The 121,274-nt window shown below is 47.7% G+C and overlaps 3 protein-coding genes across 4 annotated transcripts; 1 reads left to right on the top strand and 2 right to left on the bottom strand.

Annotated features, from left to right (window-relative positions):
• Positions 1-2,426: 2,426 nt before the first annotated feature.
• Positions 2,427-27,889, bottom strand: shpk (sedoheptulokinase). The gene is made up of 8 exons (XM_041196802.1): positions 27,827-27,889; positions 26,345-26,506; positions 23,309-23,450; positions 21,113-21,296; positions 18,395-18,547; positions 17,708-17,883; positions 15,188-15,388; positions 2,427-4,145 (listed from the first exon to the last, which is right to left on the bottom strand). Exons 2-8 carry the CDS (start codon positions 26,498-26,500, stop codon positions 3,751-3,753), a joined length of 1,407 nt encoding a protein of 468 aa, XP_041052736.1. The 5' UTR covers positions 26,501-26,506; positions 27,827-27,889; the 3' UTR covers positions 2,427-3,750.
• A 378-nt stretch (positions 27,890-28,267) lies between these two features.
• emc6 (ER membrane protein complex subunit 6) lies at positions 28,268-31,490 on the top strand. Its single transcript, XM_041196593.1, has 2 exons — positions 28,268-28,359; positions 29,857-31,490. Exon 2 carries the CDS (start codon positions 29,890-29,892, stop codon positions 30,220-30,222), a length of 333 nt encoding a protein of 110 aa, XP_041052527.1. The 5' UTR covers positions 28,268-28,359; positions 29,857-29,889; the 3' UTR covers positions 30,223-31,490.
• Positions 31,491-32,506: 1,016 nt separating this feature from the next.
• On the bottom strand, positions 32,507-114,866 carry LOC121283233 (protein KIAA0100-like). Of its 2 annotated transcripts, XM_041197562.1 has the most exons (39): positions 114,793-114,866; positions 111,600-111,726; positions 111,195-111,244; positions 107,318-107,459; positions 106,992-107,110; positions 106,131-106,191; positions 100,618-100,843; positions 98,159-98,279; positions 92,627-92,739; positions 91,930-91,997; positions 90,463-90,590; positions 89,849-89,967; positions 86,714-86,877; positions 83,481-83,772; positions 81,472-81,677; positions 77,609-78,662; positions 70,423-70,614; positions 70,138-70,340; positions 68,419-68,537; positions 67,463-67,683; positions 66,729-66,919; positions 66,493-66,592; positions 64,224-64,423; positions 63,462-63,732; positions 62,458-62,615; positions 61,536-61,742; positions 60,852-60,951; positions 59,290-59,469; positions 57,401-57,522; positions 56,487-56,642; positions 54,902-55,023; positions 52,085-52,265; positions 51,455-51,541; positions 47,442-47,552; positions 44,171-44,309; positions 42,764-42,897; positions 40,326-40,427; positions 39,452-39,586; positions 32,507-34,141 (listed from the first exon to the last, which is right to left on the bottom strand). In XM_041197562.1, the coding sequence occupies exons 1-39, from the start codon at positions 114,852-114,854 to the stop codon at positions 33,950-33,952; spliced, it is 6,675 nt and encodes a 2,224-aa protein (XP_041053496.1). In that variant the 5' UTR covers positions 114,855-114,866; the 3' UTR covers positions 32,507-33,949. The 2 variants fall into 2 exon arrangements, with proteins under 2 accessions (XP_041053496.1, XP_041053497.1); XM_041197563.1 differs by lacking the exon at positions 111,600-111,726 and having other exon boundaries at positions 114,793-114,853.
• Between the last annotated feature and the right edge of the window lie 6,408 nt (positions 114,867-121,274).

Genomic DNA, 121,274 nt, shown 5'->3' with positions numbered 1-121,274 from the left:
CTCTTTTAGCCCCAGTATCATTCTGCTGAATGTCTGCTGCCCCCTCCAAGGCCAATAGAACCTGCTTGAGGTGCATAATATAATCCTTTTAGAGTAAAAATCAGCATTTCTTTCCAGTTACATGCTGGGTTGTTGAATGGCCAGAACACTGCTGAAGAGCACCAACTGAATTCTGAAGGTGCCTCATTCAACTAAACCACGGCACCTTTAATGGTCTATCTATGAGTTTGTACACAGTCTCTGAGCATTGACAGGACTTCAGGACTGCTTCATTAAAGGGGTGGGCCTATCGGGTTGAAGGGTTGCCAACGTGTTTCTCCAGGAATTAAAGGTTTAAGACTTGCTAACAGCCTCCGCTAGAGGTCTTCTGATGAGGAATTACTGTTTTCGCAATATTGTGGGTAAACGAAGTTAGCGGTCATGGCAACATGCTTTTCTTTTGCTCTGAACTTTCCATCGGCTCCTTTCGACCATGCAGATCTAGGTCTATTGTTTCTCCAGCAGGGTTTCCCTGTTGCTGTTTGAAGCCCCCACTTGGACACTGGTTAACCTTTTGTTCTAATGTCTTATTTAAAGCCTCCTGCTCTTCTTGCTAGGCTTTACAAGTTCCTCATTTCTTGGATTTCCTTTGTGGGCTACCGGTAAGGCAAAAGGACATTTGACTGTTCACAAGTGTCCTCACATATGGGAAGCAAAAGCTTCTACCTTTATACTATACATCCACCTTGGATGTACTTAGACATCTCTGTTCCTCTTTGGCATGAATCCCACCTCCATTGTGTTTTTAGCATAAGAACATAAAACATAGGAGTAGGCCAGAGAGCCCCTTGAGCCTAGTCGTCATTCATAGGATAATGACTGGTCTTCAACATCAACTCCACTTTCCTGTATTATCTGCATAGCCTAGATTGCCTTCATACCCAAATATATGTTGATCTCAGTCCTGAACATACTCAATGACCGAGCATCCACAACACTCTGGGGTAGAAATTTCTCTTCATCTTGGTCAAAAATGGCCAACCTCTTACCCTGAGACCATGAGATCTGGTTCTAGACTCGTCAGACAGGGGAAGCAGCCTCTCAGCATCTGCCTTGTCAAGTCCTCTCAGCATTTTATGTGTTTCAGTGAAATCACCTCTCAATCTTTGGAGAATATGGGTCCATCGTACTCAATCGCTCCTCACATGAGACACACATTGATGGGGAAAGCATGGAGTCCACTTGCTGTGGCATATAATACAGGTTCCGCCAGAGCAGAGATTCCGAAATAATTTTTTTGTTTAAAAATCGGTTCCAGACACCATGAGTAAAGGAAAATATAGAATTATACATTTGGCCCATTGTGCCTATGTTGGCATCATTAAGACCACCTGCGGAGAAACCTAGCAGGGAGTGAATGGGTGGGAGAGATTTTTTAAAATGGGAGGCACCTTGAAGAAGTTAACGCGCAGAAAGGCAAACATGGAATCTGGGACCAAGAGAGCGGAGGCAAAATAAAAGCAGAATAAACTAGAGTTTGATCTCCGGTCACATTAAGCTTTTGTACCTCAGTAAAGATCGATTTCTCTGCAGCTGAAACACGGATAAAACCAGACAGCGCCTTCTAAATGAAGATACTTCCGCTACCCAAAACTCAAAAAGCCCTGAACATGCAAAGATAGTGATCCTGTGCAGAAAGATCAGAAGGGCAAGCAACTGCAGAGAGGGCAAGAGAGGCTGGTTCTTAACCGACTTTATACTTACACGTCTCACAGGGTGCACCTATGATTCGGATTCTCCTTGTGGATGTCCTCTGGTGGGACAAAAAGCAATCAATCAATCCAAACTTGCATTTTCTTTCTGAGGACGTCTTCGCCTAAATCAAGCACAGTCAGACCAGAGTTTGGCAGGAGATATCTTCATTGCACGGAGTAACTGAATAGAAAGAGAGTGGAATGGGAGAGGTTAACTCCCCAGCCCATCTGTTTGCCTTTTATTATGGGACAGGATGTTATTTGCCTAAAATAGAAAAGGAGAGAGATAATACAATGCTGGAGATTGAGTGATCTTGCAGGGAGTCCCCTGGGCGTATCAGGAGACTCCAAAATAGCCTTGAGCGAGTTAGCACTGAGTTCAATAACTGGGGTTTTATCTGTAGAAGCTATCAGAGAAAACTCTTTACTCAGCGTAATGCAATATGCTCTAAAGGACTGCTGGGGATGTTAATGGGCTCATTTGCTCACACATATAGGCAATTAGCATCCCACAAGAAGCTTATGGCTTCTGCACGCCGTGTAATTGTCAGTGATCCAAGTGCAGACTCTTAGCAATATCTGCTAATAGGCACAATTAAACTCTGATCATGAAGTGAGTGGAGTTAAAACAGAGAAATCTTTAGGTTATGCAGTATGAATATTTGTGGCGAATCTTAATGTATTCAGGCGATGTCCCTTTGTCTCTTATTTTAATAGAGACAGTAATTGGTTCACACAGATTATAAATATTATCACTGAACAATAAATATATGCACAACATGATAATTATTTACAGAATAATATAAATTTACAAAATCAATAATTATATAGTGCAATGAATATTCACATCGTATTTTGAATATTCATACAGTGCAATATTCACAGAGCAATATTCAAACAACACAATGCATATGTATATAACATAATAAATATTGCTCACACTGTAATATGCACAGTAAATATTTACAAACCATAATGAATATACATATAGTGCAATAAATATTTAAATACCTTAATAATGTTTCTCATTGTTTTGAAATTATAGGAATCATGTCAAAAATAAATTTTCTAGCATATTTTATTTGCTAGTGTTGATTACTATTCATTCTTACATGTATACAATCAACAAAGATCAATACCCTGGGATCAGTTATAGGTCCATTCTGTGCACCACAATGTTCAGCACTACATGTGGCTGAAAATACAAACAGAAAGGCTGACAGGCAATCTGCTCTTCCTCTTGTTGAGAATGACACAGGACTGACACACGACTGATGCAGTTGGGCAGAATCTGTCAGAACAACGCAGATGAGTCTCGAGCTCCATCCTGTACGACACTGAGCTCGGAGTCGGTTCACCCCATGCTTCTAAAAGTATAGTGGATGCAGCAGGAGTGGGCTCTCACATGAAGAAGCAGATGACATCCGTGTGGAATGGGAGACTTGTGAATAGGGCGGGGAGGAGGGTGCGAAGAGTTCAGGGATGTGTAGAAACAATAGAATTGGGTCAATTGTATGTTTTGTTGTAGCATTTCAGAGGTCATGACTGCTGCCTGATGTAAAAGTTCCAGCAATCTAACACTGGCCTTTGTTTCCTTTCCCTCTGCTTTGCTTTTCCACAGTGGGTTAGAAATGCTCTTGTTTTGGAGGTGTCCTTTTCTTCTTTTTCCACATGTTTGCTACTAAGAGCCAGGGAGCAGCTGGGAACATTGCCTCTCTAGTAGAATGCTGGGCCAACTTCAGCATTGATACTAGGTCAATAAATAGACCAAGAAGGATGAGCTGCCCAGCCAGCATTAGCTCTGCATCCATACCAAGTTCTCTCCAATTACACTCAATGATTGATTGCATCCAAACTACACAGGGGAAGAGATGGATGGGAAAGTGCTAGGAGATAGCTCTTGCCAATTTTTCCATATCCGCCCCTTAATCACTGGGAAGATATTGTGATCAGATTGGATCTGATTGGATGTTGATTTACCTTCTCCTGCTTTCACATGTGGGAATTTCTTTCCTCCCTATTTCTGGTCCAACATCGCCATTGCAACACCAACTGCTGAATCTACTGTCTTCCCGTAAACAATAGGAAGGGTGAAAACTTTCTCCACTTCCTGCTTCAGCACCTCGTTCCTGGTCAGTGCACTTCCGCTGCCCATAATCCTCCTCACCCCAGATTCAATCAGCTGCTGGCACGGTAACATGGAGTTCAGGTTCTCCACAATGCCACGACACAGCGCTCTGGTCACGTGACCCAACGACAAGTTGGACGGGGAGATGTTGGTCACTGAAGCCAGCTGGTCAGGAGAGTGTCTCTCTCCAAATATGGTCGCCTGCACTGCAAGGTCAGTCCGAGCAATGTTCAGAGCAGCATGTATCGATTGAGAGTAGATGGTGGACTCTGAAACCTCTTGTCCTGTGGAAGTGAATAAAATCCAGCATCAGCATTATGGAGACAGTGTTGTAGTGGTAATGTCACTGGGCTAATAATCCAGAGGGATAACGCCCTGGGGCATGGGTCCAAATTCCACTAAAGGAGGTGGTGGAATTTAAAACCAATGAATTAACAAATCTGGAATTAAAAGCTAGTTTCATTACTGGGACTGTTATCGATTGTTATCATTAATGCCCTTAAGGGGAGGAAATCTGCCATAGAACCATAGAAAATTTACAGCACAGAAGGAGGCCATTCAGCCCATCTTGTCCAGGCCAGCCCGAGGACACCCAGGTACCCTTTCTAATCCCACCTTACTGCACCCAGCACATAGCCCTGCAGCTTACAGCACTTAAGGTGCAGATCCAGGTACTTTTTAAAAAGAATTTAGAGTTTCTGCCTCTACCACCAAACTGGGCAGCGAATTCCAGACACCCACTACCCTCTGCGTAAAAAAGTTCTTCCTCATGTCCCCCCTACGCCTTCTGCCACTTATCTTGAATCTATGGACCCAGTTCTAGAATTCTCCACCAAGGGAAACAATTTTATCCTGCCCACTCTATCTATTCCCCTCAATTTTGTACACCTCAATCAATTCACCTCTCAGCCTTCTTTGTTCTAAGGAAAATAACCCCAACCTATCCAATCTCTCCTCGTAGCTACACTTTTCTAACCCTGGCAACATTCTTGTAAACCTCCTCTGCACTCTCTCCAGAGCTATTATGTCCTTTCTGTAATGTGGTGACCAGAACTGCACACAATACTCCAGTTGTGGCCTCACCAGTGTTTTATACAATTCCAACATTATATCCTTACTTTTATATTCTATATCTCTGCCAATGAGGGAGAGCATTCCATATGCCTCCTTTACAACCTTGTCTACTTGAACTGCTGTCTCAGGGACCTGTGTACTTATACGCCAAGGTCTCTCACTTCATCTATCTCTCTTAATTTATTCCCATTTATTGTGTAATCCCGTAACTGTTTGACCTCCTTAAATGTATGACCTCACACTTCACTATGTTAAAATCCATCTGCCACTTCACCGCCCACTCCACCAACCCATCAATGCCGTCCTTTCCTGGTCTGGCCTAGATGTGATTCCAGGCCAATCGCCTCTAAAATGGCCTAGCAAGATCTCAGAAAAGTCAAAAAGCAATGAAACCATCCGGTCCACCCACCATCAACCTAGGTAGCAGAAACAACAACCTCCAGCCCTGTTGACCCTGCCAAGCCCTCCTTACTAACATTTGGGGGCTTGTGCCAAAATAGGGAGAGCTGTCCCACAGGCTAATCAACCTACTTGACTTTGTCTCCACCAATCTACCTGGATGCATCCATCCAGTATTGGTAGGAGTGACCACCGCATAGTCCTTGTGGAGGCAAAGTCCCGTCTTCACAATGAGGATACCCTCCATCATGTTGTGTGGCACTACCACTGTGCTAAATGGGATAGATTTCGAACAGATCTAGCAACTCAAATCTGGGCACCCATGAGGTGCTGTGGGCAGCAGAATTGTATGCAACCACAATCTGTAACCTCGAGGCCTGGCATATCCTTTACTTTGCCATTACCATCAAGCTGGGGCATCAACCCTGGTTCAATGAAAAATACAGGAGAGCATGCCAGGAGCAGCACCAGACATACCTAAAATGAAGCGCCAACTCGGTGAAACTGTAAAATAAGACTACTTGTATTCTAATAGCAGAAGTAGCTTGCGACAGACAGATGTTACAACCAGTTACAGGGGGTGAACTGACTCCTCTTCTTTTTCCCACTCCTGGGTTGGTTGTAACAGAGTTTGAATTTAAAAAGGTGATATTGCCAATTCAATATATATACACTTAACTGTGTGTAGCTTGATGTAAGAAATAATCCAGCCAGGTTCCTTCAGTTAACAAGAGTTAGCTTTATTGTTAAAACTCACTCAAAGATGCAGAAATTATTAACATAACGTTCAAAATGTACAAATATGTCCAGCTACCCACTAATGGAAAAACACACACGCAAGAAATAAATAAATCACTGCAGACTATCAGATCTTAAAACTTGGCCATGTGAAAATTAAAGTCAGGAAAAAATATTCACGGATTGTTTATCGCTGAAGGGTCACTTCCCACAATAGCTGCTAGTACTTGGGTTTCTCACTGGAGCAGTCGTGGCTGGTTGATTCTCTTTTCTCTTGGAGACAGTGTTGTTGATTCAGAATTTTCCTTTAAGAATCTTGATTTGCAGCAATGAGATCTTCTGGTGGGTTTTCAAAGCAGAAACAGCTCAGCATTGATGAGAGAGGTTTCAGCGAAAGAGAGAGATAGGGCAAGGCTTTGCCCCTTCCGTCCCGTGGCAGTCTCTGACTGTTAGTTCAAATCCACTATATTTCACCCACCAGCTGGGTTGGTGACCTCTCTCTGGTTTCAATCTGGGCTTATTTTAGCCACTGTCTCAGAGTTCCATAGACACTGTGTCTCCATAAGCAGCTTGAGTCCTTCGCAGATGCAACATAGCAGCTGCTGTAAGCCAGTGCCCTTTGCTTAGCAAACTCACACACACATATATATTATATATATATATATAAAATAAATTAATATTCAATATAACACATCTTTATAACATAGAGTTAGGTGATCCCACAAACAACAGATCAGATCAAAGCTCTGCAGCCTTGCCACATCCAGTTGTGGCTAACTGGAGGAGAAGGCTCCACAAATATCCTAAACCTTAAAGATGGGGGAGCTGAGCACATCAGCGCAAAAGACAAAGGTGAAGCATTTGCAACCATCTTCAGCCAGAAGTACTGAGTGGATGATATATCTCAGCCTCCTTTATAGATGCCAGTCTTTGGCCAATTTGATTCACTTTATGTGATACAAGAAATGGCTGAAGGCACTGGATACTGCAAAGGCTATGGGCCTCGACAACATTCCAGCAGTAGTGCTGAAGGCTTATGCCCAGATTGAACTGCGCCTCAAGCCAAGCTGTTCCAGTACAGCTACAACACTGACATCTACCCGGCGTTGTGGAAACTTGCCCAGATATGTGCTGTCCACAAAAAGCAGGACAATTCTAATCTGGCCAATTTCCACTCCATCAATCTACTCTCGATCATCAGCAATGTGTTGGAAGGTGTCGTTGACAGTGCTATCAAGCAGCACTTACACAGCAATAACCTGCTCAATGGGTTCCGCCAGAGCCACTCAGTTCCTGACCTCAATACAGCCTTTTTCCAAACATGGACAAAAGAGTTGAACACAAGATATGGGATGAGAAATACTGTCCTTGACACCAAGGCAGCATTTGACTGAGTATGGCATCAAGGAGGCCCAGCAAAACTGGAGTCAATGGGAATCAGGGGAAAACTCTAGGCTGGTTGGAATCATACCTAGTACAAAAGAAGATGGTTGTGGTTGTTAGAGGTCAATCATCTCAGTCCCAGGACATCACTGCAGGAGTTTCTCAGGGTAGTGTCCTGGGTCCAACCATCTTCAGCTGTTTCATCAATGACATTCCTTACATCATAAGGTCAGAAATGGGGATGTTTGCTGATGATTGCATGATGTTCAGCACCATTCATGAGTCCTCAGATACTGAAGCAGTCCATGTTCAAATGCAGCAAGACCTGGACAACATTCAGGCTTGGGCTGATAAGCAGCAAGTAACATTCGCACCACAAGTGCCAGGCAATAACCATCTTCAACAAGAGAGAATCTAACCACCGCCCCATGACATTCAATGGCATTACCATCGCTGAATCCCAACCCAGTCAAATCATGGGGGGTTACCATTGATTAGAAACTGAACTGGAACAGCCATATAAATACTGTGGTTACAAGAGCAGGTCAGAGGCTGGATGTTTGGCAGCGAATATCTCACCTCCTGACTCCCCAAAACCTGTCCACCATCTAAAAGGCACAAGGCAGGAGTGTCATGGAATATTCTCCCCTTGCCTGGATGAGGGCAGCTCCAAAAACGCTCAAGAAGCTCAACCCCAACTAGGAAAAAGCAGCCGCTTGATTGGCATCCCATCCACTACCTTAAACATTTGCTCCTTCAACACCAATGCACAGTGGCAACATTGTGTACCATCTACAAGATGAACAACAGCAACTTACCAAGCCTCCTGCAGCAGCACCTTCCAAATCTGTGACCTCTACCATCTAGAAGGATGAGGGCAGCAGACACATGGAAACATCACCACCTGCAAGTTCCCCTCCAAGCCACACACCATCCTGACTTGGAAATATATTGCGGCTCCTTCACTGTCACTGGGTCAAAGTCCTGGAACTCACTCCCTAACAGCACTGTGGGTGTACCTACATCACATGGACTATAGCAATTGAAGGTGGCCGCTGACCACCATCTTCTCAAGGGCAATTAGGGACAGTCAACCAATGTCGGTCTTGCCAGCAATGCCTACGTCACATGAAAGAATAAACAGAATAAATAAAAAAAATCACTTTCTGTAACTCACTCAAACCTGTCAATCACATATCAACTGGGCTTATTTATATACAGGTGGAGGGTATTAATTGGGGTTTCACTTGAGCACATATGCTCATGTGGTGTGTTACTGTTCACTCAGGGAGTCTGAGTTGTTGTGGCAACATTGATGTTGTAGTCTGGAGCTATGGATAGCGACGGTAGAGGCTTCAACTTTCTTTTCATCTCATGACTGACCAGGAATCCCTCCCGCTTTTACCATCTGACATTGGTGTGTGTTGGAATTATTTGCAGGGTGATACTCAACTTGTTTGGCTGCATTGTGAATGTACCATCCTTAGTTATCAATGCCTGGGATGGAACTCAAAGCCGGAGCTTCTGGCTCAGAGTCAGGGCCACTACCCACTGTACTACAAGATCTCCGAGCACATATAAGGAGACAATAATTGAAAATGGGCTGAGTTAGGAGGAGTATGCTTGCAATGTTTCACTTTGTAATTAAATGTAAGACTGAGTACAGATTGCCTCCAGCACTATCCTTCACCAATTGGCTTTCTGGATGAGAAGAAGCCCACAAGGGAACACTGAAGTTTAGATTGAGACTCCCAAGCTTCTCCATTATAGCAACTGTATGTCTTAATATTATTATGGCACAAATTACTTTCTTCAAGCTTTGTCATTCTAAGACACTTGGACTAAAGGCAACAGCGACTTAAATTTATACAGCCTCTTTAACATAATAAAACAACCCAAGGCGCTTCATAGGAGCATTACTAAACAAAGTATGACACCGAGTCACATAAGGAGATATTAGGTCAGATGACCAAAACTTTGATCAAAGGGGTAGGTTTAAGGACAATCTAAAGGAGGAAAATGAAACTTCAAAATCACCCAATCCTTAGTGAAATCAGATTTTAAAAATAGACATGATTTCTTGTAAGTCCCCTCCAAGTCACTCACCACCTGGACTTCGAAATATATCGCTGTTCCTTCACTGTCGCTGGGTCAAAATCCTGGAACTACCTCCCTAACAGCATGGTGGGTGTACATACACCACAGGGACTGCAGCAGTTTAAGAAGGCACGCTCTCAAGGATATTTAGGGATGGGTAATAAATGCTGGCCTAGCCAGCGACGCCCACATCCCGAAAATTAATAATAAAAAGAAAATTCTTAGCTGAGTTTTTTTTGCCTTTTTTATTTTTGACTGTAACCTCTCCAGTCCTGAAATTTATTGTTTGGAAACATCAGCTGTACAGAAATTTTTTGAGCAGGCCCAAGCAAATTGGCATCATTTTAGTACAGTGCTTTAGCAGCATAAACATGGAAGATGCAGTATTTGGATAAGTAAAACAATTTTTATTACTGCTTTATAATGTTTTACCACTATTTTATGCTTCTGGTTAGTATTTATATCTATGCTGTTTTCTGGTTCACACACACACTTGTGGTTAGGCATTCTAACATCATTCTATAATCCAGAAAATTCCAGTGAAGGAACAGAGATGGAGAGACAGATAGTGAAGGAACAGAGATGGAGAGACAGACAGTGAAGGAATAGAGCTGGAGAGACAGACAGTGAAGGAACAGAACAAAAACAGAATTACCTGGAAAAACTCAGCAGGTCTGGCAGCATCGGCAGAGAAGAACAAAGTTGACGTTTCGAGTCCTCATGACCCTTCAACAGAACTAAGTAAAAATAGGAGAGGGGTGAAATATAAGCTGGTTTAAGGTGGGCAGTTGGGGGGAGAGAAGTGGGGGTTCGGGGTGCTTGTAGGGACAAGCAAGCAGTGATAGGAGCAGATAATCAAAAGATGTCACAGACAAAAGAACAAAGAGGTGTTGAAGGTGGTGATATTATCTAAAAGAATATGCTAATTAAGAATGGATGGCAGGATATGCAAGGTACAGCTCTAGTGGGGGGGTGGGGTGAAATAAGACTAAAAGGGCATAAAAGGTGTGGATTTAAAACTATTGGAAATAGGTGGGAAAAGAAAAATATCTATATAAATTATTGGAAAAAACAAAAGGGAGGGGGAAGAAGCGGAAAGGGGGTGGGGATGGAGGAGGGAGTTCAACATCTAAAGTTGTTGAATTCAATATTCAGTCCGGAAGGTTGTAAAGTGCCTAGTCGGAAGATGAGGTGCTGCTCCTCCAGTTTGCATTGAGCTTCACTGGAACAATGCAGCAAGCCAAGGACAGACATGTGGGCAAGAAAGCAGGGTGCAGTGTTAAAATGGCTATCGACAGGGAGGTCTGGGTCATTCTTGTGGACAGACCGAAGGTGTTCTGCAAAACGGTCGCCCAGTTTGCATTTGGTCTCTCCAATGTAGAGGAGACCGCATTGGGAGCAACGAATGCAGTAGACTATGTTGTGGGAAAATGCAAGTGAAATGTTGCTTCACTTGAAAGGAATGTTTGGGCCCTTGGAACTTGAGGAGAGAGGAAGTGAAGGGGCAGGTGTTGCATCTTTTGCATATGCATGGTGAGGTGCTGTAGATGGGGGTTGAGGAGTAGGGGGTGATGGAGGAGTGGACCAGGGTGTCCCGGAGGGAAAGATCTCTACGGAATGCTGCCGGGGTGGGGGGGGTGAAGGGAAGATGTGTTTGGTGGTGGCATCATGCTGGAGTTGGCGGAGGATGATCCTTTGAATGCGGAGGCTGGTGGGGTGATAAGTGAGGACAAGGGGGACCCTATCATGTTTCTGGGAGGGAGGAGAAGGCGTGAGGACGGATGCGCGGGAGATGGGCCGGACACGGTTGAGGGCCCTGTCAACGACCGTGGGTGGAAAACCTCGGTTAAGGAAGAAGAAGGACATGTCAGAGGAACTGTTTTTGAAGGACGCATCATCAGAACAGATGCGACGAAGGCGAAGGAACTGAGAGAATGGGATGGAGTCCTTACAGGAAGCAGGGTGTGAGGAGCTGTAGTCGAGGTAGCTGTGGGAGTCGGTAGGCTTGTAATGGATATTGGTGGACAGTCTATCACCAGAAATTGAGACAGAGAGGTCAAGGAAGGGAAGGGAAGTGTCAGAGATGGACCATGTGAAAATGATGGAGGGGTGGAGATTGGAAGCAAAATTAATAAATTTTTCCAGGTCCCGACGAGAGCATGAAGCAGCACTGAAGTAATCATCGATGTACCGGTGAAAGAGTTGTGGGAGGGGTCCGGAGTAGGACTGGAACAAGGAACGTTCCACATACCCTATAAAGAGACAGGCATAGCCGGGGCCCATGCGGGTACCCATAGCCACACCTTTTATTTGGAGGAAGTGAGAGGAGTTGAAGGAGAAATTGTTCAGTGTGAGAACAAGTTCAGCCAGATGGAGGAGAGTAGTGGTGGATGGGGATTGTTCGGGCCTCTGTTCGAGGAAGAAGCTAAGGGCCCTCAGACCATCCTGGTGGGGGATGGAGGTGTAGAGGGATTGGACGTCCATGGTGAAGAGGAGGCGGCTGGGGCCAGGGAACTGGAAATTGTTGATGTGACATAAGGTGTCAGAGGAATCACGGATGTAAGTGGGAAGGGAGTGGACAAGGGGAGAGAGAAGGGAGTCAAGATAACGAGAAATGAGTTCTGTGGGGCAGGAACAGACTGACACGATCGGTCTACCGGGACAATTCTGTTTGTGGATTTTGGGTAGGAGATAGAAGCGGGCCGTCTGAGGTTGGGCAACTATCAGGTTGGAAGCTGTGGGAGGAAGATCTCCAGAGGAGATGAGGTCAGTGACAATCCTGGAAACAATGGCTTGATGTTCAGTGGTGGGGTCATGGTCCAGGGAGAGGTAGGAGGAAGTGTCTGAGAGTTGACGCTCAGCCTCCGCGTGGTAGAGGTCAGTGCGCCAGACAACAACAGCACCACCCTTGTCAGCAGGTTTGATGACAATGTTATGGTTGGACCTGAGAGAACGGAGTGCAGTAAGTTCAGAGACAGACACGTTAGAATGAGTGAGAGGAGCAGAGAAATTGAGACGACTAATGTCACGCCGACAGTTCTCAATGAAAAGATCAAGAGAAGGTAAGAATCCAGAGGGAGGGGTCCAGGTGGAGGGAGAATATTGGAGGTGGGTAAAAGGATCAGATGAACAGGGCGAGGACTCCTGCCCAAAGAAGTGAGCACGGAGACGAAGACAGCAGAAGAAGAGTTCAGCATCGTGCCGAGCCCGAAATTCATTGAGATGAGGGCGTAAGGGTATGAAACTAAGTCCTTTGCTGAGCACTGGACGTTCAGCGTCGGAGAGGGGAAGGTCAGGGGGTATAGTGAATACATGGCCAGGGCTGGGATTGGAAGATGGAGTGGGGACGGAGGGACAGGCAGGGGTGGAGTGTCCTAGATGGGTGATGGTGTCGATGAGTTGTTGGAGCTTGCGTTCCTTAGCACTTGAGAGAAAGAGAAAAAGTTTCTTGTTGAGGCGTTGAATGAGACGAAGAATAAAATGAAACTACGGGCATGCGCAGCTTTGAAAAAGGGTGCTGCTGGAGGGAGAGGTCGAGTGTGTTCATTTGGTGGCGCATTGCAATGAGTGTGGATCTCAGAATGTGACAGGAAAAGCAGTCCGAGAAACGTTTTATGTCCCGGAGATACCTGTAATCCTGGGTGGGTTCGTAACATGAGGGGTGGAATTTCAGTTGAAATCCACGTGGGGTAAGTCGGAGACGGAGACAGTCACTGAGAAAGGAGATATGGCTGTGAAAGCGGGTTTTAGTAAACACCTTGTCAAACACCAGGAGAGAAATAGAAAGCAATGAAGGTGAACAAGGCAAAAGAGAGATATGGAAATCCTGTCGGAGAGAAGAGCAATACTTCTTCAAGGTAGGCATTTCTTGAAGAGAAGTGGCAGTCAATTAAACACAGAGATAAAAACAAAAAACTGCGGATGCTGGAAATCCAAAACAAAAACGAAATTACCTGGAAAAACTCAGCAGGTCTGGCAGCATCGGCGGAGAAGAATAAAATTGACGTTTCGAGTCCTCATGACCCGTCAACAGAACTAAGTAAAAATAGGAGAGGGGTGAAATATAAGATGGTTTAAGGTGGGGGGATGGGGGGAGAGAAGTGGAGGGGGGGGTGTTGGTGGTTGTAGGGACAAGCAAGCAGTGATAGGATCAAATAATCAAAAGATGTCACAGACAAAAGAACAAAGAGCTGTTGAAGGTGGTGATATTATCTAAAAGAATGTGCTAATTAAGAATGTATGACAGGACACGCAAGGTACAGCTCTAGTGGGGGTGGGGTGAAATAAGACTAAAAGGGCATAAAAGGTATAGATTTAAAAATAATGGAAATAGGTGGGAAAAGAAAAATCTATATAAATTATTGGAAAAAAAAGGGAGGGGGAAGAAACGGAAAAGGGGTGGGGATGGAGGAGGGAGTTCAAGATCTAAAGTTGTTGAACTCAATATTCAGTCCGGAAGGCTGTAAAGTACCTAGTCGGAAGATGAGGTGTTGTTCCTCCAGTTTGCGTTGGGCTTCACTAGAATAATGCAGCAAACCAAGGACAGACATGTGGGCAAGGGAACAGGGTGGAGTGTTAAAATGGCAAGCGACAAGGAGGTCTGGGTCATTCTTGCGGACAGACCGAAGGTGTCCTGCAAAGCGGTCGCCCAGTCTACGTTTGGTCTCTCCAATGTAGAGGAGACCGCATTGGGAGCAACGAATGCAGTAGACTAAGTTGGGGGAAATGCAAGAGAAATGCTGCTTCACTTGAAAGGAGTGTTTGGGCCCTTGGACGGTGAGGAGAGAGGAAGTGAAGGGGCAGGTGTTGCATCTTTTGTGTATGCACGGGGAGGTGCCGTAGATGGGGGTTGAGGAGTAGGGGGTGATGGAGGAGTGGACCAGGGTGTCCCGGAAGGAACGATCCCTTCGTAATGCCACCGGGGGGTCGGGGGGTGAAGGGAAGATGTGTTTGGTGGTGGCATCATGCTCGAGTTGGCGGAAATGGCGGAGGATGATCCTTTGAACGCGGAGGCTGGTGGGGTGATAAGTGAGGACAAGGGGGACCCTATCATGTTTCTGGGAGGGAGGAGAAGGCGTGAGGGCGGATGCGCGGGAGATGGGCCGGACACGGTTGAGGGCCCTGTCAACGACCGTGGGTGGAAAACCTCGGTTAAGGAAGAAGAAGGACATGTCAGAGGAACTGTTTTTGAAGGTAGCATCATCAGAACAGATGCGACGGAGGCGAAGGAACTGAGAGAATGGGATGGAGTCCTTACAGGAAGCAGGGTGTGAGGAGCTGTAGTCGAGGTAGCTGTGGGAGTCGGTAGGCTTGTAATGGATATTGGTGGACAGTCTATCACCAGAAATTGAGACAGAGAGGTCAAGGAAGGAACAGAGATGGAGAGACAGACAGTGAGGGAACAAAGATGGAGAGACAGACAGTGAGGTAACAGAGATGGAGAGACAGACAATGAAGTGGAAGGAGTAGAAGGATAGATAATGAAGGGACAGAGATGGGGAGACAGTGAAGGGACAGACAGTGAAGGGACTGAGATGGAGGGATAGATGCTCGTAATCAAGTGTCTTGTTTTTTTTTTGCATCTAGAGATCTGGAAAGTGATTTGCATCTTTCAGCAATGACAAAAATTTCTTACCCAACTCTTGCGTCCACTGTTTCAACATCCCAACGAAGGAGGCCAGCACGTTGCCACCGTTCAGGGCAGCTGCCACAGCCAAGTATGTTCCGTCAAAGTATGGAAAATATGTAACACTAGTGCTGGGATTGGGTCGAGCCGGTGGCAGGAAGGCAGGGGTCAGGGCAAAGGTCAGCTGGGCAGAAGTACTGATGTTCAAAACTAGAGAGTAAGAAAGATCTTAATCAGGAACTCATGGGCAGATTGTGTGGATGCTTTATTCTTCAAATTTAAATTCTTCAAGTTTAAAATTCTGGCACTTACTTTGGGATTGTATCTGCCTTAACTGTCCTTCATTGAACTACATGCTGTCAAGTGCATACAGCCAAATTTAGGGGTTCGATAACATAGCGATTAAACTACTGGACTATAATCATGAGGTCTGGACCAATGTTCCAGAGACACGAGTTCACATCCCATCATGGCAGCTGGGGAAATTAAATAAATCTGGACTAAAAAGCTAGTCTCACTAATGGGGATTGAGAAACTATCAGGTTGCTGTAAAAATCCATCTGGTTCACTAATGTCCTTGAGGGAAGGAAATCTGCCATCCTCAGCTGTTCTGGCCTATATGTGACTCCAGACCCACAGCAATGCAGCTGTCTCTTAACTGTCCTCTGAAATATCCGAGCAAGCTACTCAGTTGTTTTCAAGGAGGCTCACCACCACCTTCTCAAGGCCAATTAACAATGGGCAATAAATACTGGCCTAGCTAATGACCTGGAATGTGCTGCCTGAATGGGCAGTGGAAACAGATCTAATAGTAACTTTCAAAAGGGGACTGGTTAAATACTTGAAAGCAAAAGATATGCAGAGCTATGGAGAAACAGCAGGAGGAATGGGGCTGACTGAAAGCTCTTTCAAAGAGCCAGCAGAGTTAGTTGGCCAAATGGCCTCCTTCTGTGTCACATACAAATATAAGAAATAGGAGCATGCATCAGCCACTTGGCCCATCAAACCTGCTTTGCAATTCAATAAGATCATGGCTGATCTGATTACAGCCTCAATCCCACTTTCCTGCTCGTCCCCAATAACTTGTGACTCTCTTGTAGATCAAAATCTCAGTCTTGAATATATTCAATGACCCAGCCTCCACTGCTCTCTGGAGAAGAGAATTCCAAAAATTTACGAATCCCCGAAAGAAGATATTCCTCCTCATTTCCATCTTAAATGGGAGACCCCCTGATTCTGAAACTGTGTCCTCTAGTTCTAGAATCCCCCATGTGATGAAGCATCATCTTAGCATCTACCCTGTTAAGCCCCCTCAGAATCTTATACGTTTCAATACGATCACCTCTCATTCTTCTTAAATGCAATGAGTAAAGGCCCAACCTTTCCTCATAAGACAACCTGATCAACCATCTCTCAACTGCTTCCAATGCTAGTATATCCTTCCTTAAATAAGGAGCCCAAACTTGTACACAGTCCTTCTGAAGAAGGCCTCACCAAGGTCCTGTACAGTTGTAGCAAGACATCTCTAATTTTATATTCTAACCCCATTGCAATAAAGGCCAACATTCCACTTGTCTTCCTAATTACTTGCTGTATCCGCGTGTTAACTTTCTGTGATTCATGTATGAGGGCACCCAGATCTCTCTGTACCACAACATTCTGTGGTCTCTTTCCATTTAAGTAATATTCTGTTTTTTTATTCTTCCCACTAAGGTGGACAACGTCACATTTTCCCACATTTTACTCTACCTGCCAATTTTTTTCTCACTCACTTAACCTATCTATATCCCTTTGCAGACGTGTTGTGGCCTCCTCACAACTTGCTTTCCTACCTTTGTATCATTAGTAAATTTGTTTACAATACACTCAGTCCCTTCATCTGGGTCATTGCTATAGATTGCAAATAGTTGAGGCCCCGGCACTGATCCCTGTGGCACGCCACTATTTACAGTTTGTCAGCCTGAAAATGACCCATTTATCCTAACTCTGTTTCCTGTTAGTTAGCAAATCCCTTATCCATGCCAATATATTAACATAAGGTGCTATCTTGTCTAGTAACCTTTTATGTGGCACTTTATCGAATGCCTTCTGGAAACCCAGTACACTATATCTACCGGTTCCCCTTTAAGCACCCTGTTTGTTACATCCTCAAAGAACGCCAATAGATTTGTCAAACATGATTTTCTTTCCATAAAAGTATGTCCACTCTGCTTGATTTTATTATGATTTTATAAATGTCCTGCTACTACTTCCTTAATAATGGATTCAGCTTTTTCCCAATGACAGACGTTAGGCTAACTGGCCTATAGTTTCTTGTTTCCTGTCTCCCTCCTTTCTTGAATAGAAGTGTTACATTCGCCGTTTTTTATCATCTGCACCTAAACTAAGTTCTAGTTTTGTTTCTGACAAATTATCTTCCAGATAACATCAGAAGTACTTTACCTGCAAGAGCAGTCAGGTATGTGTTTGGATACATGGCTGAAACAGAATTGCTTTATGATGTGAAGCCAGGCTTAGTTCCGCCCTTACCTGCATCTGTCTTCTCTGTCATGCAGGAGTACACAGAGCACTGGAAATCACCCAGAGCCACACCAACCTCTGTCCCCTCTGGCACACCGTACCATTCGTGAGCTGTCTTTCCAGCGATTGCACCAGATTTCACAACCACAGGCAGCAGGGATGTGGGAAATCCAGAATCCCGCAATCTGGAAGAGATAAGGAAAACCCTGTGAGAGAGGCTTTGGTTCTTCAGAGAGAGAGCAAAGATAACTGGGTGCAACTGAGCTGCTTTCAATTCTCGTTCTGGGGGGTGGTTCTCAAGGCTGTTCCAACAGCACAAATCTGCTCCCAGTTCAACAATAAATTTGAGAATCCCACTCAGGGAGGTCAGAGGAAGAGTGGGGGTGGGGAGAATAGGCACGCCGGTGCTGTAGTGTGTAGGTGGCCCTGAGACAAGGTTTGGGGGCAGAGTAGATAGAGTTTTACTCTGTGCCTAAACTGGACCTGACCAAGGAGTGCATTATACTGGTGTGTAAAGTTGACTATTCTCCAGCATTAACATCAGGTCAAGCTAGAGGTTTCATCCATTCGCAGTGTGGGACGTACTTCCAACTCCTGAATAAAGGAAATGCATTTCCTGTGGAAATGGTGGGTGGTTTCTGTGCTCGATTGCATCAGACCCCTGATTTTCTAACACTGGATTAAATGTAGGCTCACATTTGCAGGTTCCAAGTTTCACATCTGGTATTAAAATAACCCCAACTGGCAGCGTTCTGGACTGACATCAGTGGTCTCTTAAGCCCGCACAAGACAGCGACAACATAATCATGGATGGTCCCTGCAGCATTATAGGACTTCAGAAATTGGGGCCTGGAAAACAAAAACAACAGAACTTTCACTAATAAATATACAACTTTATATGTTCTAGGATAGCACCTTTGCGTTCAAATTAAATTATAAAATAATTATTGATTCCATCTGATTTTTAAGGGGCACGAGTTAAGCAACAAGAGTACAGAATCTCTAAGCATTGAACATAAGAAACAGCCTCAATTCAGTTGCTGATAGAATATGAATTGACCAATAAATCATTACTAACTCACACGTTCATAAGTCTGAACAGAGACTGCATTTTAACTGTACTTTATTGACTATGAGGTGATTTGGGATGTCCTGAGGTTGTGAAATGCGCTACAGAAATGCAAGGTTTTCTTTCAAAAAGGTCTGCACTGCACCAGTGTGACCTGTGGTATTTGCAGCCTCTCTGCAGCTGATATTTAGATTGGGTTTCTGGGTATTAAATTGGCTTTACTGGGTTTGATAGAGGCATACAGTACAATAGCAAGGAAGGATGAACCTTTATGAAACACTGGTTTGGTCGCAACTGGAGAATTACGTCCAATTCTGGGCACTACACTTTAGGGAGAATATGAAGACCTTGGAGAGGGTGCAGAAAAGATTCACAAGAATTGTTCCAGGGTTGAGGGACTTCAATTACGTGGATAGATTAGAGAAGCTGGGGCTATTTCCCTTGGTGAAGAGAAGGTTGAAAGGAGATATGATAGAGATGTTCAAAATCATGCCGGGTCTAGACAGAGTAGATAGGGAGGAGGTGCTCCCATTGGTGGAGGAGTCAAGAACCAGGGGTAAAAGGTTTGAGGTGACTGGCAGAAGAACCAAAGATGACATGAGGAAAAACATTTTTATTCATCGAGTGATTTGGATCTGGAATGCACTGCCTGACAGTGTGGGTGCAGGTGGATTCAATCATGGCTTTTAAAATAGAATTGGATTGTTATCCGAAGAGAAAAAAATGGTAGGGTTTCAGGGAAAAGGCAAGGGACAAGGACTAAGCTGAATTTATCTTGCAGAGAGCTGGCATGGACATGATGGGCTGAATGGCTTATTTCTGTGCTGTAACCATTTTTTGATTCTATAATACCCACAAAACTCAAAACAAAATCCAGTTTGAATTAGTAGGCAGCTCTTACTTCTGAATCATAAAATCATGTGTTCAGGTGCTACTCTAGGACTTCAGCACATAATCCAGGCAGTCCTCAGTACAGTACTGAGGGAGTGCTGCTTTGTCAGGAGTACATTCAGATAGGAAGTTAAATCAAAGAAATGCCTACCTAGCCTAATATAAGGAAATCCCCTAGCCTTACTTGGAGGACAGGAGTGTTCTCCTGATATCCTGACCAACAATGATGGCCCATAGATTGAGTGTAAGAGGCAGGAGTTGGGAGACCATGGAATTCACTTCCAGGGTTAGCAATTGTGGCAGAAACTGTCAACTTTGAAGGTTCCATTGGTTAGGCGAATGAGGGGAAAAATGTCAAAATTATATGAGAACAGGAAGGATAAACATGATAATGACACTTTTAGCACATGGAAGGTAAATCCAAAAATGGACTTGATGGGCCAAATGGCCTGCTTGAGAGCTATGACTTCTGACATCTACGCCTTAACCAACATCAAAAACAAAGAGATTAACTGGTCGTGTATCTCAATTGCTATTTATGAGACCTTACTGTGTACAAATTAACTGCTATGTTTGCCTACAAAACAACAGTATTACATCCGGGATCAGAGGAGTGTGCAGTTTATCTAGCCCCACTACTCTGCATGTCATACCGTTAGTTTAAAGGTTTAATTTACTCACCAAAATGGCCAATTGTTTATCTTCACTACTGGTACCCAGAATAGAAGGGACTTTAACCAAGCTTCCTTCAATAAACTCAGAATGATTGATTTATTATAAACAAAACTTCTTTTTAACACGTTGCAAGAACTGGTTAACATACAATATTAATCTGAAAGTATAACTATCTATTGCTTCTTAAAAATTCCCCAGCACACACACAGACACACAAACAGATAAAGGACACACACACGAGTAGCCTCTGCAGAGGCGGGTGGTTGGAAAAAATGTTGTAAGAAAAGGATAAAGTTCGCAGAAGTTTAAAGCTATCGATCTGGAGTTCTCTCATGTGAAAACACAGTAGATGTCTGGAGGTTCTTACCAATGGAGCTTTGGCTTGGAGGAGAATATAGAACTGGATCAATTCTTCCTGTCTCAGCTTTGCAGGTCCAAAACGCATGCAAGTTACACTGAGATGAGGATTCCCTGGCTTCAGGCTTATAACCACAAACAGAACAGCAGCCAAGGCAGACTTCTGCCTTGTAGATTTAAACTTCTAAATTCCAGGAAATTACCACTCTAAAATATATCGCTGAGTGTTTCCAACAGATTGTTCTAGTTTAAAATCAGTGTTAACAGGATAGAGTCTGTCACATTGTATTCCCCAGCCCCATCTTATAATTGTTTATTTAGTAATATTTTTATTGAGCAATATATAAGTCTTCAACTTTATAAAAGCTGCCGCAATGTTTTTGTTATCTGTTGTGTTTGCAAAGAAGTTTGGAAATGTCTACCTGTTTCTCATGTACCATAAAATGGTGGCACAGCCAAAGCCAGTGGCAAGGCTGAGATGGGAATCAGGCTGTGTGAGTGAATCGAGAAACTCGTGGCTGCAGCGACCATCTTGCCATGTGACCAGGTGACTAGTTCCCCGGGGCTGGAATGTGAAACCTGCTTCAGTGCTCTGCCATATACAACCTAAAACAGAGGAGAAACAGAGAAAATATCTAAACCGTGTCTCCCAAGGTGAACCAAATGAGATACTCAACATCCCACTGCAGCCGATTTCTGTTTACAGCTATATCTGGTTATTGATTGCGGCTGTTCCAGCTTCTCCATACCCTACTCTTGACCTTGCTTAGTTAGGGTGTAATCTATTCCTTTTCTGGATTAGTTCCCTCAGCTTTAAGCTCAATAAATATTTTCAATGTGAAAAGTAAATGAATTGAGTTCAAAAGTAAAACCCTGTGCGCCAAATGCTGAGTGTTTTCTCTTGCTCAATCCCTGGTTTCGTGTGTGATCAAAATTATGACATTGGAACCTTCAAAAGGCTGCAAGGTATCAGTGGGATCGAGAAAATGCCAAGCACATACTTAAAATGGAAATAAGAGTTTTTTTATTTGTTCTTTCACAGGATGTGAGCTTTGCTGGCCAGGTCAGCATTTTTTGCCCATCACAAATTGCCCTTGTGAAGGTGGTGGTGAGCTGCCTTCATGAACTGCTGCAGTCCCTGTGGTGTAGGTACACCCACAGTGCTGTTAGGGAGGGAGTTCCAGGATTTTCACCCAATGACAGTGAAGGAACGGTGATAATACTTCAAAGTCAGGAAGGTGTGTGGCTTGAAGGGAACTTGCAGGTGATGGTTTCCCACAGGTCTGCTGCCCTTGCCCTACTAGGCGGTAGAGATTGCGGGTTTGGAAGGTACTGTCACAGACGGCTTGTTGAGTTGCTGTAGTGCATCTTGTAGATGGTACACACTGCTGCCGCTGTGTGTTGGTGGTGGAGGGAGTGAATGTTTCAGCTGGTGGATGGAGTGGTAATCAAGCAGGCTGCTTTATCCTGGATGGTGGCAAGCTACTAGGGTGTTGTTAAAGCTGCATTTCTCCAGGCAACCGTACTCATCAAGCTAAGTGTAGGGTATTCCATCACACTCCTGACTTGTGCCTTGTAGATTTATTGTAATTCTAAGATTAACCACTGCGGTAGTAAAACTATCCGACTTGTTTTGGAACTAACAGTGGGTGCTCTGGAACTTTATGTGGCTTCATTGACTCTCCATAATTTTGAGACTTGAGCACAAAATCGTTTGAGTCTTTAGCACAGTACTGAGGGAGTGCTGCACTGTCGGAGGGTCAGTACTGAGGGAGTGCTGCACTGTCGGAGGGTCAGTACTGAGGGAGTGCTGCACTGTCGGAGGGTCAGTACTGAGGAAGTGCTGCACTATCGGAGGGTCAGTACTGAGGAAGTGCTGCACTGTCGGAGGGTCAGTACTGAGGGAGTGCTGCACTGTCGGAGGGTCAGTACTGAGGGAGTGCTGTACAGTCGGAGGGTCAGTACTGAGGGAGTGCTGCAAAGTCGGAGGGTCAGTACTGAGGGAGTGCTGCACTGTCGAAGGGTCAGTGCTGAGGGAGTGCTGCACTGTTGGATGGTTAGTACTGAGAGAGTGCTGCATTGTTGGATGTGTTGTCTTTTGTTTGAAGCATCAAACTGAGGCCCTGTGTGCCCTCTCAGGTGGACATTAAAGATCCTTTGACACTATTTGAAAAAGAGCAGTTCTCCTGGTATCCTGGCCAAAATTTGTACCTCAGCCAACACCTAAAAGACTGATGATCTGGCCAATGCTGTCCATGAGAGCTTGCTGTGTACATATTAGGTACTGAATTTCTTACATTACAACCTTCACGGCAATTCAAAAGGATTGTTGTAAAATGCTTTGGGACATCCTGAGGTTGTGAAAGGTGGTTTTGAAGTGCAAGTCTTGCTTTCTTTCTTTATTCTAATTGTAAGATTGACCACAAACTTTGAAAAGAAAGATCTGCTTGTAAATTATAAAGATGGTTCAAACAATTGGCCGAATCTCACGTAGAATGAACTGCAGACTGAGATTAATGGTCTCCCTCTGTGGTGTGCTGGGTTCTGCCTCTGTTCTGGACCCCAGTTAGCAACAAGGAGTGGGCAGATTTCCATCTCTGCCGCCTCTCCGCACTTACCTTCCTGGCTTTTCCACAGCACGACTCCATGCATCTGACCCGAGACACCGATCCTGCACACCTTGCGAAGACATTTTCTGGGCAGCGCAGCAACACAGCGATGAAGGGCTGACAAGATCCGAGCAACATCCTGTTCCCGACCCTGGAATGAAAATGAAGGTGACGAACCTCCCGGGAGTTGGTGAGCCTTCACCTTTTCCTTATTCTCCTTTTCCTCGTTCTACCTGTTCTTTTCTCGCAGCCGGTACCTGAAGATTTGATGTTCAGTAGAGGACTTCTTTTCCAATAAGGAGGCTGGGATTGACTCAACCGCAAGGCAAAATCTTAGGGACTTCAGCTAAGCCATTCAGCCATTTCTGGAAGCCCATCCCATTTCTGGATTCCTCTAATAAGAGGGAAGTATTGAAGGATAAAAGCAAAAAACTGCAGATGCTTGAAATCCAAAACAAAAATAAAAATACCTGGAAAAACTCATCAGGTCTGGCAGCATCTGCGGAGAGGGACACAGTTAACGTTTTCAGTCCATATGACTCTTCAACAGAACTAAGTAAAAATAGAAGAGAGGTGCATAAGTATTGAAGGATGTTCTCTCTACCTATCTGTCAATCTAATTACATTACGATTATATCTTAATTATTTCTTTCACCTCCAGGCAATATAAACCTGCTTTAGTCAGTCTTTTTCCTTCCCAGATATCACAACACTGGACTGATTCCAAGGATGTAACTCCTTCCTCATTGTAGTTCACACAATATTGTGCTCAACAGTCCTTCTTGCTTTCTTTCACTCTCCAGCTTTTCAGGAATTAAGAACACAACTCTAGGTTGGGGTCAGCTGCAAAATACAAGGGGGTAGAGTTGATGGACCCTCACAGCTCGCATGTTGCATCACTTTATTTCATTCTTTCATGGGATGTGCCACGCTGGCCAGGCCATGCCTACGTTTGCCTTGCAGGGGGGGTCAATCCCAGCTTCCTTATTGGAAAATAAGTCCTTTATTAAACGTCAAATCTTCTAGGCATTGGCTGCAGGGAAAGAACAGGTGGAACGAGGAAAAGGAGGCCGTTTGTTGCCCATCCCTCATTGCCCTTGAGGTGCTAGTGATTAGCCACCTTCTTGAACCTTTTCTGACTTTTCTGTAGCAGTTTGGTATAACCGAGTGGTTTATTAGGCCAATTCAGAAGGCAGTGAAAGAGTCAACATAATTTGGAGTCACGTATAGGCCAGGCCGGGTAAGGATGGCAGATTTCCTTCCCTAAAGGAGATAGTGAACCAGATGGGTTTTTATAACAATTGATGATAGTTTCATGGTCACCATTACTGAGACTAGCTTTCAATTCCAGATTTATTAATTAACCGAGTCTAAATTTAACCAGCTACCATGGTGGGATTTGAACCCATGTCCCCAGGGCATTTTGGATTATTTGTTCAATGACCCTACCACTACACCATCACCTCCTCAATACGCTTAATAAGCCATGTTAAATTTCTTGGACCGCTACCAGCAGCAGCAATGGACCAGTGTGCTCCTAGTCTTAGATACAGCTGAAAAAATGCCCTCAAGGTTGGAGAGAGAAATTCTAGAAGACTTAGGGAAGGGGGAGTTGCCTAGGGGTTTTCCTGCTCATACCATAACTGTGATGGAAGGGCTGTTGAAAACCTCCTGGAAAAGTGGCAGTGTTTCCCCTCATTTTCTGCAGCTGTACCGCCAGGCGATGGTGATAACCTGGCTGTATAACTTTACAGTGGACATGGTGCGGTGTGTTGACTTCACTTCCCCATGGTTACACTTTGCCAAAGTCCAAGTCACAAACACTGGCAGGGAAAGCAACGTGTACATAACTGGGTGCAGGCACATTCCTGTTAATTCAAAATGATTATCTTATTTGTGCATATCATCTACGTAAAACAGCACAGGAAGTGGTTTTTGAAACAAAAACAGACTGCTGGAAAAACTCAGCAGGTCTAACAGCATCTGTGGAGAGAAAGACAAAGTTAACATTTTGAGCCTTTATGACTCTTCTTCAGAGCTCTGAAGAGTCATAAGGACTTGAAACGTTAACTCCGTTTTTTTTCTACTCCATAGATGCTGTTAGATCTGCTGAGCTTTTCCAGCATTTTCTGTTTTTGTTTCAGATTTCCAGCATCTACAGTATTTTGCTTTTACCTTAGGAAATGGTTTTTGTTCTTTTTCCAATTCAAATTAACAGTTAATTCTAATCCATAAAATCACAGAGTTTTACAACACAGAAGGAAGCCATTCAGCCTATTGGACCTGTGCTGTCAAATGGAAAGAGCTGTCTAATTAGTCTCCACTTCCCCGTGCTCTTTTCCCATAGTCCGCAAATATTTTGTTTTCAAGTACTTATCCAATTCCCTTTAGAAAGATACCATTGAGTTTGCTTCCACTCCCCTCTCAGTCATTCTAAGTCATAACTCGCTATGTAAAAAAAGTCTCTTCATCTCCCCTCGGGCTCTTTTACAAATGACCTTAATTTAAGTAACTTGATGTTAGCAGTGTGTCAGCTGGGGCTCAATGGGCAGCACTCTCACCTCAAAGTCAGAAGGTCATGGATTCAAGTTCCATTCCAAAGATCTAGGTACAAGATCGAGGCCAACACTCCAGGGCAGGACTGAGGGAGTGATGCACAGTTGAGGTGCCGATTTTTGGATGAGATGTTCAATCAAGGCTCCCATCTGCCAGGTGAATGAACCCATGGCACTATTTCAAAGAACAGCAGGGCCATTCTCCCCAATGTCATGGGCAATATTTATTTCACAGCTACCATCACAAAAAACATTAGCACATTGCTATTTGTGGGAGTTTGCTGTGTGCAAATTGGCTGCTGTGTTTCCTACATTACAACGGTGACTACGCTTTAAAAGTATTTCACTGGCTGTAAAGTGCTTTGGGATGCCCTGAGGTCATGAAAGGTGCTATAGAAATGCAAGGGTTTTCTTCACTGGGCAGAGTTGCCTTTTACATGCAATGAGACAGCCAGTATAAAATCAAAGCAAGATACTGTATTTCCTTTACCTTGTCTTCCTCCATGCTGCTGACCTCCGCCTTGGTTTCCTGGATCTGGCTGTCAGCCACTGCCCGGCTCTCAGTCTCCACCAACACCGCCTTTACTGAGCTGGTACCAAGATCCAGGCCCAACACATACTGGGGAGAAGGAGCTTGCAAACTCATTTTCAACTGCAAAGACACAAAATATAAACAAAAGCTAACAACAACTCTAATGTAGTAAAAATCCCAAGGAACGTTATCAGACAAAATTTGACACCAAACCACTTAGGGAAGTGTTTGGTCAGGTTAAAAAGAAAAGTTTGGTTAAAGAGGGAGGTTTTAAGAAGCATACTAAAGGAGGAGAGAGAGGTGGAGAGGTTTAGGGAGGAAATTCCAGAGCCTAGGGCCCAGGCAGCTGAAGACAATACCAGCAATGGCCAGTAATTAAAATCAGCAATGCAAGAGGCCAGAATTGGAGGAGCGCAGAGATCTCGCAGGTGGTAGGGATGGAGGAGGTTACACAGAGAAGTCACGGAGGGATTTGAACACGAGATTAAGAGGCTTCCCCATGGGGATTATAAGAATTATAATTGTAAAGAGATTCGGTGAGACTAAAATTTGAGGTCAAATAAATGTAAACAAGAACATCAAGACTTGATGAAAATAACAAATAAATATATTACAGAAACAAAGCTACTGGAATGCTCCTAAAATATCTTTTAATACTAAGTCTTTATTAAATGTTTGTTGGATCCCAGCTGCAGTAGGGGCCAATTCTGGGCACCGCCCTTCAGGTAGCATGCCAAGGCCTTGGAATTGGTGCAGTGATTTTACTGGAAAAGCTGGGATTGAATTTGTTGGAGATGTGAAGGTTAAGGGGGGGATTTAATAGAGACATTTAAAATCACAGGGGATTTAAATCAAGTGAATGAGGGGAAACTTTCCACTGGCATGAGGGTCAGTAACCAGGGGCAAGATTTAAGATAATTGGCAAAAAAAACCAGACAGGAACAAGTTTCTACAGAGTGAGTTGCTATGATCTGGAATGCATTGCCTGAAAGGGCTGTGGAAGCTGATTCAATTAAAACATTCAAAAAGGAACTGGATAAATACTGAAACAGGAATAAAATTGCAGGGCTATGGGGAAAGGGCAAGGTGGTGGGGCTAATTAGATGGATCTATCAAAGAGCTATCATGGGGCACAATGGACTGAACGGCCTCTTGTGCTGTGTTGTGTCACTATCACCAAGGTCAGTGTTAGATGGAAGAATGGGGTGAATTATAACTTCCGGTAGGAATATTCATTAGGGGCGTGGTCTACATAGATTAGGGTGGGGTCTACATTTGATTGACATCCAGCGCTGGACTTCACAACTGGCCGTAATTCAGTTTAAAAAGGTAATTTACTGAAAAAAAAATCTGTAGGAAAAAAAACAAAGAGCGATTAATAAGTTAAAAACCAAAGAGTGAAGGGATTTTAATTCCAAAAACGGTCGAAAAAGCCACTACCTGAAGTGATCCTCCCGCCGCAAAGCAAACGGACTCTGACCGGATAGGGGCGGAACCTAAGGGGCGGAGTTACGTGAAGGGCGGCCTGGAAGAGGCGTGGCGGCATGAAGAGGTGGGGCTGCATGAAGAGGCGTGGCTGTATGAAGTGGTGGGGCTGCGTGAAGAGGTGGGGCTGAGAGAAGGGGCGGGGCTGAATAAGGGTGAGGAGCAGCATGAGGGGCGGGGATGAATTAAAGGGGCGGGTCCACGTGATGGGCGGGGCTCCACCAGATGCTGTCAATCAAACCCGTTTCTGTAAAAATCTATTTCAAACTGCTGTAATATTTTTATATCCGTTCCTTCAAAATGATGTTAGAATATAATTTAAATCCAATTGGTTTTATTGGTGGAACGTTTTAGTTGGATTTTTCTATGAAGGGTTAGTGAAGGTGAAAGGTGACTGGAGTGGGCGGGGCTCCCTAGGTAATGGCGGCGTGTTGAGGGGAAGCTGCTGTTCGTTTGTCTGTGTGAGGGAGAAGCTGCGGGCCGCGCCGGTGAGTGATTAGCTGCCTATCACTGACAACAGGGTCGGGAAGGCAGGGTCCAGACTCAATATTAGCTATGCCGGCCGGGCTGGCGAGAGGGGGGAGGCCGAGGCCTTGAGGCGCAGCGCCACTCCCGGTCTGGCACTGAATTGGACACCTCAGTGGGAGAGAGGACCCCGGACGAGTTGGCGCTGCTCCACAGGGTGAACAGCAGAGGGCGCTGAGAGAGACAGAGAGGCAGTGCAGAGGGAGCAGTCTAGAGCCTGGAAACTATCTCCAATGTCTGTAACTGACACTACACACTCTGTTAAACTCATATAACTGTATGGAACCCATATTGTACCTCCCCTAGGAGTGTTTGATGGGGACAGTGTAGAGGGAGTTTTACTCTGTATCTAACCCCGTGCTGTACCTGTCCTGGGAGTGTTTGATGGGGAAAGTGTAAAGTGAATTTGGAACATGGGGACACAGTCTCAGGATTAAGGATTGACTGTTTAGGACTGAGATGAAGAGAAATTTCTTCACTTGGAGCGTGTTGAATCTTTGGAACTCTCTACCCCAGGGAGCTGTCAGTGCTCATTCATTATGTTCAAGACTCAGATCGAGAGATTTCTGAACTCTTAAGAGAACCAAGGGAGATGGAGATAGGGTGGGAAAGTGGAGTTGAGGTTGAAGATCAACCATGAATGTATTCAATGAAGAGCCCTCTTGAGGGGAAGCATGTATCATTCCTGCTCCTGTTTCTTATTTCTTGTATTTCTTATGAGTTTTACTCCGTATCTGCCACACACTTTGTTCCCAAGGCACCAGATCCTGTCCTCTCCCTGGCTTCTACCTGAAGCTGAACCAGACCATTCACCACCTTGCAATCTGATTTGATCGTGAGATGAGCTTCCAATCCCTTTTCCACTCTGTCACGAAGACCATCCACTTCCACCTCCGCAGCATTCCCATCTTCCAGCCTCTGTAAACCTCAGCTGCTCAGAAACTCTGCTGCCTGTGTCCTAACTCGCAGAAAGTCCCATTTACTAATAACTCCTGTGTTCGCTGATCTACATTGACTTCTTTTCTAGAAACCCCTTGGTCTTAAAATTCTGATTCTCGTGTTTAAATCCCTCCATGGCCTCGCCATATCTCTGTAATTTCCTGCAGCCTGCAACTCTCTGAAATCTCTGACCACCTCTAATTCTGGCCACTTTGATATCCCTGATTTTAATCGCTTCACCATTGGCAGTTGTACCATCAGCTGCCTGGGCCCTTAGCTCTGAAATTCTCTTCTGGAAACTCTATGCCTCTTTCCCTTACACTCCTAAAATGGTCCATAAATCCTCCCTCTTTGACCAAGCTTTGGGTCACCTGCTCTATTATCCTTATGTAGCTCAGTCTCAAACTGTCTTTGGTTAATGTTCCTGTGAAACACCTTGGGGATGATTAACTATGTTAAAGGTGCTATATAAATGCAAATTGTTATTGTAACTGAGTATTTACCCCTTTGTTCACTCGCAGGCTCTTCTCTCCAGTAGAATTCCTGAGTTTATAATGGCTGCCATGGGCTTTAAACGGGAGGGTCCACAGTTTATAAGTGAGTTGGCAGTGCGAGGAAATGCTGCCATTCTGGACTATTGCCGCACGTCTGTGTCTGCGCTGTCTGGAGCCACGGCTGGGATCCTGGGTCTGACTGCACTGACAGGTTTTGTCTTCTACTTTGTTGCCTCCTTCCTCCTCTCTGTGCTGCTGATAGTAAAAGCTGGGCGTCACTGGAGCAAGTACTTCAAATCCCGCCGTCCACTCTTCACTGGAGGCCTGGTCGGGGGGCTCTTCACCTACATCTTGTTCTGGACCTTCCTGTACGGCATGGTACACGTCTACTGAGGCGGAAGCCAGGCGGGAGACTGCCACTTAACCCCTCGGACAATTGGAGCGGTACACTCACTCTCACCTGCATCCGCTTTTTGAATCTTACAATTTAAACCCATCGTAGTTACAAGCTGCACAGATACTCTTGCCAGTTGTAAGGTCAAATTCTTCAGGTTCAGTTGTCATTCAGTTTTGTACAGTTTTGGGTTGATTGGTGTGGCTGTACATTTTCAGATGCTGTGGGAATGTTTGAATCCCATTACAAATCCAGAAAAGCAACCGAGCAGCCAGTGTGTTCCTCTGTACTCTAGAGCTGGTCAGTGAGGGGCTGTGGAACTGGCCAGTTCTCGTGGATGGAGACCCCTGGGGAGGGGTCACAAATTTCCAATTCTTTTACCATGTTGTGAAAAGTGTTTGTTGCAAAGGGGGAGAGGATTTTTCCTGGAATTCTCCTCCCCTCCCCTCCCCTTCCCGCTGCCCCCACTTGCCGTTTAAAACCTGGTGTATGTGTGTGTGTGTGTGTGTGTGAGAAAGCCAGTCACCACCTCCTGCTGCTCGCTGTATAAAGCACAACTTCTTACGTTACTGCATGCTACATGTACCCCCTTGGTCATTGATGGCACTGCCCCCATGCCTGTTCAGGAACAGAGAGCAGTGACTCTGCTTCATATGCTTAGTATCTGGCTTGAGGTTCCTGTGTAAAACAGCTCTGTGGCAGGACAGTTAATGTTCACCTGGCATGCAGTGTGGATTGTGCTTCTCCTTGCTGTATTGTTGAGTGTGGCCATCCTCACTCCCTGTCCTGGACTATGCAAATCCGAGCCAGTAACAGCAGGTGTTCCTGACCATGGGAATGACTGTTCACACAGAGAAAGGATGGTTTGCAGCAAAGACTGCCACAGCCACGGCAGTTTCTATAATCAGACCTGGTTTATTCTATGGTTCACGTCCTGCATTTGGCAAAATGGAAGGTGGGTAAGCTGCTGAAGTGTTTGAGTCTGGGTTGATTTAAAAAACAGGCCTGGAGCACAGTCAGGGAGGGCTGGAATCGGTTTCACTGTCAGACAGGCTGTAACACATTCAAAATCTGATAATCAGGGATTTACAATTAAACCATTTGTCACTACTGATGGTAATTGGTATGTTTTTAATGAGACATCTTTGGCTGTTTTGTGGGAACCAGTGAATGTTTGAGAAAATTAGCAAATAACCTTGTCTTAATTTGTGTTTCCAGGCCCAGCTGCCTGCTTTTTACAAAAATAAACTAAACCTGATGATCCACACACAATTTTTTCTGATGAATTCCTTTTGAAGTCTGGCTTGAGCTGCCTAATAGTTGGGTTCCACCTCCTGTGACATGTTCTCTCTTCAGTGCACCTTATTTCAGAGACTGTGCGGACTGTCTGTTCCTCACTGGAGAGTATCTCGGCAGTCCCACAACCAGACCCCCATCAGTGAGTACCTGCAATGTTTGCCGATTACTAGGAGGGATGCTTTTTGTTGCAGCACACGTGCGCTCCCATTCCAGACCCTGCCATTTAATGACCATGTTTCAAGCAGAGCGTTACCAAAAAGCAATTTGCATTAACATCAATTTCCAGGTTGTGTCAAAGTGCCCTGTTTAAACATGGCTACTTGTGCCTGAAATAGTCATCAGTTTGCACCTCCTAGTGTTCATCTGCACAGCATGTGCTTTATTCTTGCATGACAAAAGTTTTCAGGGTCACAAAAAACAGAATTCCTTCAATTGTTACCTTGGATCCAGGATTAAAAGCATCTAAAGTGAGCTATCCAAAGAGTTTAGCTGCATGCATGACATCTAATCACTTTATTTAGGGATGGAGTGAGGGAGAAAGACTCAATTTCTCCATGGAGAGTGGGTAAGGAATTAGTGGGCAGAATGGCCACCTCCCATGTTGTAAATGACTGACTTTCAGGAGGGTGGAGCAGCATAGCTCTGGGTCCTTTGTCCTGCTATAATCTGGCATTAAAAGGCCCCACCTTCTCCCTTCAGGTGGACAGAAAAGAGCCCATTGGCACAGAGCAGCAGGGGAGTTCTCCCCAGTGTCCTGACCCATCACCCCATCCACAACATCAGTCAAAACAGATTCTCTGATCATTCATTTGCTGTTTATGGGAACTTGCGCTCTAATTACAATGACTACAGTTCAAGAAGTACTTCATTGGCTGTCAAGCACATTGGAACATCCTAAGGTTGTAAAGAGTGTTACAGCAATGCAAATACTTTTCATGTCATACAAAAGTCAGCAACCCTTGGTCTGAATCAGAAACGCACAGAGATTGTTACAAAACAACTTTATTCCTAGCTCTTTGCAGTTTTTTTACATGTAAAATATACGTTCATGAACCTGTTACAGTGGAACCTGTGACTGAGAGCAGCACCTACTTCAAAAAAACAGTAATTCTTAAAAAAAAGCAACGCATTGATTACACCCAATAGAGATAAAGTCCACTACCATGTCCTGAGTACATGTGGCTCGCTCGCTTGTGCTCGGAGCTGAAACCGCAACAGAAAAATCGGAGGAGTCGGGGGCAGTGCTTGGCGTGTGAGTTGTGCTTTAGGCTGTAAATCCAGTAAGGGAGCTTGACAGTTGGCCACAAGAAGCACAATGGTAACTTCACTAAGTTAAGGTGGGGTAGTGGGATGTTTTTGGGAACCCCCTCCCCAAATTAGTCATTCCCAGGTTTACCTGCAAACCTGGACAGGAAGAAACCCGAAAGAGGGGCAGTGAAGCAATTTTAAATGCTTTGCCCACACCCACTAAATAAAACATCACCAAACGAAAACTGTCCTCCAGTATCAAATAAGCTCAAAATATTCCCTGCAAAAAATTTCACAATGCTCCAAGGATTAAATGATAAAACACTGAATTAACAGACACCAATTCTGTAGCATTTATTCCTGGTGATTGGCAGCTTTCCTAGTTTTGGTCTGTGGGTTTCCATACGCTTTAAAAAAAAGTTACGGTTTTATTTGAGGTTGGGAGCTGGAGCTCTGCTCATTTTCCCACTGACCCTGCTCAGAACTGCAGCTGGAGGTTGGGGAGCTGTGTCGGGAGGATCGCCGCCTTTGTCTCTGGGAGAAGGGAGATGAGTCAACTGATCTGATCAGCATGAGGTTGGGGGGTAGTGCAGATGGGGAAGGGGGTGAGAGGGACCTCAGTCATAAACAGTGGCCGACACAAATCTTCATCATCCAGGGACTGTCCATGAACAGGCCTCAGCAGAAAGGCCCCTAACACAAATTGGGCAACATTCACAAACAGGATCCAACAGAGAAAGGGACTCGACTGTGTAACTAATTTATTCACTCCCGGGGCCACTCTTGGACATGTTTCACAGTCATTTGGCTAAAGTTTCCAGAACTTTCATTTTTTGGTAAAGGAAGGACTGCATTTAATGCTCAATTTTTTTTTTTAAAATCACGATTATAGCTGAAAGACAGAAAAAACAGTAAATTACAAATTTTACAGATACTACAAAACAGTGCAGCTTTTAGTGTGAATATTAATTACATCACAGTTTATGAAGCTTTTAATAACTTTTTTTTTTACACAATTTTACAGCAGTTGAAAGTGCCTAGGGTTATATTTAGGAGTCTGGTGGGGGGGGTGGGTGGCGTAAATGGTTGTGTAAAATCTGATGCCATCTTTCTTCCAAGCCCACCATGTAGTCACTCGGGAACTGAACAGTGCAAGAATCAATCCACGGATCTCCGTCCTCACTTACGCTTCCCGAACAGCGACTTCTTGCCTGAGGCTTTATCGCCAGAGATCAGTTTTGATCCGATCAGTAGACGTGCCTTCTCATCCTCCTCTTGTTGCTGAGCATTTCCGTCTGTTTTAAGCTCAGTGCTCCTGCCCCTCGCCTCCAATCCCGAGGCTGGTTTCAGACGGAGTTTCTCTTTTATTACCTGTTGAGGATTGGGTGGGGTGAAGGGATGATATATTGAGAGGAAACTTGGATGTTTTTACTCTTTTAAGCAGCCAATTAAACTAAATTAAGAAAACAAGAAACAAATTGGAAAGCAGCCCCCTGAAGGGATACTGCAAAAAGAAAAACTAATCTTAAAGGAAACTCACAAACATGAAAATAAAACATGATTAAAGGGGTCAATAAAGCACTTCAGACCCTGCAGTGGGTCTGGAGTCACATATAGGCCAGACCAGGTAAGGATAGCAGATTTCCTTAATGAACCAGATGGGTTTTTTGCAACAATCAAATGATAGCTATCTTGGCCCCCATTACTTGGGCAGATTTGGTGTTTTTATAACTGCAATTATCCAGGTCGATTAATTCACAGTTTTCAAACTCCTATTCTACCTACATAGGTTCAGAGAATTGCCAAGTATTTACAGAACAGAAACTGGCCATTCTGCCCAACCAATCTATGCTAGTATAATAAAAACAAAATACAGCAGTTGCTGGAAATCTGAAATAAAAATAGAAAATGTTGGAAATACTCAGCAGGTCTGGCAGCAACTGTGGAGAGAGAAACTGGACTTTTAAAATGTATTCATTCATGGGATATGGGCATTGCAGGCTACACCAGCATTTATTGCCTATCCATAATTGCCCTTGAGAAGGTGGAGGTGGGCTGCCTCCTTGAACCGCTGCGGTCCATGTAGTGTAGGTACACCCACAGTGCTGTTAGGGAGGGAGTTCCAGGATTTTGACCCAGTGACAGTGAAGGAACGGTGATATATCTTCAAGTCAGGATGGTGAGGGACATGAAGGGAAATTGCAGATGGTGGAATTCCCATGTGTCTGCTGCCCTTGTCCTTCTAGATGGTAGTGGTCGTGGGTTTGGAAGGTACTGTTGAAGGAGCTTTGGTGAGTTTCTGCAGTGCATCTTGTGGGTGGTACACACTGCTGTCACTGTGCGTCAGTGTTGGAGGCAGTAAATGTTTGTGGATGGGGTGCCAATCAAGCGGGCTGCTTTGTCCTGGATGGTGACAGCTTATTGAGTGTTGTGGGAACTGCACTCATCCAGGCAAGTGGGGAGTATTCCATCACACTCCTGACTTGTGACTTGTAGATGATGGACAGGCTTTGGGGAGTCAGGAGGTGAGTTACTCACTGCAGGATTCCTAGCCTCTGACTTGCTCTTGTAGTCACGGCATTTATATGGCTAGTCCAGTTCAGTTTCTCTTCAATGGTGATCCCCAGGGTTAATGTTTTGAGTCGATTATGCTTCTTCAGAACTATGCTGGTGTTTATGCTTCACATGAGTCTTCCCCTAACTTCAACTTCACTCCACCCTGCCAATGTTTCTATTCCAGGTAAGTCCAAAGCATGGCTCGCAAGCCTCATGCAGCTCTGTGACGCTTTAAGTGTGGCTCACCAAAAAATATTGGTTGAACACATTTGTGCATCTCAACTTAATATAAATGGTGTTACAAAACCCAAACTTACCTGTTCGTCAGGAACAGAGGTCAGGAACTCCAAGTCCTGACAGTCTTTGGACTTGCCACGCATGCGCAGGCCAGGAATGGGCTGCACATGTGAACTTTGGCAGCTTTTAGTTCTTCAGGTCCTGTGCACCTGCTCATACAGAAAAAAAGATGCAAAAACCAGGGTCAGGTGACCAGGTATGGAGCACCATAGTTAGGAACTGTCCCAGGGAGGGACACAGGGAGAGGTCCCAAGAAGTGTCCCAGATGAAGGGACAAGAGGCAAGGGGCAGGAACAGGTCCCAGTTGATTTAAGGAAAGAAGTGGTCTCAAATTAAAGAAAGCACTGCGGGGAGCAGACGTTTAGTGAAGTGGGCTAAGGAGAAGCCCTGGTAATCAAAGAGGACAGCCAAAGGTTGGTAACTCCATGCTTCCGTTGGGGAAAAGGTACCCCTTTGGGGCAGTGGTGTTCTGCTTGGCACGGCTGAAATCATGCTTGTAATTTGACGCTCGAGTGTAGTCAGGAATCCAGTGGAACTGAGTCTCAGAAGGTGAGATTGAAACCATGAGGTGGGCTGTCGTTGAAGCCGTCCGAGTTGGAGCGAATTTTGGAGAAAATTCCAAGGCAGGTTCCTCGAAGATGAAGATCGGAAACCCTTGTGATACGCTTAGGATACAAGTTGTGTTTACAGTTCATAAACAGAAGTTACATTTAAATAGCTCTAGATTTCGTGAATGAAAATGGCATTGTCAAAGTGTAAGAAAGTATGAGGATGAAAACAGAAATTTTAAGCCAGAATGGGAGTAAGATTTTGCATTTACCGTTAAAGATGGAAAGCCTATGTGCCTTATCTGCAATGCATCACTCACTCAGGACAAAGCCAGTAAATTTGAAGCAACACAATGAAAGGAATCTCAAAAAAAAAATTCGTCTGAGTATCCTTCTAAATCAGAATCAGGAAAAAACAAGTTAACCGTGTTAAAAGAAGCAGCATTTTCAACGTTCAGTAAGGAGGCTGACACAACAACCGGAGCTAGTTTTGTTATGTCATGGAACAACGCTTGTGCTAAAGGTCCAAACTCTGACGGGGAATTTGTTAAGAAGAATACTGCTGAAGTTGTTGCAGTTTTAGATCCAAATAACCCAAAACTTCAGCGACTAATACCACAAATTATCATACGGGAGAGAGGTGCATCTCCCAGATCAGTGCTGATGTTGCAAGTAAGATACAAAACAATCTGAAGAATTCTCTAGCATTCAGCTTAGCTCTTGATGAATCCAGAGACATACAAGACAAGCTGGCGAAACAAAAACAAAAAATGCTGGAAAAACTCAGCAGGTCTGACAGCATCAGTGGAGAGAAAGACAGAGTTAACATTTCGCGTCCGTATGATTCTTCTTCAGAGCTAAAGAGAACAACTGGCAATATTTGTTTGTTACGTTTCCTCGGATGTAATTGTTGGACTTAGTGGTGCTAAAAGAAACAACTGGTGGTGATGACACAAAAGACGCACTTGCCGGAGTGTTGACCAATGCTAATGTACCATGGGATAAACATCAGTTTTGCAACGGATGGAGCACCTGCAATGGTGGGGAAACATGCAGGCCCAATCGCGCTCTTGAAAAGTGATCCCACATTCTGACTTTTTCCCTATTAATTGCATCATTCATCGTGAGCATCTAGCAGAAGATGTTATGAAAATGGTCCTTGAAATTGTTAATTTCATCCGCTCAAATGGGGAGACTCACCGACAGCTCAAAAATGTTATTGAAGAGCTGGATCTCGAAGACAAGCCCGACTGCGTCTCTTTCTACTGTGTTGTGAGGTGGTTGTCCACCAGCAATGTCTTGAATAAGTTTGTGGATCTGTTGGAGCCGATCATTGCTTTTCTTGAAGAGAAGATCCTATCGACAGCTGGAAGATGACAAATAGATGCAGGATCTGAAGTTTCTCGCTGATACTATGCAGCATCAAAAACTCTCGACTTGGCACTCCTGGGCAGGATAAGATTATTTCTGACCTTATTCAGACTGTTTATCAAAGTAAGGCTTTGATAAAGAGACAACTGTCAAGAAACTTTAACCACTTTCCCCATCTCAGGAGAGTAAACACATTCCCTGATATTGAAGTAAAAGATCACAAATGTGAAGAAACAGGGATAAATTACAAAGGCTGCTTGATAATTTGAGCCAGGTTCGTCTTTCCTGTAACCCATTCATGGTTGATGTTGTCAACAATGGTTGTCTGATTCTCGAACCTCTGGTTACACAAACATCTGCTGTAAAAATGGAACTATTGGACTTCCAGGAGGACTAGGGTTTAAAGGCGATGCATAAGTCACAATCTGTAATCGAGTTCTGGAAGCAAGTGCCAGAAACAAAATGTCATCAACTCAAGAAAACCAGTGTACAACTCATTTCAATTTTTGGCATAACATACCGCTGTGAATCGCTGCACTCCATAATAAGGTTTGTAAAGCCAAAACATTGCACAGCCCTTACAAATCAACACCTGACGGACTTCCTTTGTACAGTCTTGACCACATATCAGCTGGATTTTCAAAGACTGAGGGCCAGGATGCAAACCACAAGACCTCTACCGGCAATAATTAGCCTGTGGAAAGTTTTTTCATGTCTTGCGGCTCTCGAACATCTGAGGAATATCGTATGCAGCTCTTAGCTTCAGTATGTTTGGCCACCCCTGCTCTATTCCATTCTCCCTCCTTTGTTTTTCAACTTTCCTTTAAATGTGTCTCTGCTATTTGCTTCAACCACTCCCTGTCTACATTCTCTGGGTAAAGAGGTTTAGAGCTGGGTTGTATGCTTTAGAAAAGAATCACAGATGATTTGATCAGGGTTTATAAGATATTGAAGGGACTTGATGCAGGATAATTAATGCAACTGGAAGATTTGGGAGGGTAAAAGCAAAATACTGCGGATGCTGGAAATCTGAAATAAGAACAGAAAATGCTAGGAAAGCTCAGCAGGTCTGGCAGCATTTGTGGAGAGACAGAGTTAAGGTTTCAAGGCCTTGTGACTCGGAGGTTCAGGAGGGCCTGGGTCACGGTTAGGTTAAGGGCGGGGCTATGTTAGATGTTCTTTTCCCAGAGAACAGTGGTCCCTCTGGAAGAGGCTGCTGGCAAGTGCAGTGAATGTGATTCTCTGAATTGCTTCAGCAGAGAGCTGGGCTGTTTCTGGCTGAAAAGATAATCATTTCATATGAGAAGTTGGTACCTTATATTGTAAATCAGGATCATAGAGATCTGGACTAGTTTCAGTCGCTACAGGGAAATTTTCAAGATTGTTTTCCCTGGTGCACCTGGAGTTTCATCTGTTTTGCCACCTCTCCCAGGAGTTTACAAAGCTCCAAGTGGGATGGGGAGGTGTCTCTATCATGGTGCACAAGATCTCACAGCTAGATGGAGAGGCTGACCAGCAGCTCTCAGCCTTTTTCTCATTTTTGCAAGTTCATGTGAACTCAGTGCTGACCACGGTGATTCACACAAGGCAGGCAGGGCACAGGGTGAGAGAGGGGGCAACTGACATCTAATTTGCCCATTCTGACAGGGTTGCTTGGGCAAAGGACCAGGATGGGAACTGAGTAAAACCCTTCCTTAATGCTTAATCTAAGTCTCCATAACCATGGAATGGGACTAGATAGCTGAAATGGGATTTAAGGAGCTGACGGAAGTTGGGCGGGGGGGGGGGTGTCTGAGTCAGAATAGGGATGGGACTGTGCGCCTGGATGCAATTATCACTGAGCTAAATTCTTCTAACAACTAGGAAATGGACATTTCAGATGAGACATCGAAGGTCTGTGAAGACAAACCTGAGCAAGCAGAGCCTTACGACTGTCCCTCTTGACAGCCATAGCGAAGTCCAGCCAGGTCCACGTGTTGTTGTGGTATTCCAGGCATGGTAAAACCAGATTGAAATCCTTCCAGTCCTCAATGTTCTTCTCACCCTGAAACACACACAAATTCAGGAGATTCCCAGCATCAAATCTGAGTGCCAGATAGAGACAGAATAATCGAGAGGATTCCATCATTGGGAATCCAAGATACACTATCCCCATCAAACACTCCCAGGACAGGTACAGCACGGGGTTAGATACAGAGTAAAGCTCCCTCTACACTGTCCCCATCAAACACTCCCAGGACAGGTACAGCATGGGGTTAGATACAGAGTAAAGCTCCCTCTACACTGTCCCCATCAAACACTCCCAGGACAGGTACACACATGGTTAGATACAGAGGAAAGCTCCTCTACACAGTCCTCATCAAACATTCCCAGGACAGGTACAGAATGGGGTTAGATACAGAGTAAAGGTCCCTCTACACTGTCCGCATCAAACACTCCCAGGACAGGTACAGCACAGGGTTAGATACAGAGTAAAGCTCCCTCTAAACTGTCCCCATCAAACACTCCCAGGACAGGTACACACATGGTTAGATACAGAGGAAAGCTCCTCTACACAGTCCTCATCAAACATTCCCAGGACAGGTACAGAATGGGGTTAGATACAGAGTAAAGGTCCCTCTACACTGTCCGCATCAAACACTCCCAGGACAGGTACAGCACAGGGTTAGACACAGAGTAAAGCTCCCTCTATGCTGTCTCCATCAAACACTCCCAGTACAGGTACAGCACGGGGCTAGATACCGAGTAAAACTCCCTCTACACTTTTTTGACAGTAATCGCACCTTGTAGCTGACACAAAGAGGGACCTGTGGAATCTTCACATAGATGAAGGAATTGTTCATTGCAGCTCTTTCCTTCATCTTATCAATGTCGTCCACTGGATGCTGTAAGGAGAAATGGATAGACTCACAGAGTGAACGATCTCAAGATCCTATTCCTGACAGGCCAGACAGTTGATGAGGGAAATCTGCCTTTACCTCAATGAGAAGGAGCTGTTAAAGCGGAGTGGTTTCCTGCTCCCCAGTGGCAGACCCCTGACCATGCCCAGTTATTTGGTCTCTGTTGGGCAGCAATGGGGTTGCTATAGCTGGTCTTTTTGACTCTGGCTTGGGAGGTTAAATCAACAAGGGATCCTGCTCCTGATCATCATCTAGTGAGTGGCTCCCCCTCCACCCTGATGTGTGGACTCAGACACAATGTTCTCCAGGGTGCAAATATCGTCAACAACACACCCCCCAAATCCACATGGGTGATTCCGGGGTATGACCAAGGTGCTAAAAGTCCAAGGAAGGCGGGAATTCTGGCAGGATTTAGGAATGCAGAGACTTTGGCCCCATTTCCCTCAACCGGGCCACAGTATTAGAGGTGTGGGGCCGAGCCTTGACCACCCATTAGCACCTTGGAGCCCGGGGAGCTGAGCTTTCACCAGACTGGGAGACTCCTGGGTTTTCCCAGACAATCAGGGATATTGTCGCCTGGGACTTGTCGTTCACGACACTAACTCGCTTTTATATAAAGAGAAAAATACTGCAGAAGCTGGAAATCTGAAATAAGAACAGAAAATGGTGGAAATACCCAGCAGTTCCGGCAGCATCTCTGAGAGTGAAAGAAAGGGTGGGATTTTTCCGGCCCCTCCCGCAAGCGGGATCTTCCGGTCCCGCCAAAGTCAATGGACTTGGCTGGATCGCCGCATCAGAATCCCCGCACCAGAGCCGGAAAATCCCGGGGGCTCTTCACTGCAGTGATTATCGAACAAAGTCTGACACCAAGTCACATAAGCCAGGTGCCCAAAAGCTTGGCCAAAGTGGAGAGAGAGGTAGAGAGGTTTAGGGAGGGAATTCCAGAGTGTGTGGCCCAGCCAGCTGAAGATATGGCTGCCAGTGGTGGAGTGATTAAAATGGGGGACGCTCAGGAGGCCGGAATTGGAGCAGCGCAGAGATCTCGGAGGGTTTGGGGCTGGAGGAGATTACAGAGATGGGTGGGGAGGTGAGGCCATGGAGGGGATATGAAAAGGAGGAGGAGAATTTTACAATCAAAACGTTGCTGGACTGGGAGCCAGTGTTGGTTAGAGAGCACAGTGGCTAATGGGTGAATGGAACTTGGTGCGAATGAGGATACAGGCAGCAGAGTTTGAATGAGTGAAGGGGGCACTTATCTGTCTCTTTGCCAGTCGGTGGATGGAGGAGATTTGAGTTGGTCCAGTCTGCAGCCCCAAGCTGCGATACACTGACATCTTTTACCCCTTTCCTCTGGCCAGTGAGCTCCACCCGCACCCCCTCCCACCAATGAGAACATTTCTACAGCTACTTTTAGAACCTCAGGATGTCCCAAATCACTTTACAGCCAATGAAGTACTTCTGAAATGTAGTCACTATTGTAATGTAGGAAATGCAGCAGCGAGTTTGTGCACAGCAAGCTCCCACAAACTGCAACGTGATAATGAACAGATAATCTGTATTCAGCAATGTTCGAGGAATAAGATTTGGCCAGGAAACCCTGAATCTTCCTGAAAGAGCAAAAAGAGCATTGATTGACATCTCATCCAACACTGCAGCACTCCCTCAGTACTGACCCTCTGACAGTGCAGCACCCCCTCAGTACTGACCCTATGACAGTGCAGCATTCCTTCAGTACTGACCCTCTGACAGTGCAGCACCCCCTCAGTACTGATCCTCCGACAGCTCAACACTCCCTCAGTACTGACCCTCTGACAGTGTGGCACTCCCTCAGTACTGACCCTCCGACAGCACAGCACTCCCTCAATACTGACCCTATGACAGTGCGGCACTCCCTCAGTACTGACCCTCCGACAGTGTGGCACTCCCTCAGTACTGACCCTCTGACAGTGTGGCACTCCCTCAGTACTGACCCTCTGACAGTGCTGTGCTCCCTCTGTTTTGAGTGTCAGACTGAATGAAGTGCTCTGGAGTTGATTTTGAATCCATAAACCTCTCACTTGAGGGGAAAGAGAGAGAGAGACAGAGAGAGTGCTCCACACTGAGCCATGGCTGACAGATCCTATAGCAGAATTTGGGGCAGAGGTGAGGATTTCCTGCCCTTGTGAATTCCCGTGAGAGTGCTGATGCAAGTGGCCCCAGCCAGCGTCAGCACTGTCAGGGAGAGCTGGGGAAGGAGGTGTGGGTGCAGGGTGGACGTGTGAAGAAAAAAAAGATTGGGAGAAGCAGAATCACTCTGATTAGCTGAGGGGGAGCTGACCTACCTCCGGAAGCTTCCTGAAGGATCTCCTCACTCCAGAGCCCCTGTTTAGTCCAGCAGAGACTCCTTTCCCAGCTCCCAATGTCACAGGTTCCTCAGGCACCATCAGCTGGCGAGACTTCACATTAACCGGAATCCCTGCTCAGAAAATCAAACGGACCATGTGTCAAAATGGTCAGTGTTCACCAACACCCACAGGCTCACCACCCCAATCCCCCACACTCGGCCCTGAGGCTCCCCCACGCTCAGCCCCCGCATCCACCGACACACACCCAGCCCAATACCCACACACCATGCACACAGCCGCACAGTCAGTTCCGTTTAATGGCTGCCAAGAGCAACACCCCTCCCCTGCCCGGCCCCGACAACCTCCCTGGAGCCTAACCTCTCCTAGCCCCACTCCCACGCTGGTCCTGACGCATTAGATCATAAGAAACAGGAGGAGTAGGCCATTCAGCCCCTCAAGCCTGCCCCACCATTCAGTAAGATCGTGGGTTGATCTGCCCCAGGCCTCAACTCCTCTTTGGTGACAGCTCCTCGTATCCCTCAGCTCCCCGATATTTCAAAAATCTATCTACCTCTTTAAATACTTTCAGTGATCTAGCCTCCACAACTCTCTGGGGTAGAGAATTCCAGACACTCACTACCCTCTGAGAGGAGAAATTCCTTCGCATCTCAGTTTTAAATGAGTGCCCCCTTATTCTGTAACTGTGTTCCCTAGTTCCAGATTCCCCCAATAGTGGAAACATCTTCTCAACATCCACCCTGTCAAGCCCCCTCAGAATCTTGTACGTTTCAATAAGATCACCCCTCATTCTTCTAAACTCTAACAAATAAAGGCCTAACCTGTTTAGCCGTTCTTGATACTTCAGTCTCTTCATCCCAGGAATCAGCCCAGTGAATCTCTTCTGAACTGCCTCCAATGTCAGTCTATCCTTTCTCAAATACAGGGACCAAAACTGTACACAGCACTCCAGGTGCGGCCTCACCAACACCCTGTACAGCTGTAACAAGACTTCCCTATTTTTAAACTCCAGCCTCCTAGCAACACAGGCCAGAATTCCATTTGCCGCCTTAATTACTTGCTGCACCTATTCGCTAATGTTTCGTGTTTCATGCACAAGAACACCCAGATCCCTCCTCCCCAGCCCAGCATCTTCCCGACCTCACACCTGCCCTGGCCCTGCCCCAGTCCCACCCCCACCCCATTCCCTGACCCGCCACTGGCCCCACCCCCTGCCAAGCTCAGCCCCAGCACCTCCCGAGATGGTCACCACCCCCTCCCTGCCCCCACCTCCCGACCACACCTCCTCCCGGCCCCAGCCCCCCCCACACCCTCCCGAGGCCCGCCACCACCCACTGGCCCCATCGCACCACACGAGCCACATTCTCCACTCCTTGCTGCTTTCACCTGTTGTCACCAGTTTGGATTTGTCTTCTTCATCAGCTCCTGATTCATCCTCTTCAACATTTCGCCCAGGAAAGAAGAAGCCCATCATCCTCCTGAAGAACTGAATGGTGAGCTGAATGGTCAATGGGACCACATTCACCTGAAACCGAGGTGCAAAGGTGGTTCATCAGTGCTGACGGATGCCATAACCCCACCCCCATCCAGCTTCCCTCTGTCACCCTGACCCCGCCCCCATCCGGCTTCCCTCTGTCACCCTGACCCCCGGCCCCATCGGCTTCCCTCTGTCACCCTGACCCCGCCCCCATCCGGCTTCCCTCTGTCACCCTGACCCCGCCCCCATCCAGTTTCCCCTGTCACCCTGACCCCACCCCCAACCGGCTTCCCTCTGTTACCTTGACCTCACCCCAACATATAGAAACATAGAGAAAATCGGAGCAGGAGTAAGTCATTCAGCCCTTCAAGCCTGTTCCACCATTCAATATGATCATGGCTGATCCTCTATCTCAATATCACACTCCTGCACTCTCTCTATACCCCTTGATGCCTTTAGAGTCCAGCAATCTATTTCCTCCTTAAATATATTCAGTGACTTGGCCTCCACAGCCTTCTGTGGTAGAGAATTCCACAGGTTCACTACCCTCTGAGTGAAGAAGTTTCTCCTCATCTCAGTTCTAAATGGCCTACCCCGTATCCTGAGATTGTAACCCCTTGTTCTGGATCCCCCAACTAGAGGAAACATCATCCCTGCATCCGGTCTGCCCAGTCCTGAAAGAATTTTATACATTTCAATGAGGTCTCCTTGCATTCTTCTAAACTCCAGTGAATAGTTGACCCACCCTCTCCTCATACAACAATCCTGCCATCCTCGGAATTAGTCTGGTGAATCTTTGCTGCACTCCCTCTATGGCAAGAATATCCTTTCTTAGGTAAGGAGACTAGAACTGCACAGAATACTCCAGGTGTATAGCTATAGTAAGACGTACTTGTTCTTGTACTCAAGTCCTCTCACAATGAAGGTCAACATACCATTTGCCTTCCTAACTGCTTGCTGCACCTGCATGTTTGCTTTCAGTGACTGGTGTACAAGGACACCCAGGTCCCTTTGTACATCAACATTTCCCAATCTAACACCATTTAAATAATACTCTGCCATTCTGTTTTTCCTACTGAAGTGGGCAACTTCACACTTATCCACATTATTCTGCATCTGCCAGGTACTTGCCCACTCACTCAACTTGTCTAAATCACCTTGAAGTCTCTTTACAAAGGAATGTATAATGTTGCCATGCCTGCACCCAGTTCTCTCTCTGCCACCCTGACCCCACCTCCGCCTGCTGTCCCTCTGCCGCCACCAACATCTCGTCAAGCTTCGCTCCTTGCTCAGGATCTCCCCCTTCTCTTTCCTGTCAGCAGTACCGCCCACCTGATCTTCAATACACTCTTCCACGTTCACCACTATAAGGTGTTAACTGAAAAGCAGAAACATCAGCAACAACTTAGAAAATAAGAATCTGAGTGAGGGAGAAGAGCAAAGAGATCTCAGGATATGGATGCTCATGTTATTAAAAGCAACATCACAGGTTAGCAAAGCAACTTAAAAAGCTAACAAAGCTCTGAGATTTAATCCCAGGGCTATAAAACTCTAAAGAAATGAAGTTATGTTAAACTTGTATCGAGCCCTGGTGAGGCCACGCTTAAGAGAATTGTGCATAGTTAGAGATTCCAAAAAGGCCATAGAAGCACTGGAGAAAGGTTTACAAGGATTGTGTCAGGGCTGAGAAATTACACCTATCCAGGGGGGATTTACTAGGTTAAGGCTTTTTCCTTTTAAAAAAGAGTTGATCTAATAGAGGTCTTTCAAGTGAGGAATTGATTGGGCAGTTTAGATCTGAAGGTAATTATTCCACTTGTGGAGAATTCAAAACTAGGGCCATAAATGGAAATTAGTTACAAATAAGTTTAAGTGGGAATGCAGGAGAAACCACTTTACTCAGACAGTGGTGAGAACGTGGAACTCGCTGCCACAGGGAGTGGTCGAAATAAACAGCTTCAATATTTTCAAAAGGAACCTAGACGAGTACATGAGAGAAAAGGGGATAAAGAGATAAACTGAAGGACTGAGATGAGGGAGATGGGATTGTAGCAGACCCACACAGACCAATGGACCAAACGGTCTGTTTCCATACTGGAAATTCAATATAACTGTTTCCTCACTGAATGTGAAACTAGCTCATCTCCCAGTCTGGATTCTAAGTCAACATTGCCCAGAATTTCAAAACTGAGTCTTCTCCCCCTCCCCTCAAACCTCGCCCAAACCTCCCCCTTCCCTTCAAACCTCCCCCTCTCCTCAAACCTTCCCTCTCTCCCAAACTCCCCCTCCCCTTCCACAAGCCTCTGCACACCCAAGGAATGTGAACACAAGGATAAGAATTTTAAAGCTGACATGTTGCCAGACCAGGAAACCGTGTAGCTCAGTGGACACACGGGCTGTTGGGTGAATGTGATTTCCGATTCAGGCAGAAGAGTTTTGGATGAAGATTATGGAGAGGGTAAGATGGGAGGGCAGCAAGAAAGTGTTGGAATAGCCCGGATAAAGCACCACAATCCAAACACAGATGGATTCCAGAGATGATAAAGTCACCTCTGAAATATTCTCTCCTTGTGGATTCCAGGTATAGGCAAAAGATTATTTTGGAACATGGCAGATCCTGCGAATTTATCCATTTCCAGCTGGATTTAGGGTTCTGCCTGTATCATAACTTGCATCAAATTCTGTTCACCCATCACCCCTGTGCTCGATGGCCGACCATCTCAATTTTCAAATTCTCACCTACATATTCAAATCTCTCCATGGCCTCCCTCCTCCTATCTCTCTCCCTCCATGATCTCCGCGATCCTCCAATTCTAGCCCCTTGCACATTCCCGACTTTAATCGCTCCACCATTGGTGGCCGTGCCTTCAGCTGCCTGGGCCCCTAAGCTCTGGAATTCTCTCCCTCAGACTCTCTGCCTCCCTCTCCTCCTTTCAGATACTCCTTTAAAACCTCTCGCATCAAGCTTTTGGTCACCTGTACTAATATCCTCTTTAACGTGATGGTGGGCAGTCTGTACTGATGATAGATCAGTGTGTGTGTGATGTGTGGCAGGGGTGGGTTCCATGGTGAGGCAGTCTGTCCTTATTTTCTAACTCTGCAATCCCAAGTTTCCTTGATGACTGGATCACAGGTTGCAGTTGGCTCTCACGTAACTCGAGTGATTGGTTAAAAACTTACCTCAAAGTGCTCTTTCACTGAGATCCCGCCCACTGGGGGCCGCACCTTGCTGAAGATTCTCAGAGCGAGTTGCCGGGCTGACTGCGAGGGATTCTGAGGCCGCAACACCACCTGGGCAAAACCCAAACATTAAACCTGAGCGTGCAAGTGGTCGGAGTTTCAACATCCCGTATTTCAGTGTAAAACAGGCAAGGAGGGTTTAACTAACTAATAAACCAAAGAAAATAGCAAGTTAATGATGTTCACATATGAGCGTGCAACGTACGTGAAAAATATCCCCACACTACAAACACACAAACACACAGGCACGGTCAGGTACACACACAGAGATACAGACACAATACGCACAACTGGAAAATCAGGAGTTGACTGACTCTCCGCTTCCTAATCCCGGGGCAACTGAAGCATTCTCTGACACACTGACTCTGGTCAGTTAAGTCAGCATAGGTTCTACATGTCCCCTGAGGATCAGTATCAATAAGGGTAGGTGAGGACTGGTCCACTCAATACCCTGGTGAACCCACAATCGATTCACCATTGCTGTTAAGAACCACATGGTGTAAAGTGATCTGCCCGAGGTGACCTCCTCTGTTACTTTCTCCTCTCCTCGTGGTCTTGCGCTTTCCTCTTCAGTTGCTTGCAGGAGCCTCCTACTTCCAATTTCAAGTTGTTTAACACCATCATTCCCTTTCTCCGTCTTGGTCTCCATCCCTCTAATCTTCCTTCAATCACCTCCTTCAGCAAGTTCCCATGCCTTAGAAATGGCCAATCGAACCTCGTTGCCTGTTCTTGATGATGTTTCACTGACGATCTTTCCTCCTCCACCATCCTGAGAATTTCTTCACTGCTCTCGTGTTCTCTCCAGCTGACCTGCCCCATCCTTCTCCAGAACCACATTTCACAGCTTTCTGTCTTTGGATGTCCACTTTTCTCCAGGGCCATTTTCAGCCCAGTACAATAGCGCACTCCAAATCACAGTCTCGGTGATTCTTTTCTTAAGATCTCTACTCATTCTTATTACTTACAGGTTGAAAGCAAATCAGAAAATGCTGGAAACAACAGCTGGCCAGGCCCAAAGAGAGACACGGATCATCTCCTCAGGGAGCCTTAGATGTTGTTTATTTCCAGCATTATGTTTTTCATTATTGGCTCCCATCAGGTACAGTTCAACATAAACCAATAATCTAGAGTGAAACTCCCAGTGCAATACTGAGGGTGAGCTGCACTGTCGGAGGGTCAGTACTGAGGGAGAGCTGCACTGTCGAAGGGTCAGTACTGAGGGAGTGCCGCAGTGTTGGAGGGTCAGTACCGAGGGAGTGCTACACTGTCGGAGGGTCAGTACTGAGGGAGTTCCGCACTGTCAGAGAATCAGTACTGAGGGAGTTCCGCACTGTCAGAGGGTCAGTATTGAGGGAGTGCTGCACTGTCAGAGGGTCAATACTGAAGGACTGCTGCAATGTCGAAGAGTCGGTACTGAGAGAGTGCAGTTGAAGTTGCCATCTTTCAGGAGAGATATTAAACTGAGGCCCTACCTGGGAATCTGTGTGTGGAGCCAGAAGAAATAGGAGAGATACTGAATGAATACTTCTCATCAGTATTCACCAAAAAGAAGGACTTAGTGGTCGATTTGTCAAAGAAGAGTGTGTAGATAGCCTGGATCATGTTGAGATCAAAAAAGAGGTGTTAAGCATCTTGAAGAATATTAAGGTGGATAAGTCCCCAGGGCTAGATGGGATCTACCCCAAAGTACTGAGGGAGGCAAGGGAGGAGATTGCTGGGCCTTGACAGAAATCTTTGTATCCTCACTGGCTACGGGTGAGGTCCCAAAGCACTGGAGAATGGCCAATGTTGTCCCATTGTTTAAGAAAGGTAGCAGGGATAATCCAGGAAATTACAGGCTGGTGAGCCTTACGTCAGTGGTAGGGAAATTATTGGAGAAGATTCTTTGTGACAGGATTTACTAACCATTTGGAAGCAAATGGGCGTATTAGTGAGAGGCAGCATGGTTTTGTGAAGGGGAGGTCGTGTCTCACTAACTTGATCGAGTTTTTCGAGGAAGTGACAAAGGTGATTGACGATGGAAGGGCAGTGGATGTTATATACATGGATTTCAGTAAGACCTTTGACAAGGTCCCTCATGGCAGACTGGTACTGAAGGTAAAGTCGCACGGGATCAGAGGTGAGCTGGCAGGATGGATACAGAATTGGCTTGGTCATAGAGGACAGAGGGTAGCAGTGGAAGGGTGCTTTTCTGAATGGAGAGCTGTGACTAGTGGAGTTCCGCAGGGATCAGTGCTGAGACCTTTGCTGTTTGTGTTATACATAAATGATTTGGAGGAAAATGTAACTGGGCTAATTAGTAAGTTTGCAGATGACACCAAGGTTGAAGGAGTTGCAGATAGTGAAGAGGATTGTCAAAGGATACAACAGGATATAGATCGGTTGGAGACTTGGGCGGAGAAATGGCAGATGGAGTTTAATCCGGACAAATGCAAGGTAATGCATTTTGGAAGGCCTAATACAGGCAGGAATTACACAGTAAATGGCAGAACCCTTAAGTGCATCAACGGGCAGAGGGATCTGGGTGTACAGGTCCACAGGTCACTGAAAGTAGCAACGCAGGTGGATAAGGTAGTCAGGAAGGCTTTGGCATGCTTGCCTTCATTGGCAGGGGTATTGAGTATAAAAGCTGGGAAGTCATGCTGCAGCTGTATAGAACCTTGGTTAGGCCACACTTGGAATATTGCGTGCAATTCTGGTCACCACATTACCAGAAGGATATGGAGGCGTTGGAGAGGGTGCAGAGGGGGTTTACCAGGATGCTGGCTGGTCTGGAGGTTATTAGCTATGAGGAGAGGTTGGAGAAACTCTGATTATTCTCACTAGAGCGACGGAGATTGAGGGGCGACTTGATAGAAGTTTACAAAGTTATGAGTGGCGTGGACAGAGTAGATAGTCAGAAGCTTTTACCCAGGGTGGAAGAGTCAATTACTAGGGGACATAGATTTAAGGTGAGAGGAGAAAACTATAGAGGAGATGTGCGGGCAAGTTTGTTACGCAGAGGGTAGTGAGTGTCTGGAATTCGCTGCCAGAGGAGGTGGTGGAAGCAGGTACGATAGTGGTGTTTAAGAGGCAGCTTGACAAATACATGAATAGGATGGGAATAGAGGGATACGGACACTGGAAGTGCAAAATGTTTTAGTTGACGGGCAATATGATCATCGCAGGCTTGGAGGGCTGAAGGGCCTGTTCCTGTGCTGTATGTTTCTTTGTTCTTTGTTCTTTCTGTCTAACTGAGAGACAGCAAAATTCCAGGACACTCTCTGAGGAGCTGGGAATTCTCCTCAGTGTCCTGGGTCCAAAATTCTATCCTCAGGCAATAAGAAAGAAACAGATTTATCTCAACTGCTGTTTACGACAACTTGCTGTGTGTTAATTGAGTGCTCTATTTAAATAATAATATGGTAGGCCCATGAGCCAGTTGTGTCATTCTATTAGATCATGGCTGATCTATAGATTAATTCCATCTTGGTTCCAGATCCCTCAATATCCTTAATACTCACACCCAAGAAAAACTGATCATCTCAGTTTTCAGCCTCAGCAGGGGGCAACTTTCAGATTTCCACTCCCCTCTGTGTGAGGAAGTGCTTCCTGACATCACCCCTGAATAGCCTGGTTCGAATTTTAAGGGCTTTCCAACCCCTCACCACAGGAAATGCTTTCTCACCATCGACCCTACTGAATCCTTCAATCATCTTAAATGTCTTGATTAGATCACCAACTTAATCTTCTAGGGGTATCGTTTAAGTTTATATTTCCAGCAAAGTGCACTCCAGATTGTAACGGACACGAGCTCCAGGTGCAGGAATCTATCACAGTGTTCCTCATTCCTTTACATCGCTCCTAAATATTAACAGTGACTGTTCATCAAAGTAATTCATAGTAGCTGAAACTCTCTCGTGTTCCTAGGGAAGTTGAGGAGGTGCTGTATAAACACAGGTCACTCTGCTTACCTTGTACAGGGAGCTTGGGAGCAGGTTGTTCATGGTGAAGGCCCCCAGCTCCAGCAGATGCTCTGCTGTGTCATCTGATTTATTCACCTGTAGGAAAAGAGAATACTCAGTCCTGGATGATAGAATCCAAGCAGACAGACTCTCTGAAACTGAACAAACCGTCCCTGACCGGGCTGTCCCTCTGTGTAGTGACCCTCTGTAAACAAAACGATCCTCCATGACCAGACTGACCCTCTGTGTTCTCTCTCTCACTTCCTTGATAAACAACACTTAGTCAAGTAAACCTCCCCACCACGTGGTGTGTGTGACAGTGACTGCAACCTTCCTTGTGGATCAGTGCTAGGGAGGTGGTGAGGAGGTAGGATTGAGGAACAGGGTGAGGGAGGTGGGATTCAGCTATCAAAGAGGGGACAGCTTTTTGGGACTGATGGGTTCCATGTGGCCCTAAAAATCCTTATATTTATACATTGGATAACCCATCACCGGGAATTCCCTTGGTCCCCAATTCCTTCGATTGGTCCCCAGTTCCCTCGACTGGACCCCAGCTCCCCGCCTCTGGTCCCCAGCTCCCCGCGTCTGGTCCCCAGCTCCCCACTACTGATCTCCGGTTTCCATACAGGTTCCCGTTACCTTGCTGTACAGGAATCGCTGCAGCTCCAGCTCAGCTATGCCAAGTTGCCCATCCTCCTCCGTCAGCCTCCAGCGCGCCTGGGCGAAGTAAATCTCAGTACGCCTCACTACACTGATATCCTCCTGCTGCTTACGGAGCTCCAGCTTGTTTGCTCGCTGCAGCTGGAAATCCTTAAAACACCTGAAAGGCACAGGGTCAAGGGATCAAGCAGGGTCAGCAGATCATGGGGCAAAGAGATCAAAGCGGTAAACAAGACCCCGTGGCTTGGCGTGAGATGGAAGGACTGCTAGTATTCTGTTAGTGGGATCTTGCTGTGCTTTTTGGCTGTCATATTACTAAATACTTCATGGGCTGTAGGAAAAGTATATTTACATTTCTAATGGCAACTCCACTTCAAGAAGTACTTCAATGTCTCTGAAATGCTTTGGGACATCCTGAGATTGTGAAAAGGGATATAGAAAGGGAGATTCTTCCTTTCAGACTGTATAAGGGAAAACAAAAATATCATTTAAATGGCATTTTTATAAATTAGTCTCTGTTTGTTGTTGATCAGAACTTTCCAGGAGGCTCGAGGTAAATACAAGTGACAGGGTTACTCAGTTCAGCTTAGAAGATTAAGAGGTGATCAAACAGGAGATGTTGGTGATTAAAGGATTCGATGGGGTAGGTAGAGAGAAACCATTTCCTCTGGTGGGGCCGGTGAGTTGGGGAGTCCCGAACCTTAAAACCAGAGCCAGGCTGTTCAGGGGTGGTGTCCAAAAAGCACTTCGTCACACAAAAGGGAGTGGGAATCTAGAACTCTCCTTCCCAGGCTGTGAGAAGGAGGGGAGAACTGGGGTGCGTGGGAGGTGGGTGGTGGGGGGGGTGGGGTCAATTGGTGCTTTCAAGATTGAGATCGATAGATTTTTGTTGGGTAATTTAGGGATAAGGTAAATAACATTGCCAACCCTCCAGGACTGGCCTGGAATCTCCAGGAATTGAAGATCAATCTCCAGGACACTGCTGTGTGAAATCCTGGAGAAAAATCATCAGGACATTAAAAAAAATTGTTCTATTTTTCATTTTATTTGAACATTTCACCGGATATAAAAATATTGAAAATGGGGGAAAAAGGCAACTTGACTGACAATCAAGCATCATCCAATTGGGTAATGTATCTTTCTGCTATCCAATTACCATGGGAAGGCAATACGTCATAAGGATGGATTGTTGGCCAACTAGTGGGGGCTAGTCATGTGATGAAACCTCCAGGAATACATTTAATCAGAGTTGGCAACCCTACAGGTAAATGGAATTGAGGCCATGATCCAACTGAATGACAGAACAGGTTTGAGGGGCTGAAGGGCCTCTTCCTGATCCTATATCCATAAAGGCGATGCAGTCATTGATTATTGGCTCAGTGCTGTACTTAGACTCTATTCCACATGCTACCTAGAGACTGGAATGGTCCCTGAGTCAGGCTAGTATCTCAAGGGCCCATTCTATCAAATATTGGTCCAATTCGCCCTTAGATTTTCCCACAACATCCGCACCCCCAATCCCAACCGACCCCCACCCTCAGCCAGCACCACTTCCACCTACTCACCATTCTTTGTTTAATGCCCTAAGTGTGTTCGCTTTCAGGAAAGATTGAGTGAGCAAACAGGCAGAAGGGTAACAGGAACAACCAAGGTTATCACTGCTGCCATTCAGCTAGCAACCATAAGATGAAATCAGCAAAGTTGGTAAGAAAAATGCAGTGTCTATTGACAGACATGTGAGAACCAATGAGTTGGAGTCTGTGTGGGCTTTAAGGCAACACTCTCAGCAGACGGTCTACCTATGGCAAACAAAGTTAATTTACTCAGCAGACAGTGTGTTTAAACAGTGCACGACAGCAAACAGTCTAGAGAGTCTATTTAAAAACAGTCAGTACGAACTACAGCAAATAGAACTCACGACCAAAACTGCAGCAACATCTCCCAATAAGAGGAGAGTTGTTACACCAGGAAAATACAGTGAATGGAGGATACTCAATACAAATTCTGTGACTAAAATCAATCCCTGTCACTCAAAGAAAGAAAGACTTGCATTTATATAGCACTTTTCATGAACACCAGACATCTCAAAGCTCTTCAGTCATTGAAGTGTAGTCACTGTTATAATGTTTGAAATGCAGCAGCCAATTTGCACACAGCAAGATCCCACAAACACCAATGTAATATTGACCTGATCTATTTTTTTGTGATGTTGATTGAGCGATAAATATTGGCCAGAACACTGGGGATAACTTCCCTGTTCTTCTTCAAAATAGGACCATGGGATCCTTTATATCCAATTGAGAGAGTTCTTCCGAAAGGCAGCATTTCCAACAGTGCAGCATTCCCTCAGTATTGCACTGCAGTGTCAGCCTTGATTTTAATGCTCAAACCCTGGAGTGGGACTTAAACCCAGAACCTTGTAAATCAGACTGAGACTGAGGCACAGCTGACACACAAACTTACAGCAGTGAGGTTTCCGAGTGGGACTGCCGGAGAAACTATCCAAACGTCATTATTTGATCTGGGAATAATAAGATCACTGTATGTAACCAAAAAACAGTGCAAGACTGCATTAAGTGAGGAAGTCAGTGTAGAGTGAGAGAGTCAGTGCAAACGACTGGCCCCGTGTAACAGGATTGTGTAATGAGTACAGTACTGTGTAATGGGGTCAGTGTACCGGAATTGTGTAATAGGTTCAGTACATATGACTGGGTCAGTGTAACAGGAAGGTGCAATGGGGCCGTTATGTAGAGACCCAGTTAAATACAGGAGTGAGTGAGAGAGCTCTGCACTTGCCTGATTAGGATGTTGAGCTCCTCGCTCTTGGCCTGAAGGTCCATCTTCTCCTGGTTCAACCGTGTCTGCAGGTCCTGGCTCTGTTTTATCAGCACGTTGCTCCTGAGGTCATCCTGCAGTGACTTTGAGAGAATGACCAATAATCCTCATCCAACATATTGTTTCCTCACAAAACTCAGTAGAACATTGAAATTATGGCTCAACGGGTTACACTCTCATCCCTAAATCAGAGGGTCCTGGGTGCAAGTCCCACTCCAGAGATTTGAGCACATAGTCCAGGTTAACACTCAAAGCAGAACTGGGGGAGTGCCAAACTGTTGGTGGGTCAGTACTGAGAGAGTGCCACATTGTCAGAGGGGCAGTACTGAGGGAGTGCCGCACTGTCAGAGGATCAGCACTGAGGGAGGACTGCACTTTCAGAGGTTCAGTCCTGAGGGTGCACCACACTGTCTGAGTCAGTGCTGAGGAAGCATCGAGGACAGTCGGTACTGAGGGAGTGCCGCACTGTCGGAGGGTCAGTACTGAGGGAGTGCTGCATTAACAGAGGGTTAAGTTCCTCCATCAGTGCATGGCTGTGAGTTAGTCTGCATCCTTGCAATCTCCCCAGTCTTCTCTGCACATTCCTGAGACACAGGATCTTTGTCTGCTTTGTTGGATTCTCCTGCATTTCCTCTGCTATTCTGTCATTTACACCTCCTCCGAACCCAACCTTTTCTTTACTTGTCTCATAACCCTTTGCCTTGCACCATCATCTCTTTTTTTCATTTAATCGCTCCTGCCCCTTTCCACCCCAGCAGCGACCTGGAATTGTACACCACAGGAGATGACTATTCACCCATCATGCCTGTGCTGGCTCTTTACTGGAGCTATCTAATTAGTATCACTGTCCGTCCACCCCTGCTTACACTGCAAACCTTTCCTGTTCAAGCATTCATCCATTTGAAAGTTCCTGTTGAATATGCTTCCACCGCCCTTTCAGGCAGAGCGTTCCAGATCATAGAAACTTCTTCGGTAAAGAGAAAATCTGATCCCTCACTCTAGTTCTTCAGTTTCTGTTTTCTTCATTTGTCCAACGCTTTCCCTGGCTCTGTTCTCACTTAAAAGCTGGTTATTGGTCGCTGACCTTTCACATTAACGGAGACATTTCTCTCTCCACAGATACCATCTAATCTGCTGAGCATTTCTGATCCTTTCTGGTTTTATTATAGATACATCACTGGCACACAACACTCCATACAGAGGAGACTTGAGCATCCCCGATTTTAATCGGCTATTGGCAGCCATGTCTTCAGCTGTCGAGGCCCTAAGCTCTGGAATTCCCTCCCTAAACCTCTCAGACTCCCCACTTCCCTTTCCTTTCCAATCTACTTATTTGACCAAACTTTTGGCCACCTGTCCTAATATCTCCTTAGGTGTCTCAGTGTCAAATTTTGTCTGGTTCCAGTCCTATGAAATGTCTTGGGATGTTTTACTATGTTAAAGGTGCTAGAGAAATGTAGGCTGTAGTTGTAGGCAGTGGGTTGGGAATGGGAGGGGCTCTGTATTTCTGCTGACCGTTAGCAGGTAGAATAAGAGGCTCAGTTACCTTCATGATCAGGTAGATTTGTTTCTCATGCTGTCGTATCCGTGTAACATGCTTCCTCACCGCATCCTGAAGATGGAGGATGCTATTCCTCTGCTCCTCGGGATTGCTGGAGATCTCCAGCTGGAAGCGGACTCGCTGTTTTCGCTCACTGTGTTCCTGCAAATGCAGAAAGGATACAAGAAACCTCATCCTGGTGATCATGTCTCCCACACACTGATACCGACTACGGTACAGGTTCCACACACACTGACTCTCACTGGGGTACGGGTTACACACACACTGACTCGCACTGGGGTACGGGTTACACACACACACACTGACTCGCACTGGGGTACAGGTTACACACACACACTGACTCTCACTGGGGTACGGGTTACACACACACACACACACACACAGACTCTCACTGGGGCACGGGTTACACACACACACACTGACTCTCACTGGGGTACGGGTTACACACACACACACACACTGACTCTCACTGGGGTACACATTTCATGGATCTCGGTAGGCTATTCAATGTTATGCAGCATTGCCCTCTCCTGCCCTTGCCCTAACACCACCCCCGCCTGAACTCTACATCTGCGAATTCTGACCCTGGATCACTGGACAGAGATGAGGAGCAGGAATCCAGTCCACAGTTCTCTTCTTTGTCCTGGTGAGACAGGGCAGTGGTGGGGTAGGCACGAATTGTGCAATGTGTAAACCTGCACTCATCCCACAACCATCAGCTAACAGAGTGGGCTGGGGATCAAACTGCAGACACTTCTGCCTTCAGCAATGAATAATCCCAGACACAGGTTTTATTTCTGGCACATACATACATTCCAGGAGTTAACAATCACAGACACACACACACATACTCCAGGGACTAATAATCCCAGAATTATCAATCTCTACAAGCGACGTACTTTACGTTTCGGTTCAACAAGCAGCAGTAGGTTGTTGACAATGTCCAGGATCATGGCATACTGGACCGGGTTGGTGGATATCTCAAGGTCGTGGTGGATCAAGGTGAAAGTGTCCACAGCGCCTAAGTCCAAATTGCATTCAAAGTAAAGAGAGCCAGAGAAAATAAAACACAAATAAAGGGAGACTATTACATTGAGACAGAGAACCACACAACGACTTCCCAACTGGCTGCATTGCTAAGGGTGGGAGCCTATCCTGTGTATCTGACTGCAAGCTTCTGCTGGGAGAGTGGGGGAGGGACAGCTCCATACAGTGACACCACAAGTACCAGCCGTCGGGAGATTATCAGGTAAATTCACCCAGCAATCACCCCCAGGGCTGCTTTCTTAAAGGAAATTGGTGAACCAGTTGTGTTTTTACAACAATGCAACAGCTTCATGCCAGAGTCTTTTTAAGCTGCTGTAAGTAACTGGGATTGATATCATGCAGATAATTTGTATTATATAACTACCCTCCATTTAGTTGGAGATTTAATTCTGCTGTACTCGGGTGACTCTGTTAGCTATCATTTATGAATAAGTTAAAACCACAAGTCCTGCCTGCACCCAAACTCTTTGAAGAGCGTTATTCACTCCGTTCATTGCCCATTCCTAGTTGCCCTGAGAAAGTGGTGATGGGCCAGCTTCTTAAACTGCTGATGGTGAGTATAATACAACTGGGTGACTTGCTCGGCCACTTCAGAAAGCAGTTAAGAGTCAGCCACATTGCTGTGGGTCTGGAGTCACATGTAGGCCAGACCGGGTAAGAACAGCAGATTTCCTTCCCTAAAGGACATTAATGAACTAGTTGGGGTCTTATGAGAGTCTGACAGCTTCAAGGCCACTCTTAATGAGTTTTTTTTTAAATCTAAGTTCAAATTCTGACTCCAAAAATGCGATAGTCGACCATACATTCTCTGGATTATATAGAATTTACAGAGTGTTTCTGCTCCACAGGAGTCTCCTCTCATCCTCTCACACTATCAGATATCCTTCTTTTCCTTTCTACCTCATGTATTTGTCCAGATTTCCCTTAAGTATATGTATACCATTCGAGTTCCACTTTCTCACCACCCTCTGAGTACGGAAGCTTCTCCTGAATTCCCGATTGCATTTATTAATGACTGCCTTGTATTTAGGCCCTTGGTTCTGGTCGTCCACACAAGTGGAAACATTTTCTCTATGTCTACCATATTGAATCCTTTCATAATTTTAAAGACCATGCTAAGGTCATCCCCAGACATCTGTTTTCTGGAGAAGGAGCCCCAGCCTGTTCAGTATTCACTCTGATACATGAAACAGGCCTTCATATCCTGACCTGGAGCCGAATTTCCATGTCACAGCGGTGTGGGGATGAAGAGATTTGGACAGAATCACCAATGCGTCATCAAACACAAAGTGTAAAGGATGACAGATTTACAACCGGTGGCCAATAGGGGCTGGCCATTGTCTGGCCTGAAATTTGTACAACCGTTGCTATTCTCCCAAGTAAGCTGCATCCAACTATTCTGTCATGATGTCCCCTCCCACACCATCAGTGCGTGCCCACTATGTGGCACTCGGCTCCCCTGAAATAAAACAAAAACTGTGTTGTTTATCTCTCTTGCGCTTCACTCCCCCTTTCTCAGCAGAACTCTGCGCAGTTCCTCTTTGAAAGGTACCAGCTACCTCCCACATCTACTGCCTGCTCCCAGAGTCAATCTGATGCCCTCCGTACAAGGGTGGGGGAGAAATGTTTCCTTCCTAATCTTGAGACATGCTTCATACTGCTCATTTGTGGCCATGATGTCTAGTCCTAGGCGCTTTGTCTAAGTTTTATCGCCCGCACGTGACTCAACTCTCACACCCACCATTTTGTTTCTTCAGCAAATCCTCTTTCTGGTTTTCCTGTATCTCGGGTGGTTTGATCTGGGTTGCCAGCTCGGGCTCGATATCATGGCTGTAACTGACGTAGTACATCCGACAACTGCAGCGAGAGATAATCCTCTGAACCTGCTGTGTCTGATGGCATTGGGCTGGCAGATTCCAGTCTGAATAGAGACAAGAAAACCAGCTTCAACCAGGCGGTGCCACTCGCAATTTTCATTTACACCTCATTCGGCAAATATTTTTGGTCCCTGCGTGTGTGCAGGGAAATGTAACTCAGCGTCAACACTGACATGACAGGTACAGCATGGCCTAGATACAGAATATGAAATAACTGACCATAATCTGTTTTTAGCAATGTTGGCTGAGGAATAAATATTGGCCAAGGTGCTGGGAAGAACATTACTTCCACTTTTTCAATTGTGGCCGTGAGTTCTTTTACATCCACCTGAGAGGGAAGATGGGGCCAGAAAGTTGACACATACCAAAGTGCAGCGCTCCCCTCAGTACTGACCTTCCGACAGCGCGGCACGCCCTCAGTACTGACCCTCCGACAGTGCGGCGCTCCCTCAGTACTGACCCTCCGACAGTGCGGCGCTCCCTCAGTACTGACCCTCCGACAGTGCGGCGCTCCCTCAACACTGACCCTCCGACAGTGCAGCGCTCACTCAGCACTGACCCTGCGACAGTGCAGCACTCCCTCAGCACTGACCCTCCGACAGTGCAGCACCCCCTCAGCACTGACCCTCCGACAGTGCAGCACCCCCTCAGCACTGACCCTCTGACAGTGCAGCACCCCCTTAGCACTGACCCTCCGACAGTGCAGCACCCCCTCAGCACTGACCCTCCGACAGTGCAGCACCCCCTCAGCAATGACCCTCCGACAGTGCAGCACCCCCTCAGCACTGACCCTCCGACAGTGCAGCATCCCCTCAGCACTGACCCTCCGACAGTGCAGCACCCCCTCAGCACTGACCCTCCGACAATGCAGCACCCCCTCAGCACTGACCGACAGTGCAGCACCCCCTCAGCACTGACCCTCCGACAGTGCAGCACCCCCTCAGCACTGATCGACAGTGCAGCACCCCCTCAGCACTGACCCTCCGACAGTGCAGCACCCCCTCAGCACTGACCCTCCGACAGTGCAGCACCCCCTCAGCACTGACCCTCCGACAGTGCAGCACCCCCTCAGCACTGACCCTCCGACAGTGCAGCACCCCCTCAGCACTGACCCTCCGACAGTGCAGCACCCCCTCAGTACCGCACTGGAGCGTCAGTGTTTTGTGCTCAAATCTCAGGACTGGGTCTTGAACACACTATCTCCCAAATCAGGAGTGAGAGTGTTACCCACTGAACCACAGCTGATACCTCATACTGGGTTTCCATCTGTGATCTTGGGTGTGGTCAGTTTGCCGTTGGGGACAATGAGAAGTTATTGTGGTTTTGGTTGTGGCTGTGGACTGGAACTGTGGTCTGTCCGTCATGATTCTATCCCGCGTCGTCCCATCCAGTGCAACCCCTGTCTCTCTTGATTGCTTCCTCTCACCTGTCGTGGTGCTGACCATCCCCCCCACCGCCTGACCGCTCTCCATCAGCTCTGCCACCGAATCGAGGTTACGCGTTCGATATTCCTCGATGTTCTTGACCTGAAGGGACACATGATAGTGTCAGAATTTGAACCGTGTCGCCCCTTAACCGAGGACTCAGGGGTTGGGCTTGAAATACCAACCTTACCAGCAATGCCCACATCTCGAGAATGTATCAAAGAAAGAAGGGACTGATCTTCCCACCGTCCAGGGACCACTGTCTACGGGGGCATCATGCGCAGAGGGGACTGGGCTTTTTTTGTGATGCTATTCATGGTTCAACAGCTCAACTACAACACACACTGTGTGGATTCAGGCTTGAACCACTGGCAGTAGGATGATATACTATAGCGCTTTTAACATAATAAGACATCCCAAGGCACTTCACGGGAGCCATTATCAAGCCAAAATGACATTGAGTCACATAGTGAGATATTAGGACAGATGACCAAAAATTTGATCAAAGGGAAAGGTTTTAAGGAGGAGTCTTAAAAGGAGGAGAGCGAGGTAAAGTGGTTTAGGGAGGGAATTCCAAAGCTTGGGCTGGCAGCCGGAGAACCAGTATGGGGTATCCTCAGGAGAGGAAGAGGGACCCTGGGAAAGACACTGATCCTGGAGGGGTGATAGATGACCTCTGAACTCACCTCTAACCAAAGCTGGCACTCCTCCTTCTCCGCAGGGTTGGTTTCCATGGTAGCGAAGTACTGCATGCCATCCAGCAGACAAGTCCAGGTGGTTTTCTGTTTGAGTGTGTCGCTGTACCAGGCTGGGAGGTGGAGGCACTGCAGGAGCTGGGCCTTGGTGGCACTGACAAAAACACAGCCCACCGTCTCAGCACCTCGTAACATCACCTAACGGCAGAGAGAGAGAGAGAGGGAGCAGTCAGAGGAGAGGCAGCATGTGTGAGAGAGAAAAAGAAAAAAGACAGAGAGAAAGCAGGGTCAGAGGAGAGTCACCATGAGAGAGGGAGACAGAGAGAGAGAGAGAGAGATTGAGAGCAGGGTCAGAGGGCAGGTAGCATGAGAGAAAGAGAGAGAGGGGGACGGAAGGGAGAAAGGGAGAGGAAGAGGAGAAAGGGAAGGGGAGGGGACAGGGGAGTAGAGAGGGGGAGGGAAGGGACAGGGGGAGGGAGGGGAGAGAGGGAGAGGGAGGAGAGAGAGGGAGGAGAGAGAGGGAGGAGAGAGAGGGAGGAGAGAGAGGGAGGAGAGAGAGGGAGGCAGGGGAGAGGGGGGGATGAGAGGAGAGAGGGAGAGGATAGAGGGAGGAGGGAGAAGCAGGAGAGAGAGAGGGAATGGGGGAGTGAGGGAGGAAGGGGCAGGAGGGAAGCAAGGAGGGCCGATAGGGAGGGGATAGAGGGAGGAAGAAGGGTGGGAGAATGGGATCAGAGAGAAAGAGACCACTTAGAACAATTTCCTGCTCTCAGCGTTTGTTGTTTTGATCAGTGCCATGGAGCTGCTGTATTAACTGGCAGGAACGGTTGGGATTTACTTCATAACGTTAAACTTTCTCCTCAAAAAGCCACTCCCCTCAGATCCCAGCTTGGCTCCTCTTCAATTCCTACATTACCTGGGAGTTCACCAGTTCAATCAGCCAGTTCCGGTGGATCACATCATCTGTCTGACACGCTGCACTCCCGTACAGCTGATCACACACTCCGGAATCTTCTTCTGTGAAAACTACAAACTTGTCTGTCTCTTCGATCAGTTTCTGCAACATGGAGGCACCTGAAGCAGGGACAGAGAGGAAATCACATGAGGAACCTTTCGGAGAACGAAAGGAAGACTCACATTTATACAGCACCTATCACTACCTCACAATGTCCCAAAGCACTTTATAGCCAATGAAATACCTCTGAAGTGTGGTCACTGTTATAATGTAGCAAACACAGAAGCCGATTTGTGCACAGTAAGATCCCACAAGCAGCAATGAGAAAATGACCAGATAATGTGTGTTCTTTCATGATGCTGGTTGAGGATAAATATTGGCCAGGACACTGGACTAGTGGTCATGGGATCTTTTACATTCCCCTGAGGGGGCAAACAGATCCTTGGTTTAATGTCTCATGTGACAGACAGCACCTCTGACAGTACAGCAGCCCCTCTGTACTGCTCTTGGAGTGTCAGACCTGGAGTTTGAGATCCTGTTTCTGGAGGGACTGGAAGCCATGGCCTTCTGACTCCGAGGTGAGAGCATTACCCTCTGAGCCATAGGTGACACCATTATGTTCTGGGAGCCCAGGAGAGACAGAATCAGCTCGCTCGACCTGTCCTGCTGTCTCCCACCTCAACGCGCTCTCAGGTATCATGCAGACTATATCAAAAAGCGCCATACCCAGTCAACAAACCTTTACTCCTCACCCCCAGATGAGCCAGAACTCTCTGCATCTTGTTGAAAACCTAACAATTTCTTTACACCAATTCCAACCAGTCGATGGGTCCCACTCACCTTGGTGATTTACCCGCCATGCTTTCAGATTAGACAGCGCTAAAAGCAGTTTAAGACCTGCTGCCCCTACAATTAAACTCCTCCCTGTTTCTCCGAGTTCTGCTGCTCAGGTTTGTTTCTCTTACCTTCCAGCGATTTCCTCTCTGGCTTCTCGTCCTCTGGTTTGGGAATCGGGGTCACCAGCGACGATCGCTTCGGTTTCTTGGTCTGCAGGTCGGTGTCGACCTTTAATCCTTTCAGTGCCTCGGTCGACAGGTTGCGCTTCAGTACAGCCGCTTTCTTATACCCATCATAGAGGCCGAAAGCTACATTCCGGTTGGTTGGTGTCCATGATGCTCTTAGGTCGACGAGACACAACTTGTGGGTATAACTTCTCTCCTCCTTCACTGATATTTCCTGTCCAAGTAAGAAGAGTGCAAAGCATCAACTCTGACACAATTGCCCAGAGCCCAGAGTCAACCTGAAACAATCACTTTGAGAGCAGTCACCCACAATACAAAAATCAGGGAATAAAGGGTATCAATTCCCCCCAATGCGTAGATTCCACGGTGTTTAAAACAGGCCTGAGATAAGAAGATTTATCCCTCCATGAACAGGATCACCTCCTACCAGCCACCCACCCTGAAGGATTACCTTTCCTCCCCCACAGGGTTCCCCCCACCAACAGGGTTCCACCCACCCCTCACCCGCAGGATTATCCCTACCTTCCCCCAACCCCAGCCCAGCGGGCTACTCCTCCCACCCTCGCCCCCCACCCCCCCCAACCCCCAGACAAGTTTACTCCTCTCCCTGCCCCCTAACATGGTTACCCCTTCCCACCTGCTACCCGCATCCAACCCCCCCGCCACACCCCTGCAAGGAGTCCCCGCCCTCAATCTTAGGGTTACCTCCTCCACTCTGTTGCTCTGCCGCTGGTAGCTGAGTGACTGTAGGCTGAGGAGATGGGTCTTGGTCACCTGAGAGTTCAGCCTCTGCTCCGCACTCTCCTCCAAAGCTGATGTCATCAGATAGACAGTCACCAAATTCAGATCACTGCGCATCTCAGTAACATTCCACTCAGAGATTGGACGTCGCAGCACCTTGTCTCCTAACAAAACAAGCCACACTCTCAGTAAAACTGCAAGATAAAGCAGCTCTTGAGAAACTGTAAAACAGATTCCCCAGGATGATCCCAGAAATGAGAGCTAATAACCATCAGGAAAGATTGAACAGACCAGAGCACTATTCTCTAGAAAAGAGAAGGCTGAAGGGTGACCAGATAGAGATCTTTAAAATTATGATGTGGTTTGACACAGTGGATGTAGAGAAAATGTTTCCACTTGTGGGAGAAACCAAAACTAAGGGCTATTAATATCAGATAGTCACGAATAAATCCAATTGGGAATTCAGGAGAAACGTTTTTACCCAGAGAGTGGTGAGAATATGAAATTCACTACCACAGGGAGTGGTTGAGATGAATAGTATAGATACATTATAGGGGAAGCTGGATAAACACATGAGGGAGAGAGAAATAGAAGGGTACTGTGTGCAGTTTTGGTCTCCTTATTTAAGGATGTAAATGTGTTGGAGGCAGTACAGAGGAAGTTCACCAGACTGATACCTGGAATGAACAGGTTGTCTTATGAGATAAGGTTGGACAGACTGGGCTTGTTTCCACTGGAGTTTAGAAGAGCGAGGGGTGATTTGATTGAGGTGTATAAGATCTTGAATGGTATTGACAAGGTGGACGTGGAAAGGATGTTTCCTCTTGTGGGTGAGTCCAGAACTAGGGGACACTGTTTTAAAATTAAATGTTGCCCTTACAGGACAGAGATGAGGAAGGGGCAGAATGGCCTACTTCTGCTTGTATTTCATATATTCGTATGATAAGCTGATAAGAGTGAGATGAAGTGGAGTGGGATGAGGCTCATGTGGGGCATAAACACCAACATGAACATGTTTAGGCGAATGATCTGATTCTGTGTTGTAGGCTCAACTTGATGTGAGCAAACAACATATTGACTAAAAAGGGAACTGGGGGATGAGAAATAATTGTGGGATTCTCAGCTTCACCAATAAACTCAAGAAAAGAAAATGGAGAGCATTTCAGATCAATCTCTCCAGTTAGATTTTTCTAAATATTTAAGGAATTTGAAAATATGTAACATATGTAGACATTTGCTGGGCGTCAGGTTCCATAGATAGTGCTTGTGTTCAATGATCAGGCAGAATATATGAGCCCAAACATCAGGTACTGGAGGGATATTTGTCAGGAGGGCATCAGAGCTGAGCCCAGGCCTGAACTCACCTAACTTTCAACTGCGTAGGGATCGGAAATGGGAATGCAGTTTGACTGGAAACATGGACTTAGGGAGACAGCATCAGTTGTAGCTTCCATGGGACTAGCTTTTTTTTGATTCATTCATGGGATGTGAGCATCACTGGCAAAACCAGCATTTGTCATCCATCCCTAGTTGCCCTTGAGAAGGTGACCGCTGCAGTCCATGTGGTGTAGGTACACATCCTTGGTGAGTTGCTGCCGTGCATCTTGTAGATGGGACACACAGCTGCTACTGTGCGTCAGTGGTGGAGGGAGTGAATGTTGAAGGTGGTGAGTGGGGTGCCAATCTGATTTGTCCTTGATGGTGTCAAGCTTCTTGAGTATTGTGGGAGCTGCATTCATCCAGGCAAGTGAGGAGTATTCCATCACACTCCTGACCTGTGCCTTGTAGATGGTGGGCAGGCTTTGGGGAGTCAGGAAGTGAGTTACTTGATGCATCTAACTCGACAAAGACCAGAAATGGAATTGAAGGATTCTGTCAGCTTAGTTCACCATGAGAAAGCAGTAGAGTCCAGCTTCACGACAGTCTTGAGCACCTACCCTGGGTTAATGCTGCTGTGCAGCTACAGAGGGAGTGCTTCATTGCTGGAGGGTTTGAAGGATATTAAACAATTGAGGTGGCTGTTAAAGATCACAGCACTATTCAAAGAATAGAGCGTATACCTGTTGTCCTGGCCAGTCTTTATGCCCCAACCTACATCATTTAAAAAAAGATTATTTGATAATGTTTGTAGGAGCTTGCTATGTGTATATTTGCTGCTGCATTATAACAGTGACTACACTTCAGATGGTGTCTGCGTTGTGAAAGTTGCTTCAGAAGTGCAAATCTTTCTTACCCTGCGGAATGTATCTCTGGGTTCCTCGGGTGAACACATGCCCTTGGGTGCACTGCACCTCAATCCCACGCTGCTGTGCAAATGATGCCCAGTAATGTACCTGATGAGAGGAAATAAATGGATCAGAGAACATCTGGAAAGAACCAGAGACACTTGGTTTACGTCTACAACTGAAGAGGAAACAGAAGAGTGTGTCAGTGAGCGCTCTGTAGTGGAGCAAGGGGAAGGTTGATTACCTGTATTTGAAGGAAAGACGGATTGAAGGACACCTGCTTATAATGTTGGCTCAGCTTTTTCTTACTAGGTTTCAGGTTTTGAAAGAGTTTCCCACGACAGATGGGTCTGGAGACGGTTGTCCAGGTGGCCCAAAAGTTCTGCATCCAGCGCAGAGTGCTGCTATACAGCAGGATCCGAGGTTCTGTGGTCTCTGAGACAGAAACAGGCCAGATTATTGAGCAGGTACAGCACATTGTCCAAAACTTCAATCTAACAGCAGCAGCGACGGGCTACAGATCTGTTCTCCCATCATGGGGAAAAAAATTCCTCAAGAACATTGCACGTCCTTTAAAAATGAGTCAAAATCGAAGGGATAATAGATTTGAGGGGTGCATGTGACTGCGAGAGTGGGTGTGAGAGTGTCTCTATGTGGGTGAGTGTATGAGAGTACGTGAGTGAGTGATTAAGGGTGAGTGAGTGTGAAAGCAACTGTGAGTGGGTGTGTGTAGGTGCGAGTGTGAATGTATGTGAGTGTTTCGCACAAGACAGTAGCCAACCTCAAATCAATGGCAGAGCAGGGAGATTCACACATACCGCACAATGAAAATACACATAATGCAGTCCCAGCCTGTGCAACCAGGCAGCACAATGTAAATGCACGCAGCCCCAGCCTGCGTAAACTCGCAGCAAAGTGTAAATGCACAGAGTCTCAACTTGCGTAATCATACAGCACAGAGTAAGCGCAGTCACTCACCTCTGCCCGACCGATTCAGGTCCATGGTTATTGACAAGTTGAGATTCTGGGATCGAAAGAGTTTGTAGGAATCGTGTTTCTCTGTGTCTGGCAAGGTTTCCAGGTTGTCTGGGGAACACAGGGTGACAAGGTGGTGGTCATTTGGGTTACCACGGCAGATCCACTGGAGGCCAATGACGATGCACAGGTCAGGCAGGTGAAGAAAGCAGCAATCATCATATCTGGGTAGGGAACAGGAGGTAAGCAGAGTCACTAACAGCTGGCACTTTCATTCTCAACCCCTCCCAGCCTCTGTTTGATCTGGATCTTGCTAATGCATCCTCCTACTAGTGACAGAAACCTCCAACTTAACCTGTTCCTCCTGAACAGTTGCATCTCCCCCTCCCTCTGCACACACTCACAACCTGGACATTAAAGAGCTTTCTCTTTGAAAGATGTTCAACCCCACTCATCCCTTCTGCTAAATACCCATCATTACATCCTCTTGGGAAAGCACACAGGACCTCAGCTTGATGTCTCATCTGAAAAATGGCACCTCCAACACTGCAGTCCTGCCCCTGCAACAGTGCAGCATGCCCTCAGTCATGATCGTTCAACAGTGCGGCGCTCCCTCAGTATGGACCCTCCAAAAGTGCAGTGCTCCCTCAGTACTGTCTCTCAGGCAGTGCAGCACTCTCTCAGTACTGATCCTCTGACAGTGTAGCACTCCCTCAATGCTGACACTTGGACAGTTCACCGCTCCCTCACTACTGACACTCTGACAGTGCAGCACTACTTCTGTACTGCACCGGAAGAGTCAGTATGGATTATGGGAAGTGACTCTGCAGTGGGGTTTGAATCCACAACGTTCTGTCTCCGAGGTGAGTGCTACCCAATGAGCCATGGCTGACAACCTCTTTCATGTGTTCCAGGGAAGCACATCGCAGGACATTAAAAGACATTGCGCAGTCACTCACTTGGATGCTGTTCGGACATTGACATCAAGGTCACCTTTAAAAACAAACTGGCAGTTGGTCCAATTGAATTGTAACTTGCTCCATTCCCAGTGCATGTTCTCTGTTGTGTTGTATGGATCCTGTTTGATAACATACAAGAGGAAACATTAAATGTGACCACAGAAGGGACCTCTCTCTTTCTGTTAAAAACAGGCCCTCGTGCATTCATCCTTCCTCCTCTCTTCACCACAGCCTCGTGTGCACCCTGCACCTGTTTTCCTCTCCCCCCCGGACCCACCCTGCCACCCTGCTCCCACCCCTCTCCCGCCACTCCCTCCCCTCTCCACACACTCCCTCCCCCACTCGCTCTCACTCCTTGCTCCCTCGTTCCCACCCTTCTCTCCCCATTCGCACCCCTCTCCCCCGCTTCCTCCCCTGTCCTCCTGCTCCCACCCCTCTCCCCCATTCCTTCCTCTCTCCCCTTTCCCCTGGCTCCCTCCTCTCCCACCCCTCTTCCCCCACTCCCTCCTCCGATCCCACCTCTCTCCCCAGCTCGCTCCTCTCCCACCCCTGCCCCCACTCCAACCCCTCTCTCCCCACTCACTCCCCTCTCCCCCCGCTGCCTCCCCTCTCTCCTTGCTCCCTACTCCCTCTCTCCCCGGCTCCCTCTGCTCTCCCCCTGCACCCATCTCTCTCCCCATCGCTCCTATCCCTCTTTCCCCCCCCCCCCCCATTCCTTCCTCTCTGCCCCCGCTCCCTTCTCTCTCCACCCCTGCTCCCTCCGCTACCTCCCTCCCACAACTCCCTCCTCCGGTCCCACCTCTCTCACCCCCCTCCCTCCTCTCTCCCCTAACTCCCTCCTTTCCCACCCCACTCCATCCTTGCTCCCTCCCCTCTCTCCACCACTCCCTCTTCTCTCTGCCCCTGCTCCCTCCTCCCTCCCCCCCCTCCTCCTCCCTCCCACCACTCCCTCCTACTGTCCCACCTCTCTCCCCCCCCACTTCCTCACCTCTGCCCTGCCACTCTCCTTTTTCCCCCAGCTCCCTCCTCCAGTCCCAGCTCTCTACCCCCTCGCTCCCTCCTTTCTCCCCCCCTCTCCCCCAGCTCCAACCCCTCTCTCCCCACTCCCCCCTACTCCCTCCTCCTGTCCCTCCTCTCTCCCCTGGTTCCCTCCTCCCTCCCTCCAAGTCCCACCCCTCCACCTCATTTCTCTTCCACTCCCTCCTCTCTTCCCCCCAGCTCCCTCCCCTCTTCACCCCCAGCTCCCTCCCCTCTTCACCCCCAGCTCCCTCCCCTCTTCACCCCCAGCTCCCTCCCCTCTTCACCCCCAGCTCCCTCCCCTCTTCACCCCCAGCTCCCTCCCCTCTTCACCCCCAGCTCCCTCCCCTCTTCACCCCCAGCTCCCTCCCCTCTTCACCCCCAGCTCCCTCCCCTCTTCCCCCCCAGCTCCCTCCCCTCTTCCCCCCCAGCTCCCTCCCCTCTTCACCCCCAGCTCCCTCCCCTCTTCCCCCCCAGCTCCCTCCCCTCTTCCCCCCCAGCTCCCTCCCCTCTTCACCCCCAGCTCCCTCCCCTCTTCACCCCCAGCTCCCTCCCCTCTTCACCCCCAGCTCCCTCCCCTCTTCCCCCCAGCTCCCTCCCCTCTTCCCCCCAGCTCCCTCCCCTCATCCCCCAGCTCCCTCCCCTCTTCACCCCCAGCTCCGTCCTCTCTTGCCCCCGCTCCCTCCTCTCTCCAGTTAGTACCTCAGTGGCCAGCTGATGTAAATTGGCCTGTTCAATGTCCATGCTCCAGGACCCATGACACAGGAAGCGGCTTTTGTCCCACCAGTTGAGCGGTGGGCTCGGGTCAGTCGAGGGTTTGGTGAGGAGGTCAACAGCCTGTCCAATCAGAGTCCAGGCTGGATCCCAGCAAGGGCCCCAAACAATGGTGAAGAGAGAGATTTGGGCTGAGAGGGAAAGAGACACAGTGTGAGGAGTGTGAGCCAACTGGACCAGAGTTCTCATGACCCAAAACACTCTGACACTTACATTCAAACTGGTGGTACCATTTCAAAGGGGGCATATTCCTTTCAATGATGGCGTCCCCCCAGGGCTTCCCTAGTGAAATTTTCATCTTCCGCCGTGCATGTGGGCGCCCATCCTCCTCAGCTCCGATCAGTTTCCCGGACAGTTTCCAGTCCCGAATCTCAAACAGGTAGCGAGGGTAATCCCGGATTCGAACTGAGGGCACAAGCAACACTGGTATTAGCGATCTGGGGGGTGGGGGTGGGGGTCTCTCTCACTCTTTCAGCCATGTCCTCCTCCCCACTTGCAAGAGCCACAGATGCCTTCTGGTGTCTCAGCCAAGAGGCCATTCCCCTGGGCTGCTTTTCAGCTGTGAGGGCATCACAAGATCCAATCCCGATCCTAATCTGGCAAATCCCACAGAAGGCATTTCCCAAAGTCATTACAACTATCCACAATATCAGCAATCCTCTAATTCTGGCCTCGTGACTATCCCCAATTTTAATTTCTTCACCATTGGTGACCGTGGACCTTAAACTGTGGAATTCCTTCCTTAAACCTCTCCATCTCTCTCTCTTCATTTAAGAAGCTCCTCAAAACCTACCTCTTTGAGCAGGCTTTTGGCCAACTATCCTAATGTCTCCTTATGTGCCTCAAAGTCAAATTTTCTTTTGAAATTCACTTCTGTGAAGGGCCTTGGGACATTTCACCATGGTGCTCCATAAGTACAAGTTGTTATTCTCACTGGGGAGTGATCAAGTGCAGTGAAACTCTGTCTGATTTATCCCCCTATCTAACCTGTCTTACTGCTCCTGCGGATTTCACCAAAATCCAAGGATCGAACCTAAGCTCTTCCCAGTCTCTGTGGTTAGACATATATTGGGATTTTTGGCACAAATGCCCAGGATAAAAAGAGCAATTTAAAATAGGGACAATAAGAATATATGTGGACACAACGGATATCAGCCATTGCTCGGCTGGTATCTCTCTTGCCTGAGTCAGAAGGTCGTGGTTCAAGTATCATTAAAGAGAATTCAGAACAAAATACAGGCTGATAGTACTGCATGTGCAGTACTGACGGAGTGCTGCATGGTTGGAGGGTCAGTACTGAGGGAGTGCCACATTGTCGGAGGGTCACTACTGAGGGAGTGTCACACGGTCAGAAGGTTAGTACTGAGGGAGTGCTGCATTGTCAGAGGGCCATTACTGAGGGAGTACTGCACTGTCAGAGGGCCAGTACTGAGGGAGTGCCGCACTGTCAGAGGGCCAGTACTGAGGGAGTGATGACCTGTCGGTGGTTCAGCAGTGAGGGGGCGCTGCAATGTCAGAGGGTCAGTACTGAAGAAATCTGCTTTAGTAATATTGGTTCAGGAATACTACATGGTCAAGACCCTGGGGAAAACTCCCCTGCTCTCATCGAATTACGCTGTGAGATCTTTTACATCCAATTCTGGAGGCTGACAGGGCCTCAGGATAAAGGTTCATCTGAAAGACAGCACCTCTAACAGTGCAGCACTCCCTCAGTACCGACCCTTCGACAGTGCAGCGCTCCCTCAGTTCTGACCCTCCGACAATGTAAGGCTCTTTCAGCACTGACCCTCCGACAATGTAAGGCTCTTTCAGCACTGACCCTCCGACAATGTAAGGCTCTTTCAGCACTGACCCTCCCATAATGTGGCACTCCCTCAGTACAGACCGTCTAGCCATGCAGCAATCCCTCAGTACTGACCCTCCGACAGTGCAGCACTCCCTCAGTACTGACCCTCTGACAATGCAGCACTCCCTCACTACTGACCATCCAGCAGTGCAGCACTCCCTCACTACTGACCTTCCGACAATGCAGCACTCCTTTGGTACTGACCATCCAGCAGTGCAGCACTCCCTCGGTATTGACCCTCCGACAGCGCAGCACTCCCTCAGTACTGACCGTCCGACAGTGCAGCACTCCCTCAGTACTGACCCTCCGACAGTGCAGCACTCCCTCAGGACTGACCCTCCGACAGTGCAGCACTCCCTCAGGACTGACCCTCCGACAGTGCAGCACTCCCTCAGGACTGACCCTCCGACAGTGCAGCACTCCCTCAGTACTGACCCTCTGACAGTGCAGCACTCCCTCAGTACTGACCCTCTGACAGTGCAGCACTCCCTCAGTACTGACCCTCCGACAGTGCAGCACTCCCTCAGTACTGACCCTCCGACAGTGCAGCACTCCCTCAGTACTGACCCTCCGACAGTGCAGCACTCCCTCAGTACTGACCCACCGACAGTGCAGCATTCCCTCAGGACTGACCCTCCGACAGTGCAGCACTCCCTCAGGACTGACCCTCCGACAGTGCAGCACTCCCTCAGGACTGACCCTCCGACAGTGCAGCACTCCATCGGTACTGACCCTCCGACAGTGCAGCACTCCCTCAGTACTGACCCTCCGACAGTGCAGCACTCCCTCAGTACTGACCCTCCGACAATGCAGCACTCCCTCACTACTGACCATCCAGCAGTGCAGCACTCCCTCAGTACTGACCCTCCGACAATGCAGCACTCCCTTGGTACTGACCATCCAGCTGTGCAGCGCTCCCTCGGTAGTGACCATCCGACAGTGCAGCACTCCCTCAGTACTGACCCTCTGACAATGCAGCACTCCCTCACTACTGACCATCCAGCAGTGCAGCACTCCCTCACTACTGACCTTCCGACAATGCAGCACTCCTTTGGTACGGACCATCCAGCAGTGCAGCACTCCCTCGGTATTGACCCTCCGACAGCGCAGCACTCCCTCAGTACTGACCGTCCGACAGTGCAGCACTCCCTCAGTACTGACCCTCCGACAGTGCAGCACTCCCTCAGGACTGACCCTCCGACAGTGCAGCACTCCCTCAGGACTGACCCTCCGACAGTGCAGCACTCCCTCAGGACTGACCCTCCGACAGTGCAGCACTCCCTCAGGACTGACCCTCCGACAGTGCAGCACTCCCTCAGGACTGACCCTCCGACAGTGCAGCACTCCCTCAGGACTGACCCTCCGACAGTGCAGCACTCCCTCAGGACTGACCCTCCGACAGTGCAGCACTCCCTCAGGACTGACCCTCCGACAGTGCAGCACTCCCTCAGTACTGACCCTCTGACAGTGCAGCACTCCCTCAGTACTGACCCTCTGACAGTGCAGCACTCCCTCAGTACTGACCCTCCGACAGTGCAGCACTCCCTCAGGACTGACCCTCCGACAGTGCAGCACTCCCTCAGGACTGACCCTCCGACAGTGCAGCACTCCCTCAGGACTGACCCTCCGACAGTGCAGCACTCCCTCAGGACTGACCCTCCGACAGTGCAGCACTCCCTCAGTACTGACCCTCTGACAGTGCAGCACTCCCTCAGTACTGACCCTCCGACAGTGCAGCACTCCCTCAGTACTGACCCTCCGACAGTGCAGCACTCCCTCAGGACTGACCCTCCGACAGTGCAGCACTCCCTCAGGACTGACCCTCCGACAGTGCAGCATTCCCTCAGGACTGACCCTCCGACAGTGCAGCACTCCCTCAGGACTGACCCTCCGACAGTGCAGCACTCCCTCAGGACTGACCCTCCGACAGTGCAGCACTCCATCGGTACTGACCCTCCGACAGTGCAGCACTCCCTCAGTACTGACCATCCAGCAGTGCAGCACTCCCTCAGTACTGACCCTCCGACAATGCAGCACTCCCTTGGTACTGACCATCCAGCTGTGCAGCGCTCCCTCGGTAGTGACCATCCGACAGTGCAGCACTCCCTCAGTACTGACCCTCTGACAATGCAGCACTCCCTCACTACTGACCATCCAGCAGTGCAGCACTCCCTCACTACTGACCTTCCGACAATGCAGCACTCCTTTGGTACGGACCATCCAGCAGTGCAGCACTCCCTCGGTATTGACCCTCCGACAGCGCAGCACTCCCTCAGTACTGACCGTCCGACAGTGCAGCACTCCCTCAGTACTGACCCTCCGACAGTGCAGCACTCCCTCAGTACTGACCCTCCGACAGTGCAGCACTCCCTCAGGACTGACCCTCCGACAGTGCAGCACTCCCTCAGGACTGACCCTCCGACAGTGCAGCACTCCCTCAGGACTGACCCTCCGACAGTGCAGCACTCCCTCAGGACTGACCCTCTGACAGTGCAGCACTCCCTCAGTACTGACCCTCTGACAGTGCAGCACTCCCTCAGTACTGACCCTCTGACAGTGCAGCACTCCCTCAGTACTGACCCTCCGACAGTGCAGCACTCCCTCAGGACTGACCCTCCGACAGTGCAGCACTCCCTCAGGACTGACCCTCCGACAGTGCAGCACTCCCTCAGTACTGACCCTCTGACAGCGCAGCACTCCCTCAGTACTGACCGTCCGACAGTGCAGCACTCCCTCAGTACTGACCCTCCGACAGTGCAGCACTCCCTCAGGACTGACCCTCCGACAGTGCAGCACTCCCTCAGGACTGACCCTCCGACAGTGCAGCACTCCCTCAGGACTGACCCTCCGACAGTGCAGCACTCCCTCAGGACTGACCCTCCGACAGTGCAGCACTCCCTCAGGACTGACCCTCCGACAGTGCAGCACTCCCTCAGGACTGACCCTCCGACAGTGCAGCACTCCCTCAGGACTGACCCTCCGACAGTGCAGCACTCCCTCAGGACTGACCCTCCGACAGTGCAGCACTCCCTCAGTACTGACCCTCTGACAGCGCAGCACTCCCTCAGTACTGACCCTCCGACAGTGCAGCACTCCCTCAGGACTGACCCTCCGACAGTGCAGCACTCCCTCAGGACTGACCCTCCGACAGTGCAGCACTCCCTCAGGACTGACCCTCCGACAGTGCAGCACTCCCTCAGGACTGACCCTCCGACAGTGCAGCACTCCCTCAGGACTGACCCTCCGACAGTGCAGCACTCCCTCAGTATTGACCCTCCGACAGTGCAGCACTCCCTCAGTACTGACCCTCCGACCGTGCAGCAATCCCTCAGTACTGACCCTCCGACAGTGCAGCACTCCCTCAGTACTGACCCTCCGACAGTGCAGCACTCCCTCAGTACTGACCCTCTGACAGTGCAGCACTCCCTCAGTACTGACCCTCTGACAGTGCAGCACTCCCTCAGTACTGACCCTCCGACAGTGCAGCACTCCATCGGTACTGACCCTCCGACAGTGCAGCACTCCCTCAGTACTGACCCTCCGACAGTGCAGCACTCCCTCAGTACTGACCCTCCGACAATGCAGCACTCCCTCACTACTGACCATCCAGCAGTGCAGCACTCCCTCAGTACTGACCCTCCGACAATGCAGCACTCCCTTGGTACTGACCATCCAGCTGTGCAGCGCTCCCTCGGTAGTGACCATCCGACAGTGCAGCACTCCCTCAGTACCGACCCTCTGACAGTGCAGCACACCCTCAGAACTGACATAGAAACTTAGAAAATAGGAGCAAGAGTAGGCCATTCGGCCCTTCGAGCCTGCTCCACCATTCATTTTGATCAAGGCTGATCATCCAACTCAATAGCCTGCTCCCGCTTTCTCCCCAGATCCTTTGATCCCTTTCGCCCCAAGAGCTATATCTAACTCCTTGTTGAAAACATACAATGTTTTGGTCTTAACTACTTTCTGTGTAATGAATTCCACAGGCTCACTACTCTCTGGATGAAAAAATTTCTCATCTCAGTCCTAAATGGTCCACCCCATAACCTCAGACTGTGACCCCTGGTTCAGGACTCCCCCTCCAACGGGAACATCCTTCCTGCATCTACCCTGTCTAGTCCTGTTAGAATTTTACAGGTTTCTATGAGATCCCCCCTCATTCTTCTAAACTCCAGTGAATATAATCCTAACCGACTCAATCTCTCCTCATATGTCTGTCCCGCCATCCCAGGAATCAGTCTGGTAAACCTTCGCTGCACTCCCTCTATAGCAAGAACATCCTTTCTCAGATAAGGAGACCAAAACTGCACACAATATTCTAGATGTGGTCTCACCAAGACCCTATATAATTGCAGCAAGACATCCCTGCTCCTGTCCTCAAATCCTCTGGCTATGAAGGCCAACATACCATTTGCCTTCTTTACCACCTGCTGCACCTGCATGCTTACCTTCAGCGACTGGTATATGAGGACACCCAGGTCTCGTTACACATTCCTCTCTCTCAATTTAGAGCTGTTTAGATAATAATCTGCCTTCCTGTTTTTGCTACCAAGTGGATAACCTCACATTTATCCACATGATACTGCATCTGCAAAGCATTTGTCCACAACTCAGCTTGTCCAAATCACACTCAAGCATCTCCGCATCCTCCTCACAGCACATCCTCCCACCCAGCTTTGTATCTTCTGCAAATTTGAAGGTATTACATTTAGTTCCCTCATCTAAATCATTCATATATATTGTGAATAGCTGGGGTCCCAGCACCGATCCCTGCGGTACCCACTAGTCGCTGCCTGCCATTCGGAAAAAGACCCATTTCTTCTTACTCTTTGTTTCCTGTCTGCCAACCTGTTTTCTATCCATCTCATACACTACCCCCAATCCCATGCGCTTTAATTTTACACGCGAATCTTTTATGTGGGACTTTGTCGAAATCTTTCTGAAAGTCCAAATAAACCACATCCACTGGCTCCCCCTCATCAACTCTACGAGTTACATCCTCAAAAAATTCCAGTAGATTTGTCAAGCAGGATTTCCCTTTCGTAAATCCATGCTGACTCTGTCCGATTCTGCCACTGTTTTCCAAGTGCTCAGCTATTAAATCTTTTATAATGGACCCTAGAATTTTCCCCACTACCGACGTCAGGCTGACTGGTCTATAGTTCCCTGTTTTCTCTCTGCCTCCCTTTTTAAACAGTGGGTTGACATTAGCTACCCTCTAACAGTGCGGCATTCCCTCAGTACTGACCATCCTACAGTGCAGCAATCCCTCAATACTGACCCTCCTACAATGCGGCACTCCCTTAGTGCTATCCTTTGACAGTCAGCACTCCCTCAATACTGCACTCCTCCTCCTGCCCACCTACCAACCGCGCATACTATTCTAAAGTACCATTCTGGATTATGTAGTCATGTCTGGATTGGGGTCTGAACCCACTGACTTTTTGATTCGGAGGCAAGAAGAAGCATGCCCCCCACAACATTTCAGTTGAGAGGTATGAGGAATGCGTCCTTGATTTATTGTTACAGTCTCAATCCTCCACCTGGACTCACCAAGAAACGCTTTGGTTGCAAACTTCACATTCCGGAACCACTGAATGGTCAGCTGGAGGCCATCCTCAGGAAAATGGCTGGAGGAGTCGATCATCTCCATCTGGTTCATCACCTTGTCAACTCCGTGCACTGAGGGGTCAACTGAGGCCATGACCTCCAGGTCTGACACCACCCAGGTCAGCAGGGCCTTACGCATGGGTGTGTTAGCATAGAGTCGTTGAGAACGCTGCACGTACATGTTAATGTTGGTCTGCTCCAGGGCTGCATACAGCTCCTCGATCTTGCGGGCAGGCAGTAGTTCCCCATGTTGCTTCCTGAGAGCTGTCACCCGGGCGTCCAGCAGCTGCAGACGTTTTGCACTCTCCTTGCTCTCATCCTTCATCAGCTCATAGTCGTCGCGCAGTTTGACCTCAAAGACATTGTCCAGGAAGACAAAAGAGAAGTGGCTGACATAAAGTTCCAGGTCAGGGGGCAGTGACCCCACTGTCATTTGACACCCCTCCAGCCCTGCCCGCCTGTGGAGGGCCTTCAGCCATTTCTGCACGGTCACACACCTGTCGAAAGTTTGGGAGAATTCGTAGCGGAAGGGGAACTCCATGGTGATGCTGGAGAACTTGATGGTCCACAGCTCATTCCTGGCCGAGCACAAAGAATCCCGCCGGCCGCGCTGGGACGGGAGCTCAGTCCATTCTCTCTCCACCCGCCCAGACATCCCCTTCAACAAAAAGATGTCATGTCCATCGAAGCTGAGCACCAGCTGTGATGACTGGACCAGTCTCTGAACAGCACTGGCCGAGGCAACAAGGTTCTCGACCTGCAGCTGCACAAAATTCTTCGCTGTCACATGCGCTGTGACCATCACGCTCTTCAGCTCAATATCGAGAACCAGGGACCTTCTCCCCTCCCCTCCCAGTGTCTGCTCATTCATGTTCGATGACAACAACGTGGCCTTCAGAAGAGTCTCGAACAGACACAAGGCCTCCTGGGTGTGCTGGTACAGATGCATGTGGCTGACAGGGTCCCAGTGCACGCTGATGTCATCGAAGGAACTTAGCTGAAACAAAACCGAGCTATTAGACACAAATGTTACTATTTTTCACGTATTCCCTGACCACCCCTCCCAAACCCCCATTGTCACTCATGCCTCAATAGGTAGCATTCTCGCTCTCTCGTGCTGCTGAGCTGGTGCATCGCAGTTTAAGCCTCATTCTGAAGATGAGGGCATATTCTAGGCTGACACTGTCGGAGGGTCAGTGCTGAGGGAGCGCTGCACTGTCGGAGGGTCAGTGCTGAGGGAGCGCTGCACTGTCGGAGGGTCAGTGCTGAGGGAGTGCTGCACTGTCGGAGGGTCAGTGCTGAGGGAGCGCTGCACTGTCGGAGGGTCAGTGCTGAGGGAGCGCTGCACTGTCGCAGGGTCAGTGCTGAGGGAGCGCTGCACTGTCGCAGGGTCAGTGCTGAGGGAGCGTTGCACTGTCGCAGGGTCAGTGCTGAGGGAGCGCTGCACCATCGGAGGATCAGTGCTGAGGGAGTGTTGAACTGTCGGAGGGTCAGTGCTGAGGCAGTGTTGAACTGTCAGAGGGTCAGTGCTGAGGGAGCGCTGCACTGTCAGAGGGTCAGTGCTGAGGGAGCATGCACTGTCAGAGGGTCAGTACCGAGGGAGTGTTGAACTGTCGAGGGTCACTACTGACGGAGTGCTGCAATGTCTGAGGGGCAGTACTGAGGGAGCACCGCACTGAGGGAGGGGCAGTACTGAGGGAGTGCTGCAATTTCTGAGGGGCAGTACTGAGGGAGCGCTGCACTGTTGGAAGGTCAGTACTGAGGCAGCCACATAAGGAGATATTAGGGCAGGTGAGCAAAAGCTTTATCAAAGAAGTCTGCTTTATGGAGCATCTTAAAAGAGGCAAGTGAGATACAGAGCTTCAGGGACAGAATTCAAGAGTTTCGGGCCTTGGCCCCTGCAGGCACCAACACCACTGGTCAGAATTAGAGGCATGCAGATATCTCGGAGGATTGACAGGCTGGAGATAGCGAGGTGGGAGGCCATGGAGAGATTTGAAAATAAGGATCAGAATTTAAAAATCAAGATCTTGGTTGACCTGGAGCTAAGGTGAGTCAGAGAACTGAACAGTTAATAGATGATCTGGACTTGGTGAGACTTAAGACACAGGCAGCAGAGTTTTGGATGACCTCAAGTTTACAAAGGGTAGAATGTGGGAGACCAGCCTGGAATAGTCCAGCCTAGAGGTAGCGAAGGCATGGATGGGGTTCTGGCAGTAGGTGAGCTGAGACAGGAGTGAAGTCAGTGATGTTACAGTGGCAGAAATAGGCAGTCTTAGTGAAGGCACAAATATATGATCAGAAAATCATCTCGGGGTCACCAAGGTTGTGGACAGACTGGTTTAGTCTCAAGACAGGGTGAAGGATGGAACTGGTAGCTAGGGAATGGAGTTTGTGGTGAGAACTGAAGAAACTTCAGTCTTCTCAATCGTTAACTGGAGAAAATTTCTGCTGGCTGTCAGATAAGTAATCTGATAATTCAGCAACAGTGGAAGAAGTGAGAGAGGTTTTTATTTATTAATTTTCAGGATGTGGGGTTCACCGGCTGGGCCATCTCTAGTTGCCCTTGAGAAGGTCAGGGTGAGCTGCCTTCTTGAACCGCTGCAGTCCCTGTGGTGTAGGTACAACCACAGTGCTGTTAGGTGGTGTGAGGTAGAGCTGGGTGTCATCAGCTTACATGTGAGAACTAACACAGAAACATAGAAAATAGGAGGAGTAGGTCATTCGGACCTTCAAGCCTGCTCTGCCATTCAATATGGCTGATCCTCTATCTCAATGCTGTACTCCTCCCTTTTGGATGATGTCAATGAGGAACAGCATGTAGATAAGAAATAGGAGGGAGGCCAAGGATAGATCCTCAGGGACACCAGAGGTAACGGTGCAGGAGCAGGAAGGGAACCATTGCAAGTGATGCTCTGCTATGATTAGATAGATAAGGATGGAACCAGGTGAGAGCAGTCCCACCCAGCAGGGCGGCAGTTGAGTGATGTTGGAGGAGAATGGTGTGGTTCAACGTGTCAAAGGCTGCAGACAGCTTGAGAAGGGCGAGGAGGGAAACTTTACCTTTGTCACAATCATGTCATTATTGCATTGCTGTTTGTGCAGAGATTGGCTGCTGCATTTCTCAATTACAACGGCCATGAAAGGTATTGTACAAATGCAAGTTTGTTTTTTAACCCGGGGAATGGAGGCCAATTGAGCTGCTCTCCTCCCTGCATTGCAACAAGTGTAAATGCTAGAAACATTCAACAGCAACTTGCATTTATATAGTGCCTTGAACATTGTAAAATGCTCCAGGATGTTTCACAGGAGCCTTATCAAACAAAGTTTGACATTGAGTCATATGAGTAGATATTAAGGCCGATGACAAAAAGCTTGGTCATAGAGGTAGGCTTTAAGGAGCGTCTTAAAGGAGGAGAGAGAGGCAGAGAGATTTAGACAGTGAATTGCAGAGTTTAGGGCCCAGGGCACTGAAGGCTTGGTAAAGTGATTAAAATTGGGGATGTGCAAGAGGTTAGAATTAGAGGAGCACAGATATCGCAGAGGATTGCAGAAGATTACAGAGATAGGGAAGGGTGAGGCTATGGGGGGGATTTGAAATTACAATCCCTCTTTATACAAATTTACAGGCAGATAATAGATGAAAGAAAGGGAAAAAGAAAAATAGAGGATAAACTGATAAGACAAGTTCCACCTCGATTTTATCAACAGTGTTCAAATTTAGTTCACACATTTTCCGTATAACCTGACTTTTACAGCTTGTCAGCTGTTAAATAGCCTCACGCCCACAATCTTGGATTTCTTACCTCGAACGACCAGCCATGTGGAAAGAAAGCTGTGGAGAAGTGGGACATGGCAAGGACAGGATCAGGACTGTTTGAGGTGCTGGGCCGGAGATCCATGCTGTCCTCTAATATCTTGACCACTATGAGAGACAGACTCTCCATCTCACAGATTAAGCTCTCTGTGCCTTTATCAATGGAAAAGGCTTTGACCTGAAAAACACTGGCACCTGCATGACAGAAGAGAGAGCAGAGTGTACAGCTCAGCTACTGAACATTGGATTTCAACACCCATCCCAATCCAACCTCCTGACCCTCGGGTTAATTTCATACCCTCCTCTTGGTGGGATTCGGTTTCTATGCATGTCAGACAGCCTCACCCAGGCATCCATACTTCAGATGTGAATAGACAGTGATTGTTAGTGAGGTTTCCATCCAGTGGAGAAGAGGACAGAGCATTGGAACTTAGCCCAAACCTATCCTGACTGAATATCCACACACTCTGGTGGGGTCAATGGATTGTGATCAGGGGCAGGAACTTAGTCTAATCTTCTCAATGTTTAGCCAAGGGGCATTGAAATACCTCCCAAACCCGCGGCCTCCACCACCTAGAAAGACAATGGGAACACCACCACCTGGAAGTTCCCCTCCAAGCCACTCACCATCCTGACTTGGAAATATATCACCATTTCTTCATTGTTGCTGGGTCAATATCCTGGAACTCGATCCCTAACAGCACTGTGGGTGTACCTACACCACATCAACTGCAACGGTTCAAGAAGACAGCTCACCACCACCTTTTCAAGGGCAACTAGGGATGGGCAATAAATGCTGGCTATGCCAGCGACAACAACAACCCAAAAATTAATCTGAAAAAAACTGGCATCAGCACACTAAGCTGAGAAATGGGGAAAATCAGCCAGGGTTCTTCCTGTTGCTCACTATCCAGTGATTCCCTGCTAGACAGCATGTATGGCGTTAGCCTGGGCTAACCTGAAACCAGTGGAAGGATTGAATGGAAATCTATGCAAGAATCAGGGCATAGAGAGTTATATTATACAGGTATGTTGTGTAAACTAGGCTTGTATTCATCTGCTTTTAGATAGTTGAGGGGTGATCTGATTGGGGTGTTTAAAGGGACTCAACAGCAAAACTGCTCTCTCTGGTGAGTAAATCCAGAAGAAGGAATTCGAGCTGGCTGTTCAGTGGTGAAACGAGGAAGCACAATAAAGTCACAAGGACATAAGGTATAGGAGCAGGAGAAGACCATTTGGCCCCTCAAGCCGGCTTCGTCATTCAATAAGAACCACACTCTCTCCCTCTAAAGACCAACCAGAATCTAATTGGATAGTGCTCCTATTGAATCATAGAATGGTTACAGCGCAGGAGGAGGCCATTCAGTCCATCAGCTCTCTGCAAGAGCAATGTACTTAGTCCCATTCTGCTGCCCTTCCCCCGTAGCCCTAATCTTTTTCCTCTTCCAATTCTAATTCTCTTTTGAAAACCATGGTTAAATCTGCCTCCGCCACAATCTCAGGCAGTGCATTCCAAATCCCAACCATTCACTGTGTGAACAAGGTTTTTTCTCATGTCGTCATTGCTTCTTTTTCCAATTACCTTAAATCTATGGCCTCTTGTTCTCAATCTATCTGCCAATGGGAATAGTTTCTCCCTACCTAGTCCAGACCCCTCACGATTTTGAATACCTCTATCAAAACTCCACTCAACCTTTTCCACTCCAAGGAAAACAGACTCAATTTCTTCAATCTACTTATGTAACTGAAGTCTCTCATCCCTGGAACCATTCTTTTGAATCTTTTCTGCAGCCTCATTCATGTCTTCACGTCCTTTGTAAAGTGTGGTGCCTAGAATTGGACTCAATAATCCAGTTGCAACCAAGCCAGTGTTTTATAATCAAATATGGTCTGATTGAAAGAAGGAGCAAGTTCAAGGGGTGAAATGGCCAACTCCTTTCCTAAAAATCAGGAAACAAACCAAGGACGATAAAGGAAGAGAGATCAACTCCAACCCACCTGTTATGCTGGAGAGAAAACACAGAGTGATATCTTCCAGCTTAATCTTTATCTTATTCAGATGGACCTCTGATCCACCTTGAGAATCCAAATCCAGATTTACAGACATGGGTTCAATCTCCAACTTCTCTCCCAGATGTTGTTCCCGGTATCCATGGATTAGTGACAACACTTTGGACAAACACTCCACCGCTGTGTCCGAGATCTCCACCTGCAGCTCACTCACCGTGCCATCCAGGGTTAGAGTGTTTGCAAAATCCCCGGTTAAGGATTGTGCTTGACTGTAACTCCCCTAGAACCAGAGATGGGAGAATCAGAGGCTGGCCCTGTGTCCCGAGAACAAGGGACCCCAGCTTCACGCAATTCACCCAACCCCCATAACCCTGCCACAGCAGCCAATCACTCATCCCCCAATCACAACCTCTCACTGCAATATGCCCTGGTTCACTATCCAATCATATGGTGCTATATGCCTCAGTCACTATCCAATCATATGGTGGAACACAAAAACAAAAACAGAATTACCTGGAAAAACTCAGCAGGTCTGGCAGCATCGGCGGAGAAGAAAAGAGTCCTCATGACCCTTCGACAGAACTTGAGTTCGAGTCCAAGAAAGAGTTGAAATATAAGCTGGTTTAAGGTGTGTGTGTGGGGGACGGAGAGAGAGAGAGAGAGAGGTGGAGGGGGGGTGGTGTGGTTGTAGGGACAAACAAGCAGTGATAGAAGCAGATCATCAAAAGATGTCAGCAACAATGGTACAAAAGAACACATAGGTGTTAAAGTTGGTGATATTATCTAAACGAATGTGCTAATTAAGAATGGATGGTAGGGCACTCAAGGTATAGCTCTAGTGGGGGTGTTTTTTTTTTAAAAATAATGGAAATAGGTGGGAAAAGGAAAATCTTTATAATTTATTGGAAAAAAAAGGAAGGGGGAAACAGAAAGGGGGTGGGGATGGGGGAGGGAGCTCACGACCTAAAGTTGTTGAATTCAATATTCAGTCCGGAAGGCTGTAAAGTGCCTAGTCGGAAGATGAGGTGTTGTTCCTCCAGTTTGCGTTGGGCTTCACTGGAACAATGCAGCAAGCCAAGGACAGAAATGTGGGCAAGAGAGCAGGGTGGAGTATTAAAATGGCAAGCGACAGGGAGGTTTGGGTCATTCTTGCGGACAGACCGCAGGTGTTCTGCAAAGCGGCCGCCCAGTTTACGTTTGGTCTCTCCAATGTAGAGGAGACCACATTGGGAGCAACGAATGCAGTAGACTAAGTTGGGGGAAATGCAAGTGAAATGCTGCTTCACTTGAAAGGAGTGTTTGGGTCCTTGGACGGTGAGGAGAGAGGAAGTGAAGGGGCAGGTGTTGCATCTTTTGCATGGGCATGGGGTGGTGCCATAGGAGGGGGTTGAGGAGTAGGGGGTGATGGAGGAGTGGACCAGGATGCCCGGAGGGAGCGATCCCTACGGAATGCCGATAGGGGGGGTGAAGGGAAGATGTGTTTGGTGGTGGCATCATGCTGGAGGGCGGACGTCCGCCCTCACGCCTTCTCCTCCCTCCCAGAAACATGATAGGGTCCCCCTTGTCCTCACTTATCACCCCACCAGCCTCCGCATTCAAAGGATCATTCTCCGCCATTTCCACCAACTCCAGCATGATGCCACCACCAAACACATCTTCCCTTCACCCCCCCTATCGGCATTCCGTAGGGATCGCTCCCTCCGGGACACCCTGGTCCATTCCTCCATCACCCCCTACTCCTCAACCCCCTCCTATGGCACCACCCCATGCCCACGCAAAAGATGCAACACCTGCCCCTTCACTTCCTCTCTCCTCACCGTCCAAGGACCCAAACACTCCTTTCAAGTGAAGCAGCATTTCGCTTGCATTTCCCCCAACTTAGTCTACTGCATTCGTTGCTCCCAATGTGGTCTCCTCTACATTGGAGAGACCAAACGTAAACTGGGCGGCCGCTTTGCAGAACACCTGCAGTCTGTCCGCAAGAATGACCCAAACCTCCCTGTCGCTTGCCATTTTAACACTCCACCCTGCTCTCTTGCCCACATGTCTGTCCTTGGCTTGCTGCATTGTTCCAGTGAAGCCCAACGCAAACTGGAGGAACAACACCTCATCTTCCGACTAGGCACTTTACAGCCTTCCGGACTGAATAGTGAATTCAACAACTTTAGGTCGTGAGCTCCCTCCCCCATCCCCGCCCCCTTTCTGTTTCCCCCTTCCTTTTTTTTCCAATAAATTATAAAGATTTTCCTTTTCCCACCTATTTCCATTATTTTTTTTAAAAAAAACACCCCCACTAGAGCTATACCTTGAGTGCCCTACCATCCATTCTTAATTAGCACATTCGTTTAGATAATATCACCAACTTTAACTTTAACACCTATGTGTTCTTTTGTACCATTGTTGCTGACATCTTTTGATGATCTGCTTCTATCACTGCTTGTTTGTCCCTACAACCACACCACCCCCCCCACCTCTCTCTCTCTCTCTCTCTCCGCCCCCCACACACACACCTTAAACCAGCTAATATTTCAACTCTTTCTTGGACTCGAACTCAAGTTCTGTCGAAGGGTCATGAGGACTCGAAACGTCAACTCTTTTCTTCTCCGCCGATGCTGCCAGACCTGCTGAGTTTTTCCAGGTAATTCTGTTTTTGTTTTTATTTTGGATTTCCAGCATCCGCAGTTTTTTTGTTTTTATACATGGTGGAACACGCCTCTTTCACTATCCAATCGTATAGTGCAATATGCCCTGGTCACTATCCAATTATATAGTGCGATATGCCCCTGTCACTATCCAATCATATAGTGTGATATGCCCCTGTCACTATCCAATCATATAGTGTGATATGCCCCACTCACTATCCAATCATACAGTGTGATATGCCCCACTCACTATCCAATCATACGATGTGATATGACCCAGTTACTATCCAATCATATAGTGTGATATGCCCCAATCACTATCCAATCATACAGTGTGATATGTCCCAGTCACTATCCAATCATATAGTGTGATATGCCCCAGTTACTACCCAATCATATGGTGCGATATGCCCCAGCCACCATCCAATCATACAGTGAATATACTTGCTGTGCTCTCCAATCACAGTGTGATTCCCCCGCAACTGCCCCCACCACCCCCCCCAAACTGACCGCTACCACCCTGCTCTGATAGAATCATAGAATGGTTACTTAACACAGAAGGAGGCTATTGCAGCTTACCTGCAGGTTTAATGACTCCATAACAAAAGCATCTCCCCACACATGTGTACTGGCCAGAGGGTGAGCTCTCGCAATCTGTGACCCTTCCCCTGCCCGCCACCATAGATTCTTCACCGCCAGGTTCCCACGCCAGTGAGAATTGCGGGTCTTCAGGTGCTGGGTGTCTGTGTGGTGACAGAAGGGCTCATTGTTATCACCGTGGTCTCACAGGGTACACTGAATCCAGACAGTTAAAAAGATGCCATGTAAACAACTGGAAACAAAACTATCCATACTCCACAGTGTATCTCTCCCATGATGCCTACTAGCTGGGTTGTCTCAGGAAGCACTTGTTTCTAATTAATCCTAACTGCACACAGAATCTTACAGCAATCAGGCCATTCAGCCCAACATGCCTGAGCTGGCTCTTTAGAAAGAGCTATCCAATTAGTCCCATTCCCCCTCCTCCTCCCCAGCTCTTTCCCCAAAGTTCTGCAAATGATTTCCCTTTTCAAGTATTTATCCAATTCCCTTTTGGAACTTGAATCTGCTTCCACTGCCCTTACAGGCAGCAAATTCCAGACCACAACAACTCACTGTGGAAAAAATATTCTCCTTGTTTATCTCTTTGATTCTTTTGTAAAATACTTTATATCTCTCGGTACCAGCCTCCTGCTGGTAGAAACTGTTTCTTCCTACAAACTCTTATCAAAACATATCATCATTTTAAAACACCTATCAATTAGCATATCCCAATAACTAAATCTTCCAATTAATGGTTTTAATTTTTCTTTCATCTTCCTTGATATTGGTGGAGGACAAAACATTTTCTCGTCACAAGCTCATGTGTCAGCTGTGGCTCAGTAGGTAACACACTCCTCTCTTCCCAGTCCAGAGACTTAAGTATGAAATCCAGGCTGACACTCCCAGTGCACTGACAGAGTACTGCACTGTCAGTAGGTCAGCACTGAGGATGTGCTGCACTGACAGAGGGAGTGCTGCACCGTCAGAGGGTCAGTGCTGAGGGAGTGCTGCACCGTCCGAGGGTCAGTGCTGAGGGAGTGCTGCACCGTCCGAGGGTCAGTGCTGAGGGAGCGCTGAGGGTACGTTGCACTGTCCTGTACTCTGGCATCATACTCAGGTGTGGGGTTTAAGCAGCAATGTTTGAATCTTGTTTGTAGCTTTGTTTATTTACATTATATTTCCCACCCCCACCAACTCTATTGTGTGTCTGGGACTGGCGTCTTATTTGCACATGCCCTGCGATTTGTAATGATTTTCCTTTTGTCATTTCACCTTCTGCCACCATCCCTCTCGGTCCCACCTTCAGCCGAATGTTTATCCTCCACACCTCACACACTCCAGCCGCCACTTGCGGCACCAAAATACAGACTAGTCTAAGAAGGAACATCCAAGAGAGCGAGAGAGAACAAGAGCGAGCGAGAGAGGATAAGACCGAGCGAGAGAGGATAACAGCGAGCGAGAGAGGATAAGAGCGAGCGAGAGAGGATAAGAGCGAGCGAGAGAGGATAAGAGCGAGCGAGAGAGGATAAGAGCGAGCGAGAGAGGATAAGAGCGAGCGAGAGAGGATAAGAGCGAGCGAGAGAGAGAATGAACAAGAGAGCGCGATAGAATAAGTGATAGAGAGAGAGCGCATGAGGGAGCGCGCGAGGGAGAGAAAGAGAGCGAGATAGAGAGCGAGAGCACAAAGACACTGGGATACAACAGAAATGGGAAAGAGAGCAAAGAACAAAACAAAGTTAAACAGGAAAGACAAAGGTAGAAAGTAAACCAGAAAAAGGAGGGGGAGAAAAGTGGAAAAGAGTGACAGGCAGATAGGGCATAACTGAATAGAGAAAAGGAAAAAACAGCAGGGGACAGAAACAGAAAATTGGAATAAAAAGGGAGAGAACTGCAGAGAGAGAGAATCAGCAGGAAAGAGATAGAAAGCAAGAAGGAAAAGGAGAGGGCAGAGAAAGAGGGAAAATGAATCACAGATGGTAGAGGCTGACAAAGAGACAGAAAGAGAGAGAGAGAGCGCAGTAGGACAGAAATAGGCAGACAGATAGATAGATAGAGAGAAAGAAAAAGAGGTTAGAAACAGAGCTCGAAACAGAGAGGGCAAAAAAGGAGGCAGATAGACAGGGAGAAAAAAGTGTCAGACACATACAGGAAAAGAGATAGCAAAGAGAGAACCAGCAACACCTGAAGTAGCATATTAAGAACTTTCAACTGTGTGCTGTTTCTGGTAAATTTTCCATTACAAATTATGACCACACTCCTAATGGCAGCTTCCTGTGTAATCTTGTCAAGCTGCAGTGCTGCCACTGGTGGAAGAGTGTATTTACAGCGTGATAGTTTCATAGGCAGCTGCCATCATAAATGTGGACACAATAATTTACAGCAAAATAAAGATTACTGTGTGACTTTAAAAGGGGGATAGAGTTTCATTTACTCAGTCAGGTCCAGTTATTTCCCACTCCCTAATACTCTTTCACCTAAATAGGTACGATAGCATAATGGTATGTAACCAGAGGCCTGGACTAATGACCTGGAGATACAAATTCAAGTCCCACAATGGCAGCTGAGGAAATTTCAATTTGGTTAATAAATGAATCTGGAATTAAGCAAACTCATCCAAGTAATGGATTTTTGAAGAATCCATCTGGTTCACTAATGTCTTTTAAGGAAGGAAATCTGTCATTCTCACCCAGTCTGGTCTATAGGTGACTCCAGACCCACAGCAATGTGGTTGACTCTTAACTGCTCTCTGAAGTGCCCCAGCAAGCCACTCAGCTGTACCAAAACTGCGACGCTTGCAGTGGTTCAAGGAGGCAGCTCACCACCACCTTCTCAAGGGCAATTAGGGTTAGGCAATAAATGTTGGTCTTGGCAGCGACACCCGCCTCCTGCGAAGGAATTAAAAGAGTCCTGTCAACTACACTCTATGGTGGAAGCGACAGCCCTGGACGTGCTATGAGCAATACAGGAGATCCACTCGTATATGAAAGGCTTTGTGATATAAACAAATAAATATTTCTCCATCTAACTGATTTGATGCAGAGAAGCAGGATTAGAAAGGGGGTAAGGATGAGGTGGTTAATGGGGTGATGTAGCAGAGTTCGAATAAAAGCAGATCTTAAGATGTATTCTTACCTGCAACTACAGACCCGAAGCCCAGGGCAAAGGCTGGTGCATCGAGGAACTGGAGAGAGCTGCTCACATTCGACAGTGAACACGTGATGGTGATGGGGATACTCAGCCAAGGAAATTGCCTGATTAAACACAGAATAAAACCAGAGTAAAGGTGGGGTCTCAGGCAAGCAACGCAGTAGGGATCAATCACATCTCATTACATTAGAATGGGAGTGCAGTTATCCAGTCCCATGGTGTGAGGGAGCTGAATTAACATCAGTAGAGTTACAGTCAGTAATACAGGGTGCTGGGGGGAGAGGAATAGTGTGAGGGAGCTGGATTAACATCAGTAGAGATACAGTCAGTAACAAAGGGTGGAGGTGGTACTGAGTGACAGTGTGAGGGAGCTGGATTAACATCAGTAGAGATACAGTAAGTAATACAGAGTGCTGGGGTGGAGAGGGGTTACTGAGTGACTGTGTGAGGGAGCTAGATTAACATCAGTAGAGATACAGTCAGTAACATACGGTGCTGTGGGGTGGGGGGGGGGGGGATTACTAAAATTGACAGTGTTGCTAAGGAATAAGAAAATAAAGAATGCAGAAGCGCTGACGGGTGTGCAAGTTGACACAAACCTTTTAGTTGTAAACTGAGGTGATGCCGATTTTTCTGACAAGAGCAGCCAGTGTGAAAACTCGGAGTGTCGATAGTGAAGAGTGCAAGTGTGAACAGTGACAGAAGCAGAAATATCAATGCCCGTGATCTAAAAAAACAGAAAACAGGAAACAACTTCAGCTCCACTGCATACTAAACAATTCACAGCGACCTACCCACTGAGTTATTGTGATCTGGAATGCACTGGCTGAAAGGACAGTGGAAGCAGATTCAATTGTAACTTTCAAAAGGGAACTGGATAAATAGAATCATTGATACTTGAAAGAAAACATTTGTAGGGCCATGGGGCAAGAGGAGGGGGAGTCGGATTAATTGGACAGCTCCTACAAAAAGCTGGCACAGGCACAGTGGGTTAAATGGCCACCTTGTGTGCTGTATCATTCCATAATTCACTCAACAAGGAGTTCTGGTGAGAACATTGATCAGCTTTAGATGGTGATGGTATAATGGATTAGCTTCCCTTCAATAGGATATTTTCAGAAGCTATTCTGCCACCCAACCTGCACTTAAATTGTATCCCAGGATCACCCTCACAATCTAAGCTTTGCCTTGAAAGTTAAGACAGATGGGGAGGGGAGAAATTAAACATGTGGGACAGTCAGTCTGGTCAATCTCTTGCCCCTCTAATATTCAGAAGGGTTAGTGTCTAAATTGGAGGTCTTGTGGAGCAGTGGGTAGCATCCTCTGCTCTGGGTCAGAAGCTCTGGGTTCAAACCCCACTTCAGGACTTGATGCCAAGGAAGGTGCATTGATAAGACAGCCAAACAGGTTGATTATCAGCCCGTAAATCCTTCCAACACACATCAATGGCAGGCAGTGAGAGTGGGGGAGTTTCCTAGTCAGCCATACTGCAGATGGCAACAGAAAACCACTGCAGTACTTCACCAAGAATAATCATGGAGCAATCCAATAGAAATCCATGATCACCAACGTCCTCTTAGGACATGGTACCAGGAAAAGGAGGATTATCTAAATCACTTCCTCACCCCATCTCTGTAAACGTGGCCTGCAACCCGCTGAGATCCTTGCATTTCTGGCCTCTTTTACCATCTCTGATTTTAATCACTCCACCATTGGTGTCTGTGCCTTTGGCTACCTAGGCCTTAAGCTCTGGAATTCCCTCCCTAAACCTCTGCCTTTGAGACACTCCTTCAAACCCAGCTCTTTGAGCAAACATTTGGTCAATGACCCTAATATCTCCTTAACTGGCTCAGTGTGGAATCTGTGGTTTGATCATCTCCTGTGAAAGGCTGGATGTTTCGCTAAAGGCGCTATATAAATGCAAGTTGTTGCTGTTGGTGCCAATCGCTGGAACCAGCAGACTCGGCGCAGGTTGGGAACTGAATGTCAGGACGTTGCTGTCACTGCCTGCAGCCACAGTAAGGCAGCTCCAGGACTCCCTGGTGTCACCGAGAAGGCTCACTCACCTGTAAGGAGCTGCTGAGCTGGCTCAGGCTCACGATCCGTTGCCGACTCTGGGACGAGAGCAATCCATCTAAAGGCAGGGAGGGTGAGAGAGAGAGGGAGAGAGAGGGAAAGAGAGAGAGAGAGAGAGAGAGAGAGGACCAGTCAATAAACAGCCTTGCTCCTTTAAACCAGTGGTTCCTAAACGTATTCAGATGAAGGACCCCTTTTCAAATAATCAACCGATAAAATTATAATTTTACAATACCCCATTAATATGAAAATGCTTCATGTAAAGGGTGTGTCAATCCTGCTTTTAAGAATACAGATATTTACTTACAATTATCAGTGGGACGGGTGCATGTGCCCCCCTCGTGGTTAGACAGCCAGTCCACTCAGCATTGCACACAGAGCTGCTGCCCTTTGCTCCCACCAAGGCTGCCACTCATTCACTTACTCAAGGCTGCCACTCATTCACAACCCCCTGGGAGGTTGCCCACATCCCCCACCCCAAAGGTCAGCCCCACTTGAGCAATTTCACAGTATACCACAGACCTCCCCCCAACAAGCCTCAGAGAGTCTCCACGGACCCCAAGCAGCAGCGTGCAGCAACAAACATCATCAAGCTGGGTCCACAGCGATAAGCCGCTTCTCTAATGGGTGTTGTACCAGGCCGTGCCATGGAGTGCGACATGTTACTGCTCCTCCGATGGTTCTAACCTTCTAGGATTAGCTGGATACTCATGGGAGGCAGAATGAGATGTGGCATTATCCGGTAAAAGTCTTCGGGCTCGTAGTGGAAACTAAGCAGCTTCAGGTTCCCATGCAGGTGTCTGGGAAAAACGAGAAGACCATAAATCAGATCCGGTAGCACTGCGAGAGAGACTAAAGGAGGTTAAACAGTTGGAAAACAGCCCAGTCTGGGGAGAAGGTCCTGCGGACAGCACCATGGTGAAGCAGTCTGGAAAGGGTGTCCTGCAGTCCGTATCACTGTGAAGCAGTCTGGGAAGAGTGTCCTGCAGTCAGCATGAAGTCAGTATCACTGCGAAGCAGTCTGGGAAGACTGTCTTGCAGTCAGCATCGCGATGAAGCAGTCTGGGAAGAGTGTCCTGCAGTCAGCATCACGGTGAAGCAGTCTGGGAAGAGTGTCCTGCAATTGGCATCACGCTGAAGCAGTCTGGGAAGGGTGTCCTGCAATTGGCATCGCAATGAAGCAGTCTGGGAAGAGTGTCCTGCAGTCAGCATTGTGGTGAAGCAGACTGGGAAGAGCGTCCTGCAGCCAGTTCTCGTTGAAAATAACAACAGTGACATCACAAGACAGCGCGAGAGAGCGGCGGAGAGATCAGAACCAGTGTGAGTGCAGGGAAGCTTCAAAAAGTGACGTCAGCACAAAGGTGCGAGCTGATTGGTGAGTAGTGGGCAAGTGTTTTTCTCCAGTTTTTTCTCCAGCTTTTCTCCAATTTAAAAGAGATTGAGCTAAGAAAAGGTAAGGGTTCTAGTTTTTATTTAAAACAAATAATTTAACATCTTTTTACTGTAATTAACTTAAGGGAAGGTTTTTTTTCAACTAGAGGCATGGCAGGGCAGCTCTGTCCCATGTTATGTACCGCCTGCAACATGTGGGAAGTCCTAGACGCTCCTTGCACTCTGACTGATCACATGCAGGAAGTGCCACCAGCTGCAGCTACTTGAGCTCCAGGTTTCAGAGCTTGAGTGGCAGCTGGAGACACTGAGGTGCATCCATGAGGCTGAGAGTTTCGTGGATAGCACGTTTTTAGACATGGTACCGCACAGCTTATGGAAGTGCAGGCTGAGAGGGGATGGGTGACCATCAGTCAGAAGAAAGGTATCAGGCAGGTAGTCAGGAAATCCCCAGGGTGCATCTCGCTCGAGAACCATTTTTCTGTGTTGGAAAACTGAGAGAGTGACGGTTCCTCTGGGGAGTGCAGCCACGCTTATGGCACTGTGAGTGGCTCTGCTACACAGAGGGGGAGGAAAAAGAGGGGAAGAGCAACAGTGGTAGGAGACTCAATAGTAAGGGGAACAGACAGACATTTCTGCGGCCGTAGACATGACTCCAGGATGGGATGTTACTTCCCTGGTGCCAGGGTCAAGGATGTCACTGAATGGCTGCGGGGCATTCTAAAGGGGGAGGGCAAACAGACAGAGATCGTGGTACATATTGGTACCAACAACATAGGTAGGAAGAGGGATGAGTTCTTGCAAGCAGAATTTAGGGAGCTAGGAAGCAGATTAAAAAACAGGACCTCAAAGGTAGTAAGGTCTGGATTACTTCCAGTGCCACGCGCAAGTGAGTATAGAAATAGGTTAGTCCAGATGAATGCGTGGCTGCAGAGATGGTGCAGGGAGGGAGGGATTTAGATTTCCGGGACATTGGGACCGTTTCTGGGGGCGGTAGGACCTATTCAAGGCAGATGGGTTGCACCTGAACCAGAATGGGACCAACATCCTTGCGGGGAGGTTTGCTAGTGCTGTTGGGGAGGGTTTAAACTAAATTGGCAGGGGAATGGGATCCTGAGAGGAGGTTCAGCAAAGGGAGATGCACAGCCAAAATTAGAAGAGAGAGCAAGTGAGTCTGGAAGGCATAAAATTATAGGCCAGTTAAGGCACAAGGGAGTTTGGCAAGGTTGGATGATATTTATTTCAATGCAAGGAGTCTGACGAATAAGGCAGATGCACTGAGGGCACATATTAACACATGGAAGTATGATGTAATTGCTGTCACAGAGATATGATTGGGAGAGGGGCAACGAGTCGCAGCTCAATATTTCAGGATATAGGGTCTTCAGGTGAGACAGGGAAGGAGGTAAAACAGGAGGGGTATCGCAATATTGATCAAGGAATCAATTACAGCAGTAAGGAGGGATGACATCTTAGAAGGCTCCTCAAATGAAGCCATATGGGTAGAACTTAAAAACAAAAAAGTAGCAGTCACATTGCTGGGAGTGTACTATAAGCCCCCAAACAGTCAGAGAAATAGAAGAGCAGGTATGTAGGCAAATTTCAGAGAAGTGTAAAAATAATAGGGTAGAAATAGTGGGAGATTTCCCACTAAGGATATTGGTCCCAACATTAACTGGGTTAGTCATATTGTGATAGGTTTAAAGGGAGCGGAATTCTTAAAATGCATCCAGGAGAGCTTTTTAAGCCAATACGTAGAAGGTCCTACAAGAGAGGGGGCGGTCCTGGACTTAACTTTAGGGAATGAAGCCAGTAGCGAATGAAGTGGTAGAGATATCAGTGGGGGAACATTTTGCAGATAGTGATTATAACTCCATTAGATTTAAGGTTGTTATGGAAAAGGGCAAGGATGGGCTAGAAGTCAGAGTTCTAAATTGGGGGAAGACCAATTTTAATAAGCTCAGATATGATTTGGTCAGAGTGGACAGGGAGCAGCTACTTTTAGGCAAATCTGCTTCAGAGCAGTGGGACTCATTCAAGAAGGAAAGAGGGAGAGTACAGGACTAACATATTCCAGTAAAGACAAAGGGTGGGACCAACAAATTCAGGGAGCCCTGGATGTCGAGGGATATACAGGATTGGATAAAGAGAAAAAGGGAGGCTTATGGCAGATACCAAGGGCTCAAAACAGCGGACGCCCTAGAGAAGTACAGAATGTGTAGAGGGGAATTTAAAAAGGAAATTAGGAGAGCAAAAAGGGGGCATGAAAAACATTGACATGTAAAATAAAGGAAAATCCAAAGTTATTGTACAAATACATTAAGAGTAAGAGGATAACTAGGGAAAGAGTAGGGCCTATTAAGGACCATAGTGGTAATTTGTGTGTGAAGCCAGAAGACATAGGTAGGGTTTTAAATGAATACTTTGTGTCAGTCTGTACAAGTGAGAGGAATGACTTGGGGGTATGGAAATCAGGTAGAAGGACTGTAATATAATTAAAGAAATTAGCATAGAAAGGGAGGAGGTTCTAAGTGGTCTGGCAGGCTTAAAAGTAAATAAATCTCCAGGACCAGATTAAATGTATCCCAGGCTGTTGAGTGAGGCAAGGGAGGAGATAGCAGGAACGCTGGCAATAATTTTCAAGACCTCTCTGGCCACAGGAGAGGTGCCAGAGGACTGGAGGACAGCCAATGTGGTACTGTTACTCAAGAAGGGAGGAAGGGATAAACCAGGGAACTACAGGCCAGTCAGTCTAACCTCAGTGGTGGGGAAACTATTGGAAGCAATTCTGAGTGACAGAATTAATCTACACTTGGAGAGGCAGGGATTAATCAAAGACAGTGAACATAGTTTTATTAAGGGGAGGTCATGTCTAACCAATTTGATTGAACTTTTCGAAGAAGTGACCAGGTGTGTAGTTGAGGGCAATGCATTTGACGTAGTCTACTTGGACTTCAGCAAGGCTTTTGATAAGGTCCCACATTGGAGACTGATAACGAAGGTAAGAGCCCATGGGATCCAAGGCAATTTGGCAAATTGGATCCAGAATTGGCTGACTAGCAGGAAGCAAAGGGTGATGGCCAAGGGGTATTTTTGTGACTGGATGCCTGTGTCCAGTGGGGTTCCACAGGGATTGATGTTGGGCCCCTTGCTGTTTGTGGTATATATAAACGATTTAGACTTGAATGTAGGAGGGTTGATCAGTAAGTTCGTGGATGACTTGAAAATTGCTAGGGTGGTACATAGTGAGGAGGATAGCCTTAGATTACAGGAGGATATAGACGGGCTGATCAGCTGGGCTGATCAGTGGCAAATGGAATTTAATCCGGATAAGTGTGAGGTGATGCACTTGGGCAGGACAAAAAAGGCACGGGAATACACAATGAATGGTAGGACCTCAGAAGTACCGAGGATCAGAGGGACCTTGGTGTGCATGTCCACCAGTAACCAGACAGGTGGATAAGGTGGTTAAGAAGGCATATGGGATACTTGCCTTTATTAGCCAAGACATAGAATATAAGAGCAGGGAGGTTATGCTGGAACTGTATAAAACGCTTGTTCAGCAACAGCTAGAGTATTGCATGCAGTTCTCAAATCCGCATTATAGGAAGGATGTGATTGCACTAGAGAGAGTGCAGAGGAGATTTACCAGGATGCTTCCAGGGCTGGAGAGTTTTAGTTATGAGGAGAGATTGGATAGACTGGGGTTATTTTCCCTGGAGCAGAGGAGATTGAGGGGGGACATGATTGAGGTATATAAAATTATTAGGGGTATGGATAGGGTAGACAGGAAGGAACTTTTCCCCTTGGTGGAGGGATCAATAACCAAGGGGCATAGATTTAAGGTAAGGGGCAGGAGGTTTAGAGGGGATGTGAGAAAGAATTTTTTCACCCAGAGGATGGTGGAAATCTGGAACTCACTGCCTGCAAGGGTGGTAGAGGCAGAAACCCTCATAACATTTAATAAGTATTTGGATGTGCACTCGCGATGCCATGGCATACAAGGCTATGGGCCTAGTGCTGGAAAATGGGATTAGAATAGTTAGGTACCTGTTTGACCAGCACAGACTCGATGGGCCGAAGGGCCTTTTTCTGTGCTGTAGACCGCTATGACTATGACTAAAATGCAGATACAATGAGGTTCCCTATACGCTAGGATAATCCATATCAATAATGACATGTGAGCTTACATGTCAGCCATGGCTCAGTGTTCAGCACTCTCCCCTCGGAGTCAGAGGGTGTTGGCTTCGAGTCCCTACTTCACTGATGAGGGCATAATCCAGGTCAATACTCCCAGTGCAGTACTGAGGGGGTGCTGCAATGCTGGAGTTGCTGTCTTTCATAAGAAATGTTAAACCCACGGCCCCAAATGTCCTCTCAGGTGGGCATAACTGATCCCATGACCCTTCTGGAACAAGAGCAAGGCAGTTCTCCCTAATATCATAAATACATGCAAATTAGGAGGAGTAGGCCATTTGATCCTGCTCCGCCATTCAATTAGATCATGGCTGATCTGATTGTGGCCTCAACTCCACATTCCCGCCTAGCCCGTATACCTTTTGACTTCCAGTCAATCAAGAATCTATCTAATTCAGCTTTAAAATTATTCAATATTTATCCCTGAACCAATGTCTAAATCATCTCTTCATTATCACATTGCTGTTTGTGGGATTTGGCTGTGCGCAAATTGGCCACCAAGTTTCCTGCATCATAACAGTGACTAGACTTCAGAAGTACCTTCATTGGTTGTAAAGTGTCTTGGGATGTCCTGAAGTTGTGAATGGTGCTATAGAAATGCAAGGCTCTGCCCTGAGCTATGTTTGTCTGTACCTTTGTTGACTGTTCAAAGATAGCGTGATGCTGGTGTCCTCCATCTCCAGCGAAATAACTTGTGGTAAATAATCCATGAATGCGGGTCTGGTAGCTATGATACCAGTTGTTCTATCATCTCCTGTTAGAGGTGTTGGGAGGGGGATAAGAGGTGAAAGGAATCAGGCCCTCAATGGACATGTCACAGTGCATATCAATGTAAACATCAAGGGAAAGGTTGGACAGAATCCTAACCCTGGACCAATCACACACAAAACATATCTCATACATGCTTTATAAAACATTGTTTGGTCAATGAATACACTGGAACATAGGAACACCATTTAGCCCCTCGAGCCTGTTCTACCATGCAATAAGATCATGCTGATCTTTGTATGGCCTTAACTCCACTTTCCTGTCCACCCCTCCATAACTCTGGATTCCCTCGTCAATCAAAATCTGTCTAACTTCAGCCTTGAATACATTGTGACTCAGCCTCCACTGCTCTCTCTGGAAGAGAATTCCAAAGTCTAAAGACCCTTTGAAGGAAAGAATTCCTCCTCATCTCCATCTTCAATGGGAGACCCATTATTTTTAAACTGTGCCCCTGACTTCTAGACTCCCTGACAAGAGGAAACCTCCTCCAAGCTGTCAAAATCCCCTCAGAATCTTGTAGTGTTCCATCACTCACTGGTTGATCTGTATCCAAACTCCATCCACTCACCTTGGTTCCATACCCCTTAATACCCTTGGATTAGAAAAAAATCCATCAATCTCAGGTTTACAAAGAGCTCCAGCAGCTGCTGCTCTTTCTGGGAGAGAGTTTGAAATTCCTCCCACCCTTTGTGTGAGGAAGTGTTTCCTAATTTCTCTCCTGAATGGTCTGGCTCTGGTTTTTAAGATGATGTCCCTTTGACCTAGACTCCCTCACCAGCGGAAACAGTTCATCTCTCTCCGCCCTGGATACACATCCTGCCTGAGATCTCGACACAGTATACTTACAGGTTAGTTACAGGAGAAGTTACAACAGGCCATTCAGCCCACTCAGCCTGTGCTGACTTTTAACCTCTCTGTGATCAAATGGCACTAATCATGTTTACCTGCCCTATACACATTCCCCTGTAAGCCCTTTTTCATTCATCCACTTTGTCTAATCTATTACTAAAAGTTTACAGCATAGAAACAGACTATTCATCCTATCCAGAGTGCACCAACTCTTTTCAAGAATAATCTATTCCATCTCACTCCCTGGCTCTTTCCCCACATCCCAGTGATGTTTTTCTCTTTCAAGTACTGATCAAATTCTCTCTTGAAGGTCATTATTAAATCTCTATCCACCATCCCAGCAGGTAATAAATTCCAAACCTTAACTCATTGTGTAAACAAGTTGTTCTCCATCTCGCCTCTTTTTCTTTTTGCCAAACACCTTGAATCTCTGACTATCAATCCGAAAGCTACATGACTTCTCTTTTATTTCCTCTATCTAAATCTTCATGATCTTAAACACTAAAATAGTTGAGAAATTAAAAACTGTCAACAGAACAAAGTAGTTAATTGACTGTGAGGCATTTTCAGTTAACTGGGGATTGAAAGCTACTACATAAATAGATTCCTTATTTACAAGACTCATATTTGAATTCTCTTTTATAGATCACAGAAAACTTGTTTCAGTCTGAGAAACAATGTTAGTTTTAATTTCATCTCAAATCTATAATTAGCCATGATAATATTTGGGCCAGATTTCTTAGTTGATAATAAACAATAACTTCAACTGGTGGTTTTGTGTTTCAATCATGGCTCAGTTAGTAGCATGCTCTCCGCTGACTCTTAAGGTTCTGGGTTCAAGACTCCCTCCAAAGACTTGACCACAAAATCCAGGTTGGCACTCCCAGTGGCATTTCACTCTTGGAGGGTCAGTACTAAGGGAGCGCTGCACTGTCGGAGGGTCAGTACTGAGGGAGTGCTGCATTGTTGGAGGGTCAGTACTGAGGGAGTGCTGCACTGTTCAACGGTCAGTACTGAGGGAGTGTGCACTGTCAAAGTATCAGTACTGAGGGAGTACTGCACTGTCGGAGGGTCAGTACTGAGGGAGCGCTGTACTTTTGAAAGTGAAATCTTTCGCATGAGATGCCCTCTCAGATGGATATAAAAAATCCCATGGCACTATTCAAAGAGCAAAGGATTTCACCTGATGTTCTGCAGCCAATATTCTTCCCTCAACCACCAAAAAATATATATAGTTATTCGCGTGCCTGCAGCTTTAGAATCTTGCTGTGCAAAATGGCTGCAGCACGTACTGACCGATAGATGTGGATTGCACTCTGAAGTAACTTAGTTGGGGTGAAGCCTCAGGACCTGAAGGAGACACACTGGGATATCAATGAATACCAGTGTCAATCAGGAGTCAAGTTGTGTGGAAGGTAGAGGGTGTGGGGCTCAGGATTTTACGGATGATGGTTTGTGGTGGGAATCACTCTTACCAGTCTTGGCTGTTTCGGGATTTTCCTGTTGTGGGTCAGTGCTGCCTGGTGATACATCAGGCTGCGACAGTGCCGTTTGCAGCATGTTTGAACTGAAGAAACCCTCGTGTAGCTCGGTCTGCAGAGTCTGCACCCTCAGCTCTGTGCTGAGGGCCTTCAGGTCAGGCAAGCTGATGTCTACGGTGGCAGTGAGGCTCAGAGACAAGTTGACCAGACAGAAATCCTCCTGCAATGCATGGAAAAACAAAAACAGTCAAAAATACAGCGGGGAGCAGCATGGCCTCAGCAATCTCGCCAAACAGCTTAACATTATAATGAAAGTTTGGTACTAGCTCGAGTAGCGTGTTCAATTCTGGGTACCTCACTTTGAGAGGATGTCAAGATTTTGGTGCAGTGATTTACCAGAATGATTCTGGGATGAGGAGCTTCAGTTATGTGGAGAGACTGGAGAAGCTGAAATTGTTCTCCTTACTGCGGAGAAGGTTCAGAGGGAAATTTCATAGGTGATTTCAAAATAAAGGGTTATGATAAAGTAAATAAAGTAAAGCAAAGAGAGGATATAAAAAATATTGGCAGATAAAATCAAAGAAAATCCTAAGATGTTTTACGAAAACAGAATAACTGAGGAAAAGGTAGGGCCTATCAGGGATGTACAGGGTAACTTGTGGGATGATGCAGAAGATGTGGGCAGGGTTCTCAATGAGTACTTTGTCTCTGCCTTCACTAAGGAGAGGGATGATTTAGATATTCTAGTTAAAGAGGAGGAATGTGAAGTATTAGATACAATAAGCATAGTGAGAGAGGAAGTACTGGAGGGACTGGCATTCTTAGAGGTGGGTAAATTACCATGGCCAGATGGATTGTATCCTAGGCTATTGAAGGAAGACAGGGAGGAAATAGTGGATGCTCTGAGAATCATTTTCCAATCCTCACTAGATATAGGTGAGGTCCAAGAGGATTGGAGGTCTGTGGACATTGTACCACTACTTAAAAAGGATGCGAGGGATAGGCCAGTCAGTCTGACTTCAGTAGTGGGCAAATAATAGCAAACAATTCTGAGACAGGATAAACTGTCACTTAGAAAGGGACAGATTGATCAGGGATAGTCAGCATGGCTTTGTTAGGGGAAGATCGCGTCTTACTAACTTAATAAAATTTTTTGAGGAAGTAACCAGGAGGATTGATGAGGGTAGTGCATGGATGTTGTCTACATGGATTTCAGCAAGATTTCTGACAAGGTACCACATAGAAGACTCATAAGGAAAGTGAGATCTCATGGGATACAGGGGAAGGTGGCAGGTTGGGTCTAAAATTGGCTCAGTGGCAAGAAACAAAGTGTAATGGTCAATGGATGTTTGTGCGAATGGAAAATGGTTCCACTGGTATTCCACAGGGCTCAGTGTTGGGGCCCCTTGCTGTTTGTTGTATATATTAAAGATTTAGACTTAAATATGGGAAGCATGATTGGGAAATTTGCAGATGACACAAAAATTGGCCATTTAGTTGATAGCGAAGAGGATAGCTGTCGACTCCAGAATGATATCAATGGTTTGGGTGAGTGGCCGGAGAAGTAGCAAATGGAACTCAATCCAGAAAAGTGAGGGGTACTGAATTTGGGGAGGGCAAACAAAGCAAGGGAATACTCAATAAACGGGAAGTTATTGAAAGGGGTTGAAGAAGTGAGAGACCTTGGAGTGCATGTCCACAGGTCCCTGAAGGTGACAGGACAGGTGGATAAGGTAGTAAAGAAAGCATATGGAACGCTTTCCTTTACTGGGCGAGATATTGAATACAAAAGCTGGGATGTAATGATGGAACTGTATAAAATGCTGGTTAGGTCACAGCTGGAATTGTGTGTACATATCTGCTCACCACATTACAGGAAGGACATAATTGCTCTGGAGAGAGTGCAGAGGAGATTTACAAGAATGTTGCCAGGGCTTGAAAATTATAGATATGAGGAGAGAGTGGATAAGCTAGGGTTATTTTCCTTAGAACAGAGGAGGCTGAGGGGTGGGTGACCTAATTAGGTGTACAAAATTATAAGGGGCCTAGATAGGGTAGACAGGAAAGACCTGTTTCCCCTAGCTGAGGGGTAAATTACCAGGGGGCATAGATTTAAGGTGATTGGTAGAAGAATTAGAGGGGACATGAGGAAAAACCTTTTCGCCCAGAGGGTGCTGGGCATCTGGAATTCACTGTCCAAGTTGGTGGTTGAGGCTGAAACGCTCAACTCATTTAAAAAGGTACCTGGATCTGCATCTGAAATACTGTAACCTGTAAGGCTATGGACCAGGTGCTGGAAAGTGGGATTAAAATGAGCAGCTCGTTTCTTTTTCCTCTTTTTGGCCAGTGCAGACATGATGGGCTGAATGGCCTCTTTCTGCATCGTAACTTTTATATGGTTCTATGGTTCTAAATCTATTTCCAATGTTAGGAGGGTTGGTAACCAGAGGGACACAGATTTAAAATAATCAGAGGGGGGGAGATGAGAATATGTTTTACGCAGTGAGTGATCCAGTATGTGATGGAGTGATACGTCAAAGAACAAAGAACAAAGAAAAGTACAGCACAGGAACAGGCCCTTCAGCCCTCCAAGCCTGCGTCAATCATATTGCCTGTCAACTAAAACATTTTGCACTTCGGGGTCCGTATCCCTCTATTCCCTTCCTATTCATGTGTTTGTCAAGCTGCCTCTTAAACACCACTATCGTACCTGCTTCCACCACTTCCTCTGGCAGCGAATTCCAGACACTCACTACCCTCCGCGTAAAAAACATGCCCCGCACATCTCCTCAAAAGTTTTCTCCTCTCACCTTAAATCTATGTCCCTAGTAATTGATTCTTCCACCCTGGGAAAAAGCTTCTGACTATCTACTCTGCCCATGCCACTCATAATTTTGTTAACTTCTATCAAGTCGCCCCTCAATCTCCGTCGCTCTAGTGAGAACAATCCGAGTTTCTCCAACCTCTCCTCATAGCTAATAACCTCCAGACCAGGCAGCATCCAGGTAAACATCCTCTGCACCCTCTCCAATGCCTCCATATCCTTCTGGTAATGTGGTGACCAGAATTGCACACAATATTCCAAGTGTAGCCTAACCAAGGTTCTATACAGCTGCAGCATGACTTCCCAGCTTTTATACTCAATACCCCTGCCAATGAAGGCAAGCATGCCATATGCCTTCCTGACTACCTTATCCACCTGCGTTGCCACTTTCAGTGACCTGTGGACCTGTACACCCAGATCCCTCTGTCCGTCGATGCACTTAAGGGTTCTGCCATTTACTGTATAATTCCTGCCTATATTAGACCTTCCAAAATGCATTACCTCACATTTGTCCGGATTAAACTCCATCTGCCATTTCTCCACCCAAGTCTCCAACCGATCTATATCTTGTTGTATCCTTTGACAATCCTCTTCACTATCTGCAACTTCTCCAACCTTAGTGTCGTCTGCAAACTTACTAATTAGGCCGTTACATTTTCCTCCAAATCATTTATGTATACCACAAACAGCAAAAGTCCCAGCACTGATCCCTGCAGAACTTCACTAGTCACAGCTCTCCATTCAGAAAAACACCCTTCCACTGCTACTCTGTCTTCTATGACCAAGCCAATTCTGTATCCATCCTGCCGGCTCACTTCTGATCCCATGCAACTTTGCCTTCTGTACCAGTCTGCCATGAGGGACCTCGTCAAAGGCCTTACTGAAATCCATGTAAGTAACATCCACTGCCCTTCCATCGTCGATCATCTTTGTCACTTCCTTGAAAAACTCGATCAAGTTAGTGAGACACGACCTCCCTGTCACAAAACTATGTCACCGGACTAGTAATCCAGAGGCCGGACTAATGCTCTGGGGACATGGGTTCAAACCCCACCATGGCAGCTGGTGGAATTTATATTCTTTTAATAAATCTGGAATCAAAAACTAGGCTTGTAATGGTGACCATGAAATTATCATCAATTGTTGTAAAAACCCATCTGGTTCACTAATGTCCTTTAGGCCAGGAAATCTGCCGTCCTTACCTGGTCTGGCCTACGTGTGACTCCAGACCCACAGCAATGTGGTTGACTCTTAACTGCCCTGTGAAATGGCCGAGCAAGTCACTAAGTTCAAGGGGCAATTAGTGATGGGCAGTGACAGAGACACCCACATCCCATGAAAGAATAAAGAACAACAGTCCAAGTTTCCAAATAGCTTCCCAATGAAAGACTGGATTAAAGGAGAGGCTAAATGAAGCCAAGGAAGAAGGAGAAAGTGGTGATGGGGGGGAAGAGAGAGAAAGGGAGGAGAGAGAGAGAGAGAGAAAGGGAGGAGAGAGAGAGAAAGGGAGGAGAGAGAGAGAAAAGGAGGAGAGAGAGAGAAAGAGAGAGAGAAAGGGAGGAGAGAGAGAGAGAGAGAAAGGGAGGAGAGAGAGAGAGAGAGAAAGGGAGGAGAGAGAGAGAGAGAGAGAAAGGGAGGAGAGAGAGAGAAAGGGAGGAGAGAGAGAGAAAGGGAGGAGAGAGAGAGAGAGAAAGGGAGGAGAGAGAGAGAGAGAAAGGGAGGAGAGAGAGAGCGAAAGGGAGGAGAGAGAGAGCGAAAGGGAGGAGAGAGAGAGCGAAAGGGAGGAGAGAGAGAGCGAAAGGGAGGAGAGCGAAAGGGAGGAGAGCGAAAGGGAGGAGAGCGAAAGGGAGGAGAGCGAAAGGGAGGAGAGCGAAAGGGAGGAAAGAGAGAGCGAAAGGGAGGAGAGAGAGAGCGAAAGGGAGGAGAGAGAGAGCGAAAGGGAGGAGAGAGAGAGCGAAAGGGAGGAGAGAGAGAGCGAAAGGGAGGAGAGAGAGAGCGAAAGGGAGGAGAGAGAGAGCGAAAGGGAGGAGAGAGGGTGAAAGGGAGGAGAGAGGGCGAAAGGGAGGAGGGAGAAAGGGAGGAGAAAGAGCGAAAGGGAGGAGAGAGAGAGAGAGAAAGGGAGGAGAGAGAGAAAGGAAGGAGAGCGAGGGAGAAAGGGAGGAGAGAGAGAGCGAAAGGGAGGAGAGAGAGAGAGTGAAAGGGAGGACAGAGAGAGAGAGAAAGGGAGGAGAGAGAGAGAAAGGGAGGAGAGAGAGAAGGGGGGAGTGTAAGATCAAGAGGGAAAGAAAAGTTAAGAAAGAGAGAGTGAGTGAGAGACAGCAAGAGACCAGTAATGTGATTGGAGGCTGAGGTGTCAATCACCTACACTGATCCAATGATCACAAGTTGAGACACCGCCGCCACCCCTTGGGCAAGACAACCAGCACTGTTGGGACCCCTGGAGCGGAGCCGTTCCAACACTCGACCAGCCTCAGAGCTCCCAGCTCCTGCTGGGGAAGCTGGAGCTGTTCTGATGAAAGGTCATCTTGACCTGAAATGTTAACTCTTGTTTCTCACTCTGCAGATGTTGCTAGGCTTGCTGAGTATTTCCAGCACTTTTTTTTTGTTTTTATTTCAGCATCTCTAGTATTTTGCTTTTGTACCTCAGGGGCTGTGACTGTATCAGTGGGTAGCTGGCACTCACCATCTCACTGCTCTTCATTATCTTGCTGTTCAGTTTATTCACATTGCTCTCACACTTGATACTGAAAAACATACAGTCGTTTGTCAAATCCTTGTTACATTCATAGTTATGAACAAACAATACCAGTTGGACCTTCCCCTGGTGGCCCTCTTTGTTCCCCAGATATAGGTGATTCACAGAGATCAGGATGTTCCCAGAGTTGGAACACACATACACAACAGACACACACAGGCAGATGCACGTAGACACATACACAGATACACAGACACAGACACACAACATATGCACCCAAAGATGCACATGCGTGCACACACATGCACACAGATGCATGCACACACAGACACAGATTCCACCATGAATCACTGGAGAGTGATCGTGCAGGAATTCAAGTTGATATCCAGTTCCTTACCCACAATCCAGGAACTTAGAGGTTGCCCATAACACCCGAGGTCTGGTAACACATCATAGGCCAGGGACAGGCAGAGTGTGGGAAATCCTACAATGCTTGTGCTGGAGGGCTTGCTACTGTTACCAACCCATGTGCAGAAATGTTTTTATTATTTATTCATGGGATGTGGGCATTGCTGGCAAGGCCAGCATTTATTGCCCATCCCTAGTTGCCCTTGAGAAGGCGGTGGTGAGCTGCCTTCTTGAACCGCTGCAGTCCATGTGGTGTAGGTACACCCACAGTGCTGTTAGGGAGGGAGTTCCAGGATTTTGACCCATTGACAGTGAAGGAACGGTGATATATTTCCAAAAGTGGTGAGTGGCTTGGAGGGGGACTACCAGGTGGTGGTGTTCCCATGTGTCTGCTGCCCTTGTCCCACACTGTGAGCTAGCCCTGGCACCTCAATCACTCACCTGTTGCCATTACAGCTGAGTAGAAAGGTACAGTTTGTTAACGCCATGTGCCAGAGGGACTCTGCAATCCAGGCATTTAAAACCATCACATTCACTGAATACACATGGATCGAGAGCAGCTGTGGAGACAAGATAGAGTGGTAGCTTTATACAAGTCAGCATACATAGCCCTCACCTGAACACCCATCACCCACGTGCCCCTTCACCAGTATGCCAATGGTGGACAGATAGATGTTTAAGTTTAATCAGTCAACGTTTCCAGGATTGTTAGGTTGATTCTGAACCTCAAACAGATCATCAAAACCGGCAACAATTGGACACCTCACCTGTGACAACATGCGTAGAACTGAGGGTTGGAGGGTCAGTCGCCTTTTCATGTTGCTTTCACTGGGATTGGCCCATACCTGGGAGACTGCTTTCAAATCGGCTCGAAATCGGACCTCTCCGAAACACAGAGCGAAGCTGTGACTGGAATGGAGAGATGAGAGTTGGAGAGTAACCGCAAGTCATTGAAACTAGACCACAACCCCCAGCTTCCTCTCTTTTTATTCTGTATTCAGTTTGTCCCCACTCCCACTGCTCAAACTGGTACCCACCCCTTCACTCTACTCACAACCGATGATTCTGGGCAGAAGGGGAGAGGAGAGGAAAGACAGAGGGGGGGTCGATTGAGACGGGGGCGTGAGAAAGACACAGGGACAATGAGACTGGGGGGGGGGGCGGCGAGCGAGAGGGTGTTGGGGGGAAGGTGAGCGAGAGGCAGGTGGGGGTGGGGGAGGGTGAGCGAGAGGCTGGTGGTGGGGGGAGGGCGAGCAAGAGACTGGTGGGGGTGGGGGAGGGTGAGCGAGAGGCTGGTGGGGGTGGGGGAGGGTGAGCGAGAGGCTGGTGGGGGTGGGGGAGGGTGAGCGAGAGGCTGGTGGGGGGGAGGGCAAGCGAGGGGGAGGGAAGGGGCAAGAGATAGGGAGGGAGGGGGTGAGGGGGTGAGAAGAGAGATGGGGTCGTTGGGGAGGCAAGGAGAGAGACAGAGGGTGCAGAAAAGATGGAGAGGCAGGGGGAGAGGCATAGGGTTTGGAGAGGTGGGGGAGAGGCAGAGGGTTTGGAGAGGTGGGGGAGAGGCATAGGGTTTGGAGAGGTGGGGGAGAGGCAGAGGGTTTGGAGAGGTGGGGGAGAGGCAGAGGGTTTGGAGTGGTGGGGGGAGAGGCAGAGGGTTTGGAGAGGTGGGGGAGAGGCAGAGGGTTTGGAGAGGTGGGGGAGAGGCAGAGGGTTTGGAGTGGTGGGGGGAGAGGCAGAGGGTTTGGAGAGGTGGGAGGAGAGGCAGAGGGTTTGGAGAGGTGGTGGGAGAGGCAGAGGGTTTGGAGAGGCAGGAGGAGAGGCAGAGGGTTTGGAGAGGTGGGGGGAGAGGCAGAGGGTTTGGTGCGGTGGGGGGAGAGGCAGAGGGTTTGGAGAGGTGGGAGGAGAGGCAGAGGGTTTGGAGAGGTGGGGGGAGAGGCAGAGGGTTTGGAGAGGTGGGGGGAGAGGCAGAGGGTTTGGAGCGGAGGGGGGAGAGGCAGAGGGTTTGGAGAGGTGGGGGAGAGGCAGAGGGTTTGGAGTGGTGGGGGGAGAGGCAGAGGGTTTGGAGAGGTGGGGGGAGAGGCAGAGGGTTTGGAGAGGTGGGGGAGAGGCAGAGGGTTTGGAGAGGTGGGGGAGAGGCAGAGGGTTTGGAGAGGTGGGGGGAGAGGCAGAGGGTTTGGAGAGGTGGGGGGAGAGGCAGAGGGTATGGAGCGGAGGGGGGAGAGGCAGAGGGTTTGGAGCGGAGGGGGGAGAGGCAGAGGGTTTGGAGAGGTGGGGGAGAGGCAGAGGGTTTGGAGAGGTGGGGGAGAGGCAGAGGGTTTGGAGTGGTGGGGGGAGAGGCAGAGGGTTTGGAGAGGTGGGGGAGAGGCAGAGGGTTTGGAGAGGTGGGGGAGAGGCAGAGGGTTTGGAGAGGTGGGGGGAGAGGCAGAGGGTTTGGAGAGGTGGGGGGAGAGGCAGAGGGTTTGGAGAGGTGGGGGAGAGGCAGAGGGTTTGGAGAGGTGGGGGAGAGGCAGAGGGTTTGGAGAGGTGGGGGAGAGGCAGAGGGTTTGGAGAGGTGGGGGGAGAGGCAGAGGGTTTGGAGAGGTGGGGGGAGAGGCAGAGGGTTTGGAGAGGTGGGAGGAGAGGCAGAGGGTTTGGAGAGGTGGGGGAGAGGCAGAGGGTTTGGAGAGGTGGGGGGAGAGGCAGAGGGTTTGGAGTGGTGGGGGGAGAGGCAGAGGGTTTGGAGAGGTGGGGGGAGAGGCAGAGGGTTTGGTGCGGTGGGGGGAGAGGCAGAGGGTTTGAAGTGGCGGGAGGAGAGGCAGAGGGTTTGGAGAGGTGGGGGAGAGGCAGAGGGTATGGAGAGGTGGGGGAGAGGCAGAGGGTTTGGAGAGGTGGGGGGAGAGGCAGAGAGTATGGAGCGGAGGGGGGAGAGGCAGAGGGTTTGGAGAGGTGGGGGGAGAGGCAGAGGGTTTGGAGAGGTGGGGGGAGAGGCAGAGGGTTTGGTGCGGTGGGGGGAGAGGCAGAGGGTTTGGAGAGGTGGGGGGAGAGGCAGAGAGTATGGAGCGGAGGGGGGAGAGGCAGAGGGTTTGGTGCGGTGGGGGGAGAGGCAGAGGGTTTGGAGCGGAGGGGGGAGAGGCAGAGAGTATGGAGCGGAGGGGGGAGAGGCAGAGGGTTTGGAGCGGAGGGGGGAGAGGCAGAGAGTATGGAGCGGAGGGGGGAGAGGCAGAGGGTTTGGAGCGGAGGGGGGAGAGGCAGAGAGTATGGAGCGGAGGGGGGAGAGGCAGAGGGTTTGGAGAGGTGGGGGGAGAGGCAGAGGGTTTGGAGAGGTGGGGGAGAGGCAGAGGGTTTGGAGAGGTGGGGGAGAGGCAGAGGGTTTGGAGAGGTGGGAGGAGAGGCAGAGGGTTTGGAGAGGTGGGGGAGAGGCAGAGGGTTTGGAGAGGTGGGGGGAGAGGCAGAGGGTTTGGAGAGGTGGGGGGAGAGGCAGAGGGTTTGGAGAGGTGGGAGGAGAGGCAGAGGGTATGGAGCGGCGGGGGGAGAGGCAGAGGGTTTGGAGAGGTGGGGGGAGAGGCAGAGGGTTTGGAGAGGTGGGGGGAGAGGCAGAGGGTTTGGAGAGGTGGGAGGAGAGGCAGAGGGTATGGAGTGGCGGGGGGAGAGGCAGAGGGTTTGGAGAGGTGGGGGGAGAGGCAGAGGGTTTGGAGTGGCGGGAGGAGAGGCAGAGAGTATGGAGCGGAGGGGGGAGAGGCAGAGGGTTTGGAGAGGTGGGGGAGAGGCAGAGGGTTTGGAGAGGTGGGGGGAGAGGCAGAGGGTTTGGTGCGGTGGGGGGAGAGGCAGAGGGTTTGGAGAGGTGGGGGAGAGGCAGAGGGTTTGGAGAGGTGGGGGAGAGGCAGAGGGTTTGGAGAGGTGGGGGGAGAGGCAGAGGGTTTGGTGCGGTGGGGGGAGAGGCAGAGGGTTTGGTGCGGTGGGAGGAGAGGCAGAGAGTATGGAGTGGCGGGAGGAGAGGCAGAGAGTATGGAGTGGCGGGAGGAGAGGCAGAGAGTATGGAGTGGCGGGAGGAGAGGCAGAGGGTTTGGTGCGGTGGGGGGAGAGGCAGAGGGTTTGGTGCGGTGGGGGGAGAGGCAGAGGGTAAACAAGGAGAGGAGTTTGAAGGTTAGAATGTGAGATTAGTGAAGTGACATTGCTTTCTTTGAATGGCCAATTAACCCCAGTATTCTCCATTTCCCTCATCCTCCATGACTCTCCTCTCCTCCTGCCCCTTCAGTTAGCCTCTTTCAATCCAATTAACCTCAAAATCTAGGGTTTTCACTGGAGCTCAGCTGGTCTGTTTTTAAGAGTAAACACAGTGTCGGGTGTTAATCAGGGTGTTTAGTTTTGTACACATCAGGGCTCAGGGTAGAAGAGGATTAACCAATAATGTTGATGTACACAGAGCTGTGTGCATTTATACATAATAAATAGGAGCAGGAGTTAGCCAAACAGCCTCTCAAACCTTGTGGAGCAGAAATGTACATTTGTGCATGCGCTTTTGGAGGGGGGATTATGTATTGGAGGATAGGTGTGGGTTTGCAAGTGTGTAAGAGTGAAAATGCAAGTGTGCAATGTGCAAGAGTACAAGTATGTGAGTGTGGGTGAGCATGAGAGCACAGCTGTGGGAGAGTGCATGAATGCAATACTTACGGTAACTCATTATTTAGCAGCTTACAGGAGAGCCAGATTCTGTCTACTTCCTGTAAAAGAAATGCAGCAGGTTATTGGGCAATAACCCATCAAAAGTTTAAACAACAACTTGCATTTATTTAGCAGCTCAGAATGCACTTCACAAGAGCATGATCAAACAAAATTCGACACAAAATCAGATACGGTGATGTTAGGACAAGTGGTTCTCAGAAGGTTCTTAAAGGAGGAGAGAGAGGTGGAAAGGCTTAGAGAGGTCCAGGCAGCTGAAGGTACCAATGGTTCAGCAATTAAAATTGGAGAAGTACAAGATGCCAGAACTAGAGGAGTTCAGAAATCTCCTCATCCCATACTCATGTCACACACACAGATCGCACACAAACAAAGGGACAGTGAACTCACACTCACCACAGTATGCTGTGCACAGATCTTGAAGCTGATATTGTGAACTGAGAGAAACCCAATGGAACCGATTTTTAAATCCACATTTAGTTGATTGTGGATGAGGTGTGAGATAATCCGTGACAGCAACCACCTGAACACAGGGAAAGGAGGAGAGAGAGATTAGAACATCAAATCCCAACAACAACACTGGGATCTCATGGATGTGTAAGCTGGGGCGAAATGAATACGGGGCCTGTGTCCACTGAACAGTGATAGGCCCAACATCAAAAAAGTCAAACTGAATTGAATTTGCAGCAAAGCAGTAGTTGTATAACACTGGGATACAGTACTGGTAGGAACAGGTCTGTCACTGTATAAAATTGGGGTACAGTACTGGTGGGGACAGGTCTGTCACTGTGTAACACTGGGGTATCTTACTGGTGGGGACAGGTCTGTCACTGTATAACACTGGGATACAGTACTGGTGGGGACAGGTCTGTCACTGTATAACACTGGGGTACAGTACTGGTGGGGACATGTCTGTCACTGGGGGTGGAAGGTATTCAAAAGGATAGATTAGTAATGTCAGAGTGAATCCCTAATGGATCAATTGTCATCACACCATCCACAACAATCCTGAAGCACATCTCCTCGCTCAGAGAGTAACACTCTTTTTCTCTCTCACCTGAGTCAGAAGGCTGTGGGTTCGAGTCCCACTCCAGAGAACTGAGCACCATAATCCCACGTCAGTCTTACACCATGGGAAATGGTTAAACTGAGGCCACATTGCTTCCTCAGGTGGATGTGAAGGTTCTGACTGCTCACTTGGAAGAAGGGCAGGTGAATTCTCCCCGGTCTCCAGGGGGGTAATATTTATCCCTGAACCAACATCACAAAAAGACTGAAGCTAAAAGCAAAATACTGTAGATGCTGGAAATCTGAAATAAAAACAGAAAATGCTGGAAGAACTCAGCAGGCCTGGACCTGCTGAGTTTTTCCAGCATTCTCTGTTTTCGTCACAAAAAGACAGATTCTCTGTTCATTATCAGAGTGATGTTCTTGGGATCTTGCTGTGCACAATTGGCTACTCTGTTTCCCGCATTACAACAGTGACCACACTTGAGAAGTACTTCACTGGCTGTGCAGCACTTTGGGATATCCTGAGGCTGTGTTAGGCGCTATAAAAATGCAACTCTTTCTTTCTCCACAGGTTCAATCCCCAGATTTTGTTGAGTCAATCGCTCTCACAGGTGCGACAACAGATTGGTGGGCCAGTGGGCTACGATCCTCCCATGGTCAAATAGGTTGCTAGCACTCAGGACCTGCATGCTGATCAATACCGCAGGAAGACTGGTCTCAAGGGCTCAGTGTAAGGAGACACAGGCTGATTTCTCCCTTTGCCTGATCCAGGAGCCTCTCAAAGCCTTGCAGCGGAGGAGAGCTCAGCACTGACCCTGCAATCAAACTTAGTACAAAGTGTACCAGCGGGAGGTGACGCAGAAGCAAGGTCATTAAACAAGAGATTCATGTAAACATTTTGTTGAGGAGTTGATCAGACCCTGAGGAGAGCAGATTGTGAGGCTATGATCCAGTCTGATTAGAAAGCAGCTGTTAATCGCCCTATTTGTAGACAGTGTTAGCATCACAGTCTGTCTGCTAGGACTATCAACAAACTACTAACACCCCATGCTGTAAACTCTCCCTCGTCCCTGACCATACTGCGTTTCCTATGCAAACTCTCTCAACTTGCATTTATATAGCACCTTGAATATACGAAAACATTCCAATGCATCCCATATGAGCATTATCAAAAAACATAAACCACGTTAAAGAGATTTAGGAGAGTTACCCAAACGTTTAATGAAGAGGTAGGTTTAAAGGAATATCTTAAAGGAAGAGAGGGGGCAGAGAGGTTTAGGGAGGGAATTCCAAAGCTTAAGGCTCAGGCAGCAGAAGGTACAGCTACTAGTAGTGGAGAGGTGAAAATCAGGGGCTGCTCAACAATTGGAGGAGCACAGAGATCTGAGTGGGCTGTAGGGCTGGACGAGATTACAGAGATAGAGAAGGGCAAGGACATGGAAGGATTTGAAAACAAGGCTGAGAATTTTAGAATGGAGGTGTTGCTGGAACCCAGGATTTGAAACACCAATTAATGTTTCAAGCTTGTTGCTCAGGTGACAAGTACATGTTACACTGTGGGAGAGAAAAAGGCAGGGTTTAAACATGGCAGGACCCTTCAAATCCAACACCCGTCCCGCAGCGTACCAAGCTGCAGCGGTCCCCAAGGGCTGATACGATGTGGAGGGGACTTTCAGCAACAGTGACATGGAGATGAAGCGGGGAGAGGAGTGGAATGATTTTGTGGCAGTGGCAGGAGATAGCATTTCTTATTGGAGCAGTGCAACCTGCTGATGTAAAGAGCCTGTTGCACTTTCATCTGAAAACACATGAGCTACCAGAGAGGTCAGGCAGGTGCTGATGCTGAGGAGATACTTGGTGGGGGATGCAGTGGATGAAAGGGAGCAGGGCTGAAGGGGGATGAAAGGAGGCAGGGGTGAGGGGGGATGAATGGGGGATCCTGAGGGGGGGGGGGGGGGGGCACGAGGGAGGGTGTTAAAGGGATGACAGGGTGCAGCTGGAGGTGGGGGGATGTCGGCAGGGCCCACACTTGCATCTTTTGCTTTTGGTGGCTGCAAAAGGACCGACAGAGCAACTGGGAGACTATTCAGCCCATTGTGCCTGCACCTGGCAATGAAAGAAACTGCATTTATATAGTAACTGTCACATCCCAAAGCGCTTTACAGCCAAGAACGTTAGGGGCAGCGTAGAGGGACCTTTCCTCTGTATCTAACCCTGGGGGAATCCCAGGCTCTGGGCCTCTCACTGGGGGCACTGAGGGGGGTAGGGGAGGGGGTTGGGGGGAGGGGGTTGGGGGTAGGGGAGGGGGGAGAGAGGGGGGGAGGAGAGGGGGGAGGGGGGAGGGGAGGGGGAGGGGAGGCGGGGAGAGAGGGGGAGGGGGAGAAAGGGAGAGGGGGAAGAGGGGGAGGGGGGAGAGAGGGGGAGGGGAGAGAGGGGGAGGGGGGAGAGGGGGAGGGGAGGGGGGAAGGGGGGAGAGAGGGGGGAGGGGAGTTAGCCTCAGGACCTTTCCACCTAACTTTATTATAATGTATGCAAATTGCCCCACCTCCCCTCCTCTCCTCTCCTCTCAGGGACTCACCGGCCCAGCAGCACCAGGCCCAGCGCCGCCGCCATCAGGATCGCGGCCAACATCAGCGCCATGTTCCAGGCCGGGAGGTCACAGGTCAAGGGGTCACAGGGCGCCGGATATGATTACAGCGCAGCCGCCGAAAGCGGGTGTGTGTCCGGGGGGTGGTGAAGCCGGTTGGCCGACTGAAAGTAGGCACGGAGTTCAAACCAGCACAGGCATCCAGAGCTGGCCGACTGAAGAGATATCCCGGAGTTAAAGCTGGACAATCAGGATTTAGGCTTGGGGTGCAATTTTTAATTTCTCTGTATTGTAAGAAAAGTAAATTGCTGAGAATCTGAGATATAAACAGAAAATGCTGAAAATATTCAGCAGAAAAGGCACAGGAACAGAGTTAATGTTTCAAGCACTGACTAAATAATCAAAGATCTGATTGTGAAATGTTAACTCTGTTAGACCCGCTGAACCTTTCCAGCATTTTCTGTTTGTTATTTTGCAATATTCTTATTTCTCTCATGATACTCCATTCAGTCCATCCTGTAAAAATCCAGCTTCACTAATGTCCTTGAAGTTGAGCAGGAGCTGGTGTCACTGCGGCACGTCTGAGAGGTTGTGAGTTACGTGGATATCACATTTACAGATGTGGTCACCCTGCAGCTGAAGTGTATGCAGGGGGAGAGGGAATGGGTGACCACCAGACAGTCAAAAAGAAAGAGGAAGATAGTGTGAAAGTGCCCTGAGTGCACCCCAGTCTCCAACCAATATGCAGTTTTGAATGCCAATGAGAGTGATAGTTCATACGAACATACGAAATAAGAGCAGAAGTAGGCCATTCAGCCCCTCAAGCCTGCTCCACCATTCGATAAGACTATGGCTGATCTGTTTGTGTGTCAATTCCACGTTCCTATTTACCCTGATAAGCTTCGATTCCCTTGCCTAACAAGATTCTGTCTACCACTGCCTGAAAAATATTCAATGACCCCACCTCCACTGCCTTTTGAGACAGAGAGTTCCAAAGAACAGCAATGGCAGGAGTTTCTGAGAGTAATTTGGGAGACACAGCAAAAATTCATCCCTAGGAAGAAGAAGCATACTAAAGGGAGGACAAGGCAACCATGGCTGACAAGGGAAGTCAGGGACAGCATAAAAGCTAAAGAGAAAGCATACAATGTGGCGAAGAGCAGTGGGAAACCAGGGGATTGGGAAGCCTACAAAGACCAACAGAGGACAATTAAAAAAGAAATAAGGAGGGAGAAGATTAAATATGAGGGCAAACTAACCAGTAATATAAAAGAAGATTGCAAGAGTTTTTTTAGATATATAAAGGGTAAGAGAGAGGAAAAAGTGGACATTGGGCTGCTGGAAAATGACACTGGAGAAGTAGTAGTGGGGAACAAAGAAATGGCGGAGGAACTGAATAGGTACTTTGCGTCAGTCTTCACAGGGGAAGACATGAGTAACATCCCCAAAGTTCAAGAGAGTCGTGGGGCAGAGGTGAGTATGGTGGCCATTACCAAGGAGAAGATGCTAGGAAAACTTAAAGGTCTGAAGGTGGATAAATCACCTGGGCCAGATGGATTACACCCCAGAGTTCTGAAGGAGATAGCTGAAGAGATAGTGGAGGCGTTAGTGGTGATCTTTCAGGAATCACTGGAGTCAGGGGGTGTCCCAGAGGACTGGAAAATCACTAATGTAACCCCCCTGTTTAAGAAGAGAGTGAGGCAAAAGACGGGAAATTACAGGCCGGTTAGCCTGACCTTGGTCATTGGTAAGATTTTAGAGTCCATTATTAATAGAATAGAAGTGCATGGTAAAATAGGGCAAAGTCAGCATGGTTTCATCAAGGGGAGGCAATGCCTGACAAATCTGTTAGAATTCTTTGAGGAGGTAATGAGTAGGTTAGACAAAGGGGAGCCAATGGATGTTATCTACCTGGACTTCCAGAAGGCCTTTGACAAGGTGCTGCACAGGAGGCTGCTCAGTAAGATAATAGCCCATGGTGTTAGAGGCAAGGTACTAGCATGGATAGAAGATTGGCTGTCTGGCAGGAGGCAGAGAGTGGGGATGAGGGGGTCCTTCTCAGGATGGTGGCTGGTGACTAGTGGAGTTCTGCAGGGGTCAGTGTTGGGACCACAACTTTTCACTTTATACATTAATGATCTAGATGAAGGAACTGAGGGCATCCTGGCTAAGTTTGCAGATGATACAAAGATAGGTGGAGGGACAGGTAGTATTGAGGAGGAGGGGAGGCTGCAGAAGGATTTGGACAGGTTAGGAGAATGGGCAAAGAAGTGGCAGATGGAATATAACGTGGGCAAATGTGAGGTCATGCACTTTGGTAGGAAGAATAGAGGCATGGACTATTTTCTAAATGGGGAGAGAATTCAGAAATCTGGAGTGCAAAGGAACTTCGGAGTCCTAGTCCAGGATTCTCTTAAGGTTAACTTGCAGGTTCAGTTAGTAGTTAGGAAGACAAATGCAATACAAAAACAGAATTACCTGGAAAAACTCAGCAGGTCTGGCAGCATCGGCGGAGAAGAAAAGAGTTGACTTTTCTAGTCCTCATGACCCTTCAACAGAACTAGGTGAATCCAAGGAAGGGGTGAAATATAAGCTGGTTTAAGGTGTGTGGGGAGGGTCGGTTTGGGTGGGGGGAGAGAAGTGGAGGGGGGTGTGGTTGTAGGGACAAGCAAGCAGTGATAGAAGCAGATCATCAAAAGATGTCACAGACAACAGAACAAAAGAACACATAGGTGTTAAAGTTGGTGATATTATCTAAACGAATGTGCTAATTAAGAATGGATGGTAGGGCACTCAAGGTATAGCTCTAGTGGGGGTGGGGGGAGCATAAAAGATTTAAAAATATTTAAAAATAATGGAAATAGGTGGGAAAAGAAAAGAAAAATCTATATAATTTATTGGAAAAAACAAAAGGAAGGGGGAAGGAACAGAAAGGGGGTGGGGATGGAGGAGGGAGTTCAAGACCTAAAGTTGTTGAATTCAATATTCAGTCCGGAAGGCTGTAAAGTGCCTAGTCGGAAGATGAGGTGCTGTTCCTCCAGTTTGCATTGGGCTTCACTGGAACAATGCAGCAAGCCAAGGACAGACATGTGGGCAAGAGAGCAGGGTGGAGTGTTAAAATGGCAAGCGACAGGGAGGTTTGGGTCATTTTTGCGGACAGACCGCAGGTGTTCTGCAAAGCAGTCGCCCAGTTTACGTTTGGTCTCTCCAATGTGGAGGCGACCACATTGGGAGCAACGAATGCAGTAGACTAAGTTGGGGGAAATGCAAGTGAAATGCTGCTTCACTTGAAAGGAGTGTTTGGGCCCTTGGACAGTGAGGAGAGAGGAGGTGAAGGGGCAGGTGTTACATCTTTTGCGTGGGCATGGGGAGGTGCCATAGGAGGGGGTTGAGGAGTAGAGGGTGATGGAGGAGTGGTCCAGGGTGTCCCGGAGGGAACAATCCCTACGGAATGCCAACAGGGCGGGTGAAGGGAAGATGTGTTTGGTGGTGGCATCATGCTGGAGTTGGCGGAAATGGCGGAGGATGATCCTTTGAATGCGGAGGCTGGTGAGGTGATAAGTAAGGACAAGGGGGATCCTATCATGTTTCTGGGAGGGAGGAGAAGGCGTGAGGGCGGATGCGCGGGAGATGGGCTGGACACAGTTGAGGGCCCTGTCAACAACCGTGGGTGGAAAACCTCGGCTAAGGAAGAAGGAGGACATGTCAGAGGAACTGTTTTTGAAGGTAGCATCATCGGAACAGATGCGACGGAGGCGAAGGAACTGAGAGAATGGGATGGAGTCCTTACAGGAAGCGGGGTGTGAGGAGCTGTAGTCGAGGTAGCTGTAGGTTTGTAATGGATATTGGTGGACAGTCTATCACCAGAGATTGAGACAGAGAGGTCAAGGAAGGGAAGGGAACTGTCAGAGATGGACCGTGTGAAAATGATGGAGGGGTGGAGATTGGAAGCAAAATTAATAAATTTTTCCAAGTCCCAACGAGAGCATGAAGCAGCACCAAAGTAATCATCGATGTACCAGAGAAAGAGTTGTGGAAGGGGGCTGGAGTAGGACTGGAACAAGGAATGTTCCAAATACCCCATAAAGAGACAGGCATAGCTGGGGCCCATGCAGGTACCCATAGCCACACCTTTTATTTAGAGGAAGTGAGAGGAGTTGAAGGAGAAATTGTTCAGTGTGAGAACAAGTTCAGCCAGATGGAGGAGAGTAGTGGTGGTTGGGGATTGTTTAGGCCTCTGTTCGAGGAAGAAGCTAAGGGCCCTCAGACCATCCTGGTGGGGGATGGAGGTGTAGAGGGATTGGACGTCCATGGTGAAGAGGAAGCGGTTGGGGCCAGGGAACTGGAAATTGTTGATGTGACGTAAGGTGTCAGAGGAATCACGGATGTAGGTGGGAAAGGACTGGACAAGGGGAGAGAGAAGGGAGTCAAGATGAGTTCTGTGGGGCAGGCTGACACGATCGGTCTACCGGGGCAGTTCTGTTTGTGGATTTTGGGTAGGAGATAGAATTAGGCCGTCCGAGGTTGGGCGACTATCAGGTTGGAAGCTGTGGGAGGAAGATCCCCAGAGGAGATGAGGTCAATGACAGTCCTGGAAACAATGGCTTGATGTTCAGTGGTGGGGTCATGGTCCAGGGAGAGGTAGGAGGAAGTGTCTGCGAGTTGACACTCAGCCTCCGCGAGGTAGAGGTCAGTGCGCCAGACAACAACAGCACAATGCAATGTTGGCATTTATTTCGAGAGGACTAGAATATAAAAGCAGGGATGTGCTGCTGAGGCTTTAGAATATTGTGAGCAATTTTGGGCCCTGTATCCCAGGAAGATGTGCTGGCCCTGGAGAGGGTCCAGAGGAGGTTCACGAGAACAATCCCAGGAATGAAAGGCTTAACATATGAGGAACGTCTGAGGACTCTGAGTCTATACTCGATGGAGTTTAGAAGGATGAGGGGGGATTTGATTGAAATTTACAGAATACTGAAAGGCCTGGATAGAGTGGATGTGGGGAAGATGTTTCCATTAGTAGGAGAGACTAGGACCCGAGGGCACAGCCTCAGAGTAAAGGGAAGACCTTTTAGAACAGATATGAGGAGAAACTTCTTTAGCCAGAGAGTGGTGAATCTATGGAATTCATTGCCACAGAAGGCTGTGGAGACCAGGTCATTGAGTAGATAGGTTCTTGATTGGTAAGGGGATCAAAAGTTATGGGGAGAAGGCAGGAGAATGGGGTTGAAAACTTATCAGCCATGATTGAATGGCAGAGCAGACTCAATGGGCTGAATGGGCTAATTTCTGCTCCTATGTCTTATGGTCTTATAGTTGCACAACCCTCTGAGAGAAAAAAATCCTCCTCATCTCTGTCCTATAAGGATGACCCCTAATTTTAAAACATGCCCCCCTCATTCTGGACTCACTCACAAAAGGAAACATCCTTTCCACATACAACTTGCCAATACCATTCAGGATCTTATACACTTCAATCAAGTCACCCCTCATTCTTCTAAGCTCCAGTGGAAACAAGCCCAGTCTGTCCAATCTATCCTGATAAGACAACCCACTCATTCCAGGTATCAATCTAGTAAACTCCTCTGAACTGCCCCTAATGCATTTACGCCCTTTCTTAAATAAGGAGACCAAAAGTGCACACAGTGTTCAAGATGTGCTCTCATCAATGCCCTGTGTAAGTGAAGCAGAACATCCTTACTTTTTTGTTCAATTCCTCTCATAATAAAGGATTTCATTCCAATAGCCTTCTTGATTCTTCATCTGGGGAATGCAGCCAGAACCATGTCCATGAAACCACAGGTGGCTCAGCTGTGGGTACAAGGAAGTCTGGAAGAGCAATTGTGATAGGTGATTCAATAGTTAGGGGAATAGACGTGCATTTCTGCGGCTGCAGCTGTGAATCCAGGAGGGTGTATTGCCTCCCTGGTGTCAGGCTCAAGTATGTCACTGAGTGGCTGCAGATCACCCTGAGGGGGTGGATGAACAGCCAGCAGTCGTGGTGCACATCAGTGCGAATGACATAGGCAGAAAGAGGGATGTGATCTTGCAGTCTGAATTTAGGAAGGGAGGTAGAAAATTAGCAAGCCGGAACTCAAAAGTAGTAATCTCCAGATTACTCCCAATGTCATGTGCTAGTGAGTACAGCAATAGGAGACTAAGACAGATGAATACATGGCTGGAAAGATGGTGCAGGAGGGAGGGCTTCAGATTCTTGTGACATTGGGACCAGTTCTGGGGGAGATAGGACCTGTACAGGCCGATGGGCTGCACCTGAACAGAGCCAGGGCAGAGTTCCTTGTGGGCATTTTGCTAGTGCTGTTGGGTCACATTTAAACTAATGTGGCAGGGGTGTGGGAACCAGGAGATAATATCAGAGAGGAATACCAAGGTCCACAGAAATGGGAGAGATAGATAGTACTCGAATAGGGAATAGTAAGTTAATAGTTGGGGTCAGAGTAAAAGGAGAAAGT

This window comes from Carcharodon carcharias, chromosome 10 (genome assembly GCF_017639515.1).
Source record: "Carcharodon carcharias isolate sCarCar2 chromosome 10, sCarCar2.pri, whole genome shotgun sequence".
Taxonomy (NCBI): domain Eukaryota; kingdom Metazoa; phylum Chordata; class Chondrichthyes; order Lamniformes; family Lamnidae; genus Carcharodon; species Carcharodon carcharias.
This window is presented reverse-complemented; position numbering and strand designations above follow the sequence as displayed.

Coding starts and splice junctions, on each gene's coding strand:
- shpk (XM_041196802.1), bottom strand. CDS start 26,500: ATGAGTTTGCAAGCTCCTTCTCCCCAGTATGTGTTGGGCCTGGATCTT. Junction 23,451..26,344: donor GCAGCATGGAGGAAGACAAG/GTAAAGGAAATA, acceptor TTTTCATTCCAG/GGTCGGGAACAGGATGTTGC. Junction 15,389..17,707: donor GACAGAGAAGACAGATGCAG/GTAAGGGCGGAA, acceptor CTTACTCTCTAG/TTTTGAACATCAGTACTTCT.
- emc6 (XM_041196593.1), top strand. CDS start 29,890: ATGGCTGCCATGGGCTTTAAACGGGAGGGTCCACAGTTTATAAGTGAG.
- LOC121283233 (XM_041197562.1), bottom strand. CDS start 114,854: ATGGCGCTGATGTTGGCCGCGATCCTGATGGCGGCGGCGCTGGGCCTG. Junction 67,684..68,418: donor AATGTCCGAACAGCATCCAA/GTGAGTGACTGC, acceptor TTCCCTACCCAG/ATATGATGATTGCTGCTTTC. Junction 64,424..66,492: donor CCAGAGATACATTCCGCAGG/GTAAGAAAGATT, acceptor TTGTTTTGTTAG/GAGACAAGGTGCTGCGACGT.